General features: G+C 42.7%; 1 protein-coding gene and 1 long non-coding RNA gene across 5 annotated transcripts; one reads left to right on the top strand and one right to left on the bottom strand.

Moving 5' to 3' along the window:
- Positions 1–12,908: 12,908 nt before the first annotated feature.
- On the bottom strand, positions 12,909–55,198 carry AGA (aspartylglucosaminidase). 4 transcript variants are annotated; one of them, XM_061583339.1, is made up of 10 exons: positions 53,907–54,330; positions 49,384–49,537; positions 47,523–47,635; positions 45,141–45,253; positions 37,835–37,952; positions 35,466–35,541; positions 33,725–33,832; positions 32,201–32,334; positions 31,454–31,539; positions 12,909–12,938 (listed from the first exon to the last, which is right to left on the bottom strand). In XM_061583339.1, exons 1-10 carry the CDS (start codon positions 54,130–54,132, stop codon positions 12,924–12,926), a joined length of 1,143 nt encoding a protein of 380 aa, XP_061439323.1. In that variant the 5' UTR covers positions 54,133–54,330; the 3' UTR covers positions 12,909–12,923. The 4 variants fall into 4 exon arrangements, with proteins under 4 accessions (XP_061439323.1, XP_061439322.1, XP_061439321.1 ...); XM_061583338.1 differs by lacking the exons at positions 12,909–12,938; positions 53,907–54,330 and adding exons at positions 18,678–18,910; positions 54,926–55,198; XM_061583337.1 differs by lacking the exon at positions 12,909–12,938 and adding an exon at positions 18,678–18,910 and having other exon boundaries at positions 53,907–54,334.
- A 32-nt stretch (positions 55,199–55,230) lies between these two features.
- LOC133363817 (uncharacterized) lies at positions 55,231–129,580 on the top strand. Its single transcript, XR_009757774.1, has 4 exons — positions 55,231–55,510; positions 55,996–56,116; positions 127,472–127,534; positions 128,180–129,580. It is a non-coding gene; the product is annotated as an uncharacterized LOC133363817 (long non-coding RNA).
- Positions 129,581–132,835: the final 3,255 nt, after the last annotated feature.

The following is a 132,835-nucleotide window of genomic DNA, read 5'->3' as shown; positions in this document are numbered from 1 at the left end:
CTTCCCTCTGGATAGGGTCAAACTACTTGTTCTTAAGGTTAGTTGGATTGCAGCTTATTTGTTCTATCAGATCCAAGAACTTTGGTTAACAAGCACTGCAGAGCAGGTCAAAAGGAATTTAACTCTGTTATCATTTGTTGGTGATCTATGTAATGCATTGCATGCTTAAGTCTGCCATCCTGTACACACTTACTTAGGAGTAAGTATTATTAAACTCATTAGGATTTAATTCTGACTAGACATGCATAGGTCGGACTCTTAGCACCTCTTAATTCTTAAATACGGACCTGGTGTCAGTGGTCAACCAAGTCAGCCACTGGGTGAGGGTCCCAGGGGCTCAAAAGCATCCCACGCCAGTTTGAGCTGGCTGCACCACCACTCATACCCCTCCTAAGCCCTTGCCCAACTATTTTAGTGGTGGGTGGATAGCAGTGCCGCTTTTGAATGGGACCAAAGCTCTGTTGTCATCTGCGGTGTCCACCCACCATTTTAAATTTACCCCAAATGCAATGTCCTAACCTATAGAACTATAAAATCTATAAAATCCCATCTATAGATCAATGCTGGGGCATTGCCTTCAGTAAATCAAGATGGCGAATGGCCATCACAGATGGAAGCCAATTCAAAAGCGGCAGGGCTGCCGGCCAACTGCTAAAATGCCATCCGATGGTGGTGGTGGGGAATCAGCAGAGAGGGCAGCAAGTGGCAGTGGTGCTGCAGCAGGAGCAACAAATACTGGATGGTCATGGTTGCATGGGGGGTCAGCACTGTGACGAGGGTCCCCTGAAATCTGGTGCCGGCTCTGCTTAAATACCACCCATTTTGATGCTTCAGTCATTTTGATTCTGTCAGTGCAATTGGCACGGATTGCTTGTAGTTGCTCAGTGAAGGATGAAATGTTCTTGCTATGGCTGCTATTCCTGTTTTCTTTAGTTCCTTTGATCTGCTTCCCTGGTGTATGTTTTTTCTTGGAGTCCCTTAGCTTCTCCCATGGAAATTGAATTACACCTCACCTTTGTCTGGTCAACTCACCTATTAAGATCACACTAGGACAGCTACTTAATTGTTTCAAGTGCTTTAACACCAGTGAAGTGGCTTGTATTCTTTAAGGTCATTTTGAAACAACTTATCACTCTATAGTTCAAGACAGCCTAAAGCAAAGCATCTTATGAGAATCCTATTCATGTGTGCAGTCGACTTTGATGAAAGATCTTTAAAAATGACACCCTGCCACAGATAAAGCATAAACGTAAGCCACAACTGCATGTAAAAGAGGAAGCAACTTGGAGGCAGTAATCTGAGTGGGAAGTATTTTCTGCCTCTGTGAAAGAGCAGGTGCACTTCTAAACCCTCTTAAAGCACTCAAAGTGGTGTTGTTTCCAGCACAGAATGCTAGACTTAGAACCAAGGTTTAAAATCCAGAGTTGATCTTGTAGGTCCCACCTGTCAGCCTCTGTCAAACATGGAAAATATAGACCAGTGGTTTCCAACCTGGGGTTCAAGACCTCCAGGGGGATTGCGAAGTCATCCCAGGTTGGTTGCAAAGAGCCAAGAGAAGAATTATTTATTAATTTTAAAAATTAATGGCTGGTCTGTGCACCACCAACTTACAAGCCTGCACTACATGTGTACGCAGCCTCCTCCTCCTCCCCTTCCTTCCTGCTGGCATGGTTAGTTCCTGCCACACAGAGAGCTGAGCAGCACTTGACTGAGTGCATCAAGAGAAGGGGCCAGCTGGCCTTCCCCCCCTTTTGTCAGCGGCAGTAAAGGAAGATTGATTGAGCTGGTTGGCTCTGGCTGTAGAGACAGAGGGACCCCTGGAGGGGGCTGCCTGCCAAAAAAGTAATGGGATAGAGTCTTGTAGCGTCCACCCCCAAGAATGCACACCCGGGCCTCATAAAAACTCACTGTATAGTTAACATATAGTGCAATGTGTACATGTGTCTACTTGGAAGTAAGTCTCTTCATATTTAATGGGGCTTACTCCCAGGTAAATCAAATTGCAGTAATCAAACCAGACTAAGATTCTGCTGAAGCTTTGAAGCTGTACAATTTTCGGGGTGGGGGAGACATGGGACTTTATAATAAAGATGTATCATTCTGGTTAAAGGAAGTAAAATGTCTGTCTGTAATGGCTAGCTACAATGCTAACTCGGTCTACTCAGAAGTAAGTCCTATAGAATTCAATGGAGCAACAGCTATATGAGGTAGGTTAGGCTGAGAGGGGCAGAACAAATAAACTCATGGGAAGCCAGTGCAAGGGGTGCCAGCAGAGGAGGAACTGGCGGGAAGGGCTGTGGCATCCAACTGCCATTCTGGAGCCTCCAAGCCACCTGAACATGGGGACTGGAAAGTAAAAGCGGGCTCACAAATACCCCTACTGAGGAGCAAGTGCTCTCCATAGACTTCCATTGTAATTATTTTCTTAGACCAAACTTTTTCTCAGTGTAACTTTGCACCGAAAAGGGACCCACAGGAACACTCCGAATGGCAGTGGGATGTTGCGTAAGTCCCCCCTCAGTTTCTCCTCCAACACAACCCCGGAACGCTCCTTTTTTGGGCCTTCTGCTGGGCTGGGCTTCCCTAGCGGACCCCGGGCTGAGCCCCAGGGTCCACTGTATCCAACTCCCCTCAGCCCAGTGTAAATACGAGTTGGATTATGCGCTTAGTGGCTGACCCAAGGCAGTAAGTGAGCAAAAAAATGATGGGTAAAGTAAGTTTTAAAAATTTGAAATTGCACATGTTCGGTATATTTTTGTTGCTATTTATCAAGGCTTTGAGCATGTTTTTATACAGTTGTGTATGTTCATTTTAAATATATTTTAAATATTTTAAAATATATTGAGGTGCCCAAAGTTTGTTGTTTTTACTCTTGAGTTCTTTGCATGGTTTAGGGTTGGCATTGGGGGAGAACAGGGCCGTTGTGCCTTTACCAGCTGGGTGGCAGGCAGAAATTAAACAGAAATTAAATTAAGCCTTTTCTAGTATGGAAATACAATTATGGGGAAAGCTTCACCTGTTGACATTCTGTCTATTAGACAAGTCGTTGTTGTCGTCGTCATCGTCATCATATGGAGCTTCCTGAGCCAAGTGCTGAAGAGGAGGCATCATTGTAAACAGGTAGAACACTTAAAACCAGAGCCCAAATGCCCTCGCATCAACCAGGCCCTGTTCACCACTCTGGGTGGTTTACTTTTATTTCCTTCCTTTCATTTCCTTCAAAACTTGTTACAGGTTGTTTAAATTGTGGTAACCTGTCCTGGGACCTTCTGGTGAAGGGTGGGTAATGAACATCATCATCATCATATTTGTTTTTGTGATAAAAAGTGACATTATTTAACGCTTTATTATGTATTTTTTCAATTAACAGAGGTTAAAATTACAACTAGCATATGGGGGTTGTGAAAAATTTTGAGGTTACAAAGGGGGTCCTGTACTCATAAAGGTTGGGAACCGCTAATACAGAAGGTTATGTTGCAGACATGTGCTAAATTACAGTACAAAATTCACCTCTTTTGACAGGCATTCTAATGTTATGATGGTAATGATACACTTCCACGTATTGCCAGATGTCTTCAGGGCAGGCAACTGGTGCTAAATGTTTGTGACATACGTATGTCTTAAAGTAGTGTTGAATGACTCACAGTAAAAAACTGCTTGAGATGCTTCAACCTTCAGTGTGCAAACAATGTAGAGATGCTGCTTTTGTAACAGCAGAAAATCAACAGGTAAAGCATTCCCATAACTTGCCACCTGTTGTATTCCTGTCTCATGCATTGTTAAAGATTATCTGTCAGCGTGGTGAAAACCTGGCAAACTGCTAGTATGACAAAATGAAATGCACAGAATTCTCTCTGAAACCAATTATGCGTATAGCTGTACATTTCATAGTGTTTGGGGATATAGGCAAGAAAAACAACATGATGCCAAGTGCTAAAATTCACAGGAAACTAAAAGCTTTCCGTATTTCATGAGTGATATTATTTATTTACTCTTTTTCCAATTGCAAATGTGTTAATTTAAAATGGAAGGGCATTATTGGAAACACCAGCCTATCGAAAGCCATCCCTACCCTTCTTTCAGGATTAGAAATCTTTTAAAGAGAGTATCCAAAATTAAATTAAGCTATTTAAGGCAATAGCTTAATTCTCATTAATACTTCTTTCAACATTAACATTTCAATTGCCGATTGTGAAAAGCAATATAGATTCTGCAAGAGAATGCAAGACTCGAAAGAGTAAGTTTTTAATCTTGATTGTTCCCTCGGCTTTTAATGATTTTCTTTTCCAAAGTTTAGCTAGATTTGGAATTGTATTTTTTTAAAAAAATAAAATCCAGAAATGTAACTGTGAATAGAACAGAGAGCCTTCATCACCCTTATAACACAGAAGAAGCAAACTCTTCTACAAGTATCTCATTCCCTGGATGTTCTGATTGGCAGGCAGCAAAGGATCTAATAAACACAGTAACAAATTACACAAAAATGAGTAAGCTTGGTTTTTAGCAACAAATGGAGGTGCTACTATGGCTAACTATGCAATCATAAATGATTGCAGATTAAAGTATTGAGGCCAACTCTTAGCTTAGACCAGGGGACACCAACTTTTTTGGGCCGGGAGCACATTCTGAAATTTGTGAGAGTGTTGAGGGTACTGAGCTAGATAGTACCAAATGGCCTGAGTCAGTATAAGGCAGATTCCTTTGTTCCTAAAAGAGGAAAGAGACCCAAGGGCCACCGTGACCACAGTAACCCAAGTGGCCACAGTGAAATTTATTTATGTATTTTACTTACAGCAGTTATGTACCACTTTATTGTAAAAAACTCAAAGCGGTTTACAGAAGGAATTAATAAAGTTATGGGCAAAAACAGTTAAAACATGTATTTTAAAACATTCAAAATAATTAAACCAACAATGAGTTAAAAACAGATAAAAACATTGTAGCTTTTACATGCCTGGATAGGCTTGCCTAAACAAAAAAATATTTTTAGTAGGTGTCGAAAAGAGTACAATGAAGGTACCTGTCTAATGTCAAGGGGCAGGGAGTTCCAAAGTGTAGGTGCTGCCACACTAAAGGATCGATTTCTTATAAGAGCAGAATAAGTATTATGTGGCACCGTAACATGGAAAGCACATCTTGAACTTGGCCCAGTAGCAAATTGACAACCAGTACAGATTTCAGAGCAGAGATCATATGTACTGACAGGGTCTCACTCTTGCCAGTAATTGTACCACCACATTCTGCATTAACTGCAGCCCCGGGGTCAGGTTGTGCTGCATGGGGATTTCTGTGGCCTTGGCTGACTGGGTGCCAGGTTTTTTAGTTTTGGTTTTTAGTTAGGAACCCTGACTGGTTGCGTGATGCTGAGTTTTCTGCCGTACTCATAGGAAACTTGTGGTTGGTATGATATTGCATTTAGGAAATTATTACTATCTCTTGTTTTTCTTTTCTATTTTCATTTCATTTACCTCTGACCTCACACCCTTAAATCCATAAAAGCAATAAAATAGATCCAGATGCTCAGCTCACCCCCCTGAAACCTGCTGATGATGGATCTTGTTATTTGCATGATGGTTTCTTTCTTGCTCAATAGTGGTAAAAGAGAATTCACATACTGGGAAGTGTAGCTTCAATTGCTGTTGTTCCCAAGCTACTGCCTGTGAAGGTAGACCAACCTATGTGCGTTTTCTCTGTCAATTATTTAATGGAATTGGGTTGGCTGTCAAAGTGAGTAGGGTAGGCAAGAAAGGGTAGGGAATCTTCTTAACTCTTACCCATTTCCCAAACCTCTCTCCACAGTGAAGGATCAAGTCTGTAAAGAAGTTTGGAGCAGCCACGTCAAAAGGTAGACAGGGCATTACAGGCAGGGGATTGCCAATCCTGCTTTGATATGGATATCTTTGCAGAGGATCCCTAGTTAAGACTTACCAACAGCACAATCTTAACCATATCTCCTTAGAAGTAAGTCCTGTTGAGTTCTATGGGGCTCAGTTCCTTAGTAAGTGTGTTTAGAGTTGCAGCCTTCAGGGGTATCCATCTTTACTCCTGAGTGCTGCCATCTAACATCTCCACAACACTAGTCTCCCTTCTTCCTACAATGGCCTTCTGGTAACTAGCCTGGCCTGAGGGCACTTAAACTCTTCTTGTAAGAAGCAAGTAAGGTAGATTAAATGTTCCCTACCCAGGTACCCTAAACAGCTGAGAATGAATTATTCCATCACTTCAGCTGGATCTGGGAACACCCTCATTTAACTAAGATTTCTATCTTAATTTCCAGTCAGATATTTTTTTTATTTGAGTGGTATGCTCCAAGCAACTGTGGTTGATGCTTAACATATCCTTAATGACATCATCAGGGCCTCGCCCTGAGACATCACTAGGGCCCATCCCTGAAATCTTAGTGTTTGGAATGCTTCTGACCTGACAACCCTAGTCGTAGAAGTTGCAGAAAATAACTTCTAGGCACTATCTGATCTCAGGCAAGCCCAGTACAAGAAAAATGCATCCTGGTTGCTAGGAAAAAAGGAAGGGCAAACTATGGAGATTCCAAGGACTAGAAAAAAGACAGGAGCAGAGAAAGTGCACTAAAAGGGAAGGCAAAACAGCAGCTCTTTAGGACCCCAGGGATTCCTATTGCCTGTTGTCCAAACAATTCATTTATCAGTCACAGCTCTGACTTCACACATTAGCTAATAACACTGACAGGCAGAAGCACCCAGGCTGGCTCATTTCCCAGAAATCCCTTGGAAGTTATTAGCATTTTGCTCCTTTCTTTCTAGTAGGGACAAAAACATAGTCTTTTTTTTTTTTAAGCCCAGATTCTGAGTTACCTGCTTGGGACACTACCAAAGGCCTTCGCAGGTGCCATGGCACCTGCAAACAAAGGGTTAGTGACCCCCATTTTGGAGGATTAAGACAAATTACTAGGCAACTACACAATCTGATTCACTGACTGACCAATGCAAATCTCCTAGAAATAGCTTTAGGGTCATAAGAAGCTGTCTTATAGTGAGTCAGGCCCAGTCCTTTTATGGTGACTCACCAGTGCAGGGTACCAATTTCGAACCTACCATTTTTGGGCAAAGTCATTGAGCGAGTGGTGGCCAACCAGTTGTCAGCACACTTGGATGAAACGGATTACTTGGATCCATACCAATCGGGTTTCAGGACTGGTCACGGAACTGAAACAGCCTTGGTCGCTCTGGTAGATGATTTGAGGAGGGCATTAGATAGGGGAGAATTCACCTTTCTTGTCCTCCTCGATCTCTCAGTGGCTTTTGATACTGTCGACCACAGTATCCTTTTACTTCGCCTGGAGGGATTGGGAATTGGAGGCACTGTATTACAGTGGTTCCATTCCTTTCTCTCCGACAGGTACCAACAGGTAGCATTGGGGGAGGAGGTTTCAGACCCTTGGCCTCTCAATTGTGGTGTGCCACAGGGTTCTATCCTCTCTCCCATGCTATTTAACATTTATATGAAGCCGCTGGGGACAATCATTAGGAGATTTGGGCTGCAGTGTCACCAATATGCAGATGACACTTAGCTCTATCGTTTAAATCTTCACCAGAGTTGGCTGTGGAGACCTTGTCCAAGTGCATGGAATCCGTGAGTGGATGGATGGGAAGGAACAAGCTGAAGCTAAACCCCGGTAAGACCGAGGTGCTGCTCGTGGGGGACAAAAGGAGGTTGGGAGATGTTGACTTGAAGTTCAATGGGGTGAGTCTACCCCTGAAGGACCAGGTCCGCAGCCTTGGGGTTGTACTTGATTCCAGGCTGTCCATGGAGGCTCAGATTTCGGCAGTGAGCCGGGCAGCCTGGTATCAACTACACCTCATACGAAGGCTGCAACCCTACCTTCCTGTTCATCAGCTCCCACTGGTAGTACACGCCCTGGTCACCTCTCGTTTGGATTACTGTAATGCGCTCTACGTGGGGTTACCCTTGAAAACGGTCCGGAAATTACAACTTATACAAAATGCGGCGGCTCGACTACTTACGAACAGTCGCCGCCGGAATCACATCACACCAGTGTTGTTCGATCTACACTGGCTTCCAGTTGTTTTCCGAGCCCAATTCAAGGTGTTGGTATTAACCTTTAAATCCCTAAACGGTTTCGGCCCAGTTTATCTTACGGAGCGCCTTCAACGCCACCAATTATGCCGCCTGACAAGATCGGCCACACAGGGCCTTCTCTCAATCCCGCCAACAAAAACAGCTAGATTGGCGGGTACTAGAGAGAGGGCATTCTCAGTGGCGGCCCCCACCCTCTGGAACTCTCTCCCACAAGATCTCCGGCACGCCTCTTCCCTAAATGCATTTCGGAAAGCCTTAAAGACCTGGCTCTTTCAACAGGCCTTCGGGATCTCTGGGGAGGGTTAATTGCTATGATTGAAATGCCTCCTGCCGTTTTAATATTGTTGTTCCAGCTGTATTGCTTTTATACTGTTTTTATATTGTATTACTGTATTTTATCATATTGTGTTTTAACGATTTTGTACGTCGCCTGGAGTGGCCATTGGCCAGATAGGCGACGAAGAAATTAAATTTATTATTATTATTATTATTATTACCACCACCTCTTTTTTTGCTGCCCATGGCAGCCATTTTGTGTTGGCACCCTCAACGCTTGTATCTAGCTATGAGTACTGGCACTTTATTTTTTTTACCAAGAAAAGAAAGAGCACTGGTCAGACCCACTGGTTCATCTAGTTTTGCCTGGACACTGGCTGGCAATGGCTCTTCAGGGTTTTATATGGTGGGTTTACATCTAGAGTTGCTGGGGATCAAACCTGGGCCCTCTACATGCAAGTGGATGCTGTACCACTGAGCTACAGCCCTTTCCCAGCTGCTGCCTTTCCCCTTGCACTTGAGCCTGGGGAAAGGGAGCAGGGACGGAAATGGATCCAGTGCCGGCTCCTGGTTCTGAGCAAGGTACCCCTCAAGGGACACCCCCCTGTCCTCCCTGTAGTCACCCACTCACTCTCCTTCTGGGCTTGTGGGTGGACTGCTTCTGGCCCCAGTTCCCACGTTCAGAGAGATATAACTTAGACATTTAAAAAAAAAACCCACTGCTTGGAACACATATTATGGTTTTTAGGCTTATCATAAGGGTTAGTGAGGGAGGAGGCAGCCGCCACCGTTGCTTCTTCTTGCTCCTGTCATTCCCTTGCGATCTCACTGGGGGGGGGGAGAGAGAGTGAGTGCAAACAAGTAGGCAGCAATGAGGGAGGATCAGCAGCCAGCCAGGGACTCTGGTGGTCAGCTCTTGGTCCCTGTGAGGCGTCCTTCCCTGGCTCTCCCTGTCAGGTTCCTACCTGCTCGTGGTTACTGCCTGTCTCTAGGCACCACCAGGGACTCCACCAGTCCGGACCGCACTCTCTTCTGGTTTACCTATCCGCTCTAGCACAGATCTCAACAGATCCCCCTGCTAGGCAACCACCAGTAACGTCCCAATACTAGTATTCCCAGAGACTCTGAATACTGGTATTGTTATTCTCTTCACCGCTGCCACCTGTTACAGTTCCCCTTCAGCCTTGGTCATTACCTTACCCTCCCTTCTGGTCTGTGAAACCCCAGCCAAGGATCAGGCCTTTGGTAAATCAAATTAAGTATTTATTACAGATAACAAAGCTAACAAGATTAACAAGATTTCTTCTTAAGGCACATAAGCATATGGTTTTACTCAATACTAATCCGAACTCCACCTCCCTCCTTCTTCACGCTCTCCTGGCAAACAACTCCCTCAAACCCCACCAAGCAATCCACTCTTTCTCTTCTCCCCCCCAGATTCCACTCTCACTCTTCCTTTTATACATTCAGCCATTTTAAACACTCAGCCAATCATCTCGCATTCTACTGCCCATTCACTCCCCCTCTTTCACTCCACTTACCATGTATCTTCTAAAACAACAACACTTACCATATATACATTAATATAGGAACATCACAGTCCCCTGCTGAGGTTTGAGCTTCGGCAGGTACCTGACAATGCTGACCCCTGACACTGCCCCTGACTGAATCCATAGGCTAGTATCTTGCGCTATCGTTAGCTGAAAGACACTGCAGAGGGGAGATAAGTGCTTTAGGACAACTCATTCCTGCAATTAGCCTCTGCATTCTCACTAGGACCCTTGAATGAATCCATGTAAAGAAATGTACTGCGTTGGCTGTGCCTGTTCTTGCCTTTCCCAAGGCTCATCAAGAGCGTACACCAAGAACAGGGCCTTTGATTGGCACATGAAGAAAGCTCATGTTCTTTAGATGCCTTTGACAAGACTGCTTACAGCCTAAAACACAACCCTGGCACTCCCACGTAGCTCATGCATTTTGTTACAATTCTGAACCCCCCCCCCCAATTTTGCCCAAGTCGACTTTCAAATCTAACACCGTTCATCAGCAGAAAGAAGGAAGACAAGTACAGAGTGGCAATTTGAAGCAGATGATGAACACCGAGTGTTGGAATGAGAGATCCATTTAGGCATAAGTATAGTTAAGTGCAAGTTAGGCAACAATTGTGCGCATCAGATTTCAGGATGCTAACAGCTGGGAGGTGGAAACACTGATGGCTGAAACCCACAGAAGCTTTTTAGCTGAATTATACAGCCATTCATCTTGTTTGGGCTTATGCTCTGGGAGCTGCTGGGGGGAGGAAAGAAAAGATAATGTAATGGCAAAAGTATATCAACAGTCAATTGTGGTTCGCTTTGAAAGCAAGGAAAGACACTTTGGATAGAGGAAAATATTTAAAATGCTTTTTGTTGTAATTAACACTGCATCGCTGGTGTTTTTAAAGGGTCTTGTTACACCTCTTGCCTCACCCCATTTACTGGAAGATTTCATTAGAAGGCCTCTCAGTTGTTGAGCCAAGCGGCTATAGGGTTGCCAAGTTCAATATGAGAGAGGGAAAAGAGTTTCTGGGCTGTTAATAGTTGAGTAAGAAGGGAGGGCTTTGGCAGAGATCACATTTCCTACTATGATGGCTCTACAATAGGATAAATCAAATCCTGCCCAGCTACTCCCTTCTATGAAATATTTAAGGGTACTGGATTCTCCTATAGAACTAGGCAGTCCTAGGTAAGAAAGCACCATCAAGTACTAACAAAAAGATATATATTACTTTTTACTCATGGCTATATGGCAGATTTAAGCATATTAAGTATGAACGACTTATGTGGTGTGATGGCTGGAGTGTTGGACTAGGAGCTCGGAGACCAGGCTTCAAATCCACACTCAGCCATGAAGCCACTGAGTGACCTTGGGCCACTCACACCATGACTCTCAGTCTAACCTACCTCACAGGGCTGTTGTGAGGATAAAATGGAGAGGGGGAGAAGCTCTTTGCTCCTTGGAAGAAAGGTGGGGATAGAAATGTAATAAACAAACAAATGTCTTGTATACTTATCGTAAGACTGGTGAGCAGGAACTGCCTTCAAGCACAATGTCTCAGCTTTTGAAGGTCCATGCTACCTAAATGCTGATCTTCCTTTCTTGAATCATAACATAAAGTGCCTTGGGACATGTTTGCATAATCACGTCTCAAGGTAATCCTTAATAAATCTCCATGTTGGAATCTGTTTGTACCGCAAGGAACAAGTCCAAGGTAAAGTAAGGAAAACTTGCTCAATAATCAGAGCTTCTTTCCCCCCCTTCTTTTGGGTTATGTACCCAATATGTTGGAAACCCAAGGTGACCCAAGAAAATGAACTGCCATGGGGACAGAACAAGGGTATACCTACAGATCACTTTTGCCTCCAGCTTGGAAACATCATAGAATGTTGTACTACCACTATCTGCTTCCTACACAGCTTCTAGCTTTCTCCTGTATAAAACGCAATGGGATTTGAAGGCCATCTTTTTGTCACATTCAGATTGCAATTTTCAATGCACCTTCAGTGGGAAAAAGCAAATGTGATTTTGTATCAGTTTATTACAATTAGCTCTTACACCAAGAAGAGTTTTCAGTTGCTGGGTCCATGTGAAGCTACATTTTCTTACAGTAATTATAACAGTGACAAGTTTCTTGATAAGCTTGCCTCCGTTGATAGGTACAGTATTTAAGTGATATGAAATTTCTATGAAAATTTGACGGTTTGGAAGGGAGCAAGGCAAAAACTTGTACACTATGAGTGCATACATACCATACATTTAGAGCTCATTCCCCATCCCCATAATCCAGGGAACTGTAGGATGCTTGGAATTGTAGTTTTGTGAGGTGTAAACTACAGGTCCCAGGATTCTTTAGAGGGAAAATAAATGTGCCTTAAATATGCTTTAAATATATGGTATGTATGCAGCCTAAAGCGTCTGGAAAAATATTACTGAGAGTAACGCCATATAACAAAATAAGGGCCAGTTTGCACCAACAAGATTTCTTTTATCCCAACGTAGCTGGGAATACATGCTACATTTTCAGCATGTAGGAATAAAGACACAAGCTGAAAAGTTATGGCTATAGATGGCACTATATAAATAATGGACAATAATTGGAATCTCTTCCATATGATATAAAAGAGATGTGTGGAGAGGCATGGTATGGTATGGTTTGTGTTCGTGATGTTAAAAATATATTATCTACATTTAATATGCACACCCCCACAATCCATTAAATTGTGTATTATGCACACATTCATTTCCCTACCTCTTGGCCTTTCTTTGGTAAAGCTTTCTCCACAGTAATAGAAAACAATGGATAATTTTGATGGTTTAAAAAAGGCAAATTGCCCATGAGGCCACTATTAATCAAACACTATTCAGCAATGTAGTGCTTGGTCTGTTAATTGTAATTGTTCAGGTAGCTACTATAGAGTTGTCTTCACAAACAGAGAAGAGTCCTTTAATAACTGCTTAGGTGATTGTAGGCAGCCTGTATTTACTGATAGAAGAGCCTGGTTGATTGAAGTGCTTTACTGATGAGGAATGGGCTATAAGTTGGTTTTCTTCATCCAAAAAAAGAAAAAGATCATGGTCAGAACTTTTTGTCCTCAGGCTTCCTATACCAGCTTTATCTCTCTTTCTATTTATTTAATACATTTCTATCCTACTCAACATATTATTACATTTATATCCCATTCAATGAGCTGAAGGTGGTGCACATAGTTCTCCCCCTCCTCATTTTATCATTACAGTCCTGTGAGGTAGGTTAAGCTTAGAGGCAGTCACTTGCCCCAAGTCACCCAGTGAGCTTGACGGCTTGAGTGGCAATTTGAAACCTGGACCACATTTACACCATACATTATTATTTATTTTTATTTATAAATTAGGGTCTCCACCCCTGTTCACTCACCAACCCCACCTACTGTCACAAACCTCCACCTTCCCTCCCAAGGATTGCCAGAGCTCCCCCTTCCCCCTCAGAAATCACCAGCGCCCCCCCTCTCCCTCCATGAGTTCTGCAGCTGCACAGAAGTGTTCAGGGGTAGTGTGACGCTTAGAAAAATATAATATAGGAAGATACATTTGTAGACCGCTATTTCATTTTTTAAAATAACATCAAAGCAGTTTACAATGTATAAAAAAATCCCACAAAGTAAAAACCATTAAAATACAGTAAAAACAAAGGTCAACTATTGTACAAAGGTATCATCTTAACTACTTGCATAAGCCTGGTGGAACAGAAAGATTTTCAGCAGGCATTTAAAACAGAAGGCACCTGCTGAATCTCTGTGGGCAAAGTATTCCAGAAAACTGGGCCAATGACACTGAAGGCTCAATTTCATGTTGATGTTAAATGAGCCTCCCCAACTCAGGGGACAACCAACGCCACACCTGCAGATGATCTGTGATTGAGCTGGGATATAAGGGTTCTGGTGGTCCTTAAAATGCCCTGGACCGAAGGTTTTCATGTCTTGGTAGATTAATACAAGGACCTTGAATCTGGCTCAGTAGTAGATGGGAAGCCAGTGCAGATATTTTAAGAGTGGTGTCACATGTTATCAGCTGTGTGCCCCTATCAGCAGTCTAGTCACTACATTTTGCACCAGCAGGGACAAGGGCAGTCCCACTCAGAGCACATTGCAGTAATCCAGCCTCAAGGTTACCAATGCATGGGTTATCGTGGTCATCTATCCCTGTCCAGGAATAGCCATAGCTAATGAACCAGACAAAGCTGGTAAGAGGCACTCCTAGCCAGAGAGGATACTTGGGCGTCTGGTGACAAAGATGAATCCAGGATTTACTCCACTTTAAACATTTATGGCTTCCCCAAAGAATCTGGGAAGTGTAGTTCGTGAAGGGAGCTGAGAGTTTTTAGGAGACCCCTATTACCCTCACAGAGCTACAATTCTCAGAGTTCTCTGGGAAGAGAGACTGCCTGTTAAACCACTCTTGACAATTGTAGGTCTGTGTCCAGGTGTAACCCCTCCTGGATAGAAAAAGCCTGTCAACGTCATGGTGACCTCAAGATTCTAAATGTGGCTACTTTTGAAGTGTACTCAGAAACTTCCTTCAATCAAAAGTCTAGCAGCTAGACAACTGGTTGGTACCAGTTTGACAGCACACATGATGGCAGTTCTTAAACTAGTCTAATGCCAAGCAAAATCAAAGTGCTGGTTTGAATAATTAAAGCCTTATTTGTCTTGGGACCTGAGTATCTAAATGACTTAGTTCTCCTACTCAAACTGAATAGTGAGATAAACTTCAGAGGCCTCCACCACGTGCTCTTGATGTTGGGTGTGCGGAGACCAGTATAAGGGCCTTTCCAGGAACTTTCTCATCAGTCATGCCTGCCGCTGAGTTTTTCTTTTATCTCTTCAGCAACAGGCAGATATTTATTTATTTATTCCAGGCTTCTTCTTTTAGTTTTAATTACAGCAGATCTCTCCTCTACCACCTCTTTTACACAGTGTTTCTATTTTTAGTTTTTATTTATTTATTTATTTTTAAAACTTATATACCGCCCGACTAGCAATAGCTCTCTGGGCGGTGAACATAGATACAATAAAATACAATATAATACAAAAACATCAGTCTAAAATCAAATTTCACAATCTAAAAACAGCAAAGGCTAAAATCAAATTACAAACATTACAATCATTAACAAAAAATTAAAATGCCTCGGAGTAGAGAAAGGTTTTAACCTGGCGCCGAAAGGATGATAGTGTCGGCGCCAGGCGAACCTCCTCAGGGAGACTATTCCATAGTTCGGGGCCACCACTGAGAAGGCCCTTGATCTTGTCACTGCCCTCCGGGCCTCCCTATGAGTCGGGACCCGGAGGAGGGCCTTCGTAGCAGACCGTAGTGTACGAGCCGGTTCATAGCGGGAGAGGCGTTCCGACAGATATCGAGGTCCCGCGCCGTATAAGGCTTTATAGGTTAATACCAACACTTTGAATTTGGCCCGGAAGCGTATTGGAAGCCAGTGCAAGCAGGCCAAAACAGGTGTTATATGGTCAGACCGCTTCGTTCTTGTTAGCAGTCTGGCCGCCGCATTTTGCACCAGCTGTAGCTTCCGAACCGTCTTCAGAGGTAGCCCTACGTACAGCGCATTACAGTAATCCAAACGTGAGGTTACCAGAGCATGTACTACTGATGTAAGATCCTCCTTACTCAGGTAGGGACGTAGCTGGGCTACCAATCGAAGTTGGTAGAACGCATTCCGTGCCACCGAGGCTACATGAGCCTCAAGTGACAGGGAAGAGTCTAGAACGACTCCCAGACTATGAAACTGTTCCTTTAGGGGGAGTGTAACCCCATCCAGGACAGGATATGTATCCACCATCTGATTGGAAAGACCATCCACCAACAGCATCTCAGTCTTATCAGGATTGAGTCTCAGTTTGTTAGTTCTCATCCAGTCCATTGTCGCGTCCAGGCAACGGTTCAGCACATTGACCGCCTCACCTGAGGAAGATGAAAAGGAGAAGTAGAGCTGCGCGTCATCAGCGTACTGGTGACAACGCACTCCAAAACTCCTGATGACCGCACCCAACGGCTTCATATAGATGTTAAAAAGCATGGGAGACAAAACCGAACCCTGCGGGACCCCACATTGGAGTATCCACGGTGTCGAGCAATGTTCCCCAAGCACTATCTTCTGGAGACGGCCCGCCAAGTAGGAGCGGAACCACTGCCATGCAGTGCCTCCAACTCCCAACTCCGCAAGCCTCTCCAGAAGGATACCATGGTCGATGGTATCAAAAGCCGCTGAGAGATCAAGGAGAATCAACAGAGTTACACTCCCTCTGTCTCTCTCCCGACATAGATCATCAAACAGGGCGACCAAGGCCGTCTCAGTGCCGAAACCGGGCCTGAAACCCGATTGAAATGGATCTAGATAATCGGTTTCATCCAATAGTGCCTGGAGCTGGTCAGCAACCACTCGTTCCAAGATCTTGCCGAGATATGGAACATTTGCCACTGGTCTGTAGCTGCTGAAATCCTCTGGGTCCAGGGAAGGCTTTTTCAGGAGTGGTCTCACTGCTGCCTCCTTCAGACAGCCAGGGACCACTCCCTCTCGCAAGGAGGCATTTATCACTTCCCTGGCCCAGCCAACTGTTCCCTCCTTGCCAGTTTTTATTAGCCAAGAGGGCAAGGATCTAGTACCGAAGTGGTTGCACGTACCTGTCCAAGCACCTTGTCCACGTCCTCGAACTGAACCGACTGAAACTCATCCAACAAAACATGATAAGACTGGGCACCAGACACCTCACTAGGGTTAACTGCTATAAAATGAGAGTCTAGGTCCCGACGAATGCGTAAGATCTTATGCTGGAAGTGCTCAGCAAACTCATTGCAGCGGGCCACCGAAGTATCTACAGTGTCCTGAAGGGCTAGATGGAGTAGCCCTCGGACAACTCTAAAAAGCTCTGCTGGGCGGGAGAGAGATGCCTTAATAGTGGCGGTGAAATATTGTTTTTTCGCCGCCCTCACCGCTCCTATATACCGCTTGGTGAAAGCACAAACCAGCGTATAGTTGCATTCATCAGGAGTTCGTCTCCATCTCCGCTCAAGCCGCCTCCTATCTTGCTTCATCGCCCTCAACTCTGGAGTATACCAAGGAGCTGAATGAGCTCTGCAAAGCAGAGGGCGCGCAGGAGCAATTGTGTCGACAGCCCGGGCCATCTCCGCATTCCACAGATTAACCAGGGCTTCAACAGGAGCGCCGGTCCTATCAGCCGGAAAATCCCCCAGAGCCCTTTGAAAACCTTCAGGATTCATTAGTCTCCGGGGGCGGACCAATTTAATAGGTCCCCCACCCTTGTGGAGGGAAAAGGTCGCTGAAAGTCTAAACTTCAGCAAGCAGTGATCTGTCCATGACAAAGGGAGAGATGTAAAACTCCCCACATCCAAATCACTATCCCCATGTCCAGTAAGAAAAATAAGGTCGAGTGTATGCCCCGATATATGTGTTGGGCCACTAACATATTGGGACAGCCCCATGGTTGTCATGGAGTCCATGAAGTCCTGAGACGCCCCAGACAAAGTAGCCTCGGCATGAATGTTGACATCCCCCAGTACTAATAGTCTAGGGGATCTCAACAATACCTCCGAGACCACTTCCGTCAACTCAGTTAAGGAAGCCACTGGGCAGCAAGGTGGGCGGTACACCAAAAGGATTCCTAGTCTGTCCCTCTGGCCCAACACAAGGTGCAAACATTCCAGACCAGTAGTTGTATGGACATGGTGCTTGGTGAGTGAGATGGAACTCTTATAGACCACAGCAACCCCACCTCCCCGACCCTCAGATCTACCATGATGCTGAACCAAATACCCCGGTGGGCAGATCTGGGAGAAACTAACTCCTCCCTGTTCGCCCACCCAGGTCTCGGTTATGCATGCCAGATCGGCTGCCTCGTCCATAATCAAATCATGGACGAGGGAGTTTTTATTATGAACCGATCTGGCATTAAAAAGCAGCAGCTGGAGATCTGAGAGTTGGCTGAGAGGACAACCAACAACCCTGCGGGTATGAGAAGGACCGGAACAAGGCACAGCCACAACATGTCTGGGCCGCATTCCCCTTACCTGGCACGTCCTTCTCATAACACCATACCTCCCTCTGCCCGTCACTACGGCAATTGGGGCCCCCTCATGTCTCCCCGCTAGATGGAAAGATCTCTTCCCCAGGCACATTATAAACTATAAATACAAAAAGAAAAATACAAAAAACTCAAATACATAAAATACACACTCTCACAACATGCATTCATATAAGCACCCAGAAAGAAAGCAGCAAGAGCAGCAACCTCTCCTTCCCTTGGGGTGATGGTCTCTTCCTCCTGCAGGCACTGAGTCTCCCAGGCCACCTCAGCCAGCCGGCTTATGTATCCCTCCAGAGAGGGACAGGTGGTAAGAATCAGTCCTGGCTGGCTGGGTACCTGGGGCCTGGTCCTGCCAGGCAGAAGTCCCTCAGGGAAGGGTGGTGGAGGTGGTGGTCCCACAGCAGCAGCAGCCGCCGCCGCCGCCGCCGCCGCCGCCGCCGCCGCCGCCTCTCCTTCCCTTGGGCGATGGTCTCTTCCTCCTGCAGGCACTGGGTCTCCCAGGCCACCTCAGCCAGCTGGCTTATGTATCCCTCCAGAGAGGGACAGGTGGTAAGAATCAGTCCTGGCTGGCTGGGTACCTGGGGCCTGGTCCTGCCAGGCAGAAGTCCCTCAGGGAAGGGTGGTGGAGGTGGTGGTCCCACAGCAGCAGCAGCCGCCGCCGCCGCCGCCGCCTCTCCTTCCCTTGGGCGATGGTCTCTTCCTCCTGCAGGCACTGGGTCTCCCAGGCCACCTCAGCCAGCTGGCTTATGTATCCCTCCAGAGAGGGACAGGTGGTAAGAATCAGTCCTGGCTGGCTGGGTACCTGGGGCCTGGTCCTGCCAGGCAGAAGTCCCTCAGGGAAGGGTGGTGGAGGTGGTGGTCCCACAGCAGCAGCAGCAGCAGCAGCGCAGCAGCAGCCTCTCCTTCCCTTGGGCGATGGTCTCTTCCTCCTGCAGGCATTTATATTTAAATTTGATGTTTTTACTGTTTTATTCTACAACTGTACACTGCCCTGACACAATTAATTAAACTGAAGGCTAGGATATCAAATTTTATAAATACAAACACACACCAGTGAACAATTGTAAGGGACAGCTACATGTAAGGGCTTCTGAAGAAACCATCTTAAGCTTTCCACTAGTTTTCTTCCTTTACGATGCAATTCTATACATGATGGGGAATTTTGGGATCTTGGACTGGGGATCCTTGAAAAAATTTGAAGACACAGGCTTGAAGCAAAAAGGTAGGTCTTTATTCTTTACAAGCATACGCAGGGTCAGCCTCTCAGAGTCTCAGTCTGCAATGAGGCACGGTCTGCATGGCTCTTTTATACAGTACTAAGTGCAGCATGTGACATTAGTTTACCAATCCCACAAGTTCCTTCCTACATAACATAACAGTCTCTGCAATATTTCAAAACCAATCAGAAAACATTAGGTAATTCTACTCTCTAGTTACATGAACACGTGTACAGGTAATTTGTCATTATTTTAATATACTTCTTATTCCAATATTCTGTCTGTCTTACTAATATCACCATTGTTCTGCTGTCCCCCTTGACTAATACTCTTCCAGGCCAGTTGAAACCAGTTACTACCCTACACTACATTCTACTGTGAGTGGGCTTTCATGCATACCCGGTACTTTCTATATTTTGTTGTTCCTGATTGGCTAGGCTGACCCAGGTAACCTGGAGATATTACAACATGTTCCTTGAGCAATATAACGATACCAGGTTGGGTTTGGCTCAACTTGGGGTGACTGGAATTTCATGAGCACCACAGTTCTATTAATTTGCTATAGGGGTTCTTATTCCTTATATTTTCTCATCCCATTCCTAACTTAAAGAAAATGCATAGCTATAGAGTAGGGTTGCCAGGTTTAGGGCCTGAGACTGATACTGTATCTTTAGGAGAAGAGAAAGTCAGCCAAGTGCAGGTGTTCTTCCAACACTGTAATGGGAAAAACTACAAGATGGAATTCTCCCTTTCCCCTGCACAACTTTTAAAGATACAGAAGACATCTTGGAGGCTGGGCCTGGCAACCAAGAGGTCTTTTGCCCCCAGGGACTAATGGATCCGGATGGTTTCCAAAGGGCCCTGGGGAGTTTTCTGGCTGATAGGGCTGGTGCTCCTGTCAAAACCCTGGTTGAACTGTGGAATACAGAAATGACCCGGGCGATTGACATGATTGCTCCTGAGTGCCCTCTCCTGTGTAGAGCTCATATGGCTCCATGGTATACCCCAGAGCTGAGAGCAATGAAACAATATAGGAGATGGCTTGAGTGCAGATAGACACAAACTCCTGGTGGATGCAATTACGCCTCTCCCAACATGAACACACCCGTATACTACACTCAACATCCAAGGCCCTCCTCCGGGTGCCTCCTCTGAGGGAAGCTGGGAGTCAGGCAACAAGGGTGAGGGTCTTCTCAGTGGTGACCCCCAAATTATGGAATGATATGGCTGACGAGGTGCACCTGGCACCATCAGTGTTATCTTTTTGGCACCAGGTCAAGACTTTCCTCTTCTCCCAGGCATTTTAGCATGTGTTTTTAAATTGCTTTTAAAAATGTTTTTAAATTTGTATATTTGTTTTAATGTTTTTAATTGTTGTAAACCACCCAGAGAGCTTTGGCTATGGGGCAGTATATAAATGCAATAAAAAAAATTAATAATAAGAGTTCAATGGGACTTGCTCCCTGAAAAGTGTATACAGTAGGGCCCCGCTTATACGGCGGGTTAGGGACCAGGCTCCCGCTGTAAAGCGGAAATCGCTGTAAAGCGATAATTGACTATAATGGGCTGCGACGCACGAAAATGATGCAAAAATGTCGCAAAATGCCGTAAAATCGCAAAATCGGCTTTAAAACGGGGAATTTCCCCTAACTGAGAGCTGCCGCATCAGCGGAACGCCGCAAAACGGAACGCCAGTAAGCAGGGCCCTACTGTATAGGATTGCAGCTTTATGTATGCTAGCCATTTTGAGCCCCCATTTGGTGGACAGCAGGCCCTACATTATATTTTTTATATACAGTAGAACTTTGATACATATCTTAGTGTACTGCAGAATCGGATATATAGTGGTTATGACCATGTCCCGTGAGTAAAATACATAATACAGCGGTTCTCACATCTTTTAACTCACAAGATAGAACAAGGCTGTAGGCTCTTGTCCTTCCAAACAACTCAGGGTTCTAGTAAAACACAAACTAGAACCTGCAATCCCGAAGTGTGCCCTCCCCTACTGACTACACCATCTTGCCTGCTTTGTGACTACATACCTCCCTAGTCCAAATTAGCAGGAATGCTCAGTGATGTATGCTACAAATCAGCTTCACCTCGAGTGATCTGGTGGGCTAAACTCCATGTCAATAATTTGAATATACATTTAATATTCTATCCATAACCAAGTAGAAACTATTGTTAGCTAACTCATGCTAGATTTCTACCTGCATATCGTTCTTGAATTTTCCAGATCATACACTGATTTACCAAAGGCCTAGTCTGGTTTTGTTCTGAAATTCCAATGACTAAGAAACCTGAGTAAGACAGAAATAGATTACACCTGTTTTAGTACTGTCAGCTTGAACATTTGAGAGTTGATGCCCGTTGTCATTTTACCCTTATTTAACGAGAGCACTGTCTTGTTTTCTGTACAGCTGACCTCTGATTTATTCCCCCCAGGGTGGGACATCACAGCAGGGTTTCAGTATAAAATTTTAACAATGGCTATCAGAACAGTAGGGATCTCTGCAAGAGGCAAGACATCCTTGGCATGACATACGACAGTTTTCTTCTTTGATCATTACAGTGACTGTTGATGTATGTAAAATGACTGTTTCAAACACAAGAGTTTAGTTGAGGAGCATTTCTTTTGGTTTTCCTTTTCAGGATACCTGATGAAGGCTTTTTTATTTTTTGCTCTTTCCAAGAAAATTAAACTTACTTTCTCCAGTCCTCCTGGATGGCAGTAATGCAACCATCATAAATAAGAACAGACCAACAGATGTTTTGGATTTGTACCAGCATATGATTCCAGAACATCTTAGAAATAAGCATGTCATGTACTCATAAGCCCAATCTATGCAGGCAAATTGACAACCTATGAAAACTCCTCCAGCTTATTAGAAGCAATATAAGTGATGTTTTGGATTTGAGCTCTTGCAGTCCCTACTTTTGACATGTCTAGCGCAGGACAGACTATGTCAATAAAAAGTTGCTATTAATTTTGAAGAGTGCATGTGGAGTGCTAGACAGAAAAAGCTTCCTGCAATCAGAGGTGGGAGGCAATGCTAATTTCCAGCTAGCCATGTCACTCCACTGTTTTCATATGAATTGTGGCTGGCAGGTCTAGACCCTGAGAGGGCTCCTTTATCTTTAAGAGTTGCATAGAATTGTAGCTGCAGGACATGAGAAACCACAGCTGATGGATTTTCCCCTCCATCATTACACAACACTTATATAGGAACCTTCTCAAAGGGTGCTTTCACACTGTCATTATTTTGCAGGACGGATGCAAGTGCATACCAGGACTTTAGGTTTGCATTATTAAAATGGATTAAAGCACTCTGTTGTCCTAGGATAATAAATCTAATTTTTAATAAATAAAAGCAAATCTACTTTTTTTGCATTTAGGAAATTGAAGGGAAAATGTACCAAAAACAAATGTCTTCATCATCCAGGCACTAGTTGTGGATGTCTGCACCAGTGAGACTATGTGCATAGACTTCCCTTGGAGTTGGAACCCTGACTGCACAGAATTCCAGCTCCAGAACAAGCCTATGGATGTAGAGATCTGCATATGGGGGCGGCTTCTTGTAAAGCCACCCAAGTTGGTGGCCACCACTGCTTCTTATGCAAGCACCAGCTTGGATGGCTTTAAAAGATTAGACAAATTCATGAAGGATAAAGCTATCAGCGGCTACTAGCCATGATGGCTATGCTCTGCCTCTATAGTCAGAGGCAGTATGCTTCCAAATATCGGTTACTGGAAGCCGCAGGAGGAGAGAATGCTCTTTGCACTCAGGTCCTGTTGGCGGGCTTCCTGTGGGCAACTGGTTGGCCATTGTGAGAACGGCATGCTGGACTAGATGGGCTATTGGTCTGATCCAGCAGGCTCTTATGTTTCTGAGCAGACGTATACACCTAACAGACTGAAGAAAGCAATACTAGCAGTGTGGTGTTGCTACCCTATGATTGTGTGGAGACCTCTTCACATGAGTAACATGTAAAGGGGGCTTATCTAGACAACCAAACTATTCCATATGAGGGTTAGATAAGGAAACCTGGGTTCAAATCCCACCTTGAAGTGATATGAAACTTGATTCTATGACTATCTCACTTGGGGACATTGTTTACTACCCCAGAAGAGGTAGGAAGACTACCTCTGTATAAAATTCGGCAGTGAAAAGTGCACCCAGAGTTGATTCTACTTCACTTGGCAGGAAGAAGAAACTTGTTATATCAGCCAATGCAGTTATTACTACTTTAGTAGTCTAATAAAATTACAACTCCACTCGCTATCCTTATTGTCCTTTAATTGGTTTCCTAAACCACACTGCAGCAAATGTCTCACATTCTAATCAATACTGGTGATAAGGAGAAATTATCTTCATTAGGCACAGTATTTTGAAACTAGCAGGACAGAGTCTATTAAGGAATATCATAATTTGGATTGTTCCAAAGGGGGGAGGGCTTGAGTGTTTTAGATTCACCTAATCTGGAGTCTTCAGAAGCACTTATCTGAGCAATCTTAAAAGGATGTAGCATAATTCATCAGAATACAAAGGAGTTTCTATTTTTTCCTTTTAATGTAACAAAGACAACCCCTAATATTCCACGAGATAAAAATGAAGTTCAGAATCATTACAGTGAATGGCTCAGCAAATATTACTTAAGACGGCAATCCTATATTCACTTCCCCAGAAGTCAGTCTCATTGAACTTATTGGGGCTTACTTCTAAGCAGATCATATATGATTGCACTGTTGGAATACTATAGGGTAAAAATTCCAAGAAAGACCTAAAGCCTACTAAGGTCTATCTCTATATTTCTTTTTAAGGGCATATGTTTGCAACCAAGAGATTAGGTATGAAACTACCACTCCCTATTAATGTTTGGATTACGGCAGGCACGGGGACTCTTTGGCCCTCCAGGTGTTGCTGAATGACTCCCATCAGCTCCAGCAAGCATGGCCAATGGCCAGGGGTAATGGGACTTGTAGTTCAGCAGCCTCTTGAGAACCATAGGCTCCCCATACCTGATTTACAGCTTTATAGAACATCTCCAGTACTGAATTATTCCTGGGGCCATGTTACCACACACAATGATTCTGTAAAGGACTCTGCCTCTTTGGGAGTTTCTAGCTTCTGGATTCAATGCCCTCTTTCACATATAGAGTGACACCACCTCCAATACATCATTTCCTCTCCTTCCAATATAGTTTAGATCCAGGGATAACTGTGTCCCACTGGTTTTCTCCATTACACCAGGTTTCCATCATGCTCACAGTATCAATGCTGTTCTCTAAGACCAAGCATTCCAGTTCTCCCATCTTGGCTTGGAGGCTTCTAGCATTAAACACTTGTATACAGTCTCTCTCTTGAAATGTTTGGCCTGTGGTACTTTGGCCTCTCAAAATTGGTGCTGTGCTCCTGCACTCACAATGCCTGGTTCTGGGACTACCCGATTTCCCTAATTTTTTATGTCTTTTGCCAGGGGGAGACTTGTTCTGAACCAGACGCTACTCAATTACTGCCGGCTTTCCCCCCTCTATCAGTTTAAAAGCTATTCTGCCACCTTTTTAATTTTAAGCATCAGCTGTCTGGTTCCATCCAAGTTCAAGTGAAGCCCTTTTGTATAGGCCAGCTTGTCCCAAAATGTTCCCCAGTGCCTAACAAATCCAAACCCGTCCTCCTGACACCAGCGTCTCATCCTCTCATTGAGGGTGTGAGCACACTAGTCGCCTACAGCAAAGCGTTTGCATTTGCCACACTTGGAGGGACAAAGGGTTGATCTGCCAATCAGCTGCAAAATCTCTTTGAAGAGAATTAAAAAAACAACACTCAAACTGATCCCACTAGGTTTTATAGTAAAAAGGGGTGGGGTCTGACTAGCATTGTGTGCCCTCATTTTCAGAAAAGACAGGTGGAGACACCATTGGAATCGGCAGAACAGTATCTCTCTACCCACAGACTACAAAACTGTGCCTATATAGCTGGCCTTGTGTGTGGAACCAATAGCATTTCAGAAAAAGCTACCCTGGAGGTCCTGGCTTTCAGCATCCTACCTAGCAACCTAAATTTTGCTTCCAGGACCTCACAACGGCATGTCCCCATACCATTGGTACCAACATGCACCATAACCACTGACTCCTCCTCAACACTATATACCAAGCTACCTAGATGTCAGGCGACATCCAGACCCTGCAGTCTGCACTCCCATCACACACCCACTATCTATGTTCCTAATGACTGAATCACCCACAACCGGTATCCCTTCACCCTCTGGAGAAGTATCCTCAGCACTCTCTCTCCAAGGAACGGGCCCCTTCCCAATAGCAGGAGAGCTATCATCCTGGCAGTGGGACACAGCTAAGATGTCCCCAAAGGCCTCATCCAGAAACCTCCCTCTCTTTCAGCTTTTCCAGCTCAGCTGCCTTGGCCTCAAGGAAACAAACTTGTTCCAGACAGCCAGGAGCTCATTGCACCAAGAACGCACCCATGACTTCTGTCCAGCAAGCAGACAGTTGTAAAACTCCTGAATAACAGGCAAAAGTGCATAAGACAAAATAAATGACTGTTACCTCATTGTCATGTGTACAAACTGATTAACCCCCATACACTAGATTTGGAATGGAATTTGTTCAGAGTCCAGGTACAGCTACTATGCAACACCATTCTGCTGGCCCATTGAAAAGGGAATCAGGAGCTACAGCCAAGTAGTCAGAGCTATCCCTCTTCTCTCTCTCCTTCTGCAGCTCCTCTCTCTCCCACCAACTGGAATGATCAAGCCTAGCATGAAAAAATGGGAGCCCCTCTTAGACATGGGGGAGATTGCAAGGAACACTGTAAGTGGCAGATGGGATCTTCCGAGGTGGGGATATGTGCCCAACTTCCATGTCTCCCAGCCTCCACTCTCTCATCAGACCCAAGAGCCCCCTAGCCTTTGCAGTGGTTCTCTAGCTGTGGAAATGTCCAGAGCCCATTGGGGGGGGGGGTTCCTCACCTCTCATCCCACTGCAACTGTTGGCTCCTTCCCTGCTCCCATCCCACTCCTGGGACACTCATCTTCAGCAGAACTCTCCCCCCCCCGTTTCCAGCTGCTGCATGGGGACCATTTTTGTCAGCCAAGCAGGGCATCAGCTGCAAGGACCTTTTAAGTGCCCCATCACTCCAGCTGAATAATTTGGCCTCCCTCTGTCCCCTCCTACAGTGCCTAACAGACTCTGTGGATAACAGAAACAGCAGCAACAGTTGCTGTGATGGTCTGCATTTCAGTCCACAGAGCAATAAAGAGCCTGAAGGTAGCAGGTGCAGCATTAGTGACCACTTCCTCTGTGCTTTCTGCTTCCTGTCCCTCTGGGAACCAGTGTCTGTACAGCCAGTGCTGCCATTGCCCACTGGGAGAACCACATCGAATTAGGCCAGGGGAATGCTCAGAGGAACTCATAGAATAGGGGTAGCTACTGTGGTGCCTTCCAACAACATCTGGAGGACAACTCCCATCATCTCTGACCATTGGCCATGTTGGCTGGAGTTGATGGAAGCTGCAGTCCAGCAACATCTGGAGGACACCACAGTGGCTACTCCTGACATAGCAAGGCTACAGATGCCCCCAGCAGTGACATACATCTTTTAAGTTTCTAGTGAGAGAAACAAAGCTTCAAGCTCCAAAGAAACACATACTGTACAAATATTTATTTTAAAAATGTTTTCAACATTGAATTCCAATGATGCAATCATTATTCAAATTCTCATTTAAAGTAATATTCCTTATCAACTTAAATACTTAATTTTAATGGATGGCTTTAAGTTGATCAGACATCTTAAAATGCTTCTAGAGTAACAGAAAAAAAATTGTTTGAAGAACTGTTTTAGCTGCCAGTTGTTTTAAAAGAATGATTCCAAATCCCTGAACAAGTGCTTTTTTATATCTTCCACAAAGCTTCACCTGATCTCTGCCAAAGAAAAATACTTCTAAATGTACCAATGTAATAGCTGAATGGACCTCAATGAAACAATTTAGTTAATACTGGTAAACAAAAAGGACAAGAGTAGAAGTCAACTAAAACTGTTCTTTAAACATCACAAATGCAAACAAGTATTTCTGATCTCCATAGCCTCTGTGTGAGCAAAGGTGGTTCCAAGTCAATCCAACAGGAACAGATACTGTACCCAGGAGCTATAGGCCTTCCCCATTTACAGAGGGCAGGGAATGGGCCAACTGGGACAGTTGCACCCTGATCCAGGACATGGTACAATCATCTCAGACGTGCTGTAACAAATTTGCTAGGCACTTCCAGGATAAAATCTCGTGCATCCGCCAGGACCTGGACTCCAATGTTATAGCAGTTGAATCGATTGAGGTCTCCAGCGCACAGTCTTGTCCTGATTTTTTGGATGAGTTTCAGTTGGTACAGCTTGAGGATGTTGACAAGGTGCTTGGACTGGTGCGTGCGACCACTTCTAGGTTGGATCCTTGCCCTTCTTGGCTAATAAAAGCTAGCAGGACTGGAACAGCCGGCTGGGCCAGGACGGTGATTAACGCTTCTTTGCGGGAGGGAGTGGTCCCTGGCCTCTTGAAAGAGGCGACAGTAAGCCCACTCCTGAAGAAACCATCCCTGGACCCGGAAAACTTTAACAACTATAGGCCGGTAGCTAATGTCCCATTCCTGGGCAAGGTCCTGGAACGAGTGGTTGCCAACCAGCTCCAGACACTCTTGGATGAAACCGATTATCTGGATCCATTTCGGTCGGGCTTTAGGCCTGGTTTTGGCACGGAGACAGCCTTGGTCGCCCTGTACGATGACCTTTGTCGGGAGACAGACAGGGGGAGTGTGACCCTGCTGATTCTTCTTGATCTCTCAGCGGCTTTTGATACCATCAACCATGGTATCCTTCTGGGACGACTCACTGATTTGGGAGTGGGCGGTACTGCGTGGCAGTGGTTCCGCTCCTACTTGGCGGGCCGTCTCCAGAGGGTAGTGCTTGGGGAACATTGCTCGGCACCCTGGGACCTCCAATATGGGGTTCCGCAGGGGTCAGTTCTGTCCCCCATGCTTTTTAATATCTACATGAAGCCACTGGGTGCAGTCATCAGGAGTTTTGGAGTACGTTGCCATCAGTATGCTGATGACACGCAACTCTATTTCTCCTTTTCATCTTTTTCAGGTGAGGCTATCGACGTGCTGAATCGATGTCTGGCTGCGACAATGGACTGGATGAGAGCTAACAAACTGAGGCTTAATCCAGACATGACTGAGATGCTGCTGGTGGGTGGTTCTCCTGACCAGATGGTGGATGTTCGACCTGTTCTGGATGGGGCTGCACTCCCTCTGAATGCTCAGATTCGTAGCTTGGGAGTTCTTTTAGATCCATCCCTGTCGCTGGAGGCTCAGATAGCCTCGGTGGCATGGGGTGCTTTTTCCCAACTTCGGCTGGTGGCCCAGCTACGTCCCTGTCTGGACAGAGAGAACCTCGCTTCAGTAGTTCATGCGCTGGTAACCTCGAAATTAGATTACTGCAATGCGCTCTACGTGGGGCTGCCTTTGAAGACGGTTCGGAAACTGCAGCTTGTGCAGAATGCAGCGGCCAGATTGTTAACGGGGACCAGATGGTCTGACCATATAACACCGATTCTGGCCCGCTTGCATTGGCTGCCTATATGTTTCCGGGCCCGGTTCAAAGTGCTGGTTTTAACCTACAAAGCCTTATACGGCACAGGACCACGATACCTGTTGGAACGCCTCCCCTGATATGAAACTGCCCGTACACTACGCTCAACATCGAAGACCCTCCTCCGAGTGCCTACTCATAGGGAAGCTCAGAGGGCGGCAACACAAAAAAGGGCTTTTTCAGTGGTGGCCCCTGAATTGCGGAACACCCTCCCAGAGGAGATACGCCTGGCGCCAACGTTACTATCGTTTCGGCGCCAGGTTAAAACTTTCCTCTTCGCCCAGGCATTTTAATTATTTTAATCATGTTGTATATACTGGAAGTGTTTTAATTCTTAATATTTTGTATTTTTAAATTGTGTTTTTATATTGTATATGCTTATGTATTTTTAATGTTGTTCTTGTTCTTGTGAACTGCCCAGAGAGCTTCGGCTATGGGGCGGAATATAAGTTTAATGAAATAAATAAATAAATGCCTTCTGATTGATTTCTGGAAAAAAGCATGAGCACTAGATTCCATCAGCTAGATCAGTACTGGAAGGTGGTCCAAAAGCAGCTTGAAGGCTGCTTTGGGAAGAGATGTAGCTCAGTAGCAGAGGATATGTTTTGCAGGCAGAAAGTCCCAAATTCAATCCCCACCCTGTCTGAAACCCTGGAAAGTTTCTGCCTGTCAGTGTGGATAATGCTGAGCAAAGATGGATCAGTTGTCTGATGTGGTATAAAGAGCTTCCTATGTTCTATACCAGCATCTGTAGGTCTGTCTGTGAAGGACAAATTAAGAGGATTGGGAAGCAGAAGTTTGATCAGTACTATTCATAATATCATCATCTGCTCTCATCTCAGGTACCAGCAGATAGCCACAGTCTCCTACCTGACTGAGATAACAGGAGGCATGCTACGGGTTCCAAAGACTACTCATAAAAATGTGAACTTTGGGCCCACCATGTTGATTATGCATCAGGGCTAGTATGACCCAACACTGGTGTCAGGTGTACTTTTAATAACCCAAGTGCAGCAGGTCTAGGAGACCGTTTTGGGAAATGAGCTCCTGAATAGGGTCCTATGGGTTGAAATAATCAGGAAGAAGATCTGGTGAGAAGCATTTTGCAGAGATACAGTAGGTAAGGAAAGGAAGAAATGAAAGGAAGAGGGGTCTGAGAAAGGGTTTTGATTAACAGTTTTATGTATCCAGATGGGTTTTTTGGGGGGGAGGGCAGGAAAGCAGAGTGCACTGGGCAACATACAGGAGGCTATTCCACTTTGTTCACTTGAAAACAGCAGAAAGTAGATTAGGCTGACAGATAGTAACTAGCCCAAGTGAGGTTTATGGCAGGGTATCAAAAGTTAGCATCTCAGCAAGAGCACAGAAACAGTAGCTGATTGTAGCACAACATTTAGAGATTTTAAAAAAAGACAACTAGTAATTCAAGACGGAGGTAGCTTAGGTACTTCTGAATGATTAGCACATAAAAGAGAAAAAATATTTTGGAATTGTCGGAAGGAAAGATTGGATTAATTTTTTTAAAAAAAAACCTGTATTTTATGGGGGAAACATCAATACTCAATTAAGGTCACCAACAGCCTTCCAGTATTCATACAAGCTCGGGATTCATATATTTGATGGGTGGCTTCTCTTACATCTTACAAAAAGTATGTAAGTTACACAAAAATAAGGAATTGTGTGGCTCAACAATGCACAGGAAAAAAGGCAAACTTTTATGAAGCATTAGTAGCTGCTGAAATCCTGTCCTGTCATATTTCTTCTCCTCTGTTCATGAAACTGCATTTCTAGCTGTTACTGGCAGAATGGACCACATGTGTCCTTGTAGGGATATTCCTCATTCAGAGATAGGACACAACAGCAGTGGATCTTTCAAAAGGGAAGTCAGCTGAGGAGAAGGCTTTGTTGCGGGTCTGTTCAAAGCAGCTTGACTCAACACATTCATTTATTCTCTCTCTAAGACGGTAGGCAGCTCTGGTTGAAGTAGAGAAACACCCTGGCATATATTCGAATTTATTTTTTTACTCAGCTCATCTAGTTTAAGTTTACTTGCGTGTTGGCAATATGAGAAAACAAAATTAAGGCTACAATCTTAAGGTGGCAAGCTGTGGATGGGGGACTGAAGGCAGTCTAAACTCAATGCTCTACTGGACTCACAAAAGTACTGCTCTGTCCTCTTACCATTTTTTGTTTGGAACATTTCCCTTCCTATTTAAAACAATGAAATGGAAATTAACAGAAAATCTTCAGGGGAGAGTCTTCCATTTGGGGGGCATGCTAGGGTACTGAGATGGATTCTTCTGCTCCATGCCTCTCCTTGGTTCACCGCTAATATGCCCCTCCCCTTTGGCCCTACCAACACTGGAACTTATTGGTAAAGCAGGCGGTGTGGGAGACCTGGCATCATCTCTCTCTCTCCCCCCCCCCCGGGCCTAGTCTTAAGATATGTAATAAATTTCCCCAATAATTTATGGGGAAACTCTGCCACTAATATTTGGAAATACAGCAATGCCGAAAGCTTAATTTAGTCTTCATTTCTTCCATTGTGTTAAGTTTAGATACTGGTATTATGGGAAAAGCGTTAAATGCAGTCTACCATTTGCTCAGACGGTTGCTTCAGAGCGGGATTAGAAACCATAAAGTGAAACTGTGTGAATCCTGGAACTTTATTGCAGGCGGCACCTATGCCAGAAAAGGGAGAGACAAGAGAACAACGAGAGCAAACGATGAGAGTCACATTAATCTATCTCCTTGTATTTTTAACATCTGAGGATTCCATTATTAATTCTACTATAATTGTGTAATTGTTCTTTTATAGCCTTAATTAACCCAGCACTCAGCTTGCTTTAAGAAGTTTCTCTCTTTTTTTTACTTTTGAAGAAGAAAGTGTCTCCAACTAGCACTATGGACTTCACACCCTAAGAATATAATTCAAAGCGTAGTATATTTTGTTTCAATTTACAACTTAATATTGGTGACCATAATTAGTCCTTGCATCTCTAATCTTTCAAACACAGAACTGTGGGACGTCAAAGATAAAAGTAGTACACTAAGCAGCCTAACCCAATACGCCATATCGATTAGCAAAATGATACAGCTTGGTGATCCCAGGGCTCGCTCATGAGATACCCAGCACGACTGATCTTGGACTGCTTTGAAGCTGAATATCAGTCACAGGTTATTTTCATAAACAGAACATGCATACTTTGTTTGAAACTCTTTCATATGAATCACAAGTATACCTATGCTGGTGTAACAAACAGGCAATAGAAACAGAATCAAAGCCTTGCTAATTCATTTCAATATATAAATTCGCAGAAAATAAAATTCTAAAAAGACATACCATAACTTCCACTTGCGTTGGCACAGATAACAGCACCAAAGAAGTATGGATCGTATTTCTTAATTCTAGAAATAACTTTTTGGCATGCTATGGTTGGATCTACTCCTGTCCGCATATACTCCACTGCTTGATAGCTGATTTAACGAAAATGAATACAGACAGATGAGTACGAAGGTTCACAAAGTGTCATAGTTAGCATTGCTATGTCAACAATTATTTTTTTTAAAAAAAGCTTCTTCACTGATAGGAGCTTTGGAAAGGAATCTTGCATGAATTTGCCACTTGCTCCAATGCTGAGATCTTTCTCAAAGGTATTTCTTTGGGTGAGTCAGGAGACAACCCAAGACAGGGCCTTTTCATCTCTGGAATGCCCTTCACTATTGGCATCAGGGAGGAACCTCTTTATTTACCCAGGCCTTTTGGAGGACTTTTTAATGCTGCCTTCTGAGTTGTTTTTATCTTGCTGGTTCTGATTTTAGTTTGCTCTAACAATTCATTTTGGCTGTTCTGTTTTAGAATTGTTGTTTTACTATGTTGTTTTTGATTATAATAGTAGCTGCTCCGAGAACCATTCTGGGTTGGAGAATGGGATTTAAATCTATATAAATATAACAACTAAATCACAGAATTGCCAGAACTTCCTGGAACACTTTGCAGACACCACCCAAATGGTTTTAAAGACATTTCTATACCCATGAGGATGAACATCCCTCTTAAGAAAAGGAAAAATGAGATGCTCAGGAATTCCACACCAGTTTAGGAGCCACTTTGCACTGAAGTTGGACAAACTTCTTGGCTCAGTTTGGAATTCCCCTAGTAATTATGAGCTTCACTGTAGAGCTCACAATCCCCCTGCCCCAGAGTTCTCTTGTAGCTTATAAGTTTGAAACGTGTGATGGTGCACCTAATTGTTTTTAAAATTGCTCCTCAAAATATCATTTTCTTTTCATTCAAGTCCTGGAGAGTAGTCACAACTCAGCCAAAGCTTTTCTTAATTACACTTATGCATTTGGAAAGAAACCGAGGAGGAACACATGGACCATTATCATTCAGAGAAGAATGGGACGCTCTGGACCTGGAGGGGACATGTCTTTTGTGTTGTGCCTCCATTCACTCCAACAGAGGAAGAAATTGTGCACATAAGGAACAGGAACATGGGAGCTGCTATCTCCACAGTAGCGCATAATGCAAGAATAGCTTCATGGCCAAAATGGCTGCATGCCTGTGTTTTCTTTGTCTCTTTAGCTTATAGTGAGACACAAACACACACGCCTTCCACCCAGATGCCTTGGTGCTCAATCCCTACAGTAGATGGCTAAAAGAAAGGGAGCCTATTTGGGTTAATAACAAATAAGAACAACTGTTTTTGATTGTTTTTGCCAGTTCTTGAATTTTAAATTGGGAACTTTCTGAATGTGCATCTCAAGGGTACGGGTGAAAACCCCTTTTATTCCAGGGTGGTCTCAAAATTTGCTCCAATATTAAGAATACCCAAGCCCAAAGAGTCTGTAAAAGATAAAAAACCTGGGCAAGAAGCGCATCATCACATCCCCATCTCCAGTCGCAGCTGCAGCTCCAGCTGTGCTATCAGCATATGCTCCGGCTCCAGCTATTGGAGAATCTCCCACACGTCTGTGCATAGATCAGAAAGAGGAAGGTGATGTTAATCCAAAGAAAACAGAAAGCCAATGGGAACAGCTTCTGATATTTCCAATATAAACACAAACAAGCTGGTAACAAAGGAATATTAGGCCTGTTTTTCACTGAAGTGGTAAACCTGTGTCTGGATTATACCTCCTGAAGTTCTATGTAGGAACACAGGGCTCCCCCAAATGTCCTATTTGTTGAGCATTCATCCTGGTTTGTTTGCACAAAGCTTACGCGGAAGTTAGATTGTATTTGGTCTTTACTGAACATTCATTCTTATTTGTTTGAGGAGTGTTTACACATCTTCCCATCGATCATTCATTCATTCAACAACATGTCTCCCCCTCACTTTCCTAACTGCAAAAAACCTAATTCTTTTTAAAAGTGGATTTCTTGTGCCAGGGTGATAGACAGCTTGAACCCACTTTAGTGGCACAAACCTACATTTCCCAGCATGTGCTTGAAGCCCTCCTGCAAAACACTAACAATCTGGAGGCACCTCACATGACCAAACGCACCCCCATACAAAAACACACCAAAGCTTACAATGCTTCTCCCCAAACTGCTTAGAGGGTTTTTTGTTTTTTTACTGTCAAATGGTATATAATTTTTGTCAAATAAAAAAATTAAGCATCTAGTTATCTCAGTGGAGATAACTCCGTTACGGGAGTCCCCAACTATAGTCAGTACAGCGCAGAGACAAGTATACCATCTCAAGAAGTAGAGCCAAGTCTCAATATATAACATATTTTGTTTTCCCATGCATCAATTCCATTATTTGTTCTGATAACAATGTTTTTATTATGTATCAAATGAATTTGTCGTCTTGTGCTGAAGCCTCATAGCGACATGCATCAGAATTAGTTTAAACATCCAGTATAATAATGTACAACTCTAAAATGAATACAACAAGAACCAACCACAGCAAACCCAGAAAAAACTAAAAGGGCTATAAAATCCCACTCCCCTGCCGCCAGAACCACCACCACCATACTGACTCAAAACTAGAGTAGTTGATCTTAAAAGTGTTAACTGATCAATTAAAAAAAAAGATTAAAGGGCCTGAAAGAAATTTGATGTTGAAAGTATATTAATGCAAGTGCCAGGCAATCCTCCTGGGGAAGATTCTAATCCAAGCTTAACACTTCTATAGGTCAAAGCACTTCGTACACGGCCCTCAATGATAGGCTAGAATTATCCCCATTATTACAGATGGAGGGTCTGAGGCTGTTAAAGACTGTCTCCAAGGATACTCTCATGAATTTATGATTGCCCCAAAAATCCAACTGGAATCTTTTTAGCTCATGACCTTAACAATCACTAGGTTATACCAGATCTATTTGAGGTACTGCTAAACTAAATTTCTGTGCAACGGATTTGTTATTGGGAAATAAATTGGTGAAAAGCAATAGAGGAAGAAGATAGAAAACAAATGTGTGCATTGTTCACAAATTCAGTTTTTCACAATAACCTTCTTCCAAGTAGTATAAAAGTCATTTCTACTGTAGGAGTATTATGTATACATTGGAAGCTGGGTACTGTTAGTAGCATCACAGTTCAATGAAGAAAAACAAATCTCTCAATATGGAACCTCAATTTGTATTATGAGAATACAAACCCCTGAATTTTGTGGTCTGCACCATTTGTGGATGTCCCCGCAACAATGCTTCCAGTTCGACCAATCACAATCATACCTATAAGTGAAAACAGGAGCAAGACTTTAGAAGCATTGTGGGATGCTCTTGTTAATTCAATAGGGATCATGTCAGGGTGACCATCCTTCAAAACAGACCAGGCTTCTATTCTTTTAAGACAGGGGTGGGGAATTGGATTGGCCAGACTGTCATCTCCTCAGTCCCTCATGGGCTGAGTTTGAGAGATGGGTGGAGCTCTAGAAATCCTTTCAAAGTGCTGGGCAAGATAGCACTTCGAAAGGGGCTTCTGAAGTTCCAACAATCTGGTGACTGAAAGGGGCTTCTGAAGATCTGACAAAGGGCTATCTTGCTCAGCGCTTTGCATCGAGTTTTGCAGGTAGTGCTGATTGGCTGACCTCATAAACGATAGCAAGTGGGCATGGCTTGGCCAAAATGACTTTGCAGACCGAACAGGGAGACCTGGTAGGCCTAATTAGGCCTGTGGGCCAGAGGTTCCCTGCACCTGTTTTAAGAGCTCCACAGCAGCGTAGTATGTAACAGCTGCAATCTTTCCTTGTCACAACTAGATGGTGATGGGATCATTTTCACCTGGGGAGGGCCTCCTGCCTCTTTCACTTTTGGAATAGGTCCAACTGAGGGCCCATCCATTACATTTAGGGAAAGAAAATCTCCCATCAGCAAAGACAAATGATCAGTCGAGGTCATAGGTTGCCCCATAATTCTACAGTGATTAAGGCTGCAATCCAATACACACTTACCTGGGAGTAAGTCCCACTGAACCCAATGGAGCCTACTTCTGGGTAGACATGTATTGGATTGCACTGTAAATCAGAAACATGGGCTTTGCCTCCTGGCTTCAAATTGGAGGCATTATAATTATTCACTTCGTCCCTGTGGAAATACATATTTTAGGATATTTAATTATTAATTTCTAGAAGTACGTCCAGATCATTCATGCAACGGCTACCAAGAGAGAGTGAGTGCCATGAATGAAGCATCAAGTGGCACAAGTATGAAACAGTTATTCAATCTTTTTATTCAGTTATTTGCCAAGTAGGCAATTTGCCTACAGCAGGCAAATATCTACAGTGCCTTTGTCTGGCTCTCCCTTTTTTTAACCTTCCAAAACGGCTACTGCAGAATAATTTTTTGGCTCAGGCAGATTGCCAAGGTGCAAAAGTTCATGAAGACACACCTTCAGATTGGTAAGAGCCTTGACATTTGACATTTTTAAAATGCTAATTGCTTTTTGATGACAAATTTAATAATCACACTAGAAGTGTCGCAAGTGTCTGGCAGTGAGACTTGTGCTCCCAAGTCACTTTGGTACTTCAGTAAATTCCAAATTTAATTGACATGCAGATGGAAGAGGCTGGATTCAAACAACACCCTCCCGCCCCGCTCCCCAATCCATTTTTAGTTAATTTTGTAAAATGTGAAGTTGAAACTTGGCTATTTGGAAAGACTTGCCAGACCTCTGTACTTCTGGTACATCCACTAGGAGAATCATATATTCTCTGGAATATATGAGCTAATACTGAAAATACCTTAAGGAGGAGTACTCTTGATATACATTTAGTAAACTAGCAAGCAAAAAATAAAAACGCTATTCCTGCTTGCAAACTAAGTGGTGCTTCACAGTTCAGATGACAATCATGCTTTACTAACACAAGCTCTCTCTTTTCAAGCTGTGTGTGCATGTATATTTTAAAAAATGTTCATCATGAGTATAGAGAAGTATATGCCAAGCTACCGCAATAAGAAAGTACCAAGCAGGATTAGAGAGCGATCCTAAGTGGGACTGAGGGGGAAGAGGGAACCAACAGGAGAGATGGCCCCCTCCACATCCTAACTCCTGCCAGCTCATGTTGAGCAGGGCAGAAGGTGTGTATGTGGAGGGTGGCTTTTTGTAATTTTCCACTACATTAGCAACAGGCTGGCATAGCTGAGGCCCAAATAACTTTTTGGATCCAGTGGGTCCAAAGCTAACGGCACCCCACTTCAAAACACCCCATTTCTGGGCTTTCTGTTTGCTATTGCTGGTGGAAGAACCACCGGCAGTAGTTTTTCACAAGCGTGGGCAGAGCCCTCCAACCTGCAAAAAGACAGCCATGCGCAATCAGATTGTGTAACCATCAGTGTCAAGAGATGTTAGGACTGCACTGTACAAGTGTTGCTGAATCGCTGATGTTCTCTATGCACCAAGTAGAAAAAGTTCTTAGCAGGCTGGGTCTTTAGACCTTCTTGAAACTTATGCCCATTCAATTTGTCTAGTACCACATGTACAACAAGCAGAGATATTACAGCATAAACAGCTGCCAAAAAGGTATACCAATAGTATCATGATTATGAACTTGTATTCTTCTCTCTGAGATGCTCAGTTCTTCTTCCCTGAACTCTGCAGTTTGTTTGTATGGCCCACATGATTTTGAAGCATCTGGTGTAACATTCTGCAATCAAAGTTTCATTCACATTAAAATCTTTAAGAGAAACAAAAAGGCATTTCAAAGAAACTTGTAACCTGTCCCCTCCCCCCAGCCAACAGTTAAAAAATAGAACCAAATTATCATACTAAAAGAATAATATATGCCAAGGATTAAGTAGTTTCATCGAAGGCAAATTATTGTAGCTCAGATGCTTTAAACAAAGAACAGACAAAAGCATCTCTCTCAATTTAAAGTAACTCAATACTGAAATACTTCAGATACAACACCCCTGCTCCAATTTCACGTTATGCGATTTGCAAATGTTTCCTATCGTGAATAGCCAGCAGAGGAATAATACATCAACATTTTATGTGCACCCCCCCGAGCCTGATAATATTCTCTTCCCACCAACTGTTGTCATTTAAGATTAGTTTTCCCCAATCCTTATGAGTATCCACACCAATTGTGATGAGACAAATTTCTACAAATGATACTGCTAGTTTGTGGGACTGAAGCCTCACAACCCAACTCACCATATTTCCACTTCACACACCCTGCAAACAGATCAGGCAAACGAAGATACCCCTATTACTTCCTTTCCCTGATGGCTCCATGAAAATAATTAAGAAAGACTTGGTTTTAGCCATGTGTAACATCCACCACCTGCAAGCCTTAAAAGTTCTCATCTCCCAACTTTCCTCCTGTGATCCTGATTATTATTTGGGGGGGTTCCCTCTACAGGTCTCTGCATTGTTTTCTAAAACTTGCATTTTATAGCCACAAGGATGGCATCTGCAGACACAATGAAAGAAGAGCACAGATTGCAATATGCTTCCAAGTCAGATGATAAGAACAGAACTGAAGCCTCACATTATATTACTCGACAGTAAATATCAAATTGGAGATACTCCTGAGTGGGCGAGCTTAAGAGCCTAAAATGCCCATGCTGGCCCACACAGACTTAATGGTTACACACTTTGCAGGATAGCTCAAGCTCAGACCACATCTTAAAATAAAACTGCATACCAGATGTATGGCTAGGACAAACCTTCCTCTTAACCAGTCCAAAAAATAGTCTAGTATTTTCCAATAGGGCACACAGCAGCCAGAGCTTTGGCTTGTTTATGTGAAATGAAGATGTGAGACTTCTAAGCATGATGCTAAGTTGGAAAGTTCCAAAGGGGATTGGGAATGTGAGATACTGATGGGGTTGCCAATTACGAGAGAGACAACTGAGAAGATTAAAGCTAGCTCCCAGAGAGGATCTTGTGAAGAGAAAAGCCTGAGGCGAAGTCCAGGACTGCAAGACAGATAACTTGAAAGAGCAAGAATCAGATGCACTGGAAAGATACAAGCTGAAGTGAGAAGCAGATGCTGGCTTGCCCAGAGGGCAAAGAGACCCCAAGAGAAACTCCTACAGCTGACCAACAGGACCATTTGGCTCCATGTGCCTAGCTCCGTACGCCCAGCTCCTTTGGAGAGCTCTAGAGGGCGCTTCTCTTAGGCATCTAGAAAGCTGCCTCGTCCCACATTTGATGGGAAACATCTCTCCATCTTCCACCCAGGCACTGAAAGAACTTGTGCAGACTTTGGCAACTTTAACAGGGATCACAGTGGGCAGCCAATTTGAGATACACCTGTTTGTCTGACACAACTCTTTAAATCATTTTCAATATGAAACAGTAACTGTGATTAAAATTTTTGCTTAACCACAGACTTGAGCCATGTCAGAGACTCCACTTCATTCCATTTTCTTCTACAACGGCTACCCTGTTTATCCCAGCACGTGAGAACTGCAGAACATGGCAGTGTTACAGAACAGGACAACATTCTTGCAGCTGAAATAGTTTCTCCTGCTCTAAAGCTGATCCATTCCATCTTCCAGCTCTTAACAGCTATATACAAAGAATGGGAAGATGACAGGAGAATACAGCAGTGCTAAACATCATTGCTGTTTCAGGAACACCTCCTACTTTAATACCACTGTATTCTCCCAATTTTGCTGGCTGTCCTGCCTACTACACCCCTACATCTCTTCTTAAATGGCTCATAACCTCCTTGTTACTAGTTTTTTCCTCTCCAACCCTTGGAGCTTTTTTCAACCCACAGCTTTATGTTCTACGGTTACTAGCCAGGATGGCTACATGTTACCTCCAAGATCAGAGGTAGCATGCCTCTGAATGCCAGTTGCTGTGAAACAACAGTGAGAAAAAAAGCTATTGCTCTCATTTCCTGCTTGTGGGCTTCCCAAAGGCATCTGGTTAGTCACTGCGTGAAAACAGGGTGCCGGACTTCATAGGCCTTTTGTATTATCCAACAGGATCTTTCTAACTTATCATATGCCCTGGATGTTTTCCTAAGATAAGTATTCCAATCTGAATTTTATTTTCTAGCCATTGCAGTAAGGCCCCACCTATACGGCAGGTTAGGGACCAGACCCCCGCCAAAAAGCGAAAACCACTGAAAAGCGGAACATCGAACAGCTGTAGCACGGGGAGCTCCAGCTGACAGCCCTGAAGCTCCCCGTGCAACAGCGGATCAATGTTCTGCTTTTCTGTGCATCGTTGTCTCCCCCCCTGCTCGCTTGCTCGCCCTTGTTATGGTGGGGGAGTAGTGCTCCCCTTTCGTGGCAGGCTCCCTGCCGCAGATCACAGGGAGGGAGCTGCCCACACACCTGCCCGTTCACTTGCCCTCCGCCGCCTCCCTCGCTCGTCCTCCCCCTCTCTTGCTCGCCCTCCGCCGCCTCACTCGATTGTCCCCCCTTCCCAACTCCCCCTCCCCCCCTGCCTGTTTGCTCACGCTCCACCACCTCCCTCAGGCACTAGAAGGACCAGCACCACTCACCCCCTTTCCTGAGCAGCGGTCGCGGCTAGTTAAAATATGCACACTCTGTCCGCAGAAGGACGAGCATTTGCGGGGAGAGCACCAGGTTACCGGCGCCGCTGTAGTGCAAGGCCTGTGGGGCCGCTCAAAAGCCGGTTGCGCAAACTAACCCCCCTCCGGCAAGAGCCTCGCACGTACAGCCCTCAAGGAGAGAAAGCAAGGCGTGGGCAGGTAAGCAGGCTACTGCAGCAGCTCCTGCTCAAAAGCTGATAGTAATGCAAGGTCTGGCCGAATGGACAGCCCCCCTCCTTGCTGAGGGTGGACTCGGCCACGACAAAAAAGGATTTCCCACACCCTCCACCAGGCGCCTATGCACAGCCGCGAAGCTCGGTCAGCAAGAGCTGACACGTGGCAAACGAGGCAGGAAAACTGCCACAACAAATCACCACCAAACAAAGCTGTTTGAGTAAGCTGCTGTATTCCATGTGCTTGAAGTCATCATCCTCCCTTGCCTGCTTGCCCTCCCCCCTGGCTGCTCGCTACCACCGGCTCCCTGGCACATCCTCCCCCTTGCCTGCAAACGCTGAATCAGACTTAATCACCGACAATACTGTAAAATGGCGCTTGACGCTCTTCTCAGACTCAGCTGCTGAGCGCGTCCTCAAAGCTTGGAAATGTTCCTTGTTTCAACTATAACTCCCATCAGCCCAACTGTAGTTCAAAAAAGGAACGTTTCCAAGCTCTGACGACGCACTCAGGGTGTTGGGCGCCATCAGTTTGCGTCATGCCGCAAAAGTGCTGCAAAAACAGAACAAGCACCGAACATATGGAACATGGATATAATTCAAAACTGCCACATTAGCGAAGCGCCGGAAAGCAGGGCCCTACTGTACTTAGAGTGTAACAGAATCATTACTGGTCTTTATCAAGTGCAGTATGCTTCAATTAAACTATACTCGAGATGTTCCCCAATTCTTTTGAGTGTACAGCAGGGCCCCGCTTTTTGGCGTTCCACTAATACGGCAGCTAAAATTAGAGAAAGGCCCCACTCATACAGCGCTTGTTCCACTTTTACAGCATTTTTCGGGCATTGGCCGCCATTTTATTGAAGGGGTTTCACTTTTAGGCGGGGGTTTGGAACGTAACCCGCCGTATGAGTGGGGCCCTACTGTATACTATGCTCCCCTTGTCATCCCATAGCTTTGATCATTTTAATGAGTTGTGGTACACCATATAGCAGTGGCGGCTGACATTTTTTGGCCTAAGGGCTGCAGTGGCGGTTAGTTACCCCTCCGACAACTATGGCTCGGTGGTGAGCATAGCCAATATATATTTACACACACCACACATGCAAACACATAAACAGTCATATATACTTACCATACATATGACACCTACACTTATAATGTGCACACATCCAGGCACACAACACTCTCTCTCTCTCTCTCACACACACACTCCTATATACATTCATTTTCTCTCATACACACACTCTTCTCTCCCCCAACATAGGAAACAATGGTCCTTCTAGCTCAGTATTGTCTACACTGACTGGCAGCAGCTGTCCAGAATTTCAGACAGTGTATCTGTACCTGGATATGCTGGAGATTAAACCTGGCATCCTGTGCATGCAGAGCAGATGCTCTACTACTAAGCTGTGGCCCTTCCTCAATGAGGGCTCTTACAAAGTCATCCTTGGTCCAATGCTGGGGTGGGGTGCTGGAAATGCTGCCTTTTATTCTTCATCTCTGAAGGGCATACATAAGAACAGCTGTGCTGGATAAGGCCAGAGGCTCATGTAGTCCAGCAATCTGCCCTCATCATGGCCAACCAATTGCCTATGGGAAGCCTGCAAGCACGACATAAGCATAACAGCACTCTCCCCATTTGCAAGTCCCAGCAACTGGTATCCAGATACATACTGCCTCCAACAGCGGAGGTATAACAAAGGCATTACAGATATTTGCCACCCTGAGCTCCTTTGGAAGGAAGAGAGGGATAGAAATCTATTGGATTACATTTATAAATAAATAAAATGACATTGATAGCGTTATCCTCTATGAATTTGTCTAATCCTCTTCTCTGTCCTGAATCTTCCAACATCCAACTTCACTGGATGACCCATAGTTCTATCATGAGAGGGAAAACAACTTTTCTCTATCCACTTATTCCACATCATGCATAATGTTTACACCTCTATCATGCTCTCCTTATCACCTTTTCCCAAACTAAATCACCTCCAGTGTTGGGGCTTTCCTTATGGGCGAACTGCTCCAATCCCTTGATTATTTCTGAACCTTTTCCAGCTCTACAATACCTTTTTTGAGGTGAAGCAACCAGAACCATACACGGTATTCCAAGTATGGTTGCACCATGGATTTGTATAACAGCATTATGATACTGGCAGTTTTATTTTCGATCCCTTTCCTAAATTATCCCTAACATAGGATTCGCCTTTTTCACAGCTGCCACTTTCTTGGCTGACATCTTCATCAAGCTATTCACTAACCTCAAAGTCTCATTCCAGTCACTGCCAGTTTAGACCCCATTTTGTGAAATTATGAGGGGTTTTTTACACCAATGTGCATCACTTTATACTTCCATACATTACAATGCATCTATCATTTTACTGCCCATTCACCTAGTTTGGAGAGGCCCTTTCAGAGTTCCTCATGATCCCTTTTTGTTTTAACCCTCTTGAACAAGCTTTGCTATCTCACTGCTCACCCCTAACTATAAATCATTTATAAACAAATTAAAAAGCACAGGTTCTTAGGGACTCCACTTTCTACATCCCTCCACTGGGAGAACTTAACATTTGTTCTTAATCGTTGCTTTCTGTTCCTTAGCCAGTTATGGACCCATAAGAGAACACGTCATCTTATTCTACAACAGCTAAGCTTACTCAGGAGTCTTTGGTGATGGACTTTATATCAGAAGCTTTTCAAAGTCAGCACTGAGAACCGGGAGGCAAAGTGATCTGTCTGCCATTTACAGAGAGCACTCTCAAAGAGCAGGCTGAGGGATTTTATCTCCTGATCTTAGTGCTGAGTGCCACAGTGCTGAAATTATTATTATTATTACTATTATTAGTCACTTTTTCCCCAAAATGGAACTCAAAGTGACTTACAAAAAAATATTGTGCTCAAAATGGCTTACAACAAAAGCAAACAACAATTACAAAAACAATTCCATGATAAAATAATATAACAGCAGTAATAAAACAATAACAAATGTCACAGCAAACACAAAAACCTTTTCAATACTATAAATATAACATTACATTCTTTAGCAGGCCACATTACACCTCTTGGCAATATGGCAAAAATAAAAGGAAATTAAGACAGTTTCAGCTTTACTCCTAGAAACACCCCACCCATGATGCTACTCGCAGTCTCACTCCTGCAGCCACTTCTTGCAAGCCCTCCAAAGGCAGGAGGTAGTGGGGTAGCTGGAAACACCACATTCATGAATTTATGCATGGAAGCACAGACTAGTCCCAACATCTTCCAGAGAACTTGCCATGTTGATAAAATTGCAACCTCAACACCCTTTTTAATACCACTGTTAAAGGCGTGGGGGTGGAGAAGAGGCGTTTGCTTCAATATGGCTTTTGCAGGTGTTTGTTTCCGTTGGCTCCGTACTTCTCCTGGAGCCGCCACACTTGCTCCACGCTGAGGCCGCAGCTCTCCCGCACACTGAAGCGGCACAGGACTTCCTCGGCCATCAATCAAACTGCGCCAAGGCGGCTCCGGCTGCGTCCTCGGGAGACATGATTCACCAGGTTGTAGAGGAGGAAGAGGGCCTAGAAGCAGGGCTGGGCGCAGGGCGCCTCGTCATGGCGGTAGGTGCGTCGGAGGGCAGCGGTCTCCTGGGCTGTTCTTGTTGAAAGCAGGAATAATCCCCACTTTCTTTCTTTTTTCCTTCTCCTCACACTTTCCTGCCCAGGGGCTGGGATAGGGAGGGTCACTATCCTCCACTTCAGATGTCGATGCAGTTACAGCCTTACACTGGAGTGATCTATAGTAGCAATATATAGTCTAGAGAGAGCATTCCATCCCCGGTCTCTCTTTCTGTGCATAGGTTACAGTTTTACCAGTAACCATACACCACAAATTGGGAGATAATGCTGCAGGGGCTACGAGGCCACTTCCCACAGCTTACTGGACTGGATCCAGCCTGCAGGTTAGCCAGCTGCGCTATATAGTCAAACATAACATTCTGCAAACAACCAAATAAAATGTTTCCAAATAAAAATCGGTCTTGAAATTACCTACTTGGTACATGAATTATATGCTGTTTTTTGTTCCATCTGTCAAGACAAGAATGTTTCTTGACATATAATGCAGTCACCAAATTTATAAAACAAGAAGAAAAGTTGTATTCTACCTTCCAGAAGTTTGGCTGACAGCTTCGTTTAAGCCACTTTAAATATACTGAAAGAGAATTCTGTGTAGTCAAGTCTTCACTTGGAAACCCCATGCTTTCTGCAAATAGCGAGGCTTTGTGGAAGAGAAAATAGTAAAACAAAATCTCTACATAAGTGTATTTGCAATTTAGTATGCATGCATGACAGTGGCATCCGTTAGCTTGTACAGATCTATGTGAAACACCAGCATGGAATGTTTAAACTATTTTCATACTGTAATACAACAGTCAGTACCTAAATCACTGCCCTGTATGGGTATAGTGCTTATAAATGTGGATCTCATTGTTTACGTTCTTGTCCTCAATAGAAATGTCAGCAATAACGTTTCATTTCATGGAACAAGACCATCGATCAGGGGGCTTTAGAATCCTGAACACTAACAGCAAAGTAAAAGAAACTATATCAGTTTGCAACAAGAAATCCAGAAGTGAAAGATTTATTATAAGAAACAGCAAATTATTATTATGCTGTCAGATGGTAGCTTTAAGAATGACTAAAGTAGAATATTTTAGACAGCATTGATTATTCCCAATTTTTTCTGTTTCTTTTATCTCAAATACATCTAACCTGTGTTGCTGGTTTTTTTTTCTTTTGTTATCAGAAATGTTTAAAACAAGAAAGTGCTTTCAGGACATCATATTTAGAAATTCAGTTTGATTTTTGATAACTAGCTCAAGGAGGATTCTATCTATTGCAGCTACAGACATTTTTTGAGAACACATTTCTAATGCTAAAATTCTAAAAACCAGTGCTCAGTTTTATCACTGAAGGTTGCAGTTGTTATTTGAATTTATAAAAATATTATACTAACTGTGGGCTCCAAAAAGAGCCCCCCAGCTAAGTTTATAAAAGCAAAACTCAGAGCTTGGAAGCAATTCGTTACAAGTAACAAATTACTTGTAATTCATTACTTTTTTGAGGAATGAGTGGGTACTTCCTTTACATTTTGATTGCAATAGAACTAAGAGAAATTGTATTACTTTTGAGGAGTAATTGTAATGTTTCCAGCATTACTTTTGGGCATTACTTGGGCAGGGAAGCAGGGGAAGTCTTCTGCTCCTCTGATTTGTGGATGAAAATCATGTGCCTCAAACAGGGCTTCTGTACAGTGTCGCTCTTCCCTCATGCTCTGTGGGTGGGTAGGAGGTGACGAGGGAGGAGGTGGAGAGTGAGACAGGGTGGAGTAGAGAAAACAATTGTTTAAAAAATGGATGGTGGTGGTGAAGAATGGAGTGGAAGGAAAAAGGAGCCAGAGGGCAAGAACATGGATAAAGGAGGAGAAGGAGGCAACAGCAGAATGGAGATAAAGAACTGTGGAGGTGAAAGATGACAACGTGTGTGTATGTGAATACTGCGTTTGCACTTGGCACACAAAGTGGCCTCCACCACCCTCTCTGGCTGCTATGCTGCATTTGAAGTATTTTAACTTTTTTGCAATGTTTGCTTGGGTGAGTGTCCCTTAGTTGGTGGCAGGGCAGGATCCGGGAGGTGGTGAAGTGAGAGAGATTATGCTTGCTGGCTGAGTGGGGTGTGTGTGCACTTGGTTTGATATGCAAAGATCTGAGCAGCGGCCTCTTCCTCCCTTCCCATCTCCCTTACTAGTGGAGAGACCACCTTTGCTATCTTATGGATGAAAAGAATTATTCTACTACCTCTGTATGTGTGTGTTTATTTTTAAAGTTGTTTTAGGCTACTTAGATGTGCAGCAGCCAAGGCCAGCACCTTTAAGGCGTTTTTTAAAAAAAGTAACTGAAATGTAACTGTAGTGATTACGCTTGAGAAAAAGTAATCAGTTACTTTCAGAGCAATTGTAATTGTAACAATAATTACTACTTTTTGGGCCATGTAATTGTAACTGTAATTTATTACTTTTTAAAAGTAATCTTCCAAGCTCTGGCAAAATTTCTATAAATGTGAGAGCACTAATGTCAAAATAAAGAAATAAAACAGAAAAACAAAACCGTAATTTGAAAGAATGAGCACATATTAAAAGACTGGCAGAACAAAAATGCCTTAGTTGCCCACCCAGAGGAGAACTGAGAAGGGACCACTCTTAATAGGGAGTAAATACCACTGAACTCAATGAGACTTGCTTCCAAGTGTGAGACTGGAATCCATAACACACAGAGCAGAAATAAACTATTAAGTGCATCTAGAGCACGGTGGCTCCAATCCAGCTAAACTGTTTTAACTATGCCCTATGGAAATCAAGTAACTTCTTACTTGTTGCACTGATGTCAAGGGACCTTTGTCACAACTAACTTCATCTGGATCAGGACCACTGTCTTTCACCACTGCATGGTACAGTCAAAATTTCTAAACAGCAAAATGGAAGAAGTTACCTGACTCTCCAACCAGTAAGGTGTGCCTAGTATGTTCTATCACTTTCCGTGCCACTCCAATAGCATTTTTTATGCGTCTGAGATCTGCTACTGCCCCAACTTCCATAGTATTACTGGACCAAAAACAAGGAAATGAAGCCAAAAGTAAAATAGCCAGAGAAAGTTGTAGTGAGGAATATTTAAGGTTTATACCAAAAGATACAGACTACAAGCAAATGTGTGTCTTATCTGAAGGACAAATATGAGATTTATATAGAAATGTAGGTCTAAAAGTGCTGTCTAAAAGTCACTTGCAATCCCAGTAGACTGCTCCAGAAACGTGAGTTGAACCTACAATCCAGATAGGCATGTGCTGTGAACATCTGAGAGTTTAAAGCATGTCCAGTGAGAGGAGATGCTCCACCTAAACTTGACTCACTAAACTAAATGCATGTGCTCTGATACTAGTGCACATAGCTTCTCACTAGAACATGACCTTAAAGCAGAGCATTTTTTCAACGGAAGCTTTGATAGAATGTTCTTTGCAGCCATTCATTGGAAAGATCAAAAGAACATTCTGCCAATAAAGCTTCTGTTAAAAAATGTTCATTGGGTTAAACTCCTGCTCTAGTAACCCATTTTAGTCTATAGCAGTCCCCTTCACTTTCTCTCTATAGTATACTTTAGCTTCCTTTGGATCAACATAGAAGGTCTGAGGGAAGCCCACAAGCCTGGGGATATTATGGACAGGGCATGTTTGTGTGCTCCCACCCCCTCTACCAACTTTCAGCCCTCACAAGGTCATGCAAATGCCTGAAGAGGAATTTAAACGTAACTCACTCACTGCTATAAACATATCAAAAGAGGGAAAGCCACACTGCTCTTCATTCACCCTTCCAAACACATTTACCAGCCAGGATGCAACAGCTGTTTCAAAGCATTCTAAGCCAGGTTCTCACTGTCCCCACCCCTTTCTCTCTCTTGGATGCTCAAAATACACCCTTCATCATCCAGATGTGCTGTTGGAGCTCTCAAAAGTTTCGGTAAAATACAGATTCAGTGTATTAAAATGTATAGTAAGCACTAGGGATGGAGGAAGAATCCATTTTAAACAGATTTATATACAGAATTTACTGCCGTAATCGAGCTATGTCCATGTGAGACTGTGTCTTGCATTGAGAGCTCCCTTGCGTTCAAGAGACTTGTGCATTGTGAGATTTTTTTTAAAAAAAGCCTAACTATATGCAAAATTATACACGTATTGTGTGTATAAAAGTGTGAAGCTCCATGCAATACTATATTTCTGCAGCATAATTTTGTAAGGATTAATACTAATCTCTCAGCCTCAGAGGAAGGCAATGATAAACCCCCTCTGAATACCACTTACCATGAAAACCCTATTCATAGGGTCACCATAAGTCAGAATCGACTTGAAGGCAGTACATTTACATTTATCTTTATACAGTTACATGCATTGTTGTATGCATGTGTTTATGTGCTGGTTACTTTAGAAAACCTGTAGATGAAATAATTCAATACAAAAATTGTTCATAATTTTAGCTGAACCAGTAAAAAAACCCCTCATTTCTCATCAAGATCAAGGAGTGAGATGGGAATTAGAAAAAAATCCATGTGGATAAATTTGACGTCAACATTTTCAGAAAACTCCTAGGAAGCCCCCATTCATATTCTCAGATACACACATGGTCTTTCTATGTTTCCCTATGCTTTTCAATGGAGAGGAAAGCAAGGGCAGAGCTGTCTACTCTTTGAAGTGAATGAGAAAGATTTTGAACATAGAGGAGTCATGTGTGTGCATACAACAGAACCCCTATGCCTTTTAGGAACAATAGGACTGAGGATTTCTTGTAGGTTTTCTTACCCATTCATAATCATAGCATCCAGGGTCGTTTCTCCATGTTCATCTGGGTTTCCTCCGTACCCCACACTTCCATCACACTGCTCAATTTCACACTGACCACAGCCTTTCTCTACTGCATCCAGTTCAGAGCCTCCTTCCTGTAAGGTAGTCCAAGCTGCGAACAACAAAAGCACTTACTCCACATGTAAAGTACATAGAAAACTATCGATTCTTAAGACACACACAAGCAAATCCCACTCTACAATACACAGTGCAAATGTATTCATAGGCATGATTTCATGGAGGCTGACCAACAAGTACAACAAAAACAAATCCAAGATGGTCAGGAATGTCATTATCAGTTGCAAAACTTATAAAGCTGGGATTACTAGAAATTCTACAACTGGTAGAAGTGCACATTCTATATGCATTTTTTCTAGTATCTGCCACTGTTGATAAGCAAACCAAAGTTTTAAAATGGCTCATTTGTCTGATGTGACAGCTATGAGTTCCATCTATTTTTCTCTTTTCAGGCTCAGAGTCTCCAATGAGCCACTCATGTTTAAAAGTAAAGTAAAAGCGCAGCTGCATGTAGGATGGACAACTTGCATTTTGTGAAGTGGCCCTGCTCTTTTAACAGCAGCTTTACACAGTAAAGTAACAGGGAAGGTTTTTCTGGCATGAAGATAAATGCAGGGAGAAGCTTCACTGGCCACATGCAGGTAAGGGGATGGGGAGCATGGCAGGCTGGGTGGAGATGAGATGGCCCTCACTATATGGCACAGTGTGTTGGTTACAGAAAGCAAGATTTTTAAACCATTAGTATGATGGGTTATTATCTCACAGAGGGGTTTAAAACCATTTAATCCTGCTCCTTAAGCTTATTTCACCAACCAGGTTAAATAATTTACAGGGCAAGAGCTTTAAGGGAGAACATTTTACAGAGATGCTTGGCACCGAAGGAAGAACTTGTCATCTCTCCCATGCAGAAAGCCTAAATGCATGCACACTGCACAGGAAGCACAAGCAGAAAGCGTGCAAGTCAAGTCTCTGCATTGCCTGATGTTTTTGTGAAACCAGTGGAGCCACCCCCAACACAAGCTGACAACAGGAACCCAAGCCTTGGTCACCCAATGGACCAGAATATGTTTGTGTGTCTCAGTAGAGCAAAGAGATATAGCGGAAAGAAAATGTCTCCCAAACCAAATATATGCAAACACAGAATCGTACAGGTGTTATGTGTTAATAAAATGTGACTCCTGTTACATTACTGCCAATTAGAATTGTGGATTAGAAGCCCCAGAGCACCAAAAAACTTGTAATGAAATGGTGGGGGAAACCAGTGTTTAACCATCCTGCCTATAACAACAGTGGCAGTGTGTATGTTACATTAAAGAGGTAACTAACCTGCAGTAAGCAATCTTGATTGTCTCCTCAAACCAGAATGTAAAACTTCCCATACCAAACAAAAGAAAAGCAGAAGGAAAAAAAGCAAAGGAAAGGGAGAGTAACTGTAGCTGCCAGGCCTGCATGGAAAGATCTAGGACTACAGCTCACCTCACTAGGCTTAAACTTAATCCCCCTGCCCCACCCAATGTACTTCAATGCAAAAAGGTAAGTCTTAAAAGCAAATAAAACTAAGTGCTATTTATTTATTTATTTGTATATTTGTATACTGCCCCATAGCCAAAGCTCTCTGGGCGGTTTACAACAATTAAAAACAAATATACAAATTTTAAAAACACATTTTTAAAAGCAATTTAAAAACACATGCTAAAATGCCTGGGAGAAGAGGAAAGTCTTGACCTGGCGCCAAAAAGATAACAGTGTTGGCGTCAGGAACACCTCATCAGAGAGATCATTCCATAATTTGGGGGCCTCCACTGAGAAGGCCCTCTCCGTTGTTGCTAGACTCCCAGCTTCCCTTGGAGTAGGCACCCAGAGGAGGGCCTTGGATGTTGAGTGTAGTGTATGGGTGAGTTCATGGCGGGAGAGGCGGTCCATCAGGTATTGTGGTCCTAAGCCGTGTAAGGCTTTACAGGTTAAAACCAGCACCTTGAATCGAGCTCGGAAACATACAGGTAGCCAATACAAGCAGGCCAGAATTGGTTTTATATGTTCAAACCATCTGGTCCCTGTTACCAATCTGGCCGCTGCATTTTGCACAAGCTGCATTTTCCAAACCATCTTCAAAGGCAGCCCCACGTAGAGTGCATTGCAGTAATCTAACTTGGAGGTTACCAGACCACGGACAACTGAAGCCAGGTTATCCCTGTCCAGATAAGGGCGTAGCTGGGCCACCAACCAAAGTTGGTAGAAGGGCACTCCGTGCCACCGAGGCTACCTGAGCCTCAAGTGACAGAGATGGTTCTAGGAGAACCCCCAAGGTATGAACCTTCTCCTTCAGGGGGAGTGCAACCCCATCCAGGACAGGTGGGACATCCACCATCTGGTCAGAAGAACCACCCACTAGCAGCATCTCAGTCTTGTCTGGATTGTTGAGCCTCAGTTTATTAGTCCTCATCCAGTCCATTGTCACAGGCAGGCACTGGTTCAGCACATTGACAGCATCACCTGATGAAGGTGAAAAGGAGAAACAGAGCTGCATGTCATCAGCTTATTGATGGCAACGCACTCCAAAGCTCCAGATGACCGCACCCAAAGGTTTCATGTACATGTTGAACAGCATGGGAGACAGAACTGACCCCTGCAGAACCTCATACTGGAGAATCCAGGGTGCTGAGTAATGTTCTCCAAGCACCACCTTCTGGAGCAGACCCGCCAAGTAGGAGCAGAACCACTGCCATGCAGTCCCTCCCACTCCCAACTCAGCCAGTCTTCCCAGAAGGGTACCATGGTCGATGATATTGAAAGCCGCTGAGAGATCAAGGAGAACCAACAGAGACACACTCCCCGTCTCTCTCCCGACAGAGGTCATCATACATCATACACGGCAACCAAGACTGTTTCCCTGCCAAAACCAGGCCTGAAACCTAACTGAAACGGATCCAGATAATCGGTCTCATCCAAGAGTATCTGGAGCTGGCCTGCCACCACTCGTTCAAGGATCTTGCCCAGGAATGGAACATTTGCTACCAGCCTATAGTTATTTATTTATTTTATTTATATTATTTATTTATTTATTCAGCTTATATCCCGCCAAACTAGCAAACAGCTCTCTGGGCGGCAAACATAGCAACATATACAATAATAAAATTACAAAGTCAGTATAACAAATATAAAAATACACCATCTAAAATAGAAATTACAGCATTTACATAAATAACTTAAATTAAAATGCCTCAGAGAAGAGAAAGGTTTTAACCTGGCGGCGAAAGGATAATAGTGTCGGCGCCAGGCGTACCTCCTCAGGGAGACTATTCCACAATTCGGGGGCCACCACTGAGAAGGCCCTAGATCTTGTTACTACCGTCCGGGCCTCCCTATGGGTCGGGACCCGGAGGAGGGCCTTCGTAGTAGACCGTAGTGTACGAGCCGGTTTGTAACGGGAGAGGCGTTCCTGCAGGTATCGTGGTATTAAGATTTTCCTAATATGTACATATGAAACATGTGCAGAGCACCTCTCCCTTTTTTCACTACAGGGAACCACAACCAGATTCCTTAGGACTGGAGTAGGGGCTCCTCAGAAAGTGTGTGACGCATTTGTTGGCCAGGGAGACAAAACAGGTGGTGGGACCCGAAGTTCCAAGGTCAGGGAAAATCCTGATGTGGGCGGTGTCTCCCTCTCCAATCAGCCAAAAACTGGTTAGACTGAATGCCTCTCACCAGCAGTAGCCTTCCCTTACTGCTCAAGGCAGCTCAATGTAATCTGAGAATTCCCCTCAATGCCTAGTTTCAGGAATAATAATAATAATAATAATAAAATAAAATTTTATTTAATTAGTCGCCCATCTGTCCGCCTAAGCGGACACTCTGGGCAACGTACACAATATAAATACAATATAAAAACATATGCATATAGCAAATTACAATATTAACAGCAATTCATAAACCATCCTTCAGTAATACAATATAAAAACCTAACCCACCCCAGAAATCCCATAGGCCTGCCTGAACAGCCAGGTCTTTAAAGCTTGGCGAAAAGCCATCAGGGAGGAGGTGTGACGAAGGTCAAAAGGAAGTAAGTTCCAGAGGGTGGGGGCCACGATTGAAAAGGCCCTCTCTCTGGTCCGCACCAGTCTAGCTGTTTTCACCGGTGGGACCGAGAGAAGGTCTTGTGAGGCTGATCTTGTTTGGCGGCATATTTGGTGATACTGGAGGCGTTCCTTCAGATATCCTGCTCTAGGTTTCTAATGCCAGTGCATTAGAACCCCAGTCCACAGATCCCAGCAGGCAGTTTGTATGAGCACACAACTGCCTACAAGGATCTTCAGAATATATGATTGGTGCTGAGCAGAGGAGAGCCATCGTGAACTGAGGGAGCGGGAGGAATACAAAAACCCCTTCCAGATCAGGTCGAGGACCTTCCACACACGCTTCCCCTTTAAGAAACCACAGAACCCCTGGGGAAAGGGAAACAGCACCTGCTTCGGTAGCGTTCTTAAATGCCCAGGTGTTCATGACCAGAGGCAGCTGAGACTCCTGGCTACTCGCTGCGGCCCAGCCCGCCGCCTGCAGCCACAGTAGTAGAGGCAACATGCAGGATCCCCTCAGGCAGCGCTCACGCCACATTGCTAGCGCCGCTCTAGGCGCTCCACGATCCCAGCAGAGCCCGCAAGCACCACTTCCTTCTCGTGCTTCTGCCCGCATCTTGTGATGGCCGGCGAATTAACCGCATGCGCAGTAGTCTGGGAAGGGTGGAGTTTATGCCGCTGCGTAAGAGGCTTGCGCACACTGGTCTTGGTGTCGGGTGCTACCTTCTGGTGGTGTTGGCGGGCTGAGGCGTGGCTGGTTTCCTTCATGTGACTTCTCCCACTTTGTCCTTCCCTTAGAATTTCATTAGAGTTAGGAAAAGGAGAAAGCAACTATGCCAAAGAACCATCGTCTAGTTATACAAGGATGTAGGTTTAGCAAGTGAGCAAACTTCTACTTGTCTCCTTGAAAGCCACTTGGGATTGTCTTCTTCCAAGATTGTTTCCTTTCAGTCCAGTACACACTTACCTAGCAGTAAGTCCTATTGAACTCAATGGCACTTACTTCTGAGTAGACATGGATTGCAACACTTGTCTACATTTGGCTTGCGTTGCATGCAAGGAAGAAGAAAAAGTTCGTCGTTTATAGTAGGTAGGTAGGTAAGGTTTATTGCAGTCTTAGCCATAGGCCATGTGCAAACACAATAAATACAAACAGACACAGGGAAACATATACCATTAAAATTAATTAAAACCAGGAATCTAAAAGGATTTAGGAAACAGCCCTACTGGGGTATTTCATTAGTAAATTTCGCTCTTAGTTTTTGTGCTGCTAAAGCACAAAAGGAGAGCCATCCTGAACTGAGGGAGCGGGAGGAATACAAAAACCCCTTCCAGATCAGGTCGAGGACCTTCCACACACGCTTCCCCTTTAAGAAACCACAGAACCCCTGGGGAAAGGGAAACAGCACCTGCTTCGGTAGCGTTCTTAAATGCCCAGGTGTTCATGACCAGAGGCAGGTGAGACTCCCGGCTACTCGCTGCGGCCCAGCCCGCCGCCTGCAGCCATAGCAGTAGAGGCAACACGCAGGATCCCCTCAGGCAGCGCTCACGCCCCATTGCTAGCGCCGCTCTAGGCGCTCCACGATCCCAGCAGAGCCCGCAAGCACCACTTCCTTCTCGCGCTTCTGCCCGCATCTCGTGACGGCCGGCGAATTAACCGCATGCGCAGTAGTCTGGGAAGGGTGGGGTTTATGCCGCTGCGTAAGAGGTTTGCACACACTGGTCTTGGTGTCGGGTACTACCTTCTGGCGGTGTTGGCGGGCTGAGGCGTGGCTGGTTTCCTTCATGTGACTTCTCCCACTTTGTCCTTCCCTTAGAATTTCATTAGAGAGTTAGGAAAAGGAGAAAGCAACTATGCCAAAGAACCATCGTCTAGTTATACAAGGATGTAGGTTTAGCAAGGGAGCAAACTTCTACTTGTCTCCTTGAAAGCCACTTGGGATCGTCCTCTTCCAAGATTGTTTCCTTTCAGTCCAGTACACACTTACCTAGCAGTAAGTCGCATTGAACTCAGTGGCACTTACTTCTGAGTAGACATGGATTGCAACACTTGTCTACATTTGGCTTGCATTGCATGCAAGGAAGAAGAAAAAAGTTCGTCGTTTATAGTAGGGATCGGGATTCCGTGGCCCTTCAGATGTTGAACTCAACTCCCATCAGCCCTAGCCAGCTGGGCAAGTGGTCAGGCATTGTGGGAGCGCGAAGAGCCACAGTTCAGTGGCTAGAGTATCTGCTTTGAGTGTAGAACGTCCCAAGTTTAATCCCTGGCATCTCCAGCTAGAGCTGGGAAAGACTGCCTGAAATCCTGGAGAGCTGCTGACTGTCAGTGTAGACAGTACTGAGCTAGATGGACCAGTGGTCTGACTCTGTGTAAGGCAGCTTTCCATGTTCCCATAAGCTGCAGTCCAACAAAATCCCGGAGGGCCACAGGTCCCACATTCCTGCTTTACCAGACTGATTCTTGACTTTCCTTTTGCAGGGGTGGGGACTCTGCTCATCCTGAACTCAGGCCACAGAGAGACAAAAGGCAAGCAAAGATTGGACACCCTCGTGCTGCCTAGAGAGATTGAGAGGGTTAGCGCCTTAGCTTACCTGCCCAGGTAACAGTCGTAATAGGAATAACCTCATATGAGCAGTAACTTTCATTTGTTAATCACCTAGGATAAATCAGGTGCTGATGCTGCTTTTCAGCTGGATGAAGGTTTTGGTATAACAGTACTGAAAATACACTTTGCTTCTAATATTTGACTTAGAGAAAATATTTCTATGTAGTGAAGTGCCAGAGGTTAATTTGGCTCAATATGTATAGTTCATATTTCTTAAACATGGGAAGACAAGATGTCAGGACCTTGTATAAGACAAGATACAGTTTCAAGACGTGTGTATATTTTTAGAGCATCCAAGCTATTTTTAAAAGCCTGAGGCTTTTAGCACAACAAAAAGAAAAAAGCTGCTGCAGACTTTGAAAGACTCATTTAGTCACCGACTTGGCTCATAGCCTTTTATTATAAAAGTCTACCAAAAAAACCCAAAATAAAATATATACAGCTTGAAAGATACAATGACTTGACCTTTGCACCAGAAGTTCCTTAAGGATGTTATTACAGGAAGTCCAGAAAAAAAATCTTATTTTTTGGTGTTAATTCATTTATGTGAAACTTTGTACTGGTGTTAATTCATTTATGTGAAACTTTGTATTCCAACCCTATTCTTTTTATAAAGACTTTTTTGGGGGGGGAAGTGAAATGTGCATGTGATTAAATGGAGAGAAAGGTTAAAAAGGAACAGAGTGGATGTATGTCTGTTAACAAATGAGCAGACAAAAATCAACAGTATTTTTTTCAGTAGGCTCCAATACATTTTTTTTTAAATCTGGATTGTAGCAAGGAAAATAAGATGCACAAACAATTATGCAGTGGTAAAGTCCTAGGTTATATACTATTGTTAAGAAAATATTTATATGGATGCATGCCACCTCAGCATGCAAAGCAGTAGGATAAAAAATGCCATCTTGCAATGCAATCCTATACATGTTTGCTTACTCAGGCTAAGTTGTATGTTATGCTTAATGTGTAGCATTCAGCTATGTTTTTAATTAAAGGGTTGGAGAGAATGGTATAATCAATGGGAAACTTTTTTTAAAAAAAACATAGTCACATGGGGAGAGTCTGAGAACAGCTGAGGAGCGAAGGCACAAATCTCCTGTCTTTGTGTGTTGCAATCCCAATAAAAACGAGGCCTCCTCACACTTGTAATTAAGTCAAGAAAAAATGGAGTTGTAGCTGCATGCCATGCATTAAGGGCAATGGGTAGTTTGGCCGTCAGAAGTAAGGTGTATTAGTCCGAGATAAGTACATAGGATTGCAGTGGATTGTGGTGGAAGGCAGCTTGAGACTGCTTTTCAGAAACTCGTGTCTGCCAGTTCTTGGTAAAACTGAATTCATAAACTCTTAAACTGTATCTTCATCTTCTGTGAAAAACTGAATTTGAATAGTTCTTATCAGTTCAACAAAGAATACAACTTATGTAAAGGTAACACCTGTATTGGGAGGCCTATTGTATAACTGCTCAAACTCTGGTGAAAATGGAGGAGGAGAGTCAGTATAGTTAAGCTGCAATCCCAACCCCTCCTCCCTGAGTTGATGACTAGAGGCATGGGGTTAGGATGATGTGCAGGCCCCTTTTTGCTGGCATCCATTGGTTATATATTTTTAAGGTCTGTTTTTATGATGTTTTATAGTGTTTTTAGTGTTTTGTTTGCCGCCCTGAGCTCCTACTGGGAGGAAGGGCAGGATATAAATTTAATAAAAAATATTAATATAATTAAACAACCCTAAGAGGTAGTTTAAGCTATTGCTTTGTCAGAAGTTGCCTTAAAGGTAAAGGTAAAGGTGTCCCCGCACTTGTAGTGCAAGTCGTTTCCGACTCTTAGGGTGACGTCTTGTGACGTTTACTAGGCAGACCGTATATATGGGGTGGGATTGCCAGTTCTTTCCCCGGCCTTTCTTTACCCTCCCAGCATATGCCGGGTACTCATTTTACCGACCACGGATGGATGGAAGGCTGAGTGGACCTCGACCCCTTTTACCGGAGATTCGACTTCCTCCTTCCATTGGAATCGAACTCCGGCTGTGAGCAGGGCTTTCGGCTGCGTTACCACCGCTTACCACTCTGCGCCATGGAAATGCTGAATTTGGAAATTCTTTGTGACCATAAATATTTACCATGAATGTTATTACTTAACGTGGCATGTGGATCAAATCTAAGTTATTATTTGGTAAATGGTCTGTAGTCACTGTTTCATAGCCTAATTCTATTCAGAATTAGGTGTATAGCAATATGGATCTGAATTTGGTTTAAAAGTCCTAAGATCCTCTGGCCTGGCTGATCACAGTCTAATCTAAAAAGCAGAGGGTTCTGGTCTTGATCTCTAAAAGTCTTAGAGGTTACTAGAATTTCACAAACAAGGTCTGTTATTTGTTCTAGTCAGAGAATAATTTTAGCTGAGGATACTGTTTACTGAAGACAGATTATTCTGTTTGTTGCTGCAGAGCCACAGTGATGAAGAAACCAGGTGTTTTCTCTAGGTCATGTACTGGGCAAAGGTACATTTTGGGGAAACACGACTATTTTTCTAACACTGTTTAAGCTGGTTAAAAGAAAACTCATCACAGCCTCACATTTAACATGTAAAGAAACTGGTCAGCAAAAAGCATTATTGTTCAGGCTTCTTGCTCAAGAATATGCTTCTTGTTAGTTACTTGATCTCAATACAGTCAGCATGCTACTTAGCAAGTGCACTCCACATCTCCAAGCTTTCCTGCCAGATCATATATGTCATTTTAACAGTGTAACACAAAATCTCATTGGTGTGATCTGTGGTGTCCGTGGACCACTGGTGGTCTGCAAGTTTCATTCAGGTGGTCCATGGCATGTCCACATTAAATATTCATATTGATTTTTAACTGTATTTCAATTGCTTCTTTCATTTCTTAGGTTGTTTTTATTGTATTACCATTTGAATTCTATGGAATGCAACTTGTAATACAATAACATACCATGTAAGAAAGAAAAGAAGCAATTTAAAACACAATTAAAAACCATACAACACCTAGCAAAGTGTGTTACATTTAATTGCTACAACTTGCAGAAAAATGATTTAGTGGTCCATCAAGAGCACCAGCGATTTTTCAAGTGGTCCATGGGGGAAAACAGTTGGGGAACCACTGCTCTAAGACATAGCTGGTCTTCGATTCATTATCCTGTTCACCAGATGAAGCTCTGCTCTGAGCAAACTATCCAAGTTTATTGGTAGCCTCGGAAATCTCTGTTACTAGTTTTGTCTGTGTATGAATGCTTCCATGAAGAAGGCAGCCTGCTATTGTGAGTCAAACAGGTGGAGGGGATCCTAGGTATTTATTTATTTTTATTTATTTAATTTAATTTATATACCGCCCTAAGCCCGAAGGCTCTCTGGGCGGTGTACAAAAAGATAAAAAAACAAGCAATGTATAAATACAATAAATCAAGAAAACAAAACAAACAAACAATAAAAGAACCAAACAACATCCAAAATACAAATAATGATGAAAATGCTATTAAAACACACTTTAAAATGCCTGGGAGTATAAAAAGGTTTTCACCTGGCGCTGAAAAGATAGTAGCGTCGGCGCCAGGCGCACCTCATCAGGGAGGCTGTTCCACAGTTCGGGGGCCACCACAGAAAAGGCCCTGGTTCTAGTCACCACCCTCCGAGGTTCTCGATGGGATGGCACTCGGAGGAGGGCCTTAGATGTTGAGCGCAGTGTCCGGGTAGGTTCATATTGGGAGAGGCGGTCCACCAGGTATTGCGGTCCCATGCCGTGTAGGGCTTTATAGGTCAAAACCAGCACTTTGAATCTAGCCCGGAAACAAACAGGAAGCCAGTGCAGACGGGCCAGAACAGGTGTTATATGAGAGGACCTTCTGGTCCGCGTCAGCAATCTGGCCGCTGCATTCTGGACTAGTTGTAGTTTCCGAACAGTCTTCAAGGGCAGCCCAACGTAGAGCGCATTGCAGTAGTCCAGTCTAGAAGTTACCAGAGCATGAACAACTGAGGCGAGGTCGTCACTGTCCAGATAGGGACGTAGCTGGGCTACCAGGCGAAGATGGTAGAAAGCATTCCGTGAAAGGTATGAAGAACATTGCCCTAGATTCCTTTTCCATTGCAGTTCACCTAAGCCCACTAGAATCAATGGAACTAGGCATGCCTAATGGGAAAGATTCAGACTGTAAATGCATTGCACCTTGCTACGCTTTGCCCTCTAGTGTTTAAAAATTGAGACTGCGTTGTGGCTTCATAAATTGAATACAGTTGTACAAATCTACTTTTTTTGTCTAATTACCACTTGTAAACTGTACATTTATGTGGGATGCATGTCCAAAACAGCTTGTTGACTATATTGAGATTCACGTCCCTATATTATAACTTCGTTTGTTATAAAGTGACATGTCATCTAGATTAATTCAAATCTAGTGTTCACTGGAGTGATCACTGTCGTAAATCAGAGATGGAGAACCTGTGGCCCTTCAGATCTTGTTTTGACTCCAACTTAACATCTGGAGGGCATCACCAGGTTCCATATCTCTGCCTTAAACTATTATCATGGCAGATGGCATTTGTTCATTGCTATTGGTTGTCAGTTAGCTTCTGGGGATAATTCTGGGTCTTACCTTTTAAGTGAAGTCAGGGTTATGATTGACAAGGGATTTTGTTGCCCTCCAGGTAATAACTAGAACCCCCTGTAAGTTCAGAAAACGCTTATCTTATTCTGCTTGTCTGAAAATCTCATAAACTGAGTAAGTTTATATCAGGAGATGTAGAACAAAAAATCACAGCAGGATCATGGTAGGCAATTGTTTACTGTAAACAATTTCAGCTATGATTATAATAAGTGTACATGCAGGGTTTTTTAAATTACTTGCAAAAATAGCATATTATACATTTTATCTTTCAAATAAATTTTGAACAGAAACTTAAAAGAAGTGTACACGTAACTTATGATGCTATTACAGTGTATTAAAGCTGCAATGCTAATCCCACATACCGGGAGTAAACCCCATTGAATTCAATAAGATTTACTTTTGAGTAGATACGGTTAGGATTGTGCTGTAAATCTATGGGACTTCTGAGTGAACATAGCAAAGGATTGTGTTTGTGTTATAAACCTTATTCTTCCCATCCAGTCCTGGACTACAACCTGGGAGACCAGGGTTCAAATCCCCACATAGCTATGAAGCTCACTGGGTGACCTTGGTCCAGCCACTGCCTCTCAGCCTCAGAGGGAGGCAATGGTAAACCTTCCCTGAATACTGCTTACCATGAAATCCCTAGTCATAGGGTCGCCATAAGTCGGGATCGACTTGAAGGCAGTCCATTTCCATTTTACCTAGGTATCACTGCTTTTATTTTGTAGGAAACTAATGTTTTTTTTTTAAATGTTCCGCAATGACCAACTGGTTTTGACAATAAACTATCGAATGGGGTGTATGTATTTTTACATCTCCAGTGTGTGTGTATGTGGAGTCTTTGCAATAACCTTGTGAGGTAGAGTTGCCAATTGGAAACCAAGGCAGTTCACAAGAAATAAAGCCATTTAAAATCCAATAACCATAAAACAAGTACAGTAGGGCCTTGCTTATACGGCAGGTTCTGTTCCGGACCACCACCGTAAAGCGAAATCCGCCATAAAGCAGAACGTATTGACTAACATTGTCTAAAATGGCACCCGACGCCGTAAAAATAGAACAAGTGCCATAGGAGCAGGGCCTTTCTGCAATTGACAACTGCTGTATCAGTGGAATGCTGCAAAATGGAGCGCCGCAAAGCGGGGCCCTACTGTATAAAACAGTTACAAAACGGCTTGAAGTGGCATGATTCTGAATTTTGGGTTGGGTGAGTGAAGTTCATTATTACTTGAGGTTGCAGTCCTGTGCACGCTTCCCTGTTTGAGTAAGCCTTATTGAATACATTGGGACTTGCTTCTGAGTAAACGTACATTGGATTGCACTATAATATATATTTAAAGGTTGTGTAAATAATGAACATCTTTGACAGTCATGCTTATATAAATATTTCTTCATACTATGTCCCGATAAGTATCTGATTTCACATGATGGTTGTACATTATTATTTCTCTACATTTTAAGTGCGCCCTTTTTCCTTAGGGTGGTCATGGTCTCCCTCAGTTGTTTTCACTCTGAGGGTCAGATTAGGCTGAGAGATGGTGAGTAGCCCATGATCACCTTGTAAACTTGGTAGCTGATTTCCATTTAGAAAAAATGATTTACATGCAGACAATGTTTATGAAGTAGATCCACACAATACATTTAAAGCACATCCAACTCACATTTAAAGTGCGTGACTTCCCCCAAAGAATCCTGGGAAGTGTTGTTTCCCGTCACAGTTATAGTTTTCACCACCCTTAACAAACTACAGTTCCCATGATTCTATGGTGGGATTCGTGTGCTTTAAATGAATGATGTGGATCTACCCTAGATATGCTGTGCATTCATTAGTGAATTGAAAATAACAGTTTTAAAAGACGCTTTTTTAAACGGGGGAAGGGCTGTAGCTAATGATAAGACACATGCTTTGCATGCAAAGGTCCAAAATCCAATCTCTGGAAAGGACTATTGCCTGGAATCCTGGAGAGCCAATGGTAATCCATGGCATCAGTACTGAGCTAGATGCTACCAAAGGGCCTGAGTTGGTATAAGGCAGATTCCTTTGCTTCTGAAAGACAAAAGAGACCAAGGGTCACAGTGACTGAAATTTATTTATGCATTTTATTTACAATATTTATATATCACTTTATTGTACAAAACCTCAAAGTAGTTTATAGAAGGAATTAAAACAATAAAATTATTGGCAAAAGCAGTTAAAGGCAGGTATTTAAAACATTCAAATTAATAAATCCAACAATGAATTAAAAATGGATAAAAAACATAATAGCTTCTACATGCCTGGGTAGGCTTGCCTAAACTAACATGTTTTTAGCAGGTGCAAAAAGAGTACAATAAGGCATGTAATTATGGTCAATAGACGGGGAGTTCCAAAGCATATGTACTGCCACACTAAAGGATTGATTTCTTACAAGAGCAGAACAAGTACTATGTGGCACCCGTAACATGGAAAGCACACCTTGAACTTGGCCTGGTAGCAAATCGACAAGCAGTGCAGATTTCAGGGCAAAGGTATTATATGCTGCTAGGGTCTCACTCATGCAGCAATTGTGCCACAGCATTCTGCAGTAACTGCAACCTCTGGGTTAGGCTGTGCTGTGTGGGGATTTCTGTAAACTTGGCTGCCAGGATTTTTTTGGTTTGGTTATGGTCCCTGAATGGTTGTGGGATGCTGAATTTTCTGCCTTACTCTTGTTGTGGTTGGTATGGTATTGCATTTAGGAAATCACTCTCTTTCCTTTTTCTTTTTGCATTTCATTTACCTCTGACCTCACTCCCTTACATCCATAGAAGCAACAACAGTGGTTCCATGCACTCATGTCAACTCTCTTAAACCCACTGATGATGCACCTTCTTGTTTGCATGATGGTTTGTTTCTTGTCCAATAGTGGTAAAAGAGAATTCACATACTGGGAAATGTGGCTTCAGTTGCTGTTGTTTCCAAGCTACTGCCTGTGAAGGTAGACCAAGCCATGAGTTTTTTCTCTCTGTCAATTTTTACTCACTGGAATTGGGTTGGCTGTCAGTTTATAGCAGCCCACAGAGTAGGCAGGAAAGGGCAGAAAAATCATGTTAACTCTTACTCATATCTCAAACCCCTCTCTGCAGTCAAGGGTCAAGTCTGGAAAGAAGTTTAGAGCAGCCACGTTAAAAGGCAGGCCAGGCATTACAGGCAGGGGGTTCCCAACCCTGCTTTGATATCGATATCTTTGCAGAGGATCCCTAGTCAAGCCTTACCAACAGCACACTCCTAACCATATCTACTCAGAAGTCCTGCTGAGTTTTGTGGAGCTTAGGCCCTTAGTAAGTGTGCTTAGAACTGCAGCCTTCAGGAGCATCCATCTTTACTCCTGAGTGCTCCCATCTAACATCTCTGCAGCATTAGGCTCCCTTTTTCCTACAATTGTCTTCTGGTGACTGGCTTGACCTGAGGGCACTTAAACCCTTCTTACCAGAAGTAAGTAGGCTAGATTAAATGTTCCTACCCAGACTCTCTAAGCAGGTGTGAAGGAATTATCCCGTTACTTCAGCTGGACCTGGGAACACCCTCATTTAACTAAGATTTCTATCTTAATTTCCATCAGATAATTTTTTTTGTTTGAGTGGTATGTGCCAAGCAACTGTGATTGATGCTTAATGTATCGTGCTTAATTACATCACTAAGGCCCGCCCCATGACATCACTAGGACCTGCCCCTGAAATCTCAGGGTTTGGGATGCTTCTGACCTGGCAACCCTAATTGTGCTTATTGTCTCATTTGTGGAATTGTCCTGTGTCATTATTTGCATCTTAGCAAGACTATGTTTCTGCAGTGAGATGTTGGTCTGTTATGATCCTTTGCTTCAGAGTAAGTAGCGTGTGTAGTATAACAGTGGTCCACACTAGTAATACAGTTGTCATACTCAACTTGTAATGGACTGCTTCACATTGCTAGAACTGTTATTTTATTACAACTGTTTATAACTTTATGAGGCTTTAATAAACGTGATCCATTGTAATAAAGCTTTTGGACACCGGCTATAACTTTCTGTTGCCTAACCTCAACCCTGAAAGTTGCTGTGACTTTAAGACTCTATGAGCAATAGAATTTAAGGCAATCAAATACATTGCTACCGGTTGGTTATCCTAGCTGTATGGTAGGTGATCCTATCAGAATCAATTTTAAATAAATCTTTTAGTATTTCAGTATGCAAAATAAACATGATATACTTCATGGATGGTTTACCCAACTTCTTTACATGGTGCCATAGTGATTAGTGCATTCTATGGCCTGGTTCAATTATTTTTTTTCTTTTTAACATGCGGAGCTCCTACTTTGCAGGAGTCCCCTGCTAGCAATCGCTCTTCATTCATTTCAGTGGAGTAAAGGCATCTGCTTGCTTAATCTACTGAAATGAGCAAGGCAGCCACATGCACAAGAGAATTGTTCTTATATGTTGGAGTATGCACAGAGCTTTGGATGCGTTGCCGTGATCATAGTTATCATATAGGACAGGGATGGGGAACCTTGTTTTGACCTGAAAACATGGCTCTGCTATGAAGGATTCTGGGAAACACCTTGTGTGAGCACGAATTGTAAAATCTGTGCTGAGAGCAGGCTGGTGAGAAAGTAGCTGTTTTTCTACAAGCTTCTTTAGGTAATTGGCTACTTGAGATCATTTGTTGCACCTGTGTTATTTCTGATATGAGTGTTCCTCAGAGCTGTTCACTTGCTTGGATGGTTAGACTTTCGCTTCCTCCATAGGCCTGGAAAGTTCCAGCCAAATTGCCCCGCTAATTGGCCAGGTTCAGGGTCCAGCAAGTTCTTACTATTTACCCTTTTGATTGGTCCCAGTATGCCTAGGTCTAGAATGTTCTGTCCATTTGCCCCTTTGATTGGCTACTGGAATTTGCTTTGCTGCTGTTAGGCTTTTCCTATAAAAGTGTTCTGAAATCCTTTGTTCATTGCTCCATTTTCCTGCAATAATGTTGCATGTTGCTGATAGGGTCAAGTACTGTTTTCTATCCTGAACTCTGTTGGTATGTTTAGAGTTAGGAAAAGTTAGACTTTGTTATTTTGTCCTGTGGATTATTTCTCAGGTGTCTTTTTGACATTTTGATGTTTTGTACTGGGTTTAAGGAATTTGATGCAACTTGTTAAGTATTTACCTATTTTGTTGCACTTATAGATTTTTTAATGTGCTTTTAATATTTTTTAATAAAGCTACCTCATATTCACTTTGGTGTGTGTTCTTCCAGGAAAACTCCAGTCCAAGTCCAGACCTTAGCCCTTTTTGGCTATAAGCTACTGATTAATGTTTTTTTGGGTTGAGGTTTGCATTGTTGTTGTTGTTCTCCCTTGAAGAGGGTAGCAGCAGCAACCTGGCAGGGTTAGTTTTTGGTCCTTTTGGTCTTTTATTACATTGCTTCTTATTCTTTGGAATAGTAAGGCATTTATTATTTATTTACTTATTTATAAAAATATTTGTATACTGCCATTTCACAAGAAATATCAAAGTAGTTAACAACAATTATAATGCAATAACTACTACACAAAAATTTAAACAGACTTGACTATTATGGAAAATGTTTTTCTTAATTGTCTGCATAAACTGTAAATCTAACTACCTGTTAGTTAAGGATGCCTCCAGACTGTCACTATTTTGTATGCGTGATTCAAGTACATGCCAGAATGTTAGATTTGTACAGTTAAAGTGGATTAAAGGGCTCTGTCGCCCTAGTACAACAGATCCACTTTAAAAAAGAATTTACTTTTTGTGATCTGGAAGTGATGGGGAAATGCACTGAAAAGTGTTGGATGAGTAAATGACTAACAGGAAGTCATATGAATACCCTGCAAGCAAATCAGGATGAATGCAGAGTGAATGCTCATTGTCATAAAACTGCCCCATAAACCAATTGGAATGAATGCTCAATAAAGACCAGATATAATCTGACATCCACATAAACTTTGGACTGGGAAGTCAATAAGAATGTTCCCTACCTTGGTCTATTCAACTTTGCTGCTGCTAGGCAATGAGATCCTGGTTTACAAACCAGGATTGTGGGTAGTACTTATATTCCTGATTTGAACATCATGGGAAAGTAGTTTAACACACCAGGATACCTTTGCTGAAGCTGGGTGGGTGAGGGGAGTAGAGAGTGCTCAAGTTTATTGCAATCCATTTTATAGCAACCTGCTGCATTTCTGTGCTGGGCAGAGAAGAGAGATGGAACACATCATCCCTCCTCTACCAGTCATCTTTGTGCAATCCTTTCTCACCTATAATTACCAGGCTAATATTTAAATTTAAGGCTGCTTCAACTCTGCAACATATTCTGAATGAGATTTTCTTCTGTGCCTTTGCTATGCAGACTTCCATTTCTGTACAGAAATCACATTGTTTACGTTTCTAGTCCCAAAACTTCTGTATATGTATGTGGCAGCCATGGCTACTCCCCTTCCCACTCCACTCCAGACAGGCTTGGTGACAAGGTGTGCTGTTATCTGACCCACTATCCAAACAGTATAAATAGTTGAATTATTAGAGCCATTTCCAAGATAATGGAACAAAGGCCTGATCTCAGCCTTTTCTTTTGCTGTTGTGGTGCAAATAGATATTTGCACTTTTATAGCACCTCAGCAAGCCTCAAAAAGGAGGGGGAAATTGCTTTGTTACAGTTCTTAGTGGATGATAAGCTACACTCTTACTGTGAGCTGTGAGACCTCTCTTGAAGGAATGAGACGTGAAGATCACGTTCAACTATCCTAACTTACCTTGTTTTTGATTATAATGTAATGTAGCTCAATCTTATGCATGTTTACTTACAAGCAAGTGCCGCTGAGTATTTATTTATTTATTTATTTATTTTATTATACTTGTATACCGCCCCATAGCCAAAGCTCTCTGGGCGGTTTACAGTAACTAAAAACATTAAAACAAATACAAAATACACAGATTTGTAGCTGGAGAATTAATTACATTGGTTTTTTGCATGTGTTTATATATGTGTGTGCTACAAGGGGTGTTGTAGAGTTGAGCAAAAAATGTTCAGTTTCTAAACTCTAAAGGATGCAAAACAAAGGTTCATTCACATCATTAAAGTGGTGTATATATAGAAAATTGTGCTTATTTAGTATTATACTAGTTATGGTGCTGTACATAACACAATTAACCATCTGCTGCTAGGAATATGGCACATTTTATCAGTGTCTGAAGGAAAATACAGATTTTTCCTAGTAGAATTCACTTTTTATGTCTTTGAGGTTTGGAGAAAGAAAAGCCAGCTACTTATTAAACTTTGTTAAACATAACAGTAGGTATATTTCAAGACTCAGCAAGAGGGATGGGGAAAAAGACTAGTTTCTCATCAGAATTGTTGAAGATATCCTATATACTTCTTCCAAACAGCTCTTCATTTCCTGCTGGTCTGCTACAAAATCTATTCATTATGACTCATTTTCCAAACACTAGCTTTAAAATAGAAACTGAATTCTTATTTTTCTATAGGAAAAAAATAGAGTGTGATGACTACCCAGAAGGACCATTAGAAACAGGAAGATGTAGCATATGACTGACACTGGGTATGCTTGCATGGAAAATAGCCTTCCAGCAAATCCAACAAATAATATTACTGTTTTGAATCAGTGAATTACATTTTGTATTTATTTTTGAGGAGGACCAGTAGGACGGCCGTTGCTATTCTTTCTCTCCAGTTACATTTTTAAAATATTATATATTTACATGATTTAAATATTGCCATTCAAATATCAAGAGCAGCTGTGTAGCCAGGGACACATCTGTTGGGCTATTGCACTGATAACCATCTGGTGCCTGGTTTGGCTTGATTGAATTCCAGCTGGAGATTTTAAATTCATATCCACCCATGACAACTGTAATAGAGGGGGTGCATATTATTACACTGGAATTACCCCACTGGGTTTTTTCGTTGGGAGCCATTTTAATATGAACAGAAAGCGCATCTATGCTTGGATGAATATTTTCAGTTATAGTTGGTAAACCAACAGGAATAAAAAGCTTAGTAATCAAAACTGCTCTAGAAATTTTGCTGATGGGGGAAAATGACATCCATTTTGGTGATTTCTGTGTATTAGGAATGAATCTAAGGTTAGGCATCAGCCAAAATGTATTTTAAACTCAATGGCAATACATCATGGTGAAGCTAAAGCACCACATGACTAAAAATGATAACACGTCCCAAAGCGATCCGTTTACATACAGGCTAATGGCATCTATAGCTCAATAGTATCACAACAGTGAGATATAAAACTGATTTTCACCCAAGTGCTAAAGCTATATACAACTTCGATGGCACCCTGAGTGGTGTACACCTACCGTGGCTTAGTAGCATCCTGTGTGAGATCATACTACTAAACCTAAGCTTATCATGCTACTATGCTGCTTTGCAGACCAAATATCATTGTAAAACCCTGGAAACCTGCCCAAAATTTGGTAGGTTTGTTCAGGCTAATATTTTCATTGCGGCCCTGCCTCATGCCACTCTGCTGCTGTGACTTCCTAGCCCAGTTTCTTTGCTTCCAAAGATCTCTTGCTTGTAAAAACAAAAAGCAAAACCATGCATAGGGTTGACTCTCTAGTAGTTTCTTTCTCATTGGAGGATGTTCCTTTGAATCCAACCCATTGTATTTTGACCTAAAGAGCAACACACAATGTGATGGGTCAGCTAACCAAGAAGGATGGGGAGCTAGTACTTAGTAAAGGTGAATTATACAATCCTGGGTGAGTTATGAGCTGTCATATATGTTGGGGCAAACCATTCATCTGAAGCGGGATAGTTCTGTGCACTCTTTTTTGAGATTAAACCCATTGAATGCAGTGGGAGCGACTTTTGACACAGCGGTTGGTGGTACAGGGCAGCAGTGCGTATCTGACCTCCCATCACCAGTTTCACTGGCTTATAAGGTGGGGCAAAGCTGGCCGCAAGGTCAATGTGGTGCAAACACATCAATGTGAGTGGCGGATTGGGTTCACTGGCACCCTCTCCATTCTGGTAAGTCACAGGGATGCTTGCCCTGCCCTGCTGATGGCTACTGCTCCTGAATAAATATGCTTAAAGCTGTGCTGCACAATCACTTGCACCATATCACTTGAGTGCTTAGCATAGAGCCTACTAACAGCTACACCACCGAAACATCATAACACTGGACATGACATTAACCCTATTCAGGCAATCAATTTCTCCACATAATTAGAATTGTGTAGGGAGAGAAGGGACGTGTTGGCTAGCCATCCCCCACCCCCATTGCATCTCCATGCACAATTCTGTGACTCTCTGTGCATTGGAGGGTAAACATCTACAACGGGGAGCCTGTGTGGTGTTAGGACCCCCCCCCCTCAATTTAGAACCATAGATGGAGGGCGGTGGGGCCAGTGACAGGGATGTGACACAAGGGGGCTAAGCTAGCATATTCCCACTCTTCCCCTGATTATGTGACAAGAAGCTCTGCAATGGGCTCTGCTTGCCCTCATTTCCCCTATCCCAGACACACAACCGGGGACAGAGGACGACCACAGCATTACCCTGCAGAAGAAGCCCTTTCCCCTACTTGTTGGAACAGGTAATATCTGTGCCCTGGTTTCTTTTCCTTCTCGTATTCTGCTTTCTTTCTTCCCTTTTGCAACTCTTAAGCAAGTTACCTATGCTGTCTCCCAGTGAAACATTCACCTTCTAATTTCTCCTTCTACTCTAACCGGGCTTCTCACAAGCAATATCTTATCTGGCCACCTTCTGCCCTCCCTTCTTCTTACTTGGTATCAGACTCTCTTCACTTTCTCTCCAGCCTTCTCAGGGTATCACTGCATTGCTCCTGCTAGTTCACTCTGTCCCAATCCCCTCTTTAGATTTAACCAAATTGTTGCCGGTCCAATCTGAATGTTGCCTCTGTATATGAAACTTTCTATGACTAGAATAAACAATTTGTTTGATTGCTCTGGCACTGGCTCCTTGTCTCGTTGCTAATTCCCCATACTAGAAAGGTCAGATCCTATTGACTCACTGTAACCCTACTCATGCACTACTCACCTGAAGGGGGTTACTCAGTGGTGGTTGCTTCCCACTGTGTGTGGTGGGGCAAATGGACTGCCTTCAAGTTGATCCCGACATGGCTACCCTGTGAATAAGGTTTTCATGGTAAGCGGTATTCAGAGAGGGTTTACCATTGCCTCCCTCTGAGCCTAGCCCTCTCTAGCAGGCTAAGGCCTGCTCAGCTTGCCACAGCTGCACAAGCCAGCCCCTTCCTTGTCCACAACTGCCAGCTGGGGGGCAACTGGGCTCCTTGGGACTATGCAGTTTGCCCACTGCTGCATAGGTGGCAGAACACGTAACCCCGCCAGTCACTGTGGGGTGATCTTTAGCTGGCCCTTTATACCCAGGAGACATTAGTGGGGATTTGAACTCAGACTCTGGATTCCCAGCCAGGCTCTCCTCCCCACTGTGCTATGGCAAAAGCAGAGCAGGGCTGGGCAGCTCACATCAGGCGGAGCTAGGGGTAGGCAGGGCCAAAAGTCATAATAGGCAGAGTACACTTGACACAGAGACACACTTGACATACACACAGACAGACACACATAGAGTTTAAGTGTGTGTGTGTGTGTGAGAGAGAGAGAGAGAGACAGAGAACAAGGCTAGGGGCTGCTGTAACATTTTACCTAAGGAAAATGTTTTATTTCTTCTCAACAGAATTATTTCAATATGTGGTAACAACCCCCCCCCCACTGATTTTCAAAAAGACTAATAATGACAATTTTTAAAGGAAGGAAATCATGATTTTTCCTGCAGTTTTATATTTAACGCTACTGAACATCCCATAATGTTATATTTTGGTGAAAATTCACTACAACAACTTTGGAAGATGTGATTATTTCTCAGGATTGCCTATAGATGCAGTAGAAACGGGCCAAGTTTGGCTTCTGGCCTTATGTGTGTGCAAGTCTATTAGAATGTAGAAACATGAGCATATGGGATCTGCCCTCGAAGCGCCAGCTAGTGCAGAATGCAGCAACTATACTACTGATGGGGGCAGATAGCTAACAGCATGTGAAACCTCTGCTGAAACATCTGCACTGGTTGCCCATATGCTAGCAGGCCAGGTTCGTTCTTGTATGAATTTACAAATTAATAAAACACTGCCTCAGCCCTTGTATCCCAACTTGCTCACTGAAATCATCTGGAGAAGTGCTATTAGTTGTCCCGAGTGTCTCAGAAGCTCAGCTGGCTTCAACCAGAAGTAGAGCATTTAGTGCCAACAGTCCCATGCTGTGGAATACAGAGCATTGGCAGGCATCCTCGCTTCTAACATCAGGTGTCTCTGGAAAACAGCAACAGACGGCATGGAGGGGCTGTGCTGCTTACTTGACCTCTGTCTGGCTTAGTCACTGCAGCATACTGGGATAGAGGGGGAGGAGCATGGTGACTGCAAGGTCGGCGTGGTGCAAATGCCCTGGCAGGAGCCCCAGGTTGGCTTTGACGGCGCATTTGCACCACACCAACTTTGCCACCACTGCACCCTTCTCCCCATCTCAGAATTCTGAGCAACTCAGCCAGATAGAGTTCAGCTTAGTGCGGCAGCCCCATCACGTTGTCCGTTGCTGCTTGAAGACCTTTTTATGCCAACAGGTCTATTCAGTAATTTACATTTTTTCAAGATGAGCCAGTCATTTTTATATTTGGTATTGTTTTTATGGTATCTTGTGGTGTAGTAGTTAAGGTGTTGGACTACAACCTGGGAGACCAGGGTTCAAATCCCCACACAGCCGTGAAGCTCACTGGGTGACCTTGGGCCAGTCACTGCCTCTCAGCCTCAGAGGAAGGCAATGATAAACCCCCTCTGAATACCACTTACCATGAAAACCCTATCATAGGGTTGTCATAAGTCAGGATTAACTTGAAGGCAGTCCATTTCAATTTTTCAAATATGCCACCTATTTTATTTTATCTATTTATTTACAAAATGTATTAATTGCTTCACATTTGAAAAATTTCTAAGTGCTGTGCAACAGGAGTTTTACAAAATCAAAATATATAAGATAATATAAAAACAATATAAAATATTCTGCTGTTTCATAAAAGTGACTCTAGGCATGGCTTGAATCACCCTTCGGGGATGGCTTGTCTAAATAAGAATGTCTTCACTAGGAGTCAAAAACCCAGTAAGTATATAAGTAAGAAGCTTTTATTTATTCATGCTGTAGCAAAACACAACGTTTTTCTCAGTTTCCTATAAAGGAAATGTTTATTTTCTTGCAGTGAATATATTATTGTGCACACCCCAATCTCTGAGAAGTGAGAGACTTCCAGGGTTCTTGTGCTTATCCAGGATTCGGTTTCCTTAGAATGAAGGTCAGCGGAGATTGTGGTGTCTTTAGGATATATGGATGCATTTACATGTATACGGTATACAACTCAAGTGTATGACAGAGGGGCTTACAGCATTAACAGTCCAATAGATTTTGCTTCCCTATTAGGTTTCTATGGAAGTCTCCAAAGCCATATCTTGGGGTTCAGCCTACAGAGCAAGCCTCTCTGTCTTTTCAGCTTCCAGCTCCATTCCAGACTACTCCAAAATCTACTTCCTGCCCCAGCCAGGTGAGGAGGAAGGGCTACCCTCGTTCCTATGCCAAAACATCTTCTTTTGTCCAGGTCTTTGACACGTAGATCAGCCACTCAACAGACCTATTAACTCACCGGCTTGGGCAGAACTATTAACTTATGAAAGGAACTGGTTTGATTAGTACAGCAGGTTTCTTCCACTGCAGATCTCAACTTCCAGATACAGGATTATAGGCCTGGAGAAGTCCCACAAACATCATCCATCCCAATCCCCCAATTCTATAACAATATTCTTGGTCACTCTGAACTGGGTTAGAAAAACTGTGATTATAAATAGATACTGCCTGGATCCTGAATTCCTATACATATATTACATCCACAAACTATAAAACTGAAGTATTAAAGTACTAATTTAAAGTGCAAGGATCTTTATAAAACTTACACTAATTTATAATAATACAATGTAATATTTTATAATATAATGTAATGTAATATATGTAATATATGTAATATAATGTGTCGTGTGAAATTTATTTTAATATTAATAGTGATTTTGATATGTTGGCATGTTGGGCTGAAAACAACAAAATGAAATTTAACAGGGATAAGTGCAAAGTTCTACACCTAGAAGAAGAAACCGAATGCACAGTTATAAGATGGGTGATACTTGGCTCAGCAATACTACATGCGAGAAGAATCTTGGGATTGTAGTTGATCACAAGCTGAATATGAGCCAACAGTGCGATGTGGCTGCAAAAAAGGCAAATGCTATTTTAGGCTGCATTAAGAGAAGTATAGTTTTCAAATCATGTAAAGTACTAGTTCCCCTTTATTCGGCACCAATTAGGCCTCATCTTGAGTTCTGTGTCCAGTTCTGGACAATGCACTTTAAGAAGGATACAAACAAATGAACAGGTTCAGAGGAGGGCAACAAGGATGATCAGGGGACTGGAAACAAAGCCCTTTGAGGAGAGACTGAAAGAACTGGACATGTTTAGCCTTGAGAAGGGAAGACTGAAGGGAGATACGATAGCACTCTTCAAGTACTTGAAAGGTTGTCACACAGAGGAGGGCCAGGATCTCTTCTCAATCATCCCAGACTGCAGGACATGGAATAATGGGCTCAAGTTACTGGAAGCCAGATTTTGGCTGAACATCAAGAAAAACTTCCTAACTGTTAGAGCAATATGACAGTGGAAATAATTACCTAGGGAGGTGGTGGGCTCTCCAACACTGGAGGCATTCAGGAGGCAGCTGGACAGTCACCTGTCGGGTATGCTTTAATTTCAATTCCTGCAGTGAGCAGGGGGTTGGACTTGATGGCCTTATAGGCCCCTTCCAACTCTACTATTTTATGATTGTATGATTACTTGGTGTGTGTACTTTAAATAGACTTGTGGAAAGACAGATTACTGCTCATGCTTCTGTAGCTAGATCTATGGTTTCCTAAATGTCATTATATGGCTGTATTTAACTGGTTGTGTCTTAAATTGTGCATCTTTTGATTCCAAGGCGTCAGACAGTGTTTCTGTTTAGAAGCGATTTCAGAACTTTGTAACATTGGTTTTCCATTCAGCTGGACCTAATGTCAGCTTGGAATGAACACTTTGTCAAATTGTCTCCATTAGTCCTATATTACATTGGTGGATTGAGCCCATACTGTAATTGTTAGACAAACTTTTAATTCCTTGGTGGTCCTGATATATCTGTCACATTAATTATGATTAGGCTAGGCCTGTAGTACATTTTCAAGTTTCCAGTGCTTATTGATTTGTTCTTTTGGAAATATAATGGCTTAAAGCTATCTATATAAGTTTTTCAAAAAGTTGTACAGTTGCTGAGTATTCCATATTTTAATTCCCCTGAGGTCCCCCCCCCTAATTGTGAGCAACATATTGAAAAGCAACTTTTAAAAGTTTTATTTTGTAGCATACAGAAACTTGTGTGAGCCCTTGTTACTCCTATATATAAGGGGTGGAAACTCTTTTCAGCCTGAGGGCCATATTCCCATCTGGGCAATTTTATGGGGGCCACATTCCAGTGGTGGGCTCGGCCAGAGGCAGAAGTGAATGCATATTAAAAGTAAGTTTTACCTTTGTTCAGTAGTCTGGTTTCTACATACCCCTCTCTATCCTATAACTGGACAAGCAAGAGGTATTATCAGATTGAAAGGACACATTCCAGCTAGGCAAAAATAGTCAAGGAGGGTGCAAATCAGGGCCAGTGAGGGATGTTACCTAAGGTAAAAGGGTGTGGATTACTCAGATATAGAGTAATTTGGCCCCTGGGCCTGAGATTCCCCACCCCTTGTATGTAATCAAAACCTGCTGGGAAAGTCTTGGCTCCTTTCTCTTCTTGTCCGAACAGTAATCAAAAAATGTATAGTGGTATGGACATTTAAGTTTTGCATGGGGTTAATGACACATATCTGAAGATCCTGAAAGCTGAGCATGTGCCATATGTGGAAGCTCCTGCAACAGGACACCTACCAATCTACCAACATAGCCATATTCTAGAGCTAAGAATCAGTTTTCCCAAACACAGGAGAGAAAAAATTTAAATGCATGACTGAAGTAAGAAAAAAATTGACATCAAAAGATTAAAACCCTGCACACTAACAAAACCCAATGTAATTGTGATGGATCTTATGCAAAGTACCCACCATTTCAATTGATATCCAGTAATGCCATTGTACTCGATCCTTTATCTTTGTGCTAATTAATAGGAAGCCTGAAGATCTGTTAATTGTCACCCCAAGCACTGCATCTCCCTATCGCAGAAGTTGAGAAACAAGGCTACCCTTTGGATTTGTGTTTTTAAATTGTTTTTAAATTGTGATTTTAAATTGTTTTTGTGTTTTAAAATTTGTATATTTGTTTTTAATTGCTGTAAACCGCCCAGAGAGCTTTGGCTATGGGGCGGTATATAAATGTAATAAATAAATAAATAAATTTCAGTATCACTCTGTATCATTTGAGATTAGAAAAGGCTTGATTGCAGCTCACTAGTTGGTTTACGGATCCAAGGGGTCCTGAGTGAGATGCACAGCATGGTGATCAGCTCTTCCTGTCTTTTGAGAGGCCTGTCACTGCTGAGGGAGATGAGCAAGACAAAAAGAAGCAGTGCCCTGCCCAGGGACTTCCACTGTGTCATGGCTATACTAGTTCACAAAAGGGTTGTACAGGCAACCTCAAGCCTGCCATGTAACAGTGAAACTTCCTGTACTATGTGTAATAATGGAACTGATCAGGGTCTACTGCTGCTGCCCAAATCCTTGGTGCTTCTGAGGGCTGAAAATAGGCATTGTTAACAGTTAATGTAAGTGGTAGTAACAAGCAATTCCTATAGCTTGTTTTGCTTTTCAGCCCAATCGATATATATTGAGCTACATCGATCTCATTCATAGATTTCTCTAGAATTATAAGTCTGTAAAAGAAATGAGGCAGAAGGAAGAAAATCTTTTTAAATAGATGATACATTCTGGGGTGATCAAAGCATCTTGGAATATGGCACTTTTCCTTTCTGCATAGGTGTGTGTATTGCTGTTTCATTTGGTTAAAGTAGGATTTGAACTGGACTTCATTATTCACTATATGAAGTAATTCGACTATTGTCTTCCTCTTCCATGTAGAAGCGAGCCTGTTTTTAAAACTGGAATACTGAGATAAGTGAGGCAAGGTTATCTGCTACTGTGCAGACTGTGCATTGTCACTATCCTAATTGATTTCCAGAAGGTCTTAAGTTGGCGTTTTCGTGCCACAATAAAAATAAGCACAAATGCATTGTAAATCTATGCGTCTAAAACAGAATAATGTATAGCTGTAACTTGTTTATGCCTTTAAGTGAGCAACAAGAACACTTTCTGCTTGTTCATGATGATTGTTGAAGCATGGCTCAATGGACTAGATATGCCCAAAACACTACCTTTTTTTCTGGAGGTGGTCAGCTACTGGCATACAACAGGAATGGTCCACTTCTGTATTCTTGATAGTTTCTCTGGTTTTAGAACACAAAAAGAGCCCTGCTGGATCAGGCCAAAGGCCTATTAGGCGAGAATTATGTTTCCATCAGTGGCCAAACAGATGCTTATGGCACAAGCTGGACATGAGGGCATTATCTCTTTCCTTCTGTTACTCCCTAGCAATAGAGGCATGCAGTCTCTGATCCTGCAGGCAGCCATCATGACTAGTACCCATTGACAGACTTGTCCTCTATGAGTGTGTCAGCCTCCTTTAAACCTAACTTGATAGCCATCACCACATCTTCTGGTAGCGGATTCTATAGTTTATCAATGTGTTCTGTGAAAAGTGATTCCTTTTATCTGTCCTAAATCTCCCACCATTCAGCTTCACTGAATCACTCCAAATTTTAATATTATGAGAGAGTGAGAAAAACTTCTCTCTCTTCATTCTCTCCACACCATGCATAATTTTATAAACCTCTACCTTATCTAGGGATGGGTGAGAATTTCAAGGAAATCAGACATCGGATTTCCTGCTAATTCACAGGTCCGTTATCTTTGTGGACCAATCCTGAAACCTGCAAACTTCTGCTGCTTTTGCTGATACCGGATTTTTACCACATTGATATAAGTTAAACTGATCAGTCTGCTTTGCTTGCTAGCTGACACTGACTAGGAGAAGGGAGAACATGATTGATTGATTTTTGAGTGGTTTTTATTTATGGTCATAGACCAAACTGAACATATACAAATACACAAATGCACAACAATACTTAAGAGAAGCATTAAACATAATCACTCTTGTGAGATTCCCTCATACTGCATATTGAAGCAATAAAAATAAAAATTAAAAGGAGTATTGTTTAATAATTACTTTTCGACAATAGCTGCTGCAAAAAAGCTGGCTACTTTTATTGTAACCTGGGGGTTCCGGTCAGACAACAAATACTCTAACTAAAATAAATCTGATGTATCTGGGATTTTTATTAAAATCGGAGTATTAAAAATAACTCTAAAATCACTGTAAAAGGAACAATAAAACAACAGGAAGAACATGTCTGAAACTGATCGGCCAGTATTTGCTTATTAATTCCCCTATCCCACTGTGAGCATATATGTGAGTGTGTGTACATGTGTGTGTGTGTGAGCTACATTCGGCAGGAAAGGGGCACAGTGAGTACTTGGCAGCAGTGAGTGGCTACATCACTGGCAGCGGAGGCATGCATCTGAGGCAGCATAAGGGCCAGCTGATACCAGTAATGGAAGGAGGGGAAAGAGAAGCAGTCTGGCTGGGTGGTGGGATGGAGGGATGAACAGGTGGAAGGAGAGGAGGAAAGGAGTGTAATAGTTGGATGGATGGACCAACGGACAGACAGAATAGTGTGGGATGGAGGGCACTGAAAGCTGCTTTCCTCCTGTCTTCCAAAAGGAAAACAGCCAGTCTCTGATTGCTAATGTGAAAACAGAATAGACTCAGTTACAGAGGAGGAGGAGGAGATTTCCCTTTCAAGATACTGATATTAACATAGATATTTTGGGGGAGAAAAAATTCAGATCATTTAAAGCAACAAACAACAACAAACACAAATCAATACCACTTATTAGATTGACAGAGTGCTTTTGAAATGACACCTGCTTTACTCTCCTTTTTTTCTAAACAAAAAAGTCACAAACATTGCAACATTAGGAACATAGGACATTGCCTTCTGCTGAGTCAGATCATTGGTCCATCTAGCTCAGTAGTGTCTACACTGACTGGCAGCGCCTCTCCAGGGTCTCAGGCAGGAATCTTTCCCAGCTGTATCTGGAGATGCCAAGGATTGAACTTAGGACTATCTACATGCAAGAGAGATGCTCTGCCACTGAGCTATGGTCCTTCCCATAATTTCATCTTGGGGAAATTACTCCAGCTCACTAATAGGTTTGTTTGCTCTTCTCTGCACCTTTTACAACACTGTGAGATAGAAATGAATAGTGTAATGTGAGTAGGAACTCATGTGAATTAGATATAGTTGATGGGGGAATCAGTTGGGAGAGGGACCAGTAGGAAAACAAAAGCACAGCTCTTGGTTATGCTGCAACAGACTGTTAAGTAAAGTTTGTTCCTTCTAAACAGTGTTTGGAGTTCATTTCAACTCTTGCAAATATTACATAGTGACAGAAGACTACCTAAAAACATAAGGCAGTGAAAAATGGAGCAGTTGAAGCCTCCAGGAAAGTTGGTGTTTGAAGGAAATGCAGCAGAGAACTGGAGAAGATGGAAGCAAGGGTTTGAATTGTACTGCATTGCAAGTGGAGCAGATAAGAAAGATGAGACTCCAGTCAGCATTATTTCTGCATGTGGCAGGTGAAGAAGCAAGAGAGGTATTTAATACTTTCCAGTTTGATGATGATGCAGATAAAAATAAAATTCAAGTTTTGATGAATAAATTTGAAGCTTATTGTGTGCCCAGAAGAAATGTTACTTATGAAAGGCACAGGTTCTTCACTAGAATACAGAGTGAAGGAGAAAGGATAGACCAATATGTGACTGAGTTGAAGCTTTTGGCTCAGACCTGTGAATTTGGGGAGCTGTGTGATTCTCTTATTAAGGAGAATTATTATTAATAGTGTGTGGCATTCAGACAGACAGATTGAGAGCCAAGTTACTGAGAGAGAGTGATTTAACCCTTGAGTGTGCAGTGAATATATGCAGGGCAGAAGAAGTGGCTGCAAAACAGATGAAAGATTTTGGGGCAACAGAAAAACAAATGGATGCCTTACAGGGCAAAAGTACCTTTGAAAAGCCAAATGTAAGCCAGCCTCAATGCAAATGGAGCCTTGGCACTACTACCAGCCCCCAAGAAAAGGAAATGCCACAAAGGCCTGTAGAAGCAGCAAAGGCCTGCTACAAGTGTGGTATCAGTCATCATGACATAAATGCTTGTCCTGCAAATGGGAACGAATGCAGAAGATGTGGCAAACGTAATCATTTTGCTAAAATGTGTAAAACTAGAGATAGAAAACTTCAGTGCAGACAAATTACTCAGTAGCAGATACAGCTAAAAATGCTCATGATTTCTTCATTGGCACATTGAATTCTACAACTCTGGAAGATGAATGGTGTGTGGAACTTCTCATAAATGATCACAAGTATGTGACCTTTAAGATTGACACAGGAGCACAGGCTAATGCAATGTCTTTAAAAACATACAAAGCCTTGCAAGCTGAACCACTTCAGCATTCAAATACCTACTCTGGAGAAAGACTACATGTGTCTGGTAAATGTAACCTGGATTGCAAATATAAAGATCAAAGAGCTGAGTTGGAATTTCACATAGTAGACTTTGATGCACAAGCTGTACTCGGTCTCCGGGCTGTGACTAATTTAAATTTGGTGCAAAGAGTTAATTTAATGAAAAGAGCTCCAGTAGATCAATGGGATGTTGCAGTTGAATACAAAGATGTATTTGAAGGCTTAGGTTGCTTACCAGAGAAATACGCCATCAAAATCAACCCACAGGTTCCACCTGTAATTCATGCACCTCGGAAGGTTCCAGTGGCACTAAGGGATAAAGTCCAAACGGAACTGACTCGTATGGAGCAATTAAAAGTCATAGTTAAGGTAGAAGAAGCTACAGAGTGGGTGAATTCAATTGTGGTTGTAGACAAGCCTGGCCGGGACCAGATAAGAATATGTTTAGATCCAAGAGATATGAACAGAGCAATTTTAAGAGAACATTTCCAATTGCCTACTGTAGAAGAAATTACCAGTAAGCTAGCAGAAGCAGAATTGTTTACTGTTCTTGATGCCAGTAGTGGCTTCTGGCAAATTCAGCTAGATGACAACAGTTCCAGGCTATGCACATTTAATACACCTTTTGGTAGGTACCGATTTACAAGAATGCCATTTGGTATTTCTTCAGCTCCTGAGGTCTATCAGAGGATGATCCAACAAACATTTGAGGGTATTGATGGGGTCACATGCTACATAGATGACATCCTAGTTTGGGGGAAGACCAAACAGGAACATGATGAGAGACTGAAGAGAGTTCTGGACAGGTGCCGAGAGAGGAATCTGAAACTGAACAAAGTGAAATGCAAATTTGCCATGACTGAAATAAAATATCTAGGACACATCTTAACCAAAGAAGGACTAAATCCTGATTCATCTAAAATAGAGGCCATCACTGATATGCCCAGTCCAAGTAACAAAGCTGATTTTCAAAGATTTCTAGGAATGGTGACTTACCTAGCAAAGTTTATCCCAAATTTGTCAACAGTAACAACCCCTTTAAGACAGCTGTTGGCCCAAGATGTTGAATTTTGCTGGATGTCAGTTTATGAAACAGCATTCACACAGTTGAAAGAACTATTAACAAAAGCTCCTGTTTTGAAATATTATAATGTGAAAGAACCTGTAACTCTGTCAGTGGACGCTAGTTCTACAAGCTTAGGTGCTGTACTGTTCAAAGAGGTGCACCTGTTGCATATGCTTCTAAAGCAATGACTGCGGCCCAACAGAACTATGCTCAAATAGAAAAGGAAATGTTGGCAATACTGTTTGGATGCACAAGATTCCATCAATTTCTCTATGGCAAAAAAGTGACTGTGGAAACAGACCACAAACCATTGGAGACAATTTTCAGAAAACCTTTGCATACTGCACCTCCAAGAATCCAAAGATGGCAGTTAACACTGCAGAAATATCAATTACAAGTGCACTGTAGACCAAGCAAAGAATTAATCATTGCTGATACCCTGTCCAGGGCATATCTTGAACAGGGTGAAGGAATAAGTTCTGAAGAAGCTGAGGTTGCTGTTAACCTCATGTTCTCTTATTTACCAATCTCCAAATAAAAACTGAAAGAATTTCAGGTGGCTACTGAAAATGATAGCATTTTGCAAATCTTGAAAAATGCCATTTTGCAGGGGTGGCCAGATAGAAGAGTAGAAGTTCCAGAGTGCATACATGTTTATTGGAATTACAGAGAGGAATTAAGTGTTCATGATGGACTCATTTTTAAAAGTGACAGAATCGTAGTACTACAAGATTTGAGGAAAGAGATATTGAATATTGTACATGAGAGTCATCTGGGTGTTGAATTATGTAAAAAGCAGGCACGAGAAGCTGTATATTGGCGAGGTATGTGTGCCCAAATTGAAGAATTGGTACTGTCATGTACCACATGTCACACCTTCAGAAATAAAAACCAAAAAGAACCAATGTTACCTCATGAAATTCCAAGAAGACCTTGGCAGAAGCTAGGAATGGACTAGTTTGAATTTGAAAGAAAGGACTATCTACTTTTGGTTGATTATTATTCAAAATATGTGGAAATATGTTTGCTTGAAGACACTACAAGTAGATCAGTAATTTTACACTGCAAATCTATATTTGCAAGACATGGTATACCTGAAGAGGTTGTCAGTGATAATGGCCCTCAGTTTTGCTCTAGAGACTTTAAAATGTTTGCCAAAGATTGGGACTTTGTTCACACAACATCCAGTCCACTATTTCCTCAATCAAATGGAATGGCAGAAAGAGCTATCCAAACAGTAGAGAGGATTTTTAAGAAATCTAGTCTGAATAACACAGATACTTATCTTAGTTCATTGGACTACAGAAATACGCCTATAGTAGATACAGCCTCACCTGCACAACTTTTAATGGGGAGACATTTAAGAACCAGGTTGCCTACCTCAGCACCGTTGTTACTATCTCAGCAGGTAAAAGGTGACATACAGACACATCTGAAGAGAAGACAAGAAAAACAGAAACTTTACTTTGACAAAGGTTCAAAGCCTTTACCACCTTTGCAGGCTGGTGATTCTGTTAATGTTCAGCAAGATGGAGTGTGGAAACCAGCGAGAGTGACTGGACAAAACATGACTCCAAGATCATATTTGCTTCAGACTGATGATTTAGCTGCCTACAGATGGAACAGAAGAGATCTTCAAAGCACTCCAAGTTGTGAACCAAAAATGGATGAGACTACTGAGACTGCAACTGCACCTCCATCAGAGGTAGACCTATCAGAGTCTCAAGACAACAAAAGTGGAACAGCTGTAGCACAAAGTGCCAGTGATATACCAGAAAAGATTTTGGACTCTGAGTTACCTGTTACTACATCAAGAGGCAGAGTGATCAGAAAACCAACTCGATATAGACAGTAGCTTCTATCTTTTTTTCTTTTTTTTTAAAAAAAGGGAGATGTAATGTGAGTAGGAACTCAAGTGAATTAGAAGTAATTGTATGGGGGAATCAGTTGGGAGAGGGACCAGTAGGAAAATGAAAGCAGAGGTCTTGGTTATGCTGCAACAGACTGTTAAGTAAAGTTTGTTCCTTGTAATGAGTATTTGTGATTCATTTGAACTACAAATAGTATACTAAGTGTGGTCACACCATAGATTTGTAAAGGCGTATCCCACTTAACGTTGCTTCACTTAACGTCGCCTCGCTATAACGTACATGCTCCATATGCCACCATAACCCACTTAACGTATGCATGCTTTGCAATTACAGGCACTTAATGGCATGACGCAGCTGCCATCTAGTGGCGATTGCAGTGCAGTACATGCATAGATAATTGCTTCACTTTGAGTACATTTTCACTTTACATACATGCTCCGGTCCCATTGTGTATGTTAAAGCAGGGTATGCCTGTATAAAGGTATTATCATATTGGCAGCTTTATTTTCAGTTCTATTCCTGTTCTCAGCATAGAATTCACAGCTGCTGCATGCTGGCTTGACATTTTCAGTGAGTTCTCCACTATGACCCAAAGATCCCTTTCCTGGTCAGTCACTCCCAGCTTAAACCCCATCAGTGTTTATGTGAAGTTTGGATTTATTTATTTTATTGTCCCAGTGTGCATGACTTTATGCTTACTTAACTGAACTGGAACTGCATTTGCTATTTTAATGCCATTTACCCAGTTTGGGGATTCTTTTGAAACTGCTCACAATCCTTTTTTATTTTTACCACTCTGAATAACCTGTTATCATCTGCAGACTTGGCCACCTCACTGCTCACCCCTAACTCCACATTATTTATGAACAAGTAAAAAAGCACACGTCCCAGTCCATATCTTATCTTCTTGTTAGTGATCCAGGGAGCATGTGTGTATTAGCTACATAACCGCTTCATGGGTGATAGTTTTGGCTGCACTTAGAAGTAATGACTTCATGTAATCGTGTTTTGTGAGAGAGGAAAAAATAACATTCAAATGTGGAATAGCTCTCCCTTGTAAAACAATTTTGTTTTGCTTATGAATGAATCTATGCCCATTTTACCACACCTTGATTAAAATGTAGGAAAATTTTAACTGTTGCCAGTTAAAAATTGTGTGCAAGCTATCCCTGCCATAAACTTCCACCACAGGACCATTCATTTTTCAAAAATCTATTTTTCCTTGCTTCAACAAATCTAAATTTTTCACCATTTGCTCAGTGTGTGTTTGCGATTTCCCTTAGGAAGATTGATTAAGAATTGATAACTTCCCAGTGACGTTGCTGTCTAGACTTGATTGGGTAATTTAGTTGCTGCTGTCTTTTGTTGTATAAAATTGTGGGTAATGAAGCCTTCATTGCAGACTTCTTAGAATCTCAAATTGCTATATATTTGATTTAGCATTGTGGGCAAAACAGATCAGAAGGAAAAGATATAGACGGTACAATTGAAAAGTTGGCTCACTTATTAGAAATGATACTTAAAAATTATTTCACTACAGATTCAATAGGGGCATCTGGTTCTCTTTTATCTAGTGCAGACTAACTCGTGATGCCTGAAAATTGTCACAGCCATAGAAAAGACGAGTCTTGGTACTTAATAATGCTGTTAACATGGTGCCTGAAGGTTTTTCTGTCCTTTCTTTCTTTTTGTTTTTGCCTTCTCTATATCTCAGAAAGATGCTGTTTTCTGCATCTGTGCTGAAGAGAGGGGTAAACTTTAATTTGAGGGCTTTTCTTTGGAGATCATGTGCATTCGAGGAGAAAAACTCCTATTATCAGCTTAGAAATATAGCAAGTTTGAGATTTTTGTCTTGCAGACATACCAAATTGTTAATTTGTGCTTTTGTGACACCCAGGTTGGATTACTGTAATTCTCTGCTTGCATGTCTCATTCAGTCCTATCTTCAGAAAGCAATAACATCTACAATAATTCCACCACTGTGGTTTTAAACATGCACAATAGCTGGTCATCATATGGTTCAGCATGGAGATTGCAGCACTGGTTGCCAATTAGATACCAGATCAATTTTAAGACCCAGGGGGATGTGCTTTAAAACTCCACATGTATCCAAATGAGTTTTGGTTCCCTATTGTCCAGGCCCAATTTTTACTCAAGAGTGCAAAGTGGTGGGCTTTCATTTGTTCAGAGCTATGATTATAAATCTCTGTGTTGCTTAGCTTTTCCCTGCAGCTTTGGAATGCACTTTGCTAGCAGAGATGCATAATGTCAGGACTGTCATTGACTCGAGGTCAGGGCTAAAGTGGGTTATTATTTAACTTTGCTTTTGCTCACCAGCCCATCAAGCTGTGCCATGACATATTTAATATAATATTAAATGACTCCTCTTTGTGTGTGTGTGTGTGCATGCGTATGTGTTTGGGAACATTTCCAATGCCATGGAATGTTGCTCCTTAAGAAATGATTTGCAAGTCACTTTTCTGCATTTCGTAGGGTGTTGGAGCAATATGGCACTGTTTGCAAACAGACCTATTTATAAGAGCAGAGCATATCTAATAAGAACAGCTGCTAACATGTCAGGCATGCAAGGAGAAGATATATAACTAGTTGGAAAAAGCCAGCTGTGCATTACATTACAGAGCTATAGTTATCAAGGTGAGAGACTCAAAGACCATATGTGTGTGTTTATACACACACATGGAAGCAATTGCTAAAGGAAGCCCATTGCTTTTCCCAGATCCTTCTCAACGTGCGCTTTGATTGGGCTAGGGATCAGATTCCCAAGATATCCCATGCAAATCAACAATGTACACCATCAGGGTAGGAATCAAGCAGAGTTCCTTAGAGGGCTTTAAAATAATCTGACAGTCCACGCAGTCTTGTTCTGTTCTCTCTCCCCAGTGAACAGCAAGAGTGACTGATGCCAGCCATACCATCTGTCTTCATTCTGTTATTACATTTGGTCCTGCCTACATGTTAAATTATCATATGGAAAATAAAATGGTCTACATGCGATAGCTAACTCCCACTGCTACTGCAGTGACAGGATACCAAATTGTACTTGTTTTGGATCACTTGGAACACCTCCTCACAAATCACATACAATTCTGGCAACCCAGTCTAAGATGTCATTGCAGGAGGGATACTATGGGCTGGTTCATATGATAGTTTTCACATTTCTTTTATTCCTGTGAACCTTCTTGGATATATGATTTTGTGGAAAAGGAAGTATGTGAATCAGAAGTAAGTGGACACACTTTGCAGTGTATCATGGATATACCAAAAATGCTGTTAAAAATGCTACCAAAGTGTGCTTGTGTACTACCAGTTCACATGGCACATTCTGTACTTGGTCATGTGTGTTTTCATGTCTGTAATGTTCTCTGGCCACACTCTGGCTCAGAGGCAGACTCGGAGGGAGAGGAGGCATCATCTGGAGAGCCATTCGGTCTAATACTCAGTTGTGTATAGAATTCTTTAACTTGCTGGGCTTGTTTCTGACCAGCTTGCAGGTTCAGTGTTTGGGGAATAACCTTGCCCTTCACCCCTCCCTCTTATAGAATATATGTGTCTTGCAGCCTGTACATGTACATCCACACCAGTGTGTGCTCCACTTGTGTGACCTGAATATCCATTGCAGCTGCCAGACTGTGTGGGAGTGGGAGGCTGCACTTATGGATGCTCTGGCCTAGGACATGCATGATACACAGGTGGGAAGGTGCACGTGTAAACCAAAGCTTGCTTTCACACCACACTGTATATTTCTGTTTTTTTTTTAAATACCATTTCATCTTCTCTGATGTGAGCACATTTTTAGGTGTAACTAGATAATAAATTCCCTTGCTGTAATTCTTTGCCATTTCACTCCAGATATATGGCTGCTGCCATTTAGAAGCGTTCTGATATCCAATTAAATGTATGTAATATTCTTCTCAAGGTAGAGATGAATCTGTGGATCATTGCCATTTATCTTATTCTTGGGGTTTTGCAGAGCAATTGTAATGCGTTGCAATGACAACAAAAATAAATAATACTTGTTATTATCTGTCATTTTACCTTGGTAGTTATAGTTAGGGGGAAACTTCAGGGATACATATAGGTACACGTTTAATAATCTGTTATTAGTAGAACTGCAACTACTCACAGTGCACAGTCCAAAAATACCTACCATTGTTGGTGCTGTCCTCGTTAAAATGGTAAAAACATTCTTAAAGTGACCGAAGGTCCCCAATGCTTTAGAAAACCTGCTCCAGGCAGTCTTGAGTTAGCATAGTTCTCATAAAATGCATTGACCCTTTTTGATTGCTTGGTTGACCTCCTGGTTTTAAAGGCATTCGTGCTAACTCTGCTTGTTAGCAACTTGGTCCAATGCTCTCAGCACATTGGAAGAGGTAAAGCAGCCCCAAGTTTGGTGATTGCAGTTTGTTTTAAAGAACCCTTGTCATACCCACTTCGAAGCTCATTTCAATGCTAACTCAATTTATCAGCTTGCAATGGGATTTTGACCATAAAATAAACTAAGCCTGCAATCCTGACTCTGTTTCTATCTGCAAGCAAGGCCTCCAGAATTCAGTGGTACTTAATTCTGAGTAGTCATGGTTAGGATTGCAGCCTATTTATGTTTTTTCAGAGTCAGGGTGACACCAAACATTGTGCATCAGCAAATAAAGGTTCCCAATCCTTTGTATGCTGAATAACAGGAATGAGGGCCAGGACAGGAAGGAAAGCATTTACAGGGCAGACAGGTGGGAGATTTTCCCCACCCACTGCTTTAATTCCTGCAACGCCTTCCCCACGCCATTTTTCCAGGCCAAACATATTTCCAGTCCCAGAGCCCAGCAGTGAGAAAACATCAGACAAAATGGTGGGGGGGAAGGGGTTGTGTGGGAAAGGGGTCAGAAAATGGAAGGGGTTAAGCCAGGGGTCACCAACCTTTTTGGACCAGAAAGGATGTTTCAAATTTTGAGAGTGGGGGCAGTAGTCACAAAATGGGTGCTATGGGGGCGTGACATAACACAACATTAGACAGTAGTCATGGTGAAGTTTTTCCCATAATTGTATTTCCATACTGGAAAAGGCTTGACCTGTTGAATTTGTCTGCCATACAGCTGTTAAAGGCTCAAGAACCTGGTTTTTCCCCCAATGCCAACTCTAACCAAAACCTCGGCTGTTGTCCTGTATGCACTTACCTGGAAGGAAGCCCTGTTAAACACAAAGAGACTTAGTTCTGAGTAAACATGTGTACCATTGTACTGTAAGTTAATTGTGCAGTGGATTCTTAATGAGTCCTTAGCCTTTAGGTCCTGCAAAGCAGGTGACATGCCTAAGCCTCTTTGCTTTTAGAGGGAGGGGATTCTTTAACATTTGCACACACTTACTGTGTAGTAGTATTTGCAGAAAGGTTGCAGAAAAGAATTTCTAGGCACTACGTGATCTTAGGCAAACCCAGGACAGGAAGATGCATCCTGTTTGCTAAGGAAAAAGGAAGGACAAACTATCGAGATCCCAAAGACTAAAAAAAAAAAAAGCGGAGGGGCAGAAGCTGGAAAAGTGCATTAAAAGGAGGGGGAAAGCAGCAGTTCTTTAGGATCCCAGGGATTCCTATCGCCTGGTGTTCAAGCAACTCATTTATCAATCACAGTTCTGACTTCACTCTTTGGCTAATAACAGACAGGTGAGAGCAGCCAGGCTGGCTCATTTCACATAAATCGCTTAAAAGGGTAACTGCAAATCTGGGTACCTGGGTACCTGCTTCTTTACTTTCTTTCTAGGAGGACTAGACACTTAATTTTTTTTAAAAAATGGAAGCTCAGATTCTGGGCCACCTGCTTGGTGTGCCCCTCAAGGCCTTTGCAGGCGGCATTGCACCCACGGGCAATGGGTTGGCAACCCCTATGGTTAAGCACTCCCACAGTGCTTCTCTCGTGAAAAATTCTCCTTGCGTTGAACGCCTGCACACACCCTCTTCAGCAAACATGGGGTCTGGAACTTGGGTTTGCTGTTCCATGCAGTTCCACCCTGAGAAAAAGTATTTCAGAGAAGACAAAAACTGTGGAGACCAAAACCAAGCTCTGTGTTCAGAGCTTGACAATGCAAATTTAAGTCATGACACAAAATGGAATGTTGTTTTATATTTATATCGCATGGGAAATACTATGTGATATCAATATGCATATATGCAAATCACTGTTTTGTTCTTTTGCTGTCTTGAACTAAATCTAAATGACACCAGCTGCAATCCAAAGAGCCCATTTAAGCATGTACAACTCTGAAGAGTCTGAAAAGGTGCTGGCAACATGCCAGAGGAGTGAAGGGGGCAGCTGTGCCAAAAAAGAAAAGAAAAAGAACATGATGAACCAGCAGATGTGCCCTGTCTCCTTCCCAGCCAATATGCATAGGCACAAGAATCTCTCCTGTTCTTTTAAAATGCCTTAAGAGAGCAAATCACTGCACTGCTTCTTTACACCTTGCCTAATCTGTGGGATAAGTTTCAGTTGTTGCAGCCTGATGACATGGACAGAACACGTGTTGGTGAGGCTGACTACATGCCCTCTCGATCCCTGCCCCATCATGGCTGATAAAATCTAGTAGGAGGGGATTGACTGGATGGGTCCAAGGAGTGGTTAATGCCTCATTATGGGTGGAAGTTATGCCCACTGTCTTGAAAGAAGCAGTGGTAAGGCCCCTCTTGAAGAGGCCCTCCCTGGATCCAGAGGTTTTAGACAACTACCATCCAGTCTCTGATATTACCTTCTTGGGCAAGGTGATTGAGAAGGTGGTGGCCAGCCAGCTGCAGCTATGGCTGCAGAAACCAGATTATCTCAACCCATTTCAGTCTGGCTTTAGAGCCGGTTTGGGCACTGAAGCAACCGTGGTTGCCCTGACTGATGACATCTATCAGGAGAGAGACGGGGGAATGTGATTTTGTTGGTACTTCTCAGTGGCTTTTGGCACCGTTGACTATATTCTGGAACAACTCAGAGGGATGGGATTGGAGGCACTGCATTAGTGTTTCCACTCCTACTTGCAGGATTGTCACAAAAACTTAGTACTAGGAGACTGTTGCTTGGCCCCGTGGTTTGGGTCCAATCTATCTCCTATGCTAATTAACATCTATATGAAACTGTTGGAACTTATCATCTGGGGATTTGGAGGACAGTGCCATCAGTACTGTATTCTGATGACATGCAGCTCTGTCTCTCCATTCCATCTGAATCAGAAGTGGCTGTGTAGAGCTGGATGGGGGCTAATAAACTGCCCTGGCGAGGAAGCAGCACTCAAAGTTTGGGGACTGTAATCAATAACTGTCTACTGTCCTGTTGTGAAAGTTGAGCCAGTTGCTCTGGGCTCTTGCTGAGACAACTTGGATGTTTGGTCTCAGATGCAGGACCGCTAGTTCTGAACCTACAGCTTGATTGCTTTTCCAGGTGCTGACTTTGCCTCACAATTCTAACTGCCTGGGGAACCAGGAACTACCAACCTCCCCTTGCTTGGGTCATCACCCCTCCTTGGGAGAGGGTATCCTGTGGACCATGACACCCTACTGCCAGCATGCAATCCCTAACAGATTATCCCCAAGGATATGCAACCCTCAGTAGGGGAAAAAAAGGTCTCCTGCTCCTGGTATAGAGGAAACAATGTCATCAAACAGGATAAAACAGGACAATGTTCTCATAAGACATTTTCAGGGAATGTTGCTACTCTACCTCCTTAATTGGTATTTTAGGCCCCAAAACTGAAATGGGGGAATATTCACCACAGCTGAAATGATAACCCTTCTGAATTTCCTCTCATCTTACTGCATGTAATTGTTCTGGCACTCCCTCTACCCAGTAGTGGATGGCGTGGTGGGGTGGAGGTGCTTACCTGATCTCTGGTTGGCAATGAGGTCAGCATGATGCATATCCACCAGTGAAAGCACCAGATTGGGCCCGCTGGTGCATTTGCATCATGCTGCCCTTGCCACCGCCTCCCCTTCCCCTCCCCCTCCCCTTAGCAACAGAGTTGCCTTTGCCACCACCTCTCCTCTCCTCTCCCTCCCCCTTAGCAACAGAGTCAAAACCGACCAGAGGTCAGATGAGTACCACCACCCCACCATGCTGTCCGCTACTGCCTCTACCTAATTACTGAATATGAAGTAATTAACTGGTACTTAAAGACGCTGGATTTATGGTCTTCCTCTCTCTTTGTAGTACCCATACTGGCTTAGTTGTCTTTTTCTTATCCATACAGTTACATGGACTAGTAACTTTTGCTGCAGTTTAACTAGCAAGATATTTCCTGAGATTATAATTCTCATGCCAGGACAAATTAGACTGATATAGATCTGATTCATTACATTATATTTATATATTTATAAGAGCTTCAGTAAAAAGAAAAGCATTCTACATGTATTCAAGAAAATAGTCTAAATGAGAGGAGAATCTGTAAAAGGTAAATCTTGCTTCTTGCAAGTTGCTAAGCACCCCAGGTTCCCCCTGGTAAGAGTGGAGATACTCCTTACCTTTCAGGCACATAATTTGCAAAGCAAAATAATTCATTTTGCTTCTAGAATGAGTAAAATGAAAAGGATGGGCACACCATGCAGCTACTTCTGTGCTGTTATCAGGACAAAAATCCACAGGAATAAGCAAATCAAGCAAATACAGTAAAAGCCTTATACCTTCAACTACTGGCTTTCAAAGCAAGCATCAAATCACTGATTAAGCATATGAAAACAAATACAAAACTTGTCAATTTAAAAATGACTCTGATAAATTATATGTAGAAGGTTAATTAACAGACCTATACCTATGATGCTGATAATCACTGAAGACTGTGCCCAGTAATTAAGGGCTAGACATCCTGGCATATTCTTACCGCAAAACCTCTTAAATAACTTTTAGGTTTCTAGACTGTTGGATCTTTGAAAAGTTAATCTCTGTTATCTCCAAATGTAGAAGGTTTACTATAACAATAGTAGTTAAAAGCCTGCTAGGTAAAGAGTTTTGAAAGTATAAATTACTTGTGATGGAAATGCATTAAAATAGATGACTAACAATGGTGAAATCCTAGTTACATCTATTCAGCCCCATGCAGTTCAATGGGACTTACTTCCAGGTAAGTGTGTGTGGGATTGCAGTCCAAATTGCTTTTAAGATTTTCATCAGAGGTATCTAAGCACTGTGTATCTTCTACAGAGGCTTCCTAACTGTGCTGAAATAGTAAAACACAAACAATGCTACCATTGTCCCTCTAGCTTTCAGACCTTGAAAGATAGCTGTCAAACTACATCTCGACATACTTTGTGTACATCTGTGATTGAACATCTATTGACTAAAAGTGACAGGGTATCACGATTTCTAACTCCAGAATTGCTTCAAGAAATATATGAGTGTATTTTCTGAGAACAAAGGCTTTTTAAAATTCTCATCTTGGGACTTATACAAATCTCTTGTGTATATAAGCATACCCATTTTATTGTGTGCATTATATGAATAGATGTATAGGAAAACAGAAATTAATCAGTAAAAACTGTTTTGAAGTGGACTTTATAATTTTGAAGGGCAATTTTGGCATAATTTTTCAATACTGTGAGGGACCGTAGTGTTCTGTAAGTGGACACATGGCAGAAGCACTTCTGGGGAACCCCACCAGAGCACTGAACCCTAAAGCAGGAGCCATTTTGAGCCCAAATTTGTTTGTTACACACATCAGTCTTCAGTGACCTTATCTTACAAAGTTTGCTACCACAAATATAAGTTTGCAGTGCGGTACAATGTATGGTAGCTTTCCAGTGTCCCAGGAAGCAGTCTTTCACATCATTGACTTGCTATCTAGTTGCTTTTAATTGAGATGGAAAGAGGCAGTAGTGAGACCACTTCTGAAGAAGCCTTCCCTGGACCCAGAAAATCTTAATAACTATAGGCCAGTAGCAAATGTTCCATTCCTGGGCAAGGTCCTTGAATGAGTGGTTGCGGGCCAGCTCCAGACACTCTTGGATGAGACCGATTATCTGGATCCATTTCAGTTGGTTTCAGGCCTGGATTTGGCACAGAAACAGCCTTGGTCACCCTGTTTGATGACCTTTGTCGGAAGAGAGACAGGGGGAATGTGACTCTGCTGATTCTCCTTGATCTCTCAGCGACTTTCGATACCATTGACCATGGTATCCTTCTGGGAAGACTGGCTGAGTTGGGAGTGGGAGGGACTGCATTGCAGTGGTTCCACTCCTACTTGGCAGGTTGCTTCCAGAAGGTGGTGCTTGCGGAACATTGCTCGGCACCCTGGACTCTCCAGTATGGGGTACTGCAGGGGTCAGTTATGTCTCCCATGCTGTTCAACATCTACATGAAACCGTTGGGTGCGGTCATCCAGAGCTTTGGAGTGCGTTGCCATCAGTATGCTGATGACACGCAGCTCTATTTCTCCTTTTCATCCTCTTCAGGTGAGGCTGTCAATGTGCTGATCCAGTGTCTGGCTGCAACAATGGACTGGATGAGGGCTAATAAACTGAGGCTCAATCCAGACAAGACTGAGATGCTGCTAGTGGGTGGTTCTTCTGACCGGATGGTGGATGTCCAACCTGTCCTGGATGGGGTTGCACTCCCCCTGAAGGAGCAGGTTCGTAGCTTGGGGGTTCTCCTAGAATCATCTCTGTCACTTGAGGCTCAGGTAGCCTCGGTGGCACGGAGTGCCTTCTACCAACTTTGGTTGGTGGCCCAACTACGTCCCTATCTGGACCTGGATAACCTGGCTTCAGTTGTCCATGCTCTGGTAACCTCAAAATTAGATTACTGCAATGCACTCTACGTGGGGCTGCCTTTGAAGATGGTTCGGAAACTGCACCTTGTGCAAAATGCAGCAGCCAGATTGGTAACAGGGACCAGACGGTCCGAACATGTAAAACCGATTCTGGCCCGCTTGCACTAGCTGCCTGTATGTTTCTGAGCTCGATTCAAGGTGCTGGTTTTGACCTATAAAGCCTTACATGGCTTGGGACCACAATACCGATACAAACCCACCCGTACACTACGTTCAAGATCAAAGGCCCTCCTCCGGGTGCCTACTCCAAGGGAAGCTGGGAGTCTGGCAACAAGGGAGAGGGTCTTCTCAGTGGTGGGCCCCAAATTATGGAATGATCTCTTTGATGAGGTGCGCCTGGTGCCAACACTGTTATCTTTTCGGCGCCAGGTCAAGACTTTCCTCTTCTCCCGGGCATTTTAGCATGTGTTTTATACTGTTTAAATTTTTAAATTGTGTTTTAAATTGTTTTTATAAGATCTGTTTTAAATTGTATTTGTTTTAATGTTTTTAGTTACTGTAAACCGCCCAGACAGCTTCGGCTATGGGGCGGTATACAACTATAATAAATAAATAAATAAATAAATGGAAAGAATTCAATTTGGGACCTTCTGCATAGCAAGCGTATGCTGTGCCACTGAGCTATAGCCCCTCCCCATTCTACAAGCTTTAGTTTCCAGAAGCTCTTAGAATATGTGTAGGTTAAAGTCAGTGCTTTGTTTGCAGCCATGGACAGAACTGGTATCATGACCCAGCATGGTGGAGCAAATGACAGAGACAAGGGAGGACACTAGGGCTGATGCCTTTATTTATTTATGTAGACTTTTTCTGGCTCAGTGGTGGTCACTAGAGAAGCATTAAGTGAAGTAGCTATAGCAGCTGCTGGCACCTTTATTGCTCCAAAATGCTTCTGGCCCCAGTATAGTTCATCATTATACTCCTATTATAGGTTGGATGGCTGTGCTAAGAGAGTAGTAGCATACAGCAGCCTTGCAGTGTAATCTACTGTTAACCTCCATGGGTTAGAGGTTAGGCTGAGGTGGGCAGGTTTTTAGTCAAAAATTCCTTACACCTCTTAGGCTGCAGAAAAGGTCAATCTATTTAAATTGTGACCTCCTGAGTCCTCGCCTGCAAAAGCCTCATGCTCCATTAACTTGCATATAGACTGGTTGAACTTTTCAATGTTCAAAAAGTAAGTAAATAAATGTACACAAAATAAGGCCTATGTTAGAGCAAGGACTCATGTCTTTGATGCTAATTTTGAGGTTGTTTTTTTTACCCACCCACCCAACTGCAAGCTCACTTAACTCTCAGTACACCAGGGATTGCAACATTTTGTTGCGGTCCTCTACTTGTTTCTTCTCCTGCTCGCCTCCACAGCAGTCTTGATGCCCCATCCACATCTACTGTGGTGCCCAATGAGGTATCCAGTGCAACATCTGCTGCAACTTCTTGGGAACAGTTTCAGTTGATGCGGCCTGATGATGTAGACAAGGTGCTTGTGATGATGCGGCCAGCAACGTGTCCTCTCGACCATTGCCCTTCTTGGCTTATTAAAGCTTCCCTAAGGGGGATTGACTGAGTGGATCCAGGGTGTGGTCAACACATCATTGTGGGAGAGAGTGGTTCCACCCACCCTGAAAGAGGCAGTGATCTGACCGCTCCTGAAAAAGCCCACCCATTTGTTTGTGACAATTACCGACTGGTCACAAATACCCCCTTCTTAGGGAAGGCGATTGAGAGGGTTGTGGTGCAGCAATTGCAAGTACTCTTGGATGAAACAGATTATGTCGACCGATTCCAGTCTGGGTACAGACCTGGTTATGAGACTGAATCGGCCTTGGTCACCCTGATGGATGACCTTTATCGGGAGAAGGACAGGGGGAGTGCGATCCTGTTACTCTTATTTGATCTTTCAGTGGCTTTTGATACCATTGACCATAGTATCCTTCTGGGCCGACTTGGTGAGATGGGTATTGGAGGCACTGTTTTACAGTGATTCCGTTCCTATCTCCAAAGTCGTTTTCAGAGAATCTCATTGGGTGAATGTGTTTCGGCTCCCAGGCAGCTGTGCTGTGGGGTGCTGCAGGATACCATCTTGTCCCCCATGCTGTTTAACTTCTATATGGAGCCTTTGGGAGCGGTCATAAGGAGATTTGGGGTGAGATGTCAGCAGTATGCTGACGATACCCAGCTCTATTTCTCTGTAACATCTGAATCAGGATAGGCCGTGCAAGCTCTGGACCGCTGCCTGGACTCGGATTTATTTCTGTGCAATCATGTTTGAAAATGGAAATGGACTGCCTTCAAGTTGATTCTGACCTACGGCGACCCTATGAATAGGGTTTTCATGGTAAGCGGTATTCAGAGGGGGTTACCATTGCATTCCTCTGAGGCTGAGAGGCAGTGACTGGCCCAAGGTCACCCAGTGAGCTTCATGGCTATATGGGAATTCGAACCCTGGTCTCACAAGTCATAGTCCAACACTGACCTGCAGGAGGGGCAGGGAGGGTAGGAGGAGGGGGAGGGTAGGAGATTGGGTCGGTGGGCACTGGGCAGAAGGGAAGCCCCTTTCCTTTCCCAAAGGGAAAACATTGTGATGATCAGTATCATTGCTTTTCAGCATTTTTATTCTACAGCAGGCACATGTAGCCTCCCACCCAAATTTAAACCTAAGCTGTCCCTGGCCACATCCACACCAGGCCTTTATTTCATTTTGGACAGTCATGGCTTCTCTCAAAGAATCCTGGGAGGTGTAGTTAGTGAAGGGTGCTGAGAGTTGATAGGAGATGCCTTGTTCCCCTCACAGACCTTCAATCAGAGTGGCTGAGTGTTAAACCACTCTGGCCACTGGAGCTCTCTCAGTGGAACAGGAGTCTCCTCTCAGCACCCTTCACAAACTACACTTCCCAGGATTCTCTGAGGGAAGCCATGACTGTCTTAAGTGAAATTAAAGTCTGGTGTGGGTGTGGCCCCCTGATTAGCCAAGTCAAGCAGCTGAGAGTCTGGCTTTTAGGACTCTGACAGTTGGTTCTTACTGAGCATGCCCAATATTATCATTGAGTTCAAGCCAAAATCTCCTAAATTAATTAAAAATCAGCCAGGCATTTTTTTTACTTTTAAACTGCAGAAGATGAAGGGCAAAGTATGGGGCAAGGTCAGTAATAGGATTACAGGTACTCTGTGAACATGGCTGATGTTTAATTAATTCCAACAAATTATGAGAACTCTGACAGAAAAAAGTCCAAAAGGGCTCTGGGGTTTTTTTCTCTCTTTTTACACTTGGAACTCTTAAGAACATAAGAACATAAGAAGAGCCTGCTGGATCAGGCCAGTGGCCCATCTAGTCCAGCATCCTGTTCTCACAGTGGCCAACCAGGTGCCTGGGGGAAGCCCACAAGCAGGACCCGAGTGCAAGAACACTCTCCCCTCCTGAGGCTTCCAGCAACTGGTTTTCAGAAGCATGCTGCCTCTGACTAGGGTGGCACAGCACAGCCATCACAGCTAGTAGCCATTGATAGCCCTGTCCTCCATGAATTTGTCTAATCTTCTTTTAAAGCCATCCAAGCTGGTGGCCATTACTGCATCTTGTGGGAGCAAATTCCATAGTTTAACTATGCGCTGAGTAAAGAAGTACTTCCTTTTGTCTGTCCTGAATCTTCCAACATTCAGCTTCTTTGAATGTCTACGAGTTCTAGTATTATGAGAGAGGGAGAAGAACTTTTCTCTATCCACTTTCTCAATGCCATGCATAATTTTATACACTTCTATCATGTCTCCTCTGACCCGCCTTTTCTCTAAACTAAAAAGCCCCAAATGCTGCAACCTTTCCTCGTAAGGGAGTCGCTCCATCCCCTTGATCATTCTGGTTGCCCTCTTCTGAACCTTTTCCAACTCTATAATATCCTTTTTGAGATGAGGCGACCAGAACTGTACACAGTATTCCAAATGCAGCCGCACCATAGATTTATACAACGGCATTATGATATCGGCTGTTTTATTTTCAATACCTTTCCTAATTATCGCTAGCATGGAATTTGCCTTTTTCACAGCTGCCGCACACTGGGTCGACATTTTCATCGTGCTGTCCACTACAACCCCGAGGTCTCTCTTCTGGTCGGTCACCACCAGTTCAGACCCCATGAGCGTATATGTGAAATTCAGATTTTTTACTCCAATATGCATAGTTTTACACTTGTTTATATTGAATTGCATTTGTCATTTTTCTGCCCATTCACTCAGTTTGGAGAGGTCTTTTTGGAGCTCTTCGCAATCCCTTTTTGTTTTAACAACCCTGAACAATTTAGTGTCATCAGCAAACTTGGCCACTTCACTGCTCACTCCTAATTCTAGGTCATTAATGAACAAGTTGAAAAGTACAGGTCCCAATACCGATCCTTGAGGGACTCCACTTTCTACAGCCCTCCATTGGGAGAACTGTCCGTTTATTCCTACTGTCTGCTTTCTGCTTCTTAACCAATTCCTTATCCACAAGAGGACCTCTCCTCTTATTCCATGACTGCTAAGCTTCCTCAGAAGCCTTTGGTGAGGTACCTTGTCAAACGCTTTTTGAAAGTCTAAGTACACTATGTCCACTGGATCACCTCTATCTATATGCTTGTTGACACTCTCAAAGAATTCTAATAGGTTACTGAGACAGGACTTTCCCTTGCAGAAGCCATGCTGGCTCTGCTTCAGCAAGGCTTGTTCTTCTATGTGCTTAGTTAATCTAGCTTTAATAATACTTTCTACCAGTTTTCCAGGGACAGAAGTTAAGCTAACTGGCCTGTAATTTCCGGGATCCCCTCTGGATCCCTTTTTGAAGATTGACATTACATTTGCCACTTTCCAGTCCTCAGGCACGGAGGAGGACCCGAGGGACAAGTTACATATTTTAGTTAGCAGATCAGCAATTTCACCTTTGAGTTCTTTGAGAACTCTCGGGTGGATGCCATCCGGGCCCGGTGATTTGTCAGTTTTTATATTGTCCATTAAGCTTAGAACTTCCTCTCTCGTTACCACTATTTGTCTCAGTTCCTCAGAATCCCTTCCTGCAAATGTTAGTTCAGGTTCAGGGATCTGCCCTATATCTTCCACTGTGAAGACAGTTGCAAAGAATTCATTTAGCTTCTCTGCAATCTCCTTATCGTTCTTTAGTACACCTTTGACTCCCTTATCATCCAAGGGTCCAATCGTCTCCCTAGATGGTCTCCTGCTTTGAATGTATTTATAGAATTTTTTGTTGTTGGTTTTTATGTTCTTAGCAATGTGCTCCTCAAATTCATTTTTAGCATCCCTTATTGTCTTCTTGCATTTCTTTTGCCAGAGTTTGTGTTCTTTTTTATTTTCTTCATTCGGACAAGACTTCCATTTTCTGAAGGAAGACATTTTGCCTCTAAGAGCTTCCTTGACTTTGCTCGTTAACCATGCTGGCATCTTCTTGGCCCTGGCGGTACCTTTTCTGATCTGCGGTATGCACTCCAGTTGAGCTTCTAATATAGTGTTTTTAAACAACTTCCAAGCATTTTCGAGTGATGTGACCCTCTGGACTTTGTTTTTCAGCTTTCTTTTTACCAATCCCCTCATTTTTGTGAAGTTTCCTCTTTTGAAGTCAAATGTGACCGTGTTGGATTTTCTTGGCAATTGGCCAGTTACATGTATGTTTAATTTAATAGCACTGTGGTCACTGCTCCCAATCGGTTCAACAGCACTTACATCTCGCACCAGGTCCCGGTCCCCACTGAGGATTAAGTCCAGGGTTGCCGTCCCTCTGGTCGGTTCCATGACCAACTGGTCTAGGGAATAGTCATTTAGAATATCTAGAAACTTTGTTTCTTTGTCATGACTGGAACACATATGCAGCCAGTCTATGTCCGGGTAGTTGAAGTCACCCATTACTACCACATTTCCTAGTTTGGATGCTTCTTCAATTTCATATCTCATCTCCAGGTCTCCCTGAGCATTTTGATCAGGGGGACGATAGATCGTTCCCAGTATTAAGTCCCTCCTGGGGCATGGTATCACCACCCACAACGATTCTGTGGAGGAGTCTGCCTCTTTTGGGGTTTCGAGCTTGCTGGATTCAATGCCTTCTTTCACGTATAGAGCGACTCCGCCACCAATATGTCCTTCCCTGTCCTTCCGATATAGTTTATATCCAGGGATAACCGTATCCCACTGGTTTTCTCCATTCCACCAGGTCTCCGTTATGCTCACTATATCAATGCTCTCCTCTAAGACCAAGCACTCCAGTTCTCCCATCTTGGTTCGCAGGCTCCTAGCATTAGCGTACAGGCACTTGTAAGCAGTGTCTCTCTTCAAGTGTCTTTGGCACTTGTGGTTAGGCCTGTGGTAATTTTTCTCTTCTGAATTTATATCCTGTGCCCCTGCTCTCACAATGCCTACTTCTAGGCCTACCCCTTTTAAAATTTCATCATTTCTTTGGTTTTTATCCCAGGGACGAGGTTTATTCCGAACCGGACCTTTCTCAGCTCCTGTCGGGTTTCCCCCCTCAGTCAGTTTAAAAGCTGCTCTGCCACCTTTTTAATTTTAAGTGCCAGCAGTCTGGTTCCATTCTGGTTCAAGTGGAGCCCGTCCCTTTTGTACAGGCCCGGCTTGTCCCAAAATGTTCCCCAGTGCCTAACAAATCCAAACCCTTCCACCCGACACCATCGTCTCATCCACGCATTGAGACTGCGAAGCTGGGCCTGTCTGGCTGGTCCTGCGCGTGGAACCGGTAGCATTTCAGAGAAAGCCACCTTGGAGGTCCTGGCTTTCAGCATCCTACCTAGCAACCTAAATTTTGCTTCCAGGACCTCACGGCTGCATTTCCCCATGTCGTTGGTGCCAACGTGCACCACGACCACTGACTCCTTCCCAGCACTGTCTACCAAACTATCTAAACGACGGGCGATATCCGCAACCTTCGCACCAGGCAGGCAAAACACCTTGCGGTCTACACGCCCATCACACACCCCACTGTCTATGTTCCTAATGATCGAATCACCCACTACAAGGATCCCTCCGCCCCCTGGAGATATATCCTCGGCACGAGAGGATAGCTGCTCATCCCCCAAGGAATGGGTCCCTTCTAAGGGATCGTTTCCCTCTTCCTCAGCTGGATGCTCTCCTTCCCCGAGACCATCGTTCTCCATGATAGCAGGAGAGCTATCATCGTTGGAGTGGGACACAGCTATAACGTCCCTGAAGGCCTCCTCCACACACCTCTCTGCCTCTCTCAGCTTTTCCAGGTCCGCCACCTTAGCCTCAAGGAAATGAAGTCGTTCCCAGAGAGCCAGGAGCTCATTGCACCGAGAGCATACCCACGACTTCTGTCCAACAGGCAAATAGTCGTACATGCTGCAGGCGGTGCAAAACACTGGAAAGCCCCCACACCCCTGCTGGCTTCTTACCTGCATAGTTTTGTTTAAGGTTTATTACGTCAATGGGTTGGAGACTGCGGTTTAGTTGAGGTCAGGGAACAGACGGGCAGAGTGGGGGGCCCCGGCCTCCTCGCCCTGCTGCCGAACTAGCTCTGCTGCTTAACTCGCCTTGACGCTTTGTCAGCTGGGGCTCCCTCTAGCTCATGGAGCCTTGATTCTCTTGGAACTCTTGATTCTCTCTGACTGTTCTGTGTATCGCCATGAAAATTGAGAGGGTTGTTAAGCAAGCGTTTCTGAGTTCAGGACTATAAGTTTTGTAAGGTTTTGTTTTGAAATGAGCTTATGGGAAGCATCAGAATAGGAAGGGGGTATTTTTAATTTAACATTGCAGAATGTTAAAAATCCACGCTGGCTATAGTATACAGCCATTCTCGTGGCTGTATAATTGTACAGAAGTGGGGAAGGGCTTGGCAAATATATACTGTATATTTGAGTGGTGGCTATTTGTATATGTATTCTTTAATCACAGGGCCTTGTTGAACCTATTCATCTCCTTAAGACTGAAGAAAATAACTTTGTCATTTTATTGTATTTTATTGTATTGTATTTACTTTATGTTGTGCACCGCTCAGAGAGCCTTTGGCTTTGGGCAGTATAAAAATTGAATTAATAATAATAATAATAATAAATAATAATAATAATAAATAATAACTCTCTCTTGACTATAAAGATATTTGCCAGAAAAAAAGGACTCATGGACAATGATCTTTTAAGTATTTGGGAGCTGAGAACCATATAAAATTGTGTAAAATTTAGTGTTATGTTTTCTTCTAAGTTCTTTGATTTCATTCAGCAGCAAAATTTAGAAAACCAGACCAAACCCAGAGACACTCTTTCAGTGGCAAAAGTGCAAGCACCAGGTTTTTTTTTTCTAATTGTACTGTTTTATTGCTTTGGCATTTTAGCTGCTTACGGACGAAGGGTGGGCTATACATTTAATTAATAAATATTCATAGTCAAATTTAAATGCCACAAGGAAACAAAGAAACAAACATCTATCATTCTTGCCCTCAATGGTGCTCCCAGGCCAGGTTGTGTGTATGAGGTAATAAAGGGAGCAGAACTGGGTTACCCAAGACATTTTGCTGCCTGAGGCGAAGGACAAGATGGTTCCCCCCTCTTCTTTCTATGTACAGAAGCCACCTGGACTCGCTGTTGAACTTTACTTCAACACTGGTAATGGGATAGTGCCCTCTACGACACCTATCTAGCTTGTGGGGCAGGGGGGCAGGATAGGCTGTGTAGCATGCACAAATCTATCCTCCAATAGAGGGGAATAGTGATGGCGGGGTGTGTGTGTAGGAAGGCCAGTCAGGGGCCCTCTGCTGCTGCCTCCCAGCATCTGTTGCCTGAGGCAGTTGCCTCACCCTGCCTTTGTATATCTTTCCTATACAGACCTGCAGCAGAGATTGGTGTAGAAAAGATATAGTTGAGAAAGACCACTATGAACTTGAAGCTCAGTTAAACCTGCCCCCTGCCCCCTATATTAATCTGAAGGCAGTGGATGAAGCAGCAGCACTAGATTCTGAAAGCATATTAGGAGGACATATACACAAACACCAATGCTAACTGTGATCCAGGGTAGGACATGGGCCACAGCTCCATCTTCAACAAGTCTCTTCTCTCTCCCTTCTTCTTCTTCTCCTCCTCCTCTTCTTCCTCCGCTTGGCACAGAGCTCCCTTTCTCCCACTCCTCAGGGCTGCTTTGCCCGCTGATTTTGGATCTTTCCTGAGTTGCTTGTCCATAAACAGGCTCTCTGAAATCACAGCTGGGGCCTTGAGCTCAGAATACATTTGCTTGCTTTGTTGTGAACATTATGCACCTGGCAAGCCTGTTTTCTTAGCTTTAATGGAAGGGGGATTTTTGTTTTGCATTCATCAGTGAGCTGCTTTTCCATCATTATTCTTTCAGCCGCTATGAATTTGTATGCCCTCTGTGAAATCTCAGGTTAATTACAAGCTTGAGGGAAAGGCTTTTCCCACAATGCAGATGAACACACAGGCTACTTTTGTGTGTTCTTTTGCACTACTCTGGTTTTATCAACATTTCAACCCATATTGGGCTTCTGCTGCACCAAGGCAGGGCAGATGCATTTCTATTTGTTTCCTTCCTGTCAGCAGAGGTAAGAATCCCACCTGTCCCAAACCATTTTTAAACTTCCTGGGGTAGGCCAAGCCCATTTAAGATACATAGTAACACAGTTTTTTACATTTTTGCTTCTCACAGGCATTCAAACACAGGTGAATGTCTTTCCCTGTCAAGGCAGCAGTGGGAGGTGAAAATGAAAGTCCTTTTCTCTTTCTCAGGGAAATTGGACTGCAAGAAGCTGTCAATTTAAAAATGACAGAGTGGCACAGCGTTTCTTTAAGGTGGCTCCTTTCTTTTTTCTTTTTCTTTTTCTTTAACTCCTGCTGTCTCTCTGACAGTCAAAGTGGCAAGAGGAACTGAGACAAGAAATGAGCACTGCTGGCACCTGCCCTCAGGCACAAAATTAATCATGGAAGGAAGGAGGCTAGCCTCCAAAATCTCTGGTGTCCACTAACTGCCAATGGGGATTGTCCATCCCTGTAATAAGGCAACCCACACATTATTATTCAGATTGTAAGATTATTCACAATTGCTTATCTAGTGCCAGAGTTCAGTTCTGTTCTCCATTGTCCTTGGGATTCTGGAGTAACTGAGCCTGTATGTGCCATCAGTGTGGCATCCATGAGTCTAGTATTGTGTAGATTAGGGACATTGTCTTTTTTTTTGCGTATTAATGTTTAGTGTTGCCAGAGGATATATAAGATCTCTTGTATATGGTGCTCTGATCATAAAGGTATGTGTGTGCCCCCCACTCCTTGTTGCAGTTCTTAACAGTCTAGCTTTCCAATGCTACGGTTCACGATTTTTGAGCTGTTTATTGTGCTGCCTTAATTAGAGAAGAATATGTGCAGACAGCTCTGCATAGTACCATCATATTACACAAAGAAAACAAAAGGGGAAGGGAGAGCATGACATGTGGTCTACGTGTAATAGCATGGCAGTGAGCATTGTGCAAAAGTTTCTCCTAAAAGAAAACATGACTGACTAGGGGCTCTGCTCCTGCATGCTTCGTGCGCCAACGCCTCTCTCCCCCCTTACCTCACGTCACCAGGGCACCTCCTCACCTTCCCCTGCTCTCTACCCAGTCTCCCTTGCCATACTTCCTTCCTTCCCCCCAGCACATGAGCTGGAGGAAAGGGAGATCTTGTGGTAGTGACATGGAGGGCTCCCACAAATAGACTGTCTGGGTTGTGCAGGACGCCATCTGTCCTTCGCCTTCCTTGCCCTTTCTCCCCCATATCCCCATCCTTGAGCCCAGCATGGCTGGACCACAGTGCTTCATTTGCTTTCCTTCCTCTTTCTTTCTGCCCTGCTTCCCTTAAGCCAAGTGCAGCTGGCTCACAATGTGCCTTCCTTGCCCTTTCTTTCCCCCCTGCTGGCCTTGAGCCCAGCGTGGCAGGTTGCAGCATGCCATGCACCACTCACCTTCCTTCCCCACAAAGTTGAGACCAGCATGGCTAGGCCACTGCTCACTCGCTTGCTCACCTTCTTTCCCCATCTTCCCCTCTCTGCTGGGCTGCAGCCCAGGGTTGCCTGTTCATCTTCCTCCTGTCCCCCTCCCCGGCCTGGAGCCTTGCTGTAGTTTACACCTTCTGTGGTGCTGCAGATTGCAGCATAACTGCAGCATGAGTCTCTCTCTCTACTCTCTCTCTCTCTCTCTCTCTCTCTCTCTCTCTCTCTCTCTCTCACAGGCTCTGCCCTTGGTGTCGCTCAACAACCCTAACTACCATCACCAATCCCCCCTTCCCCGTGAGCCACCAAAGTCACGGTTCACCATAGCTCTCCTCCTGTTCCCCTCAGGTGTTGCCAGAGCTACCCTCCACTCTGCTTTCCCCACCCCGCCCCAGGGGTCACCAGAACTCCCCTCCCACTTCTCTCCCCACCACCCCAGATGATGGCAGAACTACCCTTCTTTCTCCCATCAACTATCCAAGGGTGGCAGAACTCCCGTCTTTATTTCTCCTCCACCCCCCAGGGGGTGGCAGAACTCCCCCTTCCCCTTCTCCCCACCCCAGGGGATGGCAGAACTCCCGCCTTCCCTTTCTCCCCCACTACGGCTCCAGGCCCCCTCTAGGATGGTGAGGGGGCTTGAGAGTGTTGAAGAAGCTGAGAGCAATGCTGTCAGGAGTCTAGACCAAGAGGCTAGACTCCTAGCAGGGGCACCCAAGGCAAAATGGTCAAAGCTGAGACACTAGACTAAGGGCTTATCCAAACGGAGCGGGATAATCCACGGTTTCCATATTTGGTTTGTCATCTGATAGTCCTCACTTTGCCTTTTAGTTTGCTCTTTCCCAATTAAAAAAACCGCTTTTTTGCACCCGCGCACGCAGCGGTAAGACCCCTACATTCTTTTTGCTTTTTCCAAGCTCCGCCTCTAAACCTCCCCCTATCAACCAATTGGTCAGCCAAAAAATTACATATGCTTCTCTCCCCCTTTGCAACGAAGCACAATATGGCTGTAAAGGAGTTCTCGCCTCAGAAGGAAAGGCTGCTGGTCGGTTTCACGCCTGCCTTGTTTGTATTTGCGATATTACACTTAAACAAATGCTTTTCTGCCTTTATTGATATTTAAGGAGATACATACGCTGGCAATTGCACTTATTTCTCCAAAAAAGCAAGAAACGTGTTAGCCCCCCTTCTCCCTTTCCTTCCCACAGAGAATGAAATTGACAAAGCTTTCAGAGCAGGCTTGAAACCAACCAGGAGCCCTTTTCTAAGTTTGCATTTGCGATATTACACTTAAACGAATGTATGCTTTTCTGCCTTTATTGATATTTAAGGAGATACAAACACTGGCAATTGCACTTATTTCTCCGAAAAAGCAAGAAACGTGTCACACACACCCTCCTGCTCTCTTTCCTTCCCAGGGAGAATGAAATTGACGAAGCTTTCAGGAGCAGGCTTGAAACCGACCAGAAGCCCTTTTCTAAGTTTGTATTTGCAATATTACACTTAAACGAATGTATGCTTTTCTGATTTGAAGCAAAAACCCCAGCAAGTAGAATGAAATTGACAAGGCTTTCAGAGGCAGGCTGAAACCGACCACCCCCCCTTTCTCGCTTGCTGTGCATTGCAGATCTCACCCAGAGCGGCCGCCCAGTTTGCAGGCTGGCAAAAAATAAAATGCATCTGCGGAGTAGTTGCAGTCCCCCCCCAACACCCCACCATTGCGATGATTGGTTCAATTTTCCCGGGCTTATTCTCGCACATGCGCAAAAGTGCAGATACGTGATTGACTGGAATGAGGAGAAGGGGCAAGGGGAAACACCCAAGAACCGCCCATCAGCTGTAAAGTCTGCAGTATTGCATCCTAACTCCTGAAGGCACAGCGGATGATTCCCGATTTTAAACAGCAAATCGCATTTTTGCCGGTACTGCAAGGAGCGGATTAAATCCGTGAAAATGCGTAACAGCGCGAGACGTCATTTGGATGACTGAAAAATAATGAACACACATAGCGGGCGTGTCACACATTTTGCAGTCATCTGGATGAGCCCTAAGATGCATCCAAACTCAGAGAAAAGCAATGGTAAACCATCTCTGAATACCTCTTACCATGAATACCCTATGAACAGAGTATCCAAAATGCGACATGAGATGATGCTGGAAGGTCAGAAAGCACTCACTGAGCTACTGGTCAGAGTACTGAGCCCCCAGGTCAGAAGGCACTCACTGAGCTACAGGGGAAGAACAAAGGACAAGTACGAGTAGCCCTGTGATTAATGACAGCTGGGTCAAAGCCAAATAGAAGCCCAGAGGCTGATGTGCACAGATGCAAAAGGAGAGTCTGGAGTTGTAGGACGCACACAATAGGAACATGGAATGTGAGAAGCATGAACCAGGGAAAGTTAGAAATTGTCAAGCAAGAAATGGAATGTATCAACATTACAGTACTTGGCATGAATGAATTAAAATGGATGGAAATAGGACATTTTCAATCAGACAACTACAAAATATTTTATGCAGGAAATGAGAAATCAAGAAGAAACGGGATTCCTTTAATAGTGAGAAGTGATGTAGCAAAAGCAATTAGGACCTATAACGCAAAGTCTGAGTGAGTTATATCAATGAGATTAAATGGGAAACCTATCAACATAACCATCATCCAAGTCTATGCTCCAACGGCAAACACAGAAGAAGAGGAATTGGAAAGATTTTACGCAGAAGTATAGGAAGAAATTGCTCACACACCAAAACAAGATGTTCTGATAATCATGGCGGACTGGAATGCAAAAGTAGGGAACAAAGAAGAACTAGGAATGGTGGGAAAATGGGACTTAGGAGGTAGAAATGAAGCAGGAGAAAGACTTACTGAATTATGTGAAGCCAGTAATTTGTTTCTTGCAAACATATTTTTTGAGCAACTGAAAAGACATGTGGACATCACCAAATGGTCAATATAGGAATCAAATTAATTATATAATTGGAAACAGAAGATGAAGAAGTTCCATACTTCCTGCAAAAACAAGACTAGGAGCAGACTACGTACAGATCATGAACTGGTCATACCAAAAATCAGAGTAAAGCTAAAGAAGAAGAACAAAGCAATCATAATGCTAACATACAATTTAAATAACATCGCAGAAGAATATAAAGATGAGCTAAGGAACAGATTTGAGGCTTTAAACTTAGTTAACAGAGAACCAGAAGAACTAAGGAGTGAAATCAGAGGCGTTCTCAGGGAAGAATGCAAAAAGGCAACACCTCTAGTTAAAAAGAGAGAAAGTCCTCAGTGGATGACTGAAAAAACTCTTAAAATGGTTAAAGAGAGAAGGAAAGCAAAAGCAAAAGGAGATAGAAACACGGTTAGAACCCTAAATGCAACAATAGAGCATCTAGTACATAGGGACACAGAGAACTATTACAATGGTTATTGCGTAGAAATAGAAGAGGACAACAAAAAAGGGAAGAACAAGAGCCCTATTCCAAAAAATTAGAGAAATGAAAGGGAAATTTAAACCAAGAGTAGGGATGCTGAATAGTCAACAGGGGAACACACTGAGTGACTGAGATGAAATAAAAGGAAGATGGAAGCAATACATTGAAGTACTCTATAAAAGAGATGCAAAGATGACAGATTCATTCATGGAGGAACTGTTTGATGAAGAACCAGAAATTTTAGAATGTGAGGTGAAAGCTGCTCTGAAAATACTTGGAAGACACAAATCACCAGGAACAGATGGCATACCAATAGAGTTGCTACAAGCTACTGAGACGGAATCTGTCCAAAGTTTGACAAAAATTTGTCAACAGATATGGAAAACTAAACAATGGCCCACAGACTGGAAGCGTTCAATATACATCCCAATTCCAAAGAAAGGGGATCCCAGGGAATGCAATAATTATCGAATATTGCCTTAGTATCTCATGCAAGTAAAGTAATGCTCAAGATTCTACAACAAAGGCTGTTACCATATATGGAGCAAGAAATGCCAGACGTCCAAGCTGGATTTAGAAAGGGAAGAGGCACCAGAGATCATATCGCAAACATACGTTGGATAATGGAACGGAGCAAGGCATTTCAGAAGAAAATCACCCTGTGCTTTATAGATTACAGCAAAGCCTTTGACTGTGTAGATCATGAAAAACTATGGAATGCTTTAAAAGAAATGGGGGTGTCATAGCATCTGATTGTCCTAATGTGCAACCTATACTCTGGACAAGAGGCTACTGTAAGGACAGAATATGGAAAAAACTGACTGGTTCCCCATTGGAAAGGGTGTGAGACGGGTGTATTTTATCACCCTATTTGTTTAATCTATACGCAGAATATATCATACAGAAAACGAGATTGGACCAAGATGAAGGAGGTGTGAAAATTGGAGGGAGAAATATCAATTTAAGATATGCAGACGATACCATACTATTAGCAGAAACCAGTTGTTATTTGAAACAAATGCTGTTGAAAGTTAGAGGAAAGCACAAAAGCAGGACTACACCTGAACGTCAAAAAGACTAAAGTAATGACAACAGAAGATTTATGTAACTTGGAAGTTGACAATGAGGACATTGAACTTATCAATACCTTGGGAAAGTCATTAATCAAAATGGAGACAACAGTCAAGAAATCAGAAGAAGGCTAGGACAGGAAGGGGCAGCTATGAGAGAACTAGAAAAGGTCTTCAAATGCAAAGATGTATCACTGAACACCAAAGTCAGGATCATTCAGAACATGGTATTCCCAATCTGGATGTGAAAGTTGGACAGTGAAAAAAGCGGATAAGAGAAAAATCAACTCATTTGAAATGTGGTGTTGGAGGAGAGCTTTGCGGATACCCTGCACCATGTGAAAGACAAATAATTGGGTGTTAGAACAAATTAAACCAGAACTGTCACTAGAAGCTAAAATGATGAAACTGAGGTTATCATACTATGGAAACTTAGTGAGAAGACATGATTCACTAGAGAAGACAATAATGCTGGGAAAAACAGAAGGGAGTAAAAAAAGAGAAAGGCCAAACACAAGATGGATTGATTCCATAAAGGAAACCACAGACCTGGCTCTTGCCCCACTTCCAACAGAATTCCTCTTTTCCCTTCTCCCCCAACCCCCCCAGGGGGCGACAGAACTCCCCACCCATCCAAGGGCCTGCAGAACTCCCCCCTTCCCCTTCTCCCCCACTACAGCTCCAGGGGGCAGCAGAACTCCCCCTTTTCTCCCCCACCACCACCCCACATGTTGGCAGAACTCCCCCCTTCTCCTCTCCCACCATGATCCCAGTAGTGGTAGAACTCCTGCCTTCCCCTTCTTCTCACCACCATCCCAGGGGACAGCAGAACTCCCCTCCCCTGGCCGGCCTCCCACCCACCTGGTGAAATCATGCAAGCCCCCTGCTGCTCTGGGCCTCTCTGCATCGGCCCATCACACTTGTCTGGCTTACCAATAAGCGTCCTCTTTTAAAAGAGGATGACACAAATACATGAAGTACAATGCTACTTGTCATTGGCTACTATCTTCAGTATTGGAGGCAATGTGCCTCTGAATACCAGTTGATGGGGATCATGAGTGAAGAAAGTGCTATTGCTTTAATGTCCTGATTGTGGGCTTCCCATAGGCATCAAAATGGCCACCATGAGGACAGAATGCTGGACTAGATGGGCTTTGGTTCTGATCCAAAAGGCCCCCTTATACATTCTTATGGTGTTAGAATGAGAAGCGTCCCAGGATGTTTGTTTGGACTGCAAAGAAGATTATTGCCTCATTAAGAAGACTGAAAGAAGATTATTGCCTCATTAAATAGGTACTTTCATGCAAAGAAGCTAGGAAGTGAAGGACTAATCAGAGGCACATTTTCAGATTTGTGGGTAGGGGGGAGAAGGGGAGAAAATGTGTTAGTATTTGGAGCTACTTTGTAAGCCAGTGACACAGGAATTCCTGGTCTCACATGACCTAAACGGAAATACTTTCTCCCTTAAATAATGGCATCCTGCCACTCACCAGGGGCAGAACTCAAAATGAGATACAGATTACGCTAATTATATATTGAATATTTAGTCCCATATAATGTGAAAAAACAGCTCCTGAAGTGCTAGAATTATCAAGATTGAAATGTTACAATTCTTTCAATTGCTAATCATTCCAAACATTCATTGCAATGCTAAAAAGGGAGCTGGGTTAGCATCTTCCACATGCATTGTCATTTTATTTATTTGGTAGTGGCTGGACTGGTGAACGGTGTTTGAAATCACAAAACAGAATAGGCTTGGAGTCTGAGGCAGGAAGGTATTTTGGTCTTTTCAATCATTTCACCAGAACCTGTCTGTTCAGGCAGTGCCTGAGAGTTTATCAACATTTCAGTAGCACTAGCCACCCCGCCTTTCATCTCCTCAGAAATTGCACCTTGTAGGTACTATGATTGGTAACTTAATGGGATCTGACATTTTTACACTGAACTGATGTCATGGCGTATCACTCCCTAGGTTCAGCTCAGAGGTTAACATATGTTTACACTGTGCCTAATTTTCCTCAACACATCTCATTTAAGCCTCCCTGCAACATGTAATTTTCCTGCTGGCTCCTGAGTTCCACCATTGCTGCTACTGCTGCTTTTATTGGGTAAATACCTTTTTGCGGAACTTGAATGATTTATCAACACAGCAATGACAAAAAGTAACAGTCTCCTAAATTCAAGCTCCATTAAGCAAGGGGGGGGGAGAGATAAAATACGGGATATTTTACTTTAACCTTTTAGAATTTAATCATGATTGAAATTCCCGTCTCAGGACTCAGAATCCCTAATCACCCACTCATTTCAAACCATGTTGGTATCATGGAGGTGTCACCAATGTGTCATCCATGGGCACCAAGACAACCTTGAGGGCTTCCTCTGACATCCACAAAATCTCACCTCCCTCACTTCTCCTTTGGTCATGAAGTGGTGAGGGTAGTTACCTATTTTCCCTTGACAGAGAAAGTGTGGAAGGACACACTTTCTCTCCTTGTGACTTGGTTGCGGGAGGGCAGGTAGAAGTGACCAGTGGAAGGTGGGGTGGTTCCCATGGCACTTTCTCAAAAATCCAAACGTGTCTACAGGCGTAAATAGGTTGACCACCCTTGATGGAATGAGTCATTTATTCAATTAAGCTATCAAAACTCCTTAAAGCTTTTTATATACATTTCAGTAACATAGGCTGGAAACCTATTGTAATTCCTGTTAATCATTTTTATATATTTAGTAAACTGTATTATCATCTGATGGCAGATCTCCAAATCCAGTTAAGGCAAAGTATTTTGACTGGAGGTCTTTTATAGCCTAATTCTGCACTCTACGAGATTCTGGAGCCATGCCACGCTGGCAGAAGTGGGAGAGCTTACCCCTTTGATCCACAACAGAGATTCAGACCTATCCATGTGTCAAGAGCGCAACCAGCAGCCATTGGTGCAGCTTCACTGGCATTGTTGAACAGCCCAAAGGATCACTCTGAAGCAGCTTAGCACTACTTGCTATTCACCAAGCGGAATGCAGCTGAACAGCCAGATATAGCAAACCCAGCTGAGGTTTACCTCCCATTTTTAATGCCTGAGACTGCAAATATAGATGGGCTGTTAAGCACCTGACAGGCCACAACGCATGCCTGATGGGCTGTAGTAACCTTGATGAATCATAGGTCAATTACACTATCACAAAAGCTGTGGTACAGCCTTTGTCAAAATCTTTGCCAGCCAAAGATGTAGGAGTTGGATCAGCTTGAGCACAAGAACTCAGGGCATGACTAAAGCTGTTTTCAGGCAAATACTTTAACACGTCATATTTAAAAGTGGGGATGGGGTTTGCGGCATGTATACAAGCCTCATCCCCAAGGTCCTAATGCATGTTGGCCCTGCCTGCTCAGTCCCCAGCTGTCCTGTATTGCTTTGGGGAGGTCCGGGGGGGGGTTCTACTCATGTTTACTTGAACACAAGTATAACCCTTTGTGAAATCTAGGACCCTGAAAAAGCTGTGTCCTTGATCGTGCAGAGGATTCTACTCGCGCTCAAGGAAAATTAGTAAGAGCTCCCTGAAGACCTTTCCCATTCAACACAGGAAGGTTGGGGCTGATGCACATGGGGATGAATGTTCTGGGGGAGGTCAAATATGGAGCTTGCATATGCACTCCTTGCCCCATCCTTGCTTTTAAGGCAAACCCCTGAACACAGCTTAGATGTTGTGAATAGCAGGCAGAGGCAAGATCACCCAGACATCACCTATGCTGCCCCTGGTTTGCTGCAGTGGTGGAAATTACTGTTTACATTTGTTTCTGTCACAGCAAAGTAGGGCCGGGCTGGTCTTTCAGTGGCCTTATTCTCAATGCCTCTGAGAAAGGACCTCTTCTTCAGAATGAGGCAAGGATCACTGCTTTGCCTGCAGTAGGAGGGAGAGGGGAGAGGACAGAGGGAGCGGGCAGTGAGATGGAAACAAGGACTTGCAGGAGGGAAAGGAGTGGTGGCAACAGCTGCAATAGGGGTGGCAAAATTTGTTGCCCCACCTGACTCGCCACCTGAACCATGATAGACCCAGCCCTTACGGGATTGAGCAGAGGGGGGACCCATGCAAAATGAAAATAGAACAAAACTAGAGTGGCCCATTCATCCCTCATTCAGAATTAAGAGAGCTGGGAGTTTCTAGCTAGGGACAACTGAAACAGGGATAAAACGTGGGCTGGGAGACTCTGAAAGTTATCTGGATATCTGTCAGAGGGTAAACTCATTTGCTGACTACTATAGAAGTGTGAATTTACTCTTGCTATTCTCACTCTCACTCCAAATATGTTATAACCCCCTAGTGCACTTTCATCTAAAGAAAACTAAACTCTGTAGCACTTCTTTTGGAGGTTCTTATCTGCTGGGGAAGTGGATATACACAGCGGTATAGTATAATCATCCCCTGATCTCCCCTGTGCATTTTCCTTACACTGGACCATGTTCCAGTCCTCCTTTTTCAGATGTTATACAATTTTGCTTAGAGGCTTCTGAATGCTAGATGAGCGATATCATTTTGGGAATATTAATTATCCTTGAACACTACTCTTTTTGCTTCCAGCACATTGCTTCATCCTGTTTCATTCCACCCCATGTTTTTTCTGGTCTTTGCAAATGCACTCTGTTTACTTCTAGTTCCTGTACTATTTTTATTTCCTCTTATTTTAATTCTAATAGTACAAGTTTCTTTACCTTCACTTAACTACTCCTTTACACCCTCATAGTTCTTCAAGCATGCATGCAGTCTGTGTTTCAAATTTTTATAAAAAGGTTATTTATAAAGTTTGTTCACTTTATCAATATTGTTCTGCATATTTTATATAAGATATAGCAATCCTGAACCCAGTGATAGATTTATTGATTCTGCCTTAATGCTTTTCCTCACACAATATAGGCAGCTGCTTTGTCTATTATTTCCTTTAAATGTTTCTTCTTGCTTTAAACTTCTTTCATAGGTTCATTATATTTCATCTCCTTTTTTGCTGAAATGTTTTTTTTCCTGCTGTTTCATTTCTTAGCATTATGTGTATGTTTTAAGAAGTGATGTTGCTCTCTCATTTGAATGTCTCATTTCATTTCAATAACTCATATGGGCACAGGAACATAATCTTGCTTGTATGTAATCAGAATAAAGCTTTTTTTTAAAAAAATATCCAGAAAAGTCTAAATGAATTCTGTGTACCAAACTGTCTCTCTTCTAGCCTGTACAGGTATGAAGTTTAGTTCCGAGGACCAAGGACATAGACTGTGCCTTTCCCTTTATGTAAATGTAGGCCTTGTCCACATTTGAGCATTATTCAGCTGTTAATCTACATTTTTACCCATTCAAATTAGACCAGAGTAGTCCACACCGGTACGTATTTGAATTTGTATATAAGAAGCAACTTCAGTCTTTCCTGTTCATACTAGCGGGCTTTCCCTCTTGTGTTTGACCCCGCCTTCTAATCAGTTGGTTTTATTATGCCCATGAAGTACTGACAGAGCATATCCATAGATAGCTGTGTGTGTACCTTAAAAACAAAATTACCACCCAAAAAGTGTGCAAGAGGCAGCGCACACAGTCAGGCAATTATCAATTTGCTAGTGTGGTCTTCCAGTTTTGTACATATCTGAGGGATCAAAAGAAAAAATATATAAAAGACTAAGCTCCTGATGCGTACTTATTAGCACACTGGAAAAGAAATGAAAGCAATTATAAATTCCTAGCACACAGTTTTCAGATTGCTGCCCAATATATCTTGTGTAGAGATTTTTAATGTGGTTTGCTTGTGCAGTTTTCTGGTTTTGTGCAAATCTGAGGGATCAAAAGAAAAAAAATCCTCCATTCGGGAGTGCACTGAAAATAGTTATGAGCACAGATGGAAAAGAAATGATGGAGGAAGTGGTGGTCGTGGAAAAGGGAGTAGCAGAAGGTGACAATTGATCCGCCCACCCCAAAACGCCAAAACAAAGAATCTGTCACACTGAGCTGAGTGATTTGGAGCCTGATTTCTCCAAATTTATCAGATTATCCCCAAATCAGGTAAACTCGAATTTACAGGGGGAAAGCATCGATATTGGTGTTGCTTGAGGGTAACATTATGTGGACTATACAAATTAAATGGGAACACAAACAGGTGCAAGCACACAGTAGACTCTGGTATGGACAAGGCCATAGTTTCTCATATTTTGCTTTACTTCTCTTATGCATTCATTGTATGCTAAATTTTGCCTTGGAATTTTGCTTCCAAGCCCATCACTATAAAGTACAAGAGACTAAAGCTGAATCTAGAGAACTTTCAAGAGCCACAGAGCTGCTCCTCTCTGTGTCTTCTCTCCTGTTTATGGTTGCATCTAATACAGGGATAGCCAATGTGATGTCTTGCAGATGTTGTTGGACTATAACTCTCATGATCTCTCTCCCTTGGCTATACTGGTTGGAGCTAACGAGTTAGAGTTCAACAACATCTGGAGGGCACCCTGATGTAGTATAACACAATGTGAGATGAGATAACATTGCTCTGTGTGTTTCCACAATGGTACCAGCCAAAGAGGTAAGGCAGGGGTAGGTAAATCTACAGCATGCTAATATATTACAGGTTGTGTTACTCTAGATGTTACCAGGAAGAAGGGCAAAAGAGATACTGTAGCTGTTCAGTGTCTCTTGTTTTGTCTTGCTCCGTCCCAGTGCTTTCCCACTGTAAGGACACAGTTCATTCCAGATTTCCCCCTTAGCTAGTTTTGAACTGTTGTATAGATGAGTGACTAATTATTCTGAATTATGGCATCTTCTGCTGGCTGAATGTTATATTGAGCAACCACATAAAGTCTGCCTTTATTTCTAAAGAAATACAAAAGTTTTCTTACTGTGACTGCACCTTTTAACAAAGAGCAATACAACAATCCAGTTCCAGTATGTGGAGAAAAGTTAGAAAGCTGAACGCCTAAGTTCATGCAGAGCTGTCATGCCAGTCTGCATGTCTGACCTTTTCAGAGTATGTTCAAATAATATTTAATATCTGTTATAATTTAGAATATTATAATTTAAATAATAACCCCTCATTATAATAAGAAAGAGCAAGTCATATTTTGAGCTCACACCTCTTCCCACTGGGGGAAATGCATCACCTCAAACAGAATGGGAAGAAATGTAACTTAGTTCTACTTTACTGCCACTTGTTTGGAACATCCCAAGTTATGCAGCCATTTTTTATCCCACGTAGAAACATAGGAAGCTGCTTTGTGCTATTAGTCCATCTGTTGTCTACTGTGACCAGTAGTAGCTGTCCAAGGTTTCAGACGGGGGTCTCTCCCAGTGCTCTCTGAAGATGCTGGGGATTGAAACTGGGACCTTTTGCATGAAAAACAGATGCTCTATCCTTACAGTCCTTCGCCACTGAGATGTAATGAGGTACAAGACATTTGGACAAGGGTGTTTTGCTTTGGAATTAAATTCCAATTACCTGAGAGGCAGAAGAGTTTTCATACAGAAAGTTGTCAGCAGCATCTATGCATTGGAAAGTCCCAGATGGTGGTGAGACATATATGCCTTGGTCCCAAACAGTGAATGATACATGGAATTCATGCAGTTTTCTGCTTATCAGTGACTTCTGCATTGAAAATTTCATTTGGTCTGAAGGGTGCAAAGGTCAAACAGCTGTTTTTGAAGGTATTTTTCACCACCAGTCACTGACATGTAGCTGCATCTTTGTGTCTATTTATTTGCAGCATTTATATGCTGCCCCATAATGTTGTCTGGACAGCTTGCCATATAAATTGTAAAAAACAATTTAAATGCAAAATGAAACATAAAATCAAAGCCACACAAATACATCAAAAGCAAAACTCACCACACTCCCGAAGTTAAAAACACAAAATTAAAAACTGAACTATATAATTTATTTAAAAGGTCTTAGTGAAAAGACTACAGAGATGGTGACAGGCAAGCCTTCCTGGGATGGCTGTTCTGTAACTGGAGTGCCACTACTGAAAAGGCCTTGTAGCCCCAGCCTTCATTATGCATTTTGTATGCATAATTGGGCTAGGAGATGGTATCTCATAATGCAGCCTGGATCAACAGCTCTATAAGAAGAAGCTATGGAACTTTCTAGAGGAAGTATTGCTGGAGGATATCCACTGTTACCTGTGATAGCATCTTATTGCTTCTGCATTATCCTAGCTCAAAGTTTTATATTGCTCATCATCAAAGTATCATTGCAAAGTGTCATGGCATCTAAGCTAGAACCAGGCCTTCCCAGTAATCTGGGATGAGTTCTGTCCAGTTCATGTTTCTCCAGTGACAAAAGGCTCTTTAATTCAGGAGAGCCTTCTAACAGTAGAACAGTGAGTCAGGTGATCCTATGCCCTTGAGATCTATTCCAGATGGTTGGGAGACCTTTTGGAACAGCAGAGGGCTACAGAAGGGAGGGGGGGGATGTTGAAGATCACCTTGTTCCCTGTTCTGCTGATGGAAGTCTCCATTGGACCAAAGAGTCTTCTGTCAGTGGAGGGACACCAATTGGATACAACCCTGTGCCTTTACTATAGCACATAATTGAGTTTTTCATGGCTGTGTATGCAACTGTATTTTGTTTCTTCTGAAAAATAATTTTTCCTTATTGTTTATTCATAATACTGTTTCCATGAAAAAACTGCTGTTTTATAGTACTTTCACACAATACAAATTAGCCTTGAATTGGCCTAATTCAAACAGGTTTTACATCTTTTTGCACCTTCGGACATCTGTTCTCAGATCACTATCTTAATAGGTGACCAGCATGTAATTGGCACATACACATGGAACAAATAACTCAATTCCTTAAATTCCTTGATCTTCTAATGCATTGGATTAAATGCCATCTTACCCTTCAGCTTTATAAAATGTTTTGAAAACTCCTAACATTTTATAATACAGGATAATAGGACAGAAGAGACACTCATTAGTCCGGTTGCCAATTAATTTTAGCTGTTTTACTTAAATTTGAGTTATGCTGAGCCATTAAATAATTTATTTCTACATCTATATTTTAAACCTCTTTTATTATACAAGAATAAACATCATATTAGGACTGCCTTTGAAAGAAGAAATGTACACGTGTGTCATAAAAGGAGAATGATGGTTCTGTAGTCCTTTCCTTCTAGTGAATTGCTTAGGATAATGAACATTATTATTTATTTAAAATGATATGTTAGTCAAATAATGCAAATGGACCAACAATCTTTGCAAACATTTCCCCAAGCTACCTTTACAAAGCTGCAAACACAGTTGTTTTACATCAGTATTGCTTTGATTTGAGGTTATGATTATTCCTGTCAAATAGTGTGTTATTTCACACAAGGATATGATGACATTAAAAGCAGCTTAGCATCATTAGTAACTTTATTATAGTATGCTATTGTAGGGAAACTGTTCAGTATATACTGCAGCACCTATTATTTCTGCTGACAATTCTATACATGAATAAATCTTCCAGTGAGGAAAATTGTAAGATGGCCTTTTAGATTTCGTATGAGATACCAGAATGTAACTTTGTGAGAGAAGAAAATATATTGTGATTAGCGAAAGGGCTGTAGCTTAGTGGAAGAACATCCGCTTTGTGTGCAGAAAGTCCCAGGCATGGCCGTATTAAGACATGCTGAGCACCTAAGCCATGTCAAGATTCAAAGGCCCCCACACCATAAAAAAGAAAGAGAAAAAAGTGTATTACATTATAATTGAAAGGGTAATGAAAAAATAAATAGTAAACCCTTATGTGTGCATATTTACATAGGCAAATATGCAGTGAAAAACAACTAAACAAAACATACTTGCAGAATGTTTTATTTACATTATCAAACATCTTGATTTCCCAATTAGCATATATGAAACTGAAGACCACAGCCCCTCCTCTGACAGCGTCTGTCATTCATTCCTATACAGACGTAGCTCCTTACAAGCCACAACCTGAAAGGAGAATCAGATTTTGCAATGGCACAGCTATATATAAAATCATATTATTTTGCAAATTCTGGCCCGTACAAGGGTCTCAGATTGGGGTGTCAAAAGGACAATTACTGGATTCCACCTATCTCCTCAAAATACATATTTGTCTTGCACGTATTTTCCAGTACAGCCCCCCATTTACAGGCCTGTGTGGTCGTATATGGAGGAGTGGGAAAGTGGCGAGCCTATTCTTATCTTGAAAAAAATCTACCTTTGGGAAGCTGGAATGTTATGTGACAGTACCAAATACAGTAAGGATGGGAAACCTGTGGCCCTCCAGATGTTGTTAGACTCCGATGAACCTCAGTCACCATGACCAATGGTCAGGGATTATGGAGCTGTAGTCCATCAATATCTGAAGGGCAAAAGCTTCCCACTCCTGAATCAGAGGAAGTATGGCATTCAAATCAAGTGCTCCTGGTCAGTCGTAAGGCAAATCAGGGAATAGGGATACAGCCTGTGCTGGATGGGGTTACACTCCCCCTGAAGACACAGGTTTGTAGTTTGGGTGTGCTCCTGGACTCAGCGTTAAATTTGGAGTCCCAGGTTTCTGCAGTGGCCAGGAGTGCTTTTGCACAATTAAGATTAGTGCGCCAACTGCGCCCGTTCCTTGAGCTGTCTGATCTGGCCACGGTGACACATGCCTTAGTTACATCCCGTTTAGATTACTGTAACGCGCTCTACGTGGGGCTGCCTCTGAAGACTGTTCGGAAACTTCAGTTGCTACAATGTGCTGCAGCCAGAATGCTAACTGGGGCTGGTTACAGGGACCGTACTACCCCCCTGTTAAAAAAAGCTCCACTGGTTGCCAGTCTGTTTCCGGACACAATTCAAAGTGCTGGTGTTGACCTATAAAGCCCTATGCGGCTTAGGTCCAGGCTATTTATCAGACCATATCTCCCTGTATGAGCCTGCCCGGGCCCTGAGATCCTCAGGAGAGGTCCTTCTCTCAATACCCACATCTTCTCAAGTACGACTAGTGGGGACGCATGAGAGGGCCTTCTCAGTCGCTGCCCCTAGGCTTTGGAATTCCCTTCCTAGGGAGATAAGAATGACCCCCTCTTTGCAGTCCTTCCGCCGACAAGCAAAGACCTTCCTATTCCAACAAGCCTTTGGAATTGAAGGCTAAGGATAGGGCATGAAGGGTGCTGCATTGCTAATGTCTATTATATCATTTTTAAACTAGTTTGAACTTTTTAAACTATGTGTGTGTATGGTTTTAATATTGGAAATAGTTTAATCTTATTTTAATGTAGACTTTGTATGTTTTTAATTATATGTATTTTTTATCTGGAAGCTGCCATGAGTTCCAGTTTTGGAAAAATGGCAGGGTATAAATAAAGATAATGATAATGATAATGATGATAATGATAATAATAATAATAATAATAATAAAAATCAGGTGATGGATGTATCATGGAGCTCCCCTGTTCCCCTGGCAGACATCTCTGTTGCAAGAAAACTATTATCAAAACCTGTTTTAGGTTCCCTAGAAATCTTTTTGATTTTTCACCAGAAACGTCCACATTCACTTGGAAGTGAAATAGTTTGGAAACCTAGGGATGTACAGAATTTTATCAGTCATCTTACTTGCCCATTGTCAGTCTTTTTGGCTCCCATCATAATTTCTCACATGTTTTGCCTGAATAGAGAACCTGAAATTTAACTTTTAGCAAAATTGAGTAGGAACCCTACTTCAACCATCAACTCCTTTAGGCATTGCTTGGAAATTTGGGAAGAGGATGCATCAATGTGAAGTCAAAAATATTTATAATGGAATGTTATCCTTTAGCCTCAACATAGGACATTCACCGAGAAGCGCACAGCTGTTTTTTTTTTCCTTCACAGGGTATTGTTGGCCACTTTTTAATGATACTATTATGACTTTGGCAGAGACTGAAAATTTGAGAAACTGGGATTACTCAGATGTGTTAGAAAGCATCACATTTGCCCAAGAGGGGCACCACAAGGTCATTACAAAATCAGACAAGTAAATCAAGAACAACCCCTCAAACATTCAGCTGTAGGTAGTTTGTAATTTTAGCATTCCTTCACATGAGAAATGCATAAGCAAAGATTTAACAAATGAATTATTTCAGTCTTCCACTAGAAGGCAGCATAATCAAGCAATTCAACTGATTGGATATGCTTCAATCTGTCTAGAAATAGAGAACCATACAAAGAGATTAAAATGAAATGAATTGTGTGAAGACTATGCATGTGAAAATTGGTAAAATCAATAGACAAGAACTAATTATGGTATTTTGGCCACAGTATCCAATACATTTGTAAGACTCACTCAGGGCATGCACATATTTTTTCCAGTGTTTGATCACTTAAGAGTTGAATATCAAGAAATATATTGGAACCTGGAATATTCTATATGCTTCTGTTTGAACAAGACTTTATCATAACACTGGCCAGTCCTAGTCTCTACATACTCCAGATGTTAAATGAGTTTGAATCTGAAATGTGCTCCAAACTGAAAGTTATGATTACTGCCTACAATAAGCAATTCTGGCACTGGCCTTATTGTCTACTCCAGAGGTATAAAAAGGGGAAAGAGTACATAGAGATCTGGCTACATTTTTGCTGGTACCTGAGCAATGTTGGCAAGCCATTGGAAAACAGTGGGCTTCTCTGTAAAGGGATGGATTGCCCGGGTTTGGCAACTTGTGTTCCATGAAAAGTTCATGCAGCATTGCAAGGCCAGCAAAGCCCCCAAAATTAAAAACAGATTTGAGGACACTTGGATGCCCTTCATAATGTATATTGGCACCCAGGACCATAGGAAGTTGCCTTACACAAAGTCAGCTCATTGGTCCATCTAGCTCAGTATTGCCTACATTGACTGGCAGCAGCTATCCAGGATTTCAGACAGAGTTCTCTCCTAGCTCTATTTGAAGATGCCAGAGATTAAACCTGGGACTATCTGCATGCAAAGTAATGGCCCTAGCCCAAGTCATAGTAAAGATGCGCCAGTGCTAAGTCCACCTTCAGAACAGAGAATGCTCTGGAAAGTTGATGGATTTGTTAAAGGCCAGTTGTGTCTGTGGAGAAGTGGGAATCAGAGAGTTAGAATATGTACTGAGAAAATAGACATTGTACTTTAATGTTTGTTAAAGTTGGTATAGTTTATTTTTGTAAAACAGATTTATTGTAAATAATAAGGACTTTTTAAAAAGTGATTCCACATAGCAAAATCCTTCCAAAAGGTCTTTTCATGACTAACACTTTGGGCAACTGTACCACTTTCCTTATGGGTAGTGGCCTGGTCATGGGGGTTTGCAACGTTGGGTAGGAAGGGGAATCTTAACATATTAGCCTTTTCTCCCGGGATGCTTATTTTCTTTATATTTACAGAAAGTCAATATGCAAATAAAATACAGTTACAAAGGCTGTATGTGAAATCAGAAAATGATCAGATAGATTTTATGAAGGGGCTAGAGTAGGGCATAAGACAGGAGCAGCAGGGATAGGTAACAGTCCACATCTCCAGAAGCTGGTCCTTAAATGCACCACTCTTTAGTGCATCAGTGCTGAGCATTTTATAAATTGGGTCACATCAGTGGAGCACAAAGGGGAACTGAACAGCTATTATGTACAGTAGCCACTTCTCTGATTGCAATCAATGTTTCAAATTAGAGTGCTCTTCTGGCTTGAGCTCTGTTACAAAAAAAGTTCTTGTCATGTTGAGTTAAAGATGGCCAGACACACAGCATCCAGGTGCCCTGATTATTTCTTAGCTCTCTTTATTTTGTTTTATTTTCCATTTGAGGTTCCAATTCCACAATATTTACACACTTTCAGATCCCAAGTTAGTGGAACTTAATTGCAAGCAATGCACTGTATGCATTGATGTGTGTGTTTGGGGGAGGCTGGCTAGTGTGTAGATGGGTTTGACTTTCCAGAACAGGACTGGATGAGGTAGCCCTTTCATATGTTCCAACTCTACATATATAAACAGATTCTGAGATGTGCATTTCTGGAGTATTGGGGATGGGAGGAGAGGGAAGGTACCTTTTTATGATATGTTGTTGCATTAGGAAGGTGGGGTTTGTGTACTTGCCTAAAGGGCGAAGAGAGATCAGAGGAGGGATGGTGCTTTTTGATTCCTCTAAGTTAGCCTTCCCCAACCTGGTGCCTTTTAAATGGGTTAGACTACAACTCCCACCATCCCAAACCATTGACAGTGCTTGGCTGGTGCTCATGGGAGTTGTAGTCCAAAATGTCTGATGGTACCAGGTTGGGGAAAGCTGCTTTAAGTGGTAAACACCTCTATCCTGCTGAGCACTCTGAACACAAACAGGGCATAGACTCTAGACACTCCGAGAACACTTTGCAATCCTTCTCCCTTCCTTCCCTAAGGGAAGAAAGTCCATGTAGGCAAAGAACAATCCTGCTGGCCTTTGTAAAACCCTAGTAGTGGTCTCTGGATGTGCAACATGGTTGCAGAGAGAATTTTCATCACTGTGCAGACAGACTTTCACTGTTTAGGGCCTTTATGTGACAGTATTTAATGAAGTGGATGTTTGTGCTGTAAGTCATGCTGTTTGACATGGAGCTGTTTTTCTTCATGGTGGAATATCCAGAATGGAAAGGAAGACTTTATTATACAGCCACGAGAGTGGCTGTATACTATAGCCAGTGTAGATTTTTCACATTCCGCAATGTTAAATTGAAAATAACCCCATGCCATTCTGATGCTTCCCATAAGCTCATTTCAAAACAAAACCTTACAAAACTTATAGTCCTGAACTCAGAAACGCTTGCTTAACAACCCTGTAAATAATCATGGTGATACACAAACAGTCAGAGAGAATAGAGAGTTCAAAGTCTAAAAAGAGAGGAAAAAAACCCCAGAGCCCTTTTGGACTTTTTTCTGTCAGAGTTCTCATAATCTGTTGAAATTAATTAAAAATCAGCCATGTTCACAGAGTACCTGTAATCCTATTACTGACCTTACCCCATACTCTCACCTTTATCTTCTTGAGTTTAAAAGTTAAAAAAAAAATGCCTGGCTGATTTTTAACTAATGTAATAAATTTTGCATTGAACTGAATGATAATGTTGGGCATGCTCACTAAGAACCAACTGTCAGAGTTCTAAAAGCCAGACTCACGGCTGCTTGGCTTGGCTAATCAGGGGGCCACACCCACACCAGACTTTAATTTCACTTGAGACAGTCATGGCTTCCCTCAGAGAATCCTGGGAAGTGTAGTTTGTGAAGGGTGCTGAAAGGAGACTCCTGTTCCACTGAGAGAGCTCCAGTGGCCAGAGTGGTTTAACACTCAGCCACTCTGATTGAAAGTCTGTGAAGGGAACAGGGCATCTCCTAGCAACTCTCAGCACCCTTCACTAACTACACTTCCCAGGATTCTTTGAGAGAAGCCATGACTCTCCAAAGTGAAATAAAGGCCTGGTGTGGATGTGGCCAGGGACAGCTTAGGTTTAAATTTGGGTGGGAGGCTACATGTGCCTGCTGTAGAATAAAAAGGTGGGGGAAACGCTGAAAAGCAATGATACTGTTCACAATGTTTTCCTTTTGGAAAGGTAAGGGTTTTCCCCTCTGCCCAGTGCCCACCCACCCAATTTCCACCCCTCCCCCTTCTCCTACTCTCCCTGCCCCTCCCGCAGGGCAGTGTTGGACAATGACCTGGGATACTAGGGTTCAAATCCTCACACAACCATGAAGCTCACTGGGTGACCTTGGGCCAGTCACTGCCTCTCAGCCTCAGAGGAACGCAATGGTAAAACCACTTCTGAATACCGTTTACCATGAAAACCCTATTGAAAGGGTCGCCGTAAGTCAGGATCGACTTGAAGTCCATTTCCATTTTCAAACATAATTGCATAGAAATAAATCTCTTTGAAATAAAAAAGTATGCAAATGATCAAACACATACTCCCTTCTCCTCCCTCCTATCCCCTCCCTCTTGCCCTTTCACTCCCCCTTCCTTTACCCCTCCCTCCCCATCCCCATCCCTTTCCAATGCCCTCCTCCCCCTTCCCCCTCCCCCCTCCCCTTCCTCCCCATGGTCAGTTTTACCTATCTTAAGCATGATTGCACGGAAGTAAATACTGCTGAACTCTATAAGCATTCAAATGATCAAACCTGCCCCCCTCCCTCTTCCTTTGCCCCCTCCAATCCGCTCCTTCTCCCTTCCCCTCCTCCTTCCCCATGGTCAGTTTTACCTATCCTAATCATGATTGCATAGGAGTAAATTCCATTGAACTCAATAGCATGAAAATGATCAGACCTGCCTTTCCCCTCCTTCCCCTCTCCTCTCCCTTCCTCCTCCCCTCCCCTCTTCCTTCTTCCTCCTCCCCTGCCCTCCCTCTTCCCCGGTCAGTTTTACTTATCTTAAGCAAGATTGCATGGGAGTAAATCTCACTGAAATCAATAAACATGCAAATGATCAAACCTGTTCTTCTCCCTTCCCCCTCCTGCCTGCTCCCATCCCCCTCCTTCCCTCTACCCTTCCTCCCTTACCTCCTCTTCTCCCCCCCCATCCCCTGTGGTCAGTTTCACCTATTCTAAGCATGATTGCAGGGCAGTAAATCCCACTTAACTCAATAAGCATGCAAATGATCAATCCATTCTCAGCAAACTTGCACAGGATCACATTTCTTACCTCCCAGATTAAAAAGCAGAGAAATTCACTAATGGGCAAAAAAACCTTGTGGTTTGTACCTATAGCCCAAATTACCAAATTACCAGATACCAAATTATTTATCAAATTCTTCCAAGCTACACAGGAAGTGGATTGGACTGTGAAACACCAACCCAAATTGTGTTTGCAGTTTGACAAATCTGTAGGGCAGCACATTATCTCAGAGAAGAGGTCAGGTCTCCTGCTGCATTCACTAAAGCTGCCCAATTTCCCTGCTTTTTAAAGTTTGATAGAAATATCTGTTGGCTATAGGCACATTCTTAAACCACAAGGTTTTTTGCCTATTAGTGAATTACATAGTGGGCCTGATATTTAGTTTGTATCCCCATCCCATCGTTCACCAATGCTATTTGTCTGACAGCCTGTTGGTTTGCCCTTTGTTGCCTTCTACCTCTTCTAGATGTCTTTTTTCATTTGTGTTTCCATTTCTCTTAGTGACTAGTAGGCATTTTCTGATGATTCCTCAGCTGATTATATAGATTTCACTCTTCCTGCCCCCATTGGTTTTGCAATGTTCTAAGATGCAACTGAAGCGTAGAAACTTGAAACTGTTCATTTTTAGAGTTTTTTTTAATAGCTTGGTGACTAAGAGCTATGATCTAGGAAAACCAATGTAGTGTAGTGGTTAAGGTATTGGACTAGAACCTCGGAGAGAAGAGTTCGAATCACCACTCATGAAGCTAACTGGGGAACCTTGGACCAGTCACCAACTCTCAGCCTAATCTAACTCACAGTATCTAGAAAGTATCAAGAAGCAAGATCTTTCTTTCTGTGTAGTCTTCTTGAGCTGTCTGTTTAGCTTTGGCTTATTCATCCATTTTGTGTGGTTGATAAATGTTGATGAAATTGGAAACAGCACTAGCTAAATTGTATGAATGACCTGAACATATAAAATTGAATTTAATTAACTGAGTTGTTTAAGAAATGAGGAAAGGCATATGAAATAAAATGTATCTGGGAGACTAATTCTTCTGACAATAAGCCAAGATTTCCAACCTAAGGTTTCTCAAATATTTGAAAATGTAATAAATAGCTGAATAAACCTCTATTTGTTTCTTATCTGTTATCAGCCTATGTTATCTCTGCCTATGTCCAAAACAGTATTATCATTTACATTACAGGCAGTGGATCAAGGAACATTTTGAAATGTGTGAATACTAGTGAATGTGAAATAATCATGAAAGGTATATAGCAGTGTTTGATCATACATTCTATTAAAACTATTGATTGTCTGTTTTAAAATACACGAATGTTTTCCTGCCCAATGGCTCCAAGCATATGAAGAAGCCATGACCAAGGTTTGTGGGTCCCTGTCTACACTGTAACTTATGCCACCACCCTAAGCATCTTTACTCAGAAGCACCATTAGGCCTTGTAGGTCATGCAAATCAATACACAAATGCATTCCTTTTTGTGTCATGTGAGTGTGTGAATGAGTATGATTTAGTGATGAAAACACTAAATGGAAATGTCATCTCTGAAGTCTACCTAGATTGTAACAGTGCAATCAAATGGTGATGATTAATAAAGCATATAGCTTGAGGCTACATAATGTATAGTTTGACCAGTCTAGGTCACTTTTATATTACAGTTTCAGTTTGCTTCCTTTCCTTTCCAATTACTCCCCAGTATATTGTATGACCTCTGTTTCACACCGTGCCATACACAGAAACTAGTTATTTAAATTATTGCTGAAAAGACATCCAGGTATGGTAAAATCTCCATTTATTTACTTTGGTGAAAGCAGAGTAATTAGTGTATAATGTCTCAGGAGCACAGTCCAAGTTATATGTTATCAACTTGCCCCCTGTTTTAATATTTATTTTCAGACATAGATTTTGTCGCTGATCTGCTCTAACAAATAAAGTGAATGAACTCCATCACCATGTATCAGAGGGATGGCTGTGACCTTTACAACTGCCGCGTCAGAAGAATCCCAGGAAATATATATTCTTGGTGCATTTAATAACAACACTACTGTGAATTAGTTAATATTGTCATGCCTCGACATCATCAAAATATAGCACTGGGAATGTGGGTGAAAAGTTCACAAATATGAAAACAGCAGAGTATGTGCTGGGTCATTTTCTCCATCTCTGTGCCAGATGGGTGATTTAGCTGTAGGATGGCTTTATTTAAAGGATCGATGTCATCTTTAAAATCATGCCAGAGACTGAAAACACTATTCCTGCTTATAATTATAATTATGAGGAGGCTTGAACATTACAGTAACTGGAAGTGCTATTGAAAAAAAGGGGGGATACCTACTTTTTAACAGTTGAATTATTTCATGTAATTTACAGATATTTTTAATAGTTCATTTCATTAATTTCTTTACAGATGCCAACACTCATCTCCTTCACTGAGTATTTTTTCTATAAATATATATCTACTAAAAGTTCTAATGAGGTTGTTTTTTTTAAAAAAAATGATCATGTTATTTTAACCATCTTCCAATGAAATATTTTAATCACACAATTAGAAGTTTAGTTTGACAGTCTCTCTTTTTCAAGTCAAGTCAAGTGAGAATCGGGAGCTGTCATTTAACACAAGTTACAAATAAATGCACTTAAGGGTCATGATGGTTGCATTCACATACTTTTGTTTTTCTTTTCTTTCCTTGGTGCATGGTCTGGTTTCAGATTTTTTTCATAGCAATTACTACCATGATCAACACCCTCCTGAGGGCAAACTAAGGTTTTTTTGCTTTCGTTTGTGTCCTTGGCAAAATAAATAGTATGCTATTCTTCCTCCATACAGTCATCTCTTCATCCATCCTGTTCTGGTTCTGAGGTTTGTCGAGCTGTAATAGATCTGCTTTTTCCTCTTCCTCTCATTAACTGGTTATCCACTGCCAGAGATCTTCTCTCATTCTATCCCAACTGGTCTGAATTGCTACTGGGATAATTTGCTTAGGCCTTCTTCATATCCCCAGGGGCTCAGCCTCACCATCTTTCATTTCTTCATCCCGTTGCTGCTCAGCAAATCAACTATGTGCCCTAAGAAATAAAGGATTGAGAGTCTCTTTTGTTCACTAAGCAGCCATGTGTGAATCCTCAACATGGGGAGAGGAATCATGCTGGTGGTTGGAGATCTGCAGCAGAGTTTCCCACCATTCCTTAAGCCCTGCTGGCCTTCACCAGCCAGGGTGAAAGGTGTTGGTGTTGGGGGACCATTTACCTCCCATTGCTTGTGGGCCAGCAAAGTTTCCACCTGTATTTGGAGGCATATCGGGGGAACAAGGGAGTCAGGAACAAGGGATCCTGCAGCTCCTCCAATGTCCTGATATTCCTTCCAACCACTTTTGTTTTCATCTGCACTGATGGTGGAGCGCTACCAGCAGGGCTTCCATAGTGGCATAAAGGGAGTCCCTCTAGTAGTGGACCTTCCTCTCCATCTGAAGACCTCTTTCTCTGCCCATGGAGAGGGATGCTCTGAATATACTTTGGCCTATGGGATGTCTTCCCACAAACCATAGTTCAAGGAAAGGCTGATTTAAAAAGATAATCTGGTCCAAATGCATACATTCATATAACATAAATCTCCTAATGTTAAACCTGTTACAGGGCTGATTGATTTTAAGTGGATTCCAGATTTACTCTATTGTGTAAACACTAAGCAATAGGTCCATTACTCAGGCCTATTCCCTCACCCCCTACTTTTGTCTGATTCATAGAGAACATTCATACTCTTTACTTTCTTTTTTTCTTTGTTGAAGCTATAGATCCCATGTTGAGCTAAATAGGTTACATTCCATGATCTACAACCCATTCAGCCTTGTTATCTTGGCCCCTAAGCCCCTAAATGCTGCCTGCTAGGCTAGAGAGTATTCCTTCCCCAGCACTTACCATCATCATTGCTTACACACAGAAAGAAATCCCCAGTAGCACATTGACTATATTTGGTCAAACTAATTGGGATTTTCTTCCCATTGTGTGTGTGTGTGTTTAAGGAAATTGACCTCTTTTTGGAGCGGAGGGTGGAAGGATGCACAAGTATATTTAAAATCCTGCATTTAGTTTTCATTATCTTTTTAGCAAAATGTTGGTATGAAAAACGATGTTCCTGATACTAAGTACAGTATCCTGTCACTTTTCTTGTAAGAGAAATAGGAAAAATACAAAAAAAGTTTTAAGGGGGGCATTGTTGTAAAGCAGTACAAATACATGAAATGTAAACCAAATTTATCACTCTCTTAAATTATTGTACCAATTAGGCTGCCTTGGCACTTGGCAATAGGAATTTTCCACATTTATGAAGTTTGCTACTGTGTATTTCCAGACACTGTAAATAATATACCATTGCTTATAGAGTTATAAACTCTTACAGAACAAAGGCACACAAGCACACATGAAATATCACATGCTTGCCTCCTTGGGACTGCTAAGGTGCTATATTAGCTTCTATGGCAGGATCACACAAAAACCTTTACTAATCTAATTTTCTAAACTACAGCAAAAATAAATAAATAAATGGTTTTCATCAGCACTTGACAGACAGAAACTTTATCTGAGCAAAATTACGGAGCCGATAGTTGAGGCTTTAATAAAAGGTCTTTCCTCAAGATTAAGAGAGTTTTCAAAACATGTAAGACCTGTACTTTGTCATCTACACATAAATGCAAAATGTCAAAAAAAATCTGATGTGGTGAAAAAATTAGAATATTATGCTAATCTCAGTTAGAGCCTCCTTCACTACTGAAATGCCACATGTCTGAATCCTCTTGCTTATCTCCATTCCTGCATCCCTGATGGAGACCTGGGATCAGTGTACTTCTGAGCAAAATGTGATCAGATGTTTATACCTTTGGTTCTCCGAGACATTTGGATAAAGGCAATTGCACAGTACAGATATTTGTGCAGCAGTCTTTAATTATTTATTATTTGATTTATATCCCGCCCTTCCTCCCAGCAGGAGCCCAGGGTGGCCCAGGGATTTCTTGTAAATCACTGAACCTTCATTCATGAATGATAAGTAGTTAAAAGATGTTGAGGAGCTTGAATAAAGTCTGATGTGGTAGCTGGGAGTTTAGATCAATGGCTTAAATTACAAACCAGTCTAAACACAATTCCTTGTAAAGTCTCATAAACTTCCAAGATAAAGTGGATTCAGACAGCCACTTTCTTCTGTACATAAGCAGCTGTGGCCCTTCTCAGCCACATAAGTGCATGCAATCTCATGAAAAAATACTAGTGATACTAGGCTGTATCTGGATGGATAAAAGTAAAGGTAAAGGTGTTCCCACACTTATAGTGCAAGTTGTTTCTGACTCTTAGGGTGACATCTTGCGACGTTTACTAGGCAGACTGTATATATGGGGTGGGATTGCCAGTTCCTTCCCCGGCCTTTCTTTACCCCCCAGCGTATGCCGGGTACTCATTTTACCAACCACGGATGGATGGAAGGCTGAGTGGACCTCAACCCCTTTTACCGGAGATTCGACTTCCTCCTTCCTTTGGAATCGAACTCCAGCTGCGAGCAGAGCTTTGGCTGCATTACCGTGCTTATCACTCTGCGCCACGGAGGGTCTGGATGGATAAAGCTACATCAATTGATAGGATTGCTGAAGCTGGAACAAGTGGTTGGATAAATAAGGGACAATACAATTTGACTGCATTCCATAGAAGACTAACCTTGATGCCTATTATGCACTGATTAATATAATTGCATTACCATACTTCTGGATGATTCAGATTTGCTTGAAGGCAATGATACAGACCTCACACGGAGAAAATTCAAACTGAATTTTCACATGTGAGTAAATAAGTTATTTATATTCCACTCTTCTTCCTATACAGCACTCAGAACAGCTTCACAGCATGAGAAATATGTATGTAAAACACACACAACAAAAATGCTACATAAATAAACTTAAAAGTAGCAATCTAAAGCAGAGCTTGGAAAAGTTACTTTTTTGAACTACAGCTCCCATCAGCCTAATCCAGTGGCCATGTTGCCTACGGCTGATGGGAGTTGTAGTTCAAAAAAGTAACTTTTCCAAGCTCTGATCTAAAGTATAGTACAAATACTGGCAGAAGTAAAACTTCAAGAGTTAACAGTCTGTGTACACAGAAAGGTTTTCAGCTTGCTGAAAGAACGAAAAAAGAAAAAAAATCAGAGAAGGAGCCTCACAGAACTCTGGAGGGAGGATATTCTAGAGTTGTAGCACCACCAGCATAAAGTTCTGTCTCTTGGGCTCGTAACCACCTGAAATGATGGCACAGAGAGCAAGGCCCCTGGAGCTGAGCAGATCTTAAAGCCCAGGCAGATCTATATGGGAGGAAAGTTAACCAGGCCCTAAAGACTTAGATTATTATATTGAGCTCAAAAATTACTACCTCCACTCCACCACTGGGGTTGCCAGCTCAGAAGCATCCCAAACCCTGAGATTTCAGTGGTGGGCCCTACTGATGTCATGGGGGCATGCCTTAGTGATGTCATGGGGTGGGCCCTGGTGATGTCATTAAGCATGACACGCTAAGCAT

The sequence above is a fragment of the Rhineura floridana genome, chromosome 9 (genome assembly GCF_030035675.1).
Source record: "Rhineura floridana isolate rRhiFlo1 chromosome 9, rRhiFlo1.hap2, whole genome shotgun sequence".
NCBI lineage: Eukaryota > Metazoa > Chordata > Lepidosauria > Squamata > Rhineuridae > Rhineura > Rhineura floridana.
Note: the sequence above shows the minus strand (reverse complement) of the source record. Positions and strands in the feature narration are given on the sequence as shown.

Coding starts and splice junctions, on each gene's coding strand:
- AGA (XM_061583338.1), bottom strand. CDS start 55,151: ATGCGGGCAGAAGCGCGAGAAGGAAGTGGTGCTTGCGGGCTCTGCTGG. Junction 32,335..33,724: donor ATGATGCGCTTCTTGCCCAG/GTTTTTTATCTT, acceptor TCGTTAAATCAG/CTATCAAGCAGTGGAGTATA. Junction 31,540..32,200: donor CAACGCAAGTGGAAGTTATG/GTATGTCTTTTT, acceptor TTTCTGGCATAG/GTGCCGCCTGCAATAAAGTT.